The sequence below is a fragment of the Tauraco erythrolophus genome, chromosome 10 (genome assembly GCF_009769465.1).
Source record: "Tauraco erythrolophus isolate bTauEry1 chromosome 10, bTauEry1.pri, whole genome shotgun sequence".
Lineage (NCBI taxonomy): Eukaryota > Metazoa > Chordata > Aves > Musophagiformes > Musophagidae > Tauraco > Tauraco erythrolophus.
This window is the reverse complement of record NC_141474.1, coordinates 16,638,171-16,765,553: the sequence shown is the minus strand read 5'-3', so window position 1 is coordinate 16,765,553 and position 127,383 is coordinate 16,638,171. Positions and strand designations below refer to the sequence as shown.

At 38.0% G+C, this 127,383-nt stretch overlaps 2 protein-coding genes across 3 annotated transcripts; one reads left to right on the top strand and one right to left on the bottom strand.

The window, feature by feature from the left end:
* Positions 1-2,188: 2,188 nt before the first annotated feature.
* On the top strand, positions 2,189-57,421 carry FNBP1L (formin binding protein 1 like). 2 transcript variants are annotated; one of them, XM_086617149.1, is made up of 16 exons: positions 2,189-2,268; positions 31,348-31,463; positions 38,122-38,175; positions 39,690-39,837; positions 40,234-40,296; positions 41,792-41,896; positions 42,425-42,553; positions 44,887-45,033; positions 45,814-46,017; positions 48,371-48,529; positions 51,719-51,733; positions 53,653-53,762; positions 54,374-54,506; positions 54,989-55,083; positions 55,591-55,739; positions 56,125-57,421. In XM_086617149.1, the coding sequence occupies exons 1-16, from the start codon at positions 2,245-2,247 to the stop codon at positions 56,301-56,303; spliced, it is 1,830 nt and encodes a 609-aa protein (XP_086473275.1). In that variant the 5' UTR covers positions 2,189-2,244; the 3' UTR covers positions 56,304-57,421. The 2 variants fall into 2 exon arrangements, with proteins under 2 accessions (XP_086473275.1, XP_086473276.1); XM_086617150.1 differs by lacking the exons at positions 48,371-48,529; positions 51,719-51,733.
* A 3,370-nt stretch (positions 57,422-60,791) lies between these two features.
* Positions 60,792-112,861, bottom strand: BCAR3 (BCAR3 adaptor protein, NSP family member). Its single transcript, XM_086617120.1, has 11 exons — positions 112,536-112,861; positions 97,456-97,495; positions 72,156-72,284; positions 70,586-71,028; positions 69,460-69,560; positions 66,995-67,632; positions 64,163-64,278; positions 63,125-63,296; positions 62,826-62,949; positions 61,761-61,973; positions 60,792-60,979 (listed from the first exon to the last, which is right to left on the bottom strand). Exons 1-11 carry the CDS (start codon positions 112,853-112,855, stop codon positions 60,792-60,794), a joined length of 2,484 nt encoding a protein of 827 aa, XP_086473246.1. The 5' UTR covers positions 112,856-112,861.
* Between the last annotated feature and the right edge of the window lie 14,522 nt (positions 112,862-127,383).

The window sequence follows — 127,383 nt, the reverse complement described above, 5'->3', positions numbered from 1 at the left end:
TTAAAAGGTAGGTATAGCCCAGAGGCTGTGGTGATAACACCTGTTCTATTTTACACAGTATTTCAGAGCAGCCTCTCAACCTGTTCTGAGGTTGTGAAGTTACCCAGAATCTCTGCAACATCATCCAGCTCCTGATGCTTGCTTTACCCTAGGGCTTCTAAAGATGTTTCTTGAAGAGAGCTGCATGGAAAGAAGGAATCCTGTTTGTCCTGGGAGAACCTCTTATTAGCTAGAATTAGGCTTTTTAAGCATTACTGAGAAGCTAAGTGTTGTATTTATGTACCTGTGATACAGGCTGCAGAATTGAAAACAGATCCTGACATGTTGAGAATGTTGGCCTTGCACATTTTGCAGAAATAGGATTAATTAGTTAATTCTTAAATTAGAGTTAAGTAAAGGAACCTGAGGGTTCACGTATCAATCAACCAACCGCAAATATATATAAAAACATATATTACACTTTGAAACTCTCTTGATGTATGTTTCATGCAGTGAAAGGCCAGTATTTCAAATTTGAGTGCCAAGTGTGTGCCTGGCTGTGAAAGCTTCTGGACCCATAGATCCGGATTTAGGATCCATTTTCCGGTAGAGTAATTTACAGTACTCCATTGGGGCTTCTAAGACTGAAAATTTTAACTCAAAAGTTATTTTTTAGGGTTTTTCCTGGTTAGAGCATTATATCATCTGGTTATATTTTTTGAAGAATCAGATGAAGGTATGTGGTGAACTGGTAGCTAAGCAAAATGTTGATTGAAGTTTACAGCACTTAATGGAAATTTTTTTCCTAATTCTGAAAGGTGCATAAGTTAAATGAATTAAAATATATATTTATTCCTCATTTTTATAATGCATTTATTTCTATAGTATTTATTATTATTCATTACCTGAATCCACAACATGTATTATGCTTGGTGAATATTTTCAGCAATCTACGAACTAGGTTAATGTGTCAGAGTTCAACTGAAGTGTGCTCAAGTGTGGAATTTAATCTTCAGAGTCTAAAATTTGGGGGTTACATGACCACCAGCTTGCTAAAACATACACGTAGGCCACCACAGCATGTGGGACGTTTATTCATTTTGTGGATTGCCACAGACCAAAAGTATTTCTTGCCATGTGACTAGCTTAAACACTTCACTCCAGAAATTAGTTGATCTGTGATCTCATCTATTTATTTTGATAAATTCCAATGTTAGTATTATTCTAACACAATAATTTTGTATCAATCTAGAAGAATTTGCATTTTCCTTTCCTATGGGAAATAGGACTAAACCTAAATTAAGCATGATGCAAAGGAACTTTACCTGAAAGGTGACTTGGAAATGAAAAAATAATTGGATTTAAGTAATGCGTTTCATAAGACAGCAGTGTTTTCACTGAGTTTTTATTGCAGTTGATAACAATGGCTTTAAGTAAAAATGAGAGGAAAATCAAGAAATTGATGCCTTGAGAGGGGAATTTGATTTGGGTGGCTTTCAGAGCCTCTGCTTTCTATTAATAGCTTCGTAACGAAACACTCCGATGGGGGGAAAAAAAAAAAAACAACCATCTTTGACACGAATTTAACATCCGTCCTTTTCTAGTTGCTGAGGAAACTTCCTGTTGTTCAGTGGTATGATTCCTCCAACTAGGTTATTTTTCCTCAGATGTCAGTCTCGCATTTCTCAATTTCTTAATTTATTATTTACTTACACACCTGTGGGGCCAAAACAAACAAACAAAAAATGAAATCCATCCCCGTTAATTTCTCTGTCTCGCCACCGTCCCAGGTGAGGAGAGGGCAAGACCCCGCCGGGGAGCAGCCAGGCGGGCGTGAGTCAGCGCTTTCCCGGTGGGAGGCCTCGCAGCCGGGCGGCATACGAAGACCCGGGGCCTGGTCTCCGCCTCCCGCCGGGCGCCCCCTCCTCCTCCTCGTTAATGAGTAACGGCGCTGCCGGCAGCGGCCCCCGCCCTGCGGCCTTGGGGGCGCGTGCGGCACCGCGCGAGCCTCCCGCCGTCCCGTCCCCCTGCCGCCTCAGCCGGGCCCGCCCCTCTCCCAGTCTCCTCCGCGGCTCCCCCCCTCCTCCCGGAGCCAGGCGGAGCTGGAGCTGGGAGCGACGTCGTTCGTTGCCGCCGCCGCCTCTCGCCTTTCCCCAGTGACTGAGGGCACCGGCGCTGCCCGGCGGGACTCCTTCTCCAGCCGCCGCCCGACTCCTGATCGCCGCCGTCGCCTCTGCTGGAGGCGGCACTGCCCGCGGAGCAGCCATGAGCTGGGGCACGGAGCTGTGGGTGAGTCCCGGCTCGCCTCTCATTGTGTCTGGGATTCGCCGCCTTCCCTTGTCTGCTGAGGCGGCTTCCTCGGGGGAGGCGCGTAGCCGCTGGAGCTGCGGCGGCCGCCGAGGCGCTTTGTTTGGCGCCGGGGCGGCGGGCACCGGGCAGGGGGGGCTTGGAGGGGTGGGGGGGGCGCGGCGCTGGAAGCGGCGGAGGGAGGTGGAGTAAGCGCTGGGGAAGGGGGAGCCGAGGAGGGGCCGGAGGGGCGGGCGTTCGGCGGGGGCGGTGGGTCGGGGAGCGCCTCGTCCGGGGTGTGGGCGCGCGCTCGCGCCGCCTCGCGCGGCCGTGGCGCTCACCGAGGCGCGGGAGGGAGGCGGGAGGCACGCGGCGCCCGGTAATGGTCGCAGCAGGTCGGGCTTCTTTGTGTCCGCCGGCCTCTGAGGCGAAGGGAGGGGAGCGCTCTCGGTGCGAGGCGGCGGGGGCCAACCGTGTGCTCGAGGGGTGGCGTGGGGCGGGGTCCCGGCGCGGCTCGGGCGGCGGCCGAGGCCCGCACCGGGCACCGTCTGGGCGGCCGGGCCGGCCGGTCGTGGGGCTGCTCCGCTCCCGAAAACCGCCGGACCGCTTTGACCAGTAAAGCGTTTTGTGCTGTCGCTCTAATTGAAAGCAGCTGCGATACAGCTTTGTCTCTAGAAATGCCCCAGAACATGGTCTAGTACTGAGTTGTATTTAATTTTTTTAAACACGAAGAACGGGCAGCATGGAGACAGACAGTGTCTGCGCGCCTGTGCCTGCATTGCGTTAGATCGTTTCTTAAAACTCCACTCCGAGTGGTTTTTGGGCTGTGCCGCGGGCGGTGAAGAAGGGGCTTCTCCCGGGGGAACGTGCCGGAGTGAATGAAGCACAGCGGCGTCTGCTCGCAGGCAGTCGTGGGATGTGTTTTCTTGTCTACCAGATTTCCTACTGTTGCTGCTATAACTGGAGCTGACACTGATCGTGGGAAAGCTCAAGAAAAAAAAAAAATTATAGCACCAAGGAGGGTTTAACGTCGCCGTTTTAAATGCTGCCTACCCCTCGTTTATTTGTATTTAAAGAGCAAAGACTGTGAAGCACAGACACTTGTGCTCATAAAATTTACAGAAAGCTAAACGTTGCAACTTGAAGTCTGTTCAGGAACTCTTAAATTGGACCTATCATTATACTTTTTTTTTTTTTTTTTTTTTAGATTTGAAGTCGAATTAAATTCCTTTATCAGTAGTTTCTAGTACAGGGCTGTTCATCTCTAGAGGAGCAAAGATCTATGCAGCTCAGACTACTAGTTGCCCGAGTGAGGTGGGGCGTCAAAGGCAGGCTGTGGCATTGCAGTCAGGTATGTGGGTGAGGTGTAGGAGCTGGGCCAGTGAAGCTCCTAAAGCCAGCTGAATATGTCGTGTCTGGCTATGCAAAATGAAGATGTAAAAGCTTTGCATCAAGTATACTACGTCGAGAAGCCTGATTTAAAGATATTTAGGGGTTGCTGTAGTGTTTTGTACAGTACCTTGTACTTAACTAGGATTTATAGGCATTATGAGAATTCAGGTAAAATACACTGGTAAAGCACTGATGGCACTGCTGTAGTAAAACTGAAACATATCACTGTTGTAACATTAATGGTAAGTAGTAAGAAAAAGTCTCTTGGTTGTATAGACTTCACGTGGGAGGTTGTAGGTCAGTGTTTTAGATGAGCGGGGGTTTGCATTTTAGGAGAGCACTGAATTTTCTTCCGTAAGCGCTTAAGTATGTATCGCTTTAGAAAACAGAGTATTGGCTTACTCATCTCTGTTCATTTTGGCAGCCTCTTAATTTTATTTTCTTGGTTCAGCTTGCAAATGACAGTTAAGGTTTTGTAGTCTATCTCGTATTCAGTTTTGTAAGGAAGTGTGTATTTTCCTTATACACTTAAGAAATATATACAAAAAGGTGGATTTTTGACCTCAGCCTTCCTTTTAATAACAAGCGTTTCATTCGCAGTGTCATGAAACGATGTTGTTTCCGAAGTCACTAATTCTTATGTGTTAGTTTGAAGAAATAATGCTAGAATTTTAAGCAAAGTTTTACTGCAATACTTTTATTTCCGCAAATGTAATATAGTTTTTGCTTGGTATCAGGAGATAATTGCAACTTCACACTAATGAGGTAGCTATGCATAAAGCGGTCTGTTTGTAACTATACAACTAGGCTCTGGCAATACAAGTTTTTACATTAAAATGTGCCTTTTAAGTGGGTTATTTTTTCCTACTGAATCTAATCATCCCTTTTAAAACCCATGTATTAGGTTCTAAAGCAAACTGTTTTCTTAGTTGGAAAGTGTTTCTCTTGCTGATTGAGAAAAGTATTGAATATTTAATTGTTTTAACAACTTGTGTTGGGCAAATAAAGGTTTTTTTTTTTTTTAAATCTGGCACGAAATTAAATTCATTAAAATTAGCTTAAATCTAGGTTAAAAACACAAGGAAAAACGGTATTTGTGGAGCTTCGAAGACAGGGTTCTGAACAAGGAGTAAATAAGCTGTTAGATGTATTTGTGTTCAACTGTAGCTTTTCCTTCATTATTCCCTGTTGTAGCATCAGTGCAGCCTCAGAAGGCAGCCCAAGCCACGCTGGGTTTGCTCATGGCAGTAGGGCACAAGCAACTCTCAGCGTTAAGGGTCTCCAGCTGCAGAGAGCTGTTCTGCACAAGTTTTCTGGAGACCTCGTTAAGTCTAAAGCTCTCCTTCATTAGTGCTTGCACCTGTGGTGATAAAGGGGAGTTTTTCAGGATTAAGACTGGTATCTAGATGATAGTTCTTCAGAATGTTTGCAAAATATGTTTGTAGGCCTTGCTGATTCACTGAGGCAAATTTGATGATTTTTGTATTGAGTGTTTTGGTACCTCCTTAACCATGCATTCTCATATTGTACCTCTTCGTGCTCATTATTGGTATTTTATGCTGATTCACAGGTCTGGTTTCCCCTCGCCCCTGGAGTCTTTATGCTATTTCCGCTGAAGTGAAAAGCGCGCATGGATGAATTTAGAGACAAATAAGGAGCCAGAAGAAAAATTAGGGATTAGGAAAGGAACTCATGTTTGGTATTTATGTGGTACTTACTTAATATGGCTGTTCTGGTATTGAAACAATGCATATACTACTCTTATTTCTTAAATGATTATATCAGGGACATGACAAGGGGAAGATTTTCTTTGATGGGCCACTGTTTTATAGTTCTTTAAATTCCGTAGCTGCTATTTCTGTTTGTGGATTATGGGGCTTTTTGTTTTTTCAGCAACCATTTTTGTAAATACACCACCATTCTTTGAAGTAGGTGGTGTAGCAATTGTAGCAGAGGTATGTAGGCATTGGCCAAAACATATATGTCTTGAGTAGACTAAAGGCACTTTGTGCTTTTCGGTATGTCTTGGCTAAACAGAATGCTCTCTGTTGCGTTACTGCTCCAGTTACGAATGTATTTCCTTTGATAGCATTGTATGAAATAATGTGAATTAGTAATAGTAAAATAAATGTTGATTCACTTAAGCTATCCTGTCATTAGAACTGTTTCATTCTACAACATATGCTGTGTTTTCAACGCTTTGTGAAATGTGTTTCCCTTTTATGCTTTTTTTTATCACAACGAAAAGTTTTGATCAATTTTGAAAGTATTATTCCACAAATAGTTTTATTCTCATTAGTGCATTTATCTTTGTGGTCACCCTGCAGCATATTCCTTATGGTATGTCCACACAAAAGCTAGGATGCTTCAGTGAACTGCCTTGCGTGACAATATTCTCTAATGGGTAGAACAGAGTAGTGAGAACTGGGAAGTCTAGTTGTCTGTAATCCAGTTGAAAGTGTATTTTCTTAGAATTTGACTGTTGTGTGGTAAATTTTCCTATCTGTAATATTTAACTTTTTCCTAGGTAACGTTTGTAAAACAATAATTGTCTGATGAAAGGGAGCATGTAATCACAAAGTAGCATTGCTGCACTTCATTAGTAATAGGAAATGGCTGCTGTTTATTTAGATAAACTTTTCAGAGTTTTAACTCTTTTTTTAACATGCTTTTTTCAAATGCAGCATGCTTACGTTCACCTCATGAGCAGTAAGAGTGTTTACACATTGAAGTCCTGGGCAGACTTGCATACTTTGCTTAATAAGGTGCCCCTGTCAGACTTCTATCAAACTGCACTGCAATATCCAAGGCACGAATAGATGAATTGAACTAAAATTGGGTTAGGTTTTTTTTTTTTTTAGTAACTTGAAATATTTGGAAATAAAAATTATTAATTCTGCTATGTTAAGCAGTCTACTCAGCATAAGCGTCTGGTCAGTGTGTATGTTTCTATACATCTGGAGTTCTTTTTGTGATGGGCATAAAGTGTGCAAATAACTAACAGAATGTTTATTAAAATATATCTGGTTATCATTGTCTTGGGTTTTTGTTCAGTTGAATATATAGTGCGTTTGTTTGATGCTAAAGGCTCACTGGGCTTTGGAGACTGGAGGATGGTTGATAATGAAGTTCTTGGCTTAATGAGTGGAGGCAAGTGAAACTGTGATTGGCACTCTGAAATGGCTTCCTTGGAAATTAATTAAAGAGTTTGTTTTGTCTTTTTGAAAAAAAAAAAAAAAAAGAGGAAGGATGTTTTTCAACTTTTGATGCGTGTTCTGTCTTTCAAACCTCTCTGAACCCCTGAATAGCAGTTGGCAGAAAAAGAGTTTTAATACCATGTCAGAACACTTTCAGTCTGTAAAACCAGTCTAGCCATCTGTTTCTCACCTCTTGATAAATATTTAAAGCAGAAGTTTTGCTGAGGGCTTTTGTGCTAAGATTTTATGATTAAAAAAAAGCTATAGAAGATTTAATGATACTATTGTTGTGAGCTCCTTGGGGCCAGAAGCACACCATATTTTATAATTAAGAAACCACTGGCACTGCACAATACTATTTTAGAAATGAGTTATGTTTGACCAAAGAAAGATCAAAGTATAGTTGATGATGTACTCTTTATAATATTTCGTTAAACCAAATTAATTCTGTGCCTAAACCCAAGTTTTATTTGCAAAAATATTAAATAATTTTCAGTTGCATCAGTAGTTTTTCAAAAGCTGTTAAAAGTTTTCTTATGCCTGTTTCAGATGTTATTTCCTTCTTGTTTTAAAATCATATATTTTCCTTTTATAGAAGAAAATAAATTCTGTGGTGGTGATGTCTAATCTTAAAAGTTGCCAAGTTTAATTACATGGAAAACGTCCACAGAATGTAAACAGAATGAAAAAGTTGACTTCAAAAAGTAGCTAATTATTATGTAGCATATTTCTGTTGTAATAATTTCTTGTCTTTTTGTTCACTAGATTGGAGAATGCAATTGTATTTTTTTTTTTACACAGCAGTTTGAAGCTGAGAAACCTTTCTCTACAGTTAATATGGCTGTGTGATTATGTAGTCGCTAGCGCTGTTAATGCTAGTAAAACGTTTTTTTTAAACAGTTAAAAAAACTACAGACAGTAGTTCTGTATATCAACTGATATCCCATGTGGAAATTCTTCTGTGCTTTTGAATCTTTATCTTTCGTAAACTACTTTTCCAGTGAGCTAACATATACTGTGTTAAAGGTAATACTCTATTTAATACCTAGATTTTCGTGAGATGAAACCTGGATGTTTTTTTCCCAGATTTCTCCTTCAACTTAACTCAAAGATCGCAAGCATCACTCTATATGGATTCTCTTTTCATTCAGTGTTCTTGCTGTTGTGGTCTGCAATTGTGTGCAAGGAATGTGTCTTGTGGTTTAAGTATGAAATTACAGAGTTTTCCAGATGTGTGGAATGGCCATACGTTTCCTCTGTCATGGGTAAGGTACTGGATAAAATGCTTAACCTCTGGGAGGTTAGTCTTTCACATGGAGTTTTGTACAGCTTATCTCATTCTTATGAAGACCTCTCTGAAATTTCCAAATAGAAAGTTACGTAAGGATCAAGTGCTTGATTATTGAGTGTGTAGTTACTTCAGGCTCCGGAATGAAAACAATTGTATTGAGTTTTTGCTAGAAATAATGTTTGTCCGTGTTTTTCCAGCAATTGTCTGGTTCATAAACATCTGACCTTTTTACTGATTTTTCCAGGAAGGGGTGAGTCATTGTCTTGAGACTTTTATCAGTTTGGTTTTGATGTTGAACATAATTTAATTTAAGAATGCATATGTGTTTGTGCCCTTCAGTATCTGTTTAGAAAGTTTTTATTTTTCAGTTTTGAAAACTGTTCATCACCTGATAGCTATTAAAATGGCATCTGTTGTTTATTTATGGCCCCACTTGTGTGTGTACTTGGAAGTATGTATGCTCTTCATGGAAGTTTGTACAAACATACATGGGACTTTACAAATCTGGAAATGCTGAACGCTGGAAAAGTATTTCTATCTTTTGAAAAAATGTATGTAGTATCCTTATTCATAATACAAAATCTGAGAGTTGTCTGTATCAAGATTCTAAATGCTGCAGCTGGCAGCTTGGTTTCCTGAGTGAGAATAGCAGGAGGTTGTTTGAGATTGCAAGATCTTTTATCTCAACCAAGCAGAGGATTTCTTGAAGGAGTGTATCTGTCAAAATAATGATGCTTTGGAATGGCAAATTGAAAGTTGAAATGGAGAAAAGCATGAGTAGAGAAAAGTCTGTTGGCAATGCGTGTCAACAGTTTGTGTTATTGCTTGTGTAGAGTTGTCAGTGATGCTGTAGGCATACTGAAATAAGTCTGAAGTGTCTAAAAGTTCATTTTTGTATTTAAATTAGTTCTTGTACTGCATTGATCTGGGTGAGATTCTCTGTTGTTAATGCAGTAGTTAAATACTTCAGTCCTTACATTGGCAGAGCGATTTTTTAGCTTGCTTGGTAAAGCCAGTAATTGAGTAATGCAGGTTTTAGTGTTGTTTTGTGCAGGTTTTTTTGTTGTTGTTTTTTTTTTTTTTCAGTGGAGGGGAAGTTCTTTAACTGATTTCAGATTAATTTTTTGTTGTTCATAGCACATGTGTACATACTTTTTCAGCAACTTGAATTCTTTTTCTACCAGAAAGAATTCCCCAAAGTCCAGATATGTTCAGCTTTTTCCTTGTGTTGCTGAACAGATTGTTCAGTGAAAGCTGAAATTCCAATCAGCTTGTTTCATTTGCCCCTAGTGAGTTTACGTACCCCAGTCCCAGTGCACTCTTGGCAGAAAGTTTAGAGGTTCATCTTCGGATGCGTGTCAGTGCTTCGGCTGGATGGGAGGAGAAGGAAAAAAAAGTATTGCACTAACAAAAACCTTCTGGTTTTCATTTAAATGGTGACCCTCCACAATGACTTTGTTTATGGAATTATCTTCAATAAATTGGTTAGTCTGGGTTGCTCTTTTTTCTCCACTAAATGTTCTATTCTAAGAGTAGAGTGGCAGCAGTATTGTATTTCCTGATAGATGACAAGAACAAGAATGAGCTTGATTTAAGGTGTACTTATTTTTCTGTTAATTTCAATAGTATTGAAACATAAAATAGTTACATGTGAGATTCAGGAATATCTTTTTCTTTAGCCAGAACTCTGCTTCTGCTTTGCCATTTACAGTGAAAAGGGCATTAGACTGCTAAAACTGCCTTCTGGCATTGTGGTTTGTGCATAGTTTTGTTATTTTTTACATCTTTCGAAGGAAAAGTGCAGCCTTACAGTAAGCTAAAAAGCTAATATTGCAAGACCTGATTTTTTTCTTGTGCACTACTGTGGAACTCTTGTGTGGTCTTGGGCAAGTAAACTTATTTTTTTTTCTCTGTTAGTTGGGTTGCAAAATTGGAATAAAGTTTGGATTTTTTAAAATCAAAACAACATTGTAACAATACCTGCATTTGTAGGATATTTCAGCATTCTTTAATGTGTAAGTGCAAAGCAATATAGTGTTTTAAAATGTTAGAAGCAGAACACAAGGAGCAGCAAATTCTAGTAATTTGTTCCTGATTCTCTTTGATCAGACTGTCTACTTGAAGTAACCATTTAAAACTCTTCACTTGAATGGGTAGAGTCTGCTGTGTACTACAAGAAAGTTCGCCATTTTATCACAGTAGCCATGTAATGCTTATGCTTAGTGAGTGTTTGTTTAGGAGGCAGGTACCGTCCAAATGGCTTCTCATCGTCTAGTACACAAGCAGTAGTACCACATGCTTTTTTGTAGCTCCATATTAAGTAAACAGTATTTTTTCAGCATTGTGCAATGAGACAACATCCACTTGGTTTGAGTTTGGAGTGTTGTTTAAGCACTGAAGAACTTCTGAAATATGACAGCAATTGCAATGGAGTCGAGAAGCAGTCTTACTTTTGGCATACTTGGGGGAGCCAAATGTGAGTGAAAGTGATGAAGATGAGTGTGCCTTTTGGAACTTTATCTGCTTTGTAAATCCTTTGGAAAGACAACATTTGATTGCTGCATTCTTTGTCATTTGTGATGGGTGCCCAACTTGGATGGATGTGAAAACGTCACTATGTTAATTCTGGTTGACGGAGTAATTGTGTTTTTCTTTGAATGTGAGGTATGCTTCTTGTACACTTCCGTTTTCCCTCCAGATGCTTCATTTCTTCCAAAGAAGGTAAATAACGTTTTACTTTTCTAACAATGTTTTCAAATAAGCATCTGCTCTAGGTGGCATAGAGTGGCCGTGAGTAGGAAAATAATTGATATGTATGAACCCAGGACAGTATCTGTGCTACAATACAGTTGGCTTTCCCTGCAGTAGAGGAATATTCTGGTACAGGAAATTGTAGTATTTGAATAACCAACAGTTCCATCCCCTGCCCCCCTGCAATAAGTGTATAAATTGTTCCTGGTTTAGCTATCTGTTATGATATCTATTTTCTCTGCAATTTTTTCCCCTATTCATATGACGTCAGACCCAAGTAGAGGAATATTTAGTGTATTTGACATCTGTAATCAATAGCAGAAGTTTATTTTATGTTTGTATTTAGTGCCTAGAACCATTAGTCACATAGTGAGCTTGTGTTGTACTGCATTCTACACAAACACAGAGTATAAAGACCATCCCCAATTCAGATAACTTTCAATTCCAGTAGATGATGTGTTGTTTATTAATCATGCGAAATGAGAGTTGTGCAAAACCAAATATTGTTCAGCATGATGGGAAGTGATCTCAACTGCAGCAGCTGTTTCTTTTGGTAAGCCTTGCGTGCAAAGGGGAGCAATGGAGTGTCATGTTTTTAGAGGATTGGCATATAAGCAATTTAAGAGAATGTAGGAAATACTTGTTGAAGTGTACAGGGGAGTGTTGGAGGTTCATGAAAAGCAAACAGTAATTCTTTGGTTTAATGGAGTAATAGAGCTGGAATTAGGCAGCTCTGCCCTTGAAGGTGAGGTTAGAGGCTAATATTTGATGCAATAAAGAAGGATGCAAAGAAACAGGGAGAGAGAACACTAGTGTTTCTTGAGAAATGTGGGTGAAATCGTGATCTCTCAATACCAGAGAAAAGGATGTTGCTGTAATTGAGAGGTGAGATGGATAAAGAATGGATAAAGATTGCAGCTATTGGAATGGTTGGAAAGAGCCTGTTTTTCAAAAAATGATATAGAAATCATTAACAAGTCTTAGGGTAGAACATAGATTTGAGATTCAGGAAAGAAGTCAAATGCTCAGGTGAAAGAAAAGGTTAAGACCCTAGTTTATAAAAGGTACAAAGTAATAAAGTGCAGTAGCTGATAAGAGATGTACACGTTATCTGAATTGTAATGAAACATATTTTATCTTTGCAAATAAGTTCAAATTTGTGATTAGTAAATGGAAAACTCTGGTGTAAGGTTCGTTAATGAGGACTGAACAAGTTTCTTCTCAAGAATCAGGTATGGGTTGCCTCATCCCCCTTAGATCTACTTTTATTTGGATCCTAACAGTGCAGATGCTTGTCTATATATTTAATTTTACCAGTATTTGTTCATTTTATGAGCAAAGTTCTCACAGGATCAGTGAAACTCATTAGTGTCCTTGAGGGTAAGTATTGTATACCAGAGACTTTTCAGAGCAGATATTTTTTTAAGAGGGGGAGTAATTGCAAAGCTGATTAAATCTGCAGATACTCCAGTGATATGGTAGTACTAGTGCATTCTTCAAGGCAGTCTTACAGGAGTCTTCTATTTTTCACCCAGCCCAGCCCCTCCAATGTGTTTCTGTGGTAAAATGTGCAGTATATCCTGAGATACGACTTTGTATCTAAGCTTCATGACTCTACCTGCAGATTGTAGTTGCTGCACTGTATTATTTAAATCAGCAAAAATTACCGAGGGTTTTTTATTTTCTTTAATTACGTATTGTAATGAGGTCTCTTTTCAGGCTTATGATCTTTGCTGTAAACTGAGATTTAGTAGAACAAGGATATAGGTTAGTACTTTAGATTTATGAGTGGTGAAAATGATACTCTCAAATGATTTAGAATTAACCTAATTAATAAAAAGTTTTATTTTAATTATGTGTTTTATTATCTCGGGAATTTGCCAAACAGTAGATGATGACATTTGAGATCTCTGCAATATGGTCAAGAAGGTGTTACAAATTTATTTGGAGGAAAAGAAGAAAAGTATGAACTTGTGTTGAAAGGTTCTTCAGCATGTTGCAATAAAATGGGAAAAAACAGACTGGAATATCTGGTCAGGTCTCATATCTAACAAGATGACATGTTTAAAAGAGGAAAAATGAGTTTAGTGAAAATAGTAACTTATCAGAAAAATCCAAATACCTGTGATTTTTCTACTTCGTAAATAATGCAAAGGGAACGTAGACTGTACAGAATGTCACCATGTGAGGCAAGCCAAGCAGTTTTGTGAGGTACCTGACTCTTTGACATGATACTCAAATATTTATTCCTGTAGCAAGAGGTGTGGTGATCTGAGTAAGTCTTTAGGTTGAGACTAAGGAAGTAGAGGTTGTGGGTTGTTTGTTTTGGTTTAACTTGATTGCTTCTTTGTTTTGTAAAAGCTGCAAGGCCTTTTGTGTTCTGTGTTTTCTCATTCCTGTTGAAATACTGCATTTATATAACCTAGATTTTTTTAATCTTTCTCCTTGAGTTCGAGACAGCATTAATATTGAGCATTTTTTTCCTGACTGATCTCTTTCTAGTAACCAGGACAACTTCTTTCTAAAACGGCTAGCATTTTTACTTTGGAACTGGTGCTAGGGAGAGTAATGATTATCTCTTTCCAGGAGCAGTGTCGCAGTTTCTCGTGCCCTAGCCTAGCACTTGAGAGATACAAGTCTGATTCCTCCTAGTTTCAGCTTTATCTTCTGCATTCCTGAGAGGGAAATAGTGAGGTAGGAGTAGTTGTGTGTAACTAAGACGTTTTTACCAGAAGAAACATCCAATCAGTGATTTGGAATTGGAGAACCAGAAATGGGCTCTGGATGTTAAAACTGTAGTAGGTGCAAACAAAACCAGTAACAGGCTGTGTATGCTGACTTCTCTTTTTGCTTGAATGGCTTAGCACCCAGTGACTTTCCATTACTTTGGTTCTGAGGGGATGTCAGGTAATTTCACTGAAATTTCAATCGTTGAACTGAAGTAATTCTTAGAGGTTTAAAATAAAATCTTAAAGATGAGATACCAGTGGTATTTTTGCTTAGCGATTCTTAGATAAAACATTTTTCTATGTTCCATCTGGTTTATATTGCAAGGCTGTAATTGTGGGCTGTTACGAATACATCTTGACATCATTTGTATGAAATGCCTTGCAATTTTTGAGAAACTATCAACTGAATACAACAAATAAACTAATCAACTGAAGGTAATAGTACTGAATGACCAGCATTCATGCTTTTTTCCAATAATGAGATACAATGGAACATAAATGCTTCAAACAAAAGTTTCAGTCTTGGGTTTTAATTCTGAAAGGAGAGTTTTCATCTTTATCCTACCTTAGGTAGGATTACCGTTACTGTTTTTATCTGTACTGGATGCTGAGAAACTGAGAACAGTGAATTTCTAACAAAGACCTTATATGTAAATGTTTTTTATGGTCTTGATAGGCTATTTGTAGTATTTTGTACTTAGCATTTCAAACTTTTATTATGCAGACATAATCAGAATGTAAGTCAAACCTGAAGATTGTGACTTTCATGACCCTTCCTTAGGTCATTGGAAAAGAGGCTTAATTTTTTGCTGTCTTGTGTTCGTTCATGGGAAGAGGGTCATGCTTGTACATCTCCAATTTAATCCAACACTTGTTTGAATGTTGCGTGTGATACTTTTAGGACTGGTACCAGTAACTCTGTTAGGAAGACAGTGTAGCTTTTCATTATGTCATTTCTTCCTATCCTTTCTTAGGTTGTTAATTCCCCTTGCTTGATACAAGTACCCTCAAACTTGTTAACAATTTCATTGTATTTATAGGTGACTTTTCAGTAATTAATTTCACTGTATGTCTGTTGTAGAATACTTTCTCTTCAGTTCTGGTTATATATTTTGCTCAACAAACATTGAGGAACAAGCGATGCATATTTTTAAACTTCTGTAAATTTTTATCTTGTTAGTCGTCATGATAATGAAATACAAAGGAAGAACAGAACACTTGCAGGCTTCATCTGTCCTAAAGCAATCAGCCTAAAACAATATTTCATATCTTGTAAAGGGGTTTTTGGTTTTTAAGTACATAAATTGTCCAGTCAGCTGCATGTACATAGCAAAATGCTTTACATCTCTCCATATCTGTAATTTCCGGTGGTGAGTTTTAAAGCGTTTCTTCAAGAGCACTATGCAGACCTTTCATTTATTTGCAGTTGATTTCAGTTATCTCAAAGTAGTACAGTATGGAGTTTAATGTCATTGCAAGAAAAAAACCTTTTTTTTTTTTGAGGTGCTACTGCATTTCATAGAGAGCTGATGAGGGTACCTGAAAAATCTAAATAAAAATCTATGTATCCCTGTCCTAAGTAAAGGGTTTGAGGCTTTCCTTGAAGTTAGATCCTTTATCTTTCAATATTCTCTGCCACTAAACAAGCTAATGCAATAGTAAATTTATACCAGGAAACAGTACCCAAAGATATCAAGTGACTTTTTGCCATGAGATTCTACTTTTCTTTTTCCTGGAAACAATTTATTTTTATCTTCATTTGCTAGAAATTTCTAACAATTTACCTGCTCCATTTTTTGTTTGTTTATACTATCTTCTGAAGTTATTTTTATTCATAGTCTTTTATCTCTTTAGAGTTACAATTCATTCAGTTGCTTTAACAGCATTAGTTTCTGTCTCCTGCTTAGTATTAACTTCTATTTTATGAAGAAAATAGAAGAATAAAGAGTTAGCGTGGCAAGTTAACAATGAAGAAGTACCAGTTACGTAAAGTTATGTATAAGAAGGTCTTTAGGGGACAGTATGCTTTCTGATGTGTGCAGTTTTCTTCTGGACTTTGTATGAGCTGTGGTTTATCATCTCTATTACATGGTATAAAACATCTGCAACATCTTGAAAAGGTGTTACCTAAGGCTTTCTTGTTAAAATTTCAGCGGTATTGCCATATGAAGAACACTGTTCAGTAGCTGTCATTGCTTTAACTTTTTTGAGTGGAAACAGTGGTAGATATGTTTTATATAGTGCTTAAATGTGCAGTTTATGAGTTTATCTTTTGGCTTTAAACCTTAAGAACAGTATGTGGAAGACATTTCCTCTATTTCATACTAGGTGACACGGAAGGTAGTACTGCTCATGCAATTCCATTCATCTGACTGGTAACAGTTTATTGTTTCAACTGCAAGTACTTTATTTGAATTACATTTGGTATGCTGTCACCCTGCGTTAATTTTAGGAATCGTAAGTTGCGTCTTGAGAAAAACGCCTTTGTTCAGTATTTTCTTCATGATCCGATATGCCTGATTTAATCTCAGTATTTGTGTACTAGTTGTATGTTTAGGGATGTTGTAGCCCAGTTTTATTGCTATTGAGTATTCTGCTGTAGTTACTGGGAATCCACTTGTTTCCATTTGAGTTCTTTACCCATTACGTCTGTTTTATTGCAAAAAAGCTATTATTAGTTCACACATTACAATTGTAAAAATGAATAGAGTTGTTTCGAAGATACACAGATTCAGAAGTCAGAGATGACTATGCAGATGTGGTAAATGTATTGTGTAATCTCTCCAGTTGTTTGTTGAAATGGGGAAAACTGTTTTGCAGCATGGTGAAAAACATTTTAATTAACATTTTAATTAATTTGTTGAGTTTGGAATCCTTGATGTGAGATGTTTGCAGTACTCCTACCAATAAAAACACTGTGTAGGCTTAGTTAAAAGTGCGATTATTAGGAATTAGTTCATTATATCTTAGCATCATTTTAAAATGCAAGTAGAACAAATGAAACTAATGATGGTGACAACCATAAAGATGGGTGCCGAGAACCATAGCAATTTTGAGAGCATTACATTATTTTAAAATTCCTCTCTTGTTACTAGTGATTGCCTCTGTGAACTGTATGATACATTTGATTGTTGTGTGAGTGATCAGGTTTGTGGAATGCTAGAGATTCAAGTACTTTTTTTATGGGTGTGTGCTACTTTGTATTCCTGAGTGGCATACAAATTTGGGTTCCTTTGTATGTAACCAAAAAAAGAAACTAATTTTACTGTCAGCAGTGCATTTTTAATTGTAACAAGTTGATATCAGATGAGTGTTTCCAGCCTAAGGGACTAATGCAAAATGTGTAAATATTAATGCTGGACACATCTCACATGAGTTGGTTCCTGCATATATATAATCTAATTTGAAGACTGAGTTTTTATCAATTACCATAAAACCAAGTCCAGTATAACTTTCAGAGATGAAAATAAATTTTATTATAGTATAGGCTTTCTTTTTGCAATTTAAGAAATACCAAGAATTAACCTGTGTTTCATGCCATTATCACCAGGATCATGTTACTTTAAATGACTTGGGCTAAAATCTAGTTCTCTGGATCTCTAGGAAGATCAAATTGTAATCAGTATTCTTTCACTTCTGTTTTTCTTTGCCTATATAAATCTTTCCAGACTGTACAAGGTTATTTTTGGTTCACAGAGGAGTAAAGAAATAGAAGTCTAGCGTTCTGAAATAAAAGCTTTCCATTAAGGATTTAATTGCTAAAGAGATGTTGCAGGATACTTGCGGCAGGTTAAGATAAAAATACATTCTTAGCTGTTACTTGGTTTAGTTTTGTTACCTTTGTTTCAGTTTATTAATTTGCATTGAGCCTGGAGAGTGGAGATACTTAATCTTGGTACAAAATATATTATTTAATGTATCTCAGTTTATCAGTTAAATATTTTGTTTATGCTTTTTTATGATATGAAAACAAATTTTGCTGTCACAATAAGCCTTGTAATTTTTTTTTTAATGTGAATTGCCCATTCTGCTCTCATAGACGTACAGTAATTTTATTTATTCCTATCAAGCGTTTTAAAACATCTGGGAAATAAATCCTTTGTGTGACTGTTTTGTGATAGCATGTAATACAGAAGAACATTCAAAACTTAGTCAAATATATTTTGATAAACGATCTTTTAAACATTTTAAATATTTAATACTTTTCCGAGACTCATGGGATCAATAGTTAAAAACTATTTATGACAGTCTTCTCCTCCTTTGTGGGAGTGATATATAGTTGTCTTCAAACTCTTTTCTTGAGATTTTCTTGCTTCCTTTCCAAATCATTCTTTTCAGGAAAAATTAGTGGATGGGGAGTGTCTTTTAATTTCTTTAATTTCCCATTCTATGCTAAAGATGCATTGAATTCAGGTACTGTCACAGATAAGAAAATGACTAGGGTTTTTTTTTTAATTTTTTAAAAGCTAGGCATGGTTTTAAACGCTGATGTATAATGATTTATGAAATAGAGCGAGATACTTAGGGAAAAGACACTTCTCTCGCATTTTTTCTACTACAAAATCCTGATGCGTTTTTGATTACAAATAGGCATGCTTTAATCACTGATTTGAAAACGTTTTTCTAGGCTATAAAGCGTTAAGGCTCTCCAGATATGGAACTTTGATTTTCAGTGGCTTTTTAATCAAGCTGATAATGTTAAAAGCGAAGTGGGAACTCCCATATGCAGTTAATGGTTTCACTTTTATAGTAAATGTAATAAGAAAAGACAAAACAGCTTTTAGTCTAAAGGAAACAGTTTTGTGGTTTTGTGATTATTTCATGTTTTATTCAATATTTGAGGCTGTTTCGCATAATTTGTTTAGCTTTTTATGACAGTTTCTAAAACATTGATTATTTACTGAGATATATAACTTATTGTTTAATGTTTTTCTATTTTAATTCCCTGAGGACTTGGTGAAATTAGTATTTAATAAAGACACGAGTAGGACTTTGTGATGAAGAATGAAATTACTGATAGTTGGGTTTTCCATGTAGGACATGAAGAATGTGATGTAGCAATGACATCAAATACAGAAGGGGTTCCATGTCTTTAGGTGAGAAAAAGACTGTGGCACCTTCTACTTACAGGTCGATGTGTAGTAAGGAGCATTAGTTTTGTAGGGTTCTTTGGTTAGAACTGGATTTGAAAGGGAAGTGCTATGATTCATAGTGAGTTACTGTGCTGGTCTGCAACTGAATTTTGAACTACATCTCCACTATATTGTTGAGCGCGTTTTTACTGTTTTGCTCTTTATTGTTTCTGATTTGGTAATACGAAAAAGTCATTAGGAAAGAGACCTACAAATTATTTACAACAGTAGCAGTTTTTCTGTTGCTGCTGTCAATGGAACAAGCTGATCTTCTTGTAGTATAGAATTAAGATAGTGTGTAAAATATTGCTGTTAAATTGGTTTCCCAAAGTATTTCTTGGTTAGAGCAGTGAGAAGGTTCTTGATATCTGCCTATTGAGTAAGCAATTATGTCAGTAGGGGAAATTGTGGAAAAGGGGCTTAAATAATAAGTTAAAAGGGAAGTAGCAGATGGACAGGAGATGAAAAAGTTAGGTTAGATGATGATTAAAAACTGATACTGAGAAATGATGAGAGGGAAAAAAGTGGCCAGAACACTTCTGTTTCAGTCACAGATAAAGTACCTAGATTTGATGCTTGTTTATCTGTACCTTTCTGATCTCTGCTGTATTTCCCTGCGAATACCCTTGTATTTTTGTTAGTCAGGAAGGAAATAACTGCAGAAGGTAGACTTCTGCTGAAGTACCTTTTAATTTCTACATTGACTGTTTGATTGGCTCTTAAAAAGAAACTGGCTCTTCAAAAATAAATGGATCCAGTCCGATGTCAGTATTGCCAGATGTGACCCTGTCGTTCCATGTTCGCTTCTGTCCTCAACATGACTGCTGTTTGTCTTGCTTCAGAAATATTTGCACTGATTATGCTATAGATTTGCTTACTTTCAATATTGAATTTCTGCAGTGGTGTGGAATATATTTATGGAGCTCATTGTCTTTATAATATTGATATAATTGTTATGCTGGATTAGAGAAATGGATTGAAATTGAGCTGTTTTGAGTTTGGGCTTTGTATATGTTTTGGAAAGAATAAGAAAACCAGCCATGACAGTTTCAAAATGCGGGTGATTTTTTTTTGTATATGCAACTTCAATGTCCAAATATGTTGTAATAGGGTTTATTTATAATTTAAAAAATGTAACTGTTCTACTAGAAGTGCATATGCTTATGGTTAAATTATATCACTGATAATTTCCCTTATAATTTAAGGTATTTTGGAAGCAAAATACCTCGTTAACCTGGAAGAGGAACAGTATGTGTTTGTATTATTTGATCTTGCAAAGAAAGTACATTTCCACAAGGAAGAAAAAATTATGAATAATTTTAACGTTATTCTTACAATACAAGTTATGATTCTGAAATCTGTGTTGAAGTATAAGAGGACTTTATATTTCTAGGCTCATATCTTAAAAACTCTGAGATAAACTGACACACAGCAGAATCGTGTTACACTTTGATGTTATCTGAATCACAAAACCTTGGAAAATTGCATTTCTTTGAAGATGCCAGTAGGAACATCTGGTTTTAGTTTAAATTCTTTATGCAGTTGTATTAGTGTTATTATGAATTTTGCTTTAAGAACGGTGCAGTAGATGTCATTGCGAATAGAGAATGATTTTTGTGTGGGATTTTTTTGTTGTTGTTGTTGATTTTTTTTGGTGTTGTTTTTTTTTTCCCCAGAGTGTTATCTTCATCAGAAATAGTGTTCCAAAGATGACAGGAAGGCTCTAATTTATTGCTGTTACTTTCCTGTTAAGTATATGGATCTGGTTTTATAATCCAAGTTTGAAAGGTGCTTACTGTTGTTTGCAAGATGTCAATGAAGGGGAAAAAGGTGTGGGTTTTATATTCTTTCTCTTGAACACTAAAATATTCACAGGTGATACTGAAAAGGGAAGTTCACCTTAGAGTAGGACTTTTACAGAAAAATCCCTAGTCTATTGGGTTCAAAAAACCAAACAGCATATGGTGAATCAGTTAACAGATGAGCCTTCCAGTTCTGTAACTGTTACTTAACCAGTCCCCAGTGATCTCTGATCTTCTGAGGTATCGGACAGTGTCTGCTTCCATTTAATGGGAAGTGAGCATGCTCAGAACAGAGTCTTGTGGTGATTAATTCTGTTAATATTTGCAGCCTTTCCTAAACAACAAAAGGCTAATGATTCAGTTCAATAAAATTGAAGGGCTGATCAAAATACCTGTGCATGTGTATCTTACTCTGAGTAACTTAGAAGAGCAAATGTTTGTTGACAATCTGTATAATACAGTTGCATCTTTTGAATACTAGTAGCAAGAAACGTAAGATACGTGCCTTCATCTTAAATCTGTCTAATGGAAACTGATAATAGCACTAGGAAATACCTTCTTATGTTCCACTTGCATTCGCTGTGTTGTAGTGTACCTACGTTAGGAATAGTGAGAGTAGTTGAAACATCTTATCAGAGCTATTCTAAATACTAGATTTAGATAGATCCAGATTCTGTCTGGATCTCTGTGTCTGTGTTTAAAGGTAAAAGATTAACGTTTACCAGAAGATCCAATGTGTGTTATTTCAGTACCAAGTTCTTGTAGGTTTACTGGGTATTTTAATTATACCTATTGTGAGAAGTGATCTAAAAGTTAACACCAGGATATGTTTGTTTTATTCCTGTGCTGTAAGTTTTATGAGTTCATTGTTTACTTCAATTATTGTTTAGGAATAGTGCCATGAAAGATACTTTGTTTAAGGAACTGTTGACTTGAGTTTAATATTCTAAATAACATGTGCCTTTATTAAATACATATGAAGAAAGTTATAAGGGATATACCTTGCTCTCTGTGTTGAAACGGTGAAGTTCTGCTGAAACTCAGTGCTTGGATTCTATATTGGTATTTTTATACTGTGTTTGTTGTAGTTGGCAGACAGTATGATAAAACAGTATGATTCAACCTATACCAAGCAGTTGGTTTTTTTTTTTCTTTCTACTTATTCCACTGAGATAAGGCTTAAATGTGCATCTTTAAATGTGAAATGTACCAAATTGACTCTTCTGTGTGGGATTTGTGCACTCTACTTGTTAAATACTTTATGGTTTTTAAGTCAGTTAAAAATGGTATCCTGAGAATGGTCTACTTAATAGCTAAGCAGATAAATACAAGGAAGTGATATTTGAATGAAAGGAAGTTGATACTCTTCTTTTTTGCCTCCCCCAGTTGGCAGAAAGTACTTCCTTGTTTTAAATTTGTGTCACTTACTGTCACAGTCATCTTGGCTTCTTGGTGAATTCAGAGCTATGACTCTGTTACAATTCAGAACTATAGTATAGTCTATAATATTATAGACTCTGAAGTTGTATGCAAACTAGTAGTTATTTTACTTATGCCATGTTTCAATTCAGTAAAACTTTCACTAAATAGTGCAGTGTAAGCTGGGTTTCATGGTAGTGCAACTGGATGTACTGTAATACAGTAGCATCTGCATGTAAGGGATGGAGAGGTAACTTGATGAGCAATGACTGTCCTGCAAAGCAGTGAATGCAGGCTCATTGCAACAGAATGAGCAGCAAAGCTGGTGGAATTTGCTTTCTTCTGAATTCATGATGTAGGGCATCTAGGTGTTCTGTAATAATACTCCATTTGCAATGTGCTGGTTTTGTACAGAACTTTGACTTCATGTGAGACCTCACATGGCTACTGGTCGTACAGTGAATTCAGCATTCTGCTGGTTCCTCGATGTATAGCCCCACTGCTTTGTACTGTGTACTATTCCAGTGTTGCTGTGAAGATGGCATTTTCTCCATGTATTTCTTATAATGAGGAACAGCATCTCTAAGCATTGTACAAAGAGTAATATTTTTTACTGTGATGCATCATATAACGCTTACTTCATGGTTAAACTTGAAGTCTTCCTGACTCCTTTTGCAAGTGACCTAACTAGGACTAAAATCTGCTTATGCCTGTATATTAACAGTCTTCAACTACTCCCAAAAACTCAGGAAGTACCTGCTTTCTGACTTGGCTGTGGTGAAAATAAGAATATCTCAGTGTTTAGGGGAATGGCCATAATTACATCCTTTGTATATACAAGTCAAGTGTAGTGCTGTCCCTGTGTTAAAGTGGCCACTATTACAGTGCTTGAAAACATAGGATTTGTGATCTGCTGTTGTCTTGGATGGAGCTGTTTGAAAATGGTTTATGTGTTAAAGTAGGAATTACACTTAAAGCAGAACTAAGTGGAGAATTACGGTTTCAGAATTAAGCTTTGGTTTAAATGCAAATAAGGCTCAAGTATTTTGAAGACCTTTAGAAAGAGCATATGTGAAAAAAATCTGGTTAATTTTTTTAATCAGAAGTTAGTTATTTAAACAAGTTTCCTCCCAATTAAAAGTTTGACGAGAATAAGAGGCTATTTGAAAGCTAAGCAAGTGGATTCTGATCCGGTTTTCAAAGTAGGATTTCCTGATATATATTTTATGTATACTTTTATTCTAGAAGCAGGGGTGTATGGTTAGTGATACCTGCTTTATAGGCGTGTGTGTTTATATTTTTCTCAAGTGGTGGTAAGGAAGTTCATTCTGTTTGCTTGGGACAGACTGTCTTACCTTCTTACTAACTTGTAGATAAATTACTTGTAGGTAAATGTTAAATTAAAGCTGATACATACCCACAACAAACACAATGCGAAGAGGCTCTAATGGGTATGAGAGAGAAAAGATGCCTGGAACCCTGTTCTGGCTATTATGCACCGTGTTGGTAGAATCTCCTGAGGAGACGGTGCACTCCCTGTGCAGTGAGACAGGTGGTGTGAGTGTCCCCTGAGAGAACCAGAAAGCAGAAACATAGGTAAACTTGTGAAGAATTGAGTTTTAGTTAAGTTTGCATACAGATACAGTGAGACGAATACACTGTTGTAGTTCATTTGAAGGTACTCATCCATTAATGGAAGAATTCTGGAGGTGATTGAGAAGTGGGACAAATAGGAGTGGTTGTTGAGATGCCCTCTGTGGCATTCCTCTCTTGTCTTAACATTGGTGTTCAGTGTGCCAGCTGTGAACTGTTTCAATGAATTTGCTCTGCTGGTAGAAAACTAATGCTTTTAAAATCTTACCGTATGTCCAGCTGGTAAGTTCAGTGACATGGGTGAACTGGAGTGCATAGCTCTTGTCTCTAATGTCTTTCAGCTGATTGCTGATCACCAGATGCAGAACTTGATTCTGTTGTGGTTCTGACTGCTTATTAGAAAAGCAGTCACAAATGTTTCTACTCCTGTTCTGTCTGCGGTAGATTCCTGTACTTTTCTGGAAAATAAATGTCTGTCACACCTGTGAAGTTGTTAGCTGCCAAACAAGACGTTCCCTCCTGCCAGACCTGGCTTTCTATCAAAAGTTTCCAAAGCAATTCCTTTGCTGCTGGTCTGAGGAGATCTTTAAAGAGAAAAGCATAGACGTTGCCTTTCTCTTCCTCAATTGCCTCTCTCCATTTTTAGCATCGCTTTAGAAACCTGGCTTGCTGTATGCATTATCTTACAGCATGGCTAGATCTCCAGTGGTTTAGTACCACTTTTGAGTTGTGCTCACTTTATTATGCAGACATTTCTCTAATCATAGGAATTTGCTTTAAAATCAAAGTTTGCAGTGGTATTGCTTTTTAAGAACAGATACAAAAGTTTAACAGGCAAATGGATTTTTCATGCTGTGTTCATGCTATGAATTCATTCTTTAATCCTTAGAGCAAAGTAGTCTTTCATCCAGCTGAAAGTAATTTTTTAATTCCCATTGTCTTCCTTTTGTGTATTAAGCACTTCAGGTCTGCATTTCTAACAGTTTCTCATTTAAATTTTTTCAAGCTATGACATACAGCTTGCTGATGACACCAGTGTCTTAATTTCTTCAAGCACAATAGCACCATGTCCTGAAGGTCAGCTAAGAAATTGTTTTCAGATGTTCTTTTTAGGAATTATTTTTCCTTTTTTGGTCTCCAAAAGACTAGTAGATTTTCTTCATATTATTCTGCCTGTACAGTCTATACTGAACTTTTAATATGCAATTTAAATGTGAAGTACTGTTTAGTTTATGTATAGGCACCTGTTTTTTTATCATCTTAATCTTGGAGTGCCTCTGCTTCATTTCCAGTGTAGCTATGGCATCTGGTGTTGCTGCTCTGAACCTTCTCATTGATACTAATCTTCTAGTCTGTAAAATGCTTAGTCTTCAAGTTTACTCGCAGGCATGCTTTTTCCACTCTCTTAATACAGAGATTGTTTTCAGAGAGGGGTGAGGTATTATTTGCAGGTTAGTCAGGAAGCTACAATCCAGAACTCATAAAAAGCAGAAAAGCAAGATACTTTCTATTTTGTTCTTGGTATAGAAACAGCTCTTTGTTAGTTTTTAGATGTAAAACTAACAGGATGTTTTAAAAAAATTAACTACTGTTTAGCTGGAAGCAGTTCTTGTCTGCCTGATAGGAAGAAACACATTGCAGTTGTAAGAAAAAGAGAAAGACCAGAAGACCAAATTGGTAATTGTAAAAAACAAGCAGGCAGGAAAAGAGAGAAGTGATAATTAGTTCAGACAGTAAAATAGAAGAGTGATTATCCTAGGATAGAAAAGAAAGCAGGAATGCATAGAGAAGTAGAAAACAAAAACAATTAGGCACTGAAGAGGTTTCAAAGATCAGAAAAACTGAAATGCATTCTCAGAAATATGTTAGTGTAACAAACTCTAATTAAAGTACAATTTTGTAATCTAATTCATCCTGAAGACAAAGAGGTAAAGGTATACTATACTGGTAACTTATCAGTATATTTATGTCCAATTATGGTTCCCATAATTTTTAGTGTAGCACATGAAGTAGTTCTTTGCACAAACACGGCAAGTTATTTTAAAAGTAAATATATCTACCTGGAGTCATCTCATTCATGTAAAATGTTGAATTGTTTGAACTTGATTCAAGACCTTGATCTTTATTTAAAAAAAATATTAAAAGAATTAAGTAAGCTGCATAGCGTTTCATACAAACACTTAAGATATTTCAGGAGAAGAGTTTGATAAAATCTTAATATGTGAAGTAGTTGCTTTGTAATGTTTTGTAACTTAAAATATTTAAAATAACTTTAAAAATTTTAAATAACTTAAAATATTTAAAATACTAAACTTCTTTAATAGCATTGGGTCTTTTTGCAGTACTGCTGATGCAGGAAGGAATGACATTATGCAGAATTTAACCTCTCATTTAAATCTATCCATAATTCAGGTTCATTTGAGAAATCCTCATGGGCTTTAATTGAGTAAACAAGATCTGCTATGATCAACGTTGAGATACATAATCAGCCACATTTTCTCAGTTGGATTGCTGTGGACTTGCAGTTGTGTCGTTAAATAATTTGTTGTTTTTCTCAAAGTGATAATAAAATCTAACATTTCTATCCACAAATGCACTGGGGCTTTTTTGATGCCAAATGTTTTGGGCTTTTTCCCTGAACAAGACCTAATTCCTGCTTTTCCATGCTCTGAACATTTTCTTTGTGGAATCTTGTCAGGGTATAGTATGTATTTTTTTTACACTGGACTGTGTTAGTGTTAAGAATTCAAAGAGCAAAATATGGGATTGATCTTTTAATCTCCCACTCACTGAATTGGAGTTTAGACTAGCCAAGCTATGCAGCCTGGAGAACAAAGAATTGGGAAAAAACACCCTAATCTTGTGCCAGTACTTCAAAACTGCAAATAAGATCACTTGGATAACTGCAGACTAAAATTCTGGTCTGATAAAAGTATGGAAATAATGATGTGCAATTGAGTCAAAAGAGAATAAAATGATGATAGCAAATAAATGTGGGTTTTTTTCATTTCATTCAAATAAAATGTTTTATTAAATAATATATTTTAAAGATATTGCAGATTTAATTAATTATAGTAATTAATTGAGATTGCTTCAGTTTGTAACTTGATGTAGTTCTGTGTTTAATATGATTCTTGAGCCTTTCACCTGTGTTGTCTAGAGATCATCAAAATAACAGGTCAGTGAAATGGAGACTAATGAGCAGTTCGATGTTGATGCAGTAAACTAGAGTTTATTGTAAAGAAATCATTTAGTAAAGCAATTTTTTTTTTTTACGGAGTTTGATACCACAATCCTAGCTTTTAATGAAAGTAGGAATGCTTTTCAAAGTTGATGAAAGCTGAGAGCATTAACCCTTTAAAAATCTCAATCTAGTTTAATGCCTTTTATTTGAAACTCTCATAAAATAGTGCCTGGACTACTGATAGCTTTAGTAAACTAAAGGTTTGGTATTTATGCTGTAGCGTTCCCTCCATACTCATCCCTTTGAAGATTTCCTCCATGTTTTTCTTCTTTGTTGGTTCTTGAGGCTTGTTTGGGGAAGAAACAGGTGTCTGTAAGAGAGAGCACACAAATCTCTGGTTTAACCCGGGAAAGGCTTTTTTGTCTTTGCAGATTTGCCTCAGCTTGGCTCCTTGCTTTGATGCTTCAGCTGCAATTATTGTAAAGCTTCCTGGTGTCTGCAAAAACCTGTTAAGTTTAGAACTACATGCCTGAAGTATTCATAACACTGATCTGTGGTTCCAGTAAATAATCTGGAAGTAGAATTTAGGGAGGTAACAATATATACAAATATTTTGTGAAGTGTCAGGTTTGTTTGTTTATAATGTAGAGACTTTGGACTACATTCCAGATTTCGAGTGGGCAGTTTCTACTTAGCGCCACCATCCATTAGCTGACTTGAATCGGTTTAGTAATAATCAGCTGCAGTTTTAATAAAGTTTTTTACAAAAATTGCCTGCTCAGCTGCTAAGGGGTGTGGGGAGTTAGTAGACAAACAGCAATATATATTTGCCTTGGAATATTGTTAAGAACATACTTTGCTATCAGTGTGGTAGTCAGATGTTGTAGGATGTGCTCTTTTTTTTTGAATTGCCTTTAGCTGATCTTTAGTTAATGCTGTTGTCATATTTCTTATAAAGGAGAGAGCCAAATTAATACATTGATATATTTATTTTGAAATTCCAGGCTTAAATTTTACTGCAACTGTTTGGTCTATTTTCTCCTCTGTACGGTATCGCCTGATTTTTGCACTGATTTTTACATTCAAGATATTGCTTGGCTTGGCTTGTATCTCAGTGCATTAATATGATTTCCTTTGTAGCAGTGTGAAAGATTTTTCTGCTTGTATTCCTGGATGAAAAGGAAACTTCTTGCTTAATCGAGGCTCAGAGCTCAAACATGGATGCTTCTGGAGAGAAGTTGAAAGGAGTAAATTTGCAACTCGCCTCTAGAAAGCCTTCTGAAAAGGCCATTCCTTTCTGCTTATTCATTGATGTTGCCTTTATCTTTTGCTCGTTTATCTCAGTGTCATTATTGAGCAGTGTAAGGTGATTTTTGTGACTGCAGACTTTCATTCACTGATTTATTGTTCATAGAGAATTTGAAAAAATTGTGAAGCTCATGTGTTTGCTTAATATATTTTCTTTATCTGTTAATTGAGAGCTCTGTTCTACAGTACATACTTGACTTACAGAGAACTTAAGATACATTGTCAGTATATCTAATTTAATCTAAGGAATCGGTGTTTATGTGAGAGTTTATTACAGTGTTTTTATTTTGAATACAAATCTACATTGTCATCTGTAGATATTTTTTGGGGGGCATCTAACTTTGGTCATTTATAAGCCAATTTAAAAAAAATTACTTTAGTACTTCTTGAAAGTATTATTTTTTGATCCTTCATACTGTATGCTTCATTATAAGTGCATAATATAATTGCTGACCAAAAAAAAGCAGTGAACAACAAACTGACTTTGTGAAGCTGTCTCACTCTTCAAAAGAGTGGGAATGTACTACTACTATTTTAATTTCAGTAAATGTGGACTACTGGCTTACTAAATTAGAATTTCCATTCCTTATCTAGGATATTATTAATGCATCCATGAGTAGTTTTATAGATGTCAATAGTGTTGGAGGAGCTCGACTGATGTAAAGGTCCACAGAGCGGTGAGGATAGCTAATGGGGTTTAATTTTTTTTCTTACACAGGATTTACTCCATTCAGGTTGTTCTGTGTATGTTTTGTGCATGTTCCTCATATAGAGAGGGAGCAAATTCTTTCCTCCTGTGAGAGACTATGGGATAGTCCTACAAAGCTGTCTTTGCACAGAGCATTCTGTTTCTTGAATCAGATGAAGAGGAGGAATAGAGGAAAAGAAGTTTTTGGCACTCAGTCAGTGATGAAATACTTCTAGTAGAGCGTAAAGGAAGAATAGCATGTGAAATGTACTTATTTTTTTCCATTCCGGTTTCATATGAGTAGCAGAGAATTAATTTTGACCAGTGGAGTCCTTAGAAAATATCTGGAAAGCCATCCTCTCTGGTTACATGTTCGAAACATAAGTAATGTGGTATTCCGTCATGCTAATGAAACTTCAGTAGCAAATGAGAGCTTTGTGGACTAAAGCGCCTAAGTAGGACAGCAAAGGCTTTGTTCTGCTGTGCATTAAAGGAAGTCAGTTCTTCTTAATGGTATTGGATGTTGGCTCCATGCCAAAAGCACCTTTTGGAAGCTTCTTTTGGATGCCAGGTTAATGTCAGTAATTACAAAAATGAGTGGAATATAAAAAAGAAAGGCTTCTTGAGATGATGTATTTTTCTGCATATATGCAACAGCAGTTTGACACTGCAGCATGGTAACAGTCTCCCTCTTCCCATGAACAAACAATGCATATGCAACTTTTCTGAAAACAATTGCAGAAGTGTCACTTTATTTGACAAAAATATTGGAAATGTCCAGCTGGTGTGAAGTGAGCACATCAGAACAATATGAGATATAGGCCATGGTTTCTCAAATATATTAAAATCTTGTCTTAGTCGCTCTCCTGTCTGTTGGCTGTTTTTATGGTTCTCTGGTGAAACAGATCAGGGAAATTGGTTGTGGTTTTGGTGGAGAGAGTGATGCAGAGGCAGAAGCACATGGCTAGTAGTGGAACAGGATGGGTGCTTTCGGTTGGTGGTGCTTGCATGCCATTGGATTGGAGTGTTCAAGGCACTAACCGCCATGGTTGTTAGTCCATGGTGTAGGATACCGAGAGCTGCAAGGCAAGATTTGAGAGCAACCTTAATCCTGCTACGTTCTTTTTTATTATTCTTGTTAGGTTTATATAGTTGTATTGTCTTGATACCTCTATTAGTGAATACGTTTTCCTCGAGTCTTAAGCTCTGCGGCGTTTTTTGATTTATCTTCAGATCATCCTACTGCATGTTGAAATTGAACTTAGGTTGCTAATTCTGAAGGTTGACATAATTCATTTGGTTCAGGCAAGTTGCTGAATCTGCAAGACACAGCTTCTGATAAGCGCCTCTCAGTTTTTTGTGCAAGTTAAATAAACTTTACCTTTAAATGCTTGTGTGGTTTAGGCCGATCCGGCAACTAAACTCCACACAGCCGCTCTCTCACTCCTCCAGTAAAGTGGAGAGGAGAAAAATATAATAAAAGAACTGAGGGTCAAGCTAGCTTTTTTTCCTTTTTTTTCTACTTTTTATTTTTTAAATTTGCTCTCAAGTGTATTTGGATTCAGCATATACAGGACACAAACTCTGATGTTGTGGTTGCTTTTCTTTTTGGATTAATAAGTAACTGTTAAGAAAAATTTACTGTAGATTCTGTCGTAAGGTGAAAATCCTTGATTTTTCCATTCTGGCAGATTTTTTTTAGCATAAAATACAAGTGTGCTAGACTAAAATATTTGCTAGGCTGTATTTTATACCTTTATTCATTCCTAACTAATTCCTAACCTCGATTTTTCCATTTGTTTTTTGAATTTTCAACTTGGCCTAATTAGTGTATCCTCCACCTGTTGATCAGTAGAGAATACAGTGAAAGATTGGTTTTGAAGGTGATTTGATGTGTTAAAAATCCCCCGTTTTTGAAAGTGTGGTTTATTTTTACTGTTTCTGTTTTGTGCCTTTGCTTTGCTATAACTTTCGTAATGGCTAAGGACAGGTTTGCTTTCTTTGGAATCTCTTGCTAGAGCTGATCATGAAATGTGTATAGAGATTTGCTTTAATAAATGTTTTTCGTATGCAGACTACACCCAACTTAGTCATGCAACTATAATTTATGTTATTTTTCTTTCACTGAGTAATTGTAAGAGTGGAAGTAATTTTTTTGTATCTGATGAAATTACAGTTTCTTGTGGTTTAAAATTGCCAAACACATCTCTTTCATTAAACAGTCTCTTATTTACCTAATCCTGATCTTTGGTTATCTTAGTGGAAAAGATCCATTTTTGAATTAAAGGATATTTAGGGTCGAAAAAAGACACATCTGCATTGTGAAAGTGATCGAAGACTGTATACAACTTAAAATGCAAATATTTAGAGCTGTTTTTACAGAAGGAGGTAGGTCTGTGCCTGCACATACAGCTTACTGTTCTGGTATATGGCTGATATATATATGCAGACATGGCTGATTTATAACTTGAATAACTTCTAACCAAGTAGCAAGCACTCCCTCACAGCACAACTCATAATAAATTACATGTCACTTCTAGTGCTGCTGTGATTCTTAACTAATTCTGGGTATTTTTATTTCCTTTTGTTTTTAAAGGATCAGTTTGATAACTTAGACAAGCATACACAGTGGGGTATTGACTTCCTGGAGAAATACGCAAAATTTGTAAAAGAAAGAATAGAAATTGAGCAGAACTATGCAAAACAACTGAGGTAAGTTGTTTTTTTTTTCTTTTCCTTTTAAAAGAGTGTTAACGGTTACTTAAAATCACTGTATCAGATGATGGGCAAGTATGTAATGTCGTGATTGATGACTATTTTTCATTTACAGAGTGAATTAGATCACTAGATCTTTTCAAGACAGAAAAATTTTTCTTTACTAGTCCAAAACAAAATTGTGTTTGACTGTGCTCTTACTTGCTTGCTTGGTTTTGCCTTCTTCCCTCCCTCTCTTTCCTACCCACCCATGAAATCTTTGAACTAAAAAGGTTTAAGACCTAAGATGCAAAACAAAGCCATAGTAACATTTTTCCGCTGACTATCCGGGTGTTTGTTGCAAAGTGCATTATCCATATCTACATTTTTGTGTGTGTGTGTGTGTTGAACCAGCTTCAAGCCTCTGCTACTAATTAATTTCTCATGTTGATTTGGCAAGAACTACACCACATTGTGTTAAGAAATCTGATTGGAATCATTGAGTAGAACTTGAGAAAGCAGCAGATCTTCCTGTACTCAAAGTGCGCCCTTTCCATAGCTGGTCTTGTCCCTTTGGGTGAGACTGTAACCAAATGACCCTTTGTTTTACCTCTCCAGTTTACTGTCTGTTGGCACCAAGTGAAATATCTTTTAGGTCCAATAGGAATTCCCCTTCAGGGATCATGGAAGAAGAGTAGCAGCAATGAAATGGCAGAGAAGGACATTCTTTAGAATAAAGTAGGATTGATTTTTTCCAAAAGGCGCACACAGTGCTTGAAGAACAAGATTTAAAATAAGACACTCCTGTTTACTTGGCCTTCACCATGATCTTTCCTGTTTTGAATTCCTTTGGGGATTCAGCTGAAGCTGCTGCCTAGCCCTTGTCAGACTGAAACTGATAGCAGATTCTCTCCTGTGGTGTCTTCCATTGTCTCATCATTGGTGAACTAGATTGTCACCAGATACAGGGTTGAGGAATCCTTCCTCATAAATGCAGTAATGAGGTTCACAGCAGAGGGTATGGATGTTGTCTGTCTAGGCTGCTCATTTCATTATTGATTTATCAGTTTCTTTTGATCCAGTTGTGTATATTCACCTAACATAATACCCCATTACTTTACTGAAGGAATTTTTTTCTTAAAAGGAAGGATATAAATACCACTTTTCCAAAGCTGACATAGAAGAACTTCAGGAGGTAAAGGAAAGTTTTGAAGCATGCGCAGCACCAGTTCACAGCCCAGTTTTGATTTGTTTTCAGTTGTCTGTTTAAAAATGGAAATGTGTTTTATTTGCACGGATCTATCCAGATCTTTTTCTTAAGTAGTATGAACAAATGTTATTTTGCTTACTTACATTTAAAGGTTCATTCTACAGCTAGCAAGACGAGACACCACATTATTACTTCAGGATTTGACTAAAAATAGGAAATCTTCCCTGTTCAGCATTTTTCTCTTTTGGGTAAAACTATTGATTTTTCTCAAAGTGCCTTTCAAAAACGAAAGAGTTATGTTGAGTGCCCATTCTGTCAGATGACTGGACTGACTGTCCATGTGTCAGTAAGTATGACATTTTCAGGAAGCACAGGTCTTGCTGCACATGTGTTGTACAGTGCATGCATGCACTTCCTGCCTGCTGCCAACAAGGGTCTGGACAGCACACACACAAGAGGGTGACTGATTTTCTGCCAGTAGACCAGTTCATGAAGCTACTCTTTGGTGTTCTTGCCTGTGTATTCCTTGAGGGAGAGTTGATTGTCAGTAGTGAACTGTCCTATGATAACAACTTGATTTCAGCCATCATTGCTCTTGAGGACACTCAGTATTTTTAACCATGTAAAACAGTCATGAGACCTTGGGGGAGATTGAGATAAAGCAAAATTTTCACCTTCAGAAGAGTTAGCCATCCTGCAGCTTGCTCCTGAGAAGTTCTGAGAGAGAAGATCTTGGGGATGATGGGCTATGGTTCTGGTGAATTTTAATGCTGGCAGCATATGGCCTGCGAGACAGATATTAATATCTCTGATAGAAATTTCTAATTTATAAAAGTCTTTTCCTCTGAAAAACAGTGTTGAGAATTTCTTTATAATGAACTTTATAACTGAAGATCTACTATGTCTGTTTAGTAAATGTATAAACAGTACGGTGAGTGATCACCTCTTCGTAGTTCTGTGGTTCTCTTAGTACTTGGATGGGAGACCAAGAAAAAACAAGTTTAATGAGGGAGATAACGCTAGTGATGCACGATGGTATTTCTTTTCTGTCTTGGTTTCAGTGTGGGCCGTAAATGTTCTGTTGAGATTGTTGATGGATCTTGTGCTCATAGACTTCAACCCAAGGTTGAAAACTTGAGTGAATTTTTCATAACAGTTTTCACAAATTACGAGTCTGTGTCCTGGCAGAAATTCATACTCACTTTGTGTATACCCTTTTGCATTTTGATAAGATTTTTTTTTTTTCCCATTGTAGTATACAGTCAAAACTTAGTGATGAAACTTTCCCAGGTGCAACAGCTGTTCCGAGTCTTGTAGATGACAAGTGATACATGTACAGCATATGAGGAACTGTTTGAGTGAACTTGCTATATTCTTACTGAATGCAGTTATTGCAGTTTATAGTTGCTGAGTAATTCCAGAAATGAAAACTTCTGAGAACCCTGTCCAAATGGTGGTTTTAGGTTGCAAGTCAATCCTTGCTATTCTTCTTTTATAGGCAGCTCTTGATGCTGAGAAAAAGTGTAAGAAAAATTAGAATCATTGAGGAATCCTCAAGTGTCTACAGAGAAAAAAACGTCTAGAGAGCTTGTCTTGTCTTTGTCTGCAATATACTTTGTTCTGGAAAAAATAAACAATAATTTCATTTTTTTGAGCTAACTTAAAGGAAAATCTGAAGTTTTGTGTAACTTAGGTCTAAACTAATGTATTGTGCATTACAGGAATGTGAATCAGGACAAACATACTGCAATATACATTGTAGATGAACAGATTTTATTTTAATTATATGACTGTTTTATTCTATAGCTGGAAAAAAATTGTTTTAGTATGTGCCAAATTACTGCGCTCTTGGCTGAATTTAGTAATTGAATTCTCAGATGCTGTTTTTGATCAGCATTGTTGCCTAAAAGGGGCGAGGTGAAGGTCCGTTTTGTTTACTTCCACATCATTGGACACAAAATAATTCTGGAGGTTCACTCCCTTTTTGTTTTGTCTGAAGCATTATGACGCTTTAGAAGACAGAGGAGTTTCACTTCCCGTGATGTTAGGCAGTACTACAAGTTATACATGCAGTTGTAGATGAAACTACCGTGCAGAGTAAGATTTCTGAATTTGGTCAGCTTTTCTGTTGTCCATTTGAAGAGAATAGCGATGATTGTTCTTAAACTATTTGAGTGTTTCCCTTTAAGATTGTATGTTGTGATCTCTGGAGACGTGTAGTAAATCTGAGCAAAGGTATTTTTCATGTTTCTTCTATATACTGTTGTGTGTAAATGTCTTTTTTCCTAAATACAATATCAATATATGTATACATCTAGTCAAATTGAGACATAGTTACCACATTTTTATATGCAAAAAGCCCCATCCCTGCAGGTGTTCAAGGCCAGGCTGGATGAGGCTTTGAGCAACCCAATCTAGTGGAAGGTGTCCCTGCCCATGGCAAAGGGGGTTGGAACTAGATGATCTTTAAGGTCTCTTCCAACCCAAACTGTTCTATGATTCTATGCTAGTAAATAATTTATATTTGTGACCCTTCATGCCACTTTAAACCGTATGGGTTTTAGTAAGTGATTTCTTCTCTCGTTTTTATCACCTCTGAAGACCTTCCCTCGAAAAGGCTCGTGCGTGGTTGCTTAGCTACATCGTTGTATGCTTGTTATGCATTTCACCATCTGAATAATAAGATGAACCTTAGGAGTTTCCCATTCATTAATGAGCGCTGAGGAGCAAAGCAGAAATGTAAGGGAGAATGAAACATGGATAAGCTACCTAGCAAAGATGACTATTCTTTTTTTTCTTGGATTTATGCATTTTCCAGTCAAAATGTCTGCATTTAATCCCTACCAAGTAGAATGTTACAACAGGCAGTGGATTCTGGTGATTCTTGTTTTAACTTTAGTGATAAAGTTCTTATAAAATTTGTAGATACTTTTTTAAAAGCTAGTGTTTATTCTGTTTCTTAGTACGGATTGATGTCAAAAGAATGTGGCTATCTTATCATGGTTGTTCTTTCTGGTTGTGGTCTCTGAGGGTATGGAAAGAGGCAAACGGTCTAAGTTTACGATTTCCACACTGACTCCCTGCTCATATTTTGGTCTATGCTTCATGACTGAACATAGTCTTGCTACTTGTACCCTTGTACTGTAGAGATAATACGACTTCAAAATAAATTGATTTGAGAAATTGCACAAGGTTATTTTAGATGAAAGCAGGCTTAGCACCCTTGTTTTAATGATAAGGTAGTTCATAGTTTGTCACAACCAAAGTTACACACTAACAGTAGGAATGAGATACAAAACATGCACGCAAGACTGTGTTTCATGGAATCTTATTCCTCCTCTCCTTTTTTCTGTAGCATTGAGGGTGTAGTTTGCTTTATGTAGTCCACTTTTTTGCTGCTTTTGGGAAACTGTTTTGGGCTATGTTGATAATTAGTCTAAGAAATCAATGGCCACTTGTCTCAATTACTACTGGACAGACAGATGGGAGAATTATATCCAGAGGCCAATTAAAGGACAACTGTTAAAACAGCTCTGCTAGGTTTGCATTGGTTTAGACTTAATTTCTTCTTCGGGTGGATGTGTAAAATAGTTTCATTACAAAAGATCATCCCTATACACCATACAGAAGTTTGAATGAAATCTATTTCATACTAATTAAAAAGCAAAAGCATTGTTTGCATAATCCAGGTCCACCTCAAGAACACATTTAGAGAAGTCTTCCCTGACAAGCTCAAGGCAAACACTCTGTCTCTTGAACAAAATGATTCAGTTGTGTGTACTTGTTTTGTGGGTTGGGGCTTTTTTTTTTGTTCTTAAATGGAAGGTGTTATTTAGAGATGTATGGGGGAAAAAATTGCCAGCATTGTGTTGCTGCTATGTGTTGCTTGTAAAGCAAGAAATCGACATGTGTTATTTTCTGCTGAGATGTTAATTCACACTTAAAAATATTACTTTGATAGTTTAAATGAGAGATGTTGTAACAATCTGGTCCACAGTTTAAACATTACTAGCAAGGTTTTGATGAAGTGGTTCGAATGTTTGGAAAACATGAGAATTTTTGTGAGGGTGGGCATTGATATTTAAATACTGGTCTATTTAATTTGAATAGTAGATCTCTCTTTAAATACTGTTTGCTGCTTTTAAAAATATGCAGCAACTGAAATGTTTCAAAAAGTACAAAGATTGAGGGTAAGCAATTTGGGAAAAATCCTATGTCTTAATCTGTTTTTCTTTTGAATTCTTTATTTGCTGTAAAATGACAAACTCACAGGGAAGAGAAAAGAACTGTAGTAGAGTTTCAATTTCAATTTTTCTGTTCCATGGAAAAACCTGACGATTTTGAAAACTGCTAGAATAAAAACTGCAACTATTTGAAGGTATGAACATCCAGCTACTAAAAATGAGACAGAAATTACAGGTTTTTTTTCGAGACTGACAACATGTATCCTTTTGAATTTCAAGAATTTAAAAAGAGCTCATTCCTGTCAGAAAAACAATATTATAAGTCAAGGCAGAATGCCGTGCTGGAAAAAAGGTGTTACTCAGAAGTTTAAAGCAAAGGTTTGGCATAGAGGAAGATAAAATTCAAAAAATCACTGGACACTCTCCTCTTATCCTTCCTGTCTGTAAAATTGTGTGGCTTTATTTCACACCTACCACAGGATTTGGGATATTTGTAGCAAATATCCTAAAATTATGTAACTGCAAATATTTTGTGGTTGTTTGTGCAAGCAGTGTATGCCTGAGTTGTTTGTGCTCTAGGGTAGAGTAAATGATGTGGTTTACATGTTTCTGAAGGTGCCGTTTCTGCATTGTACGATAAACAAATGAGTTCATATCGGTGTTCTCGGAAATTGGACTGTAGTACTGTGTAAAGTGCTGGTCCCATGGGTCGTCTTTCAGAGATTTCTTGGCTTCTAAAACCTGATATTTACAACACCGGTGAGAGGGAAAAAGTTAGCATCTTTCCTGAAAAGAGACGTTCCCTCTTCTGTTCTGGAAATATTCTTGTTGCAGATTTGGAGATACTGTGGTTAAAACCTGAATGTACACCGGAAGCTTAATTCAGAGATGGAGTTTTGTGCTCATGGGTATAGCATGCAGTGTGCACTATCTGTATCTTACACAGTGACCATGCATTTGCTTTTTTCTTGTCTGCTGACTTCTTTTGCATGTATGAAAAGGATGTTAATTAAGGAATCATTATTTTATGTCTAGTTACTGCGCAAGAGAGGTTTTAAAATACTTAGAAATATATTGGTTTAGGTCAGAGTGACTTAAAACTTTGAAAATGCCATAGATTTCTGCTTTGTGTTATCTAAAGGACCCTTATAAGATGACAGAGGGAATATATTTGTTCCTTGAAGTCATGAAAAAAAAAAATTTGTTCGTGCAGCTTTCTATGTGTACGTCTTCTCAAAAGAGACTCTAAAATAGCATCTTTTTTTTTGTTTTTCCTTAACAGAAATCTGGTTAAGAAGTATTGTCCTAAACGTTCACCCAAAGACGAGGAACCCAGGTAAAAATGTGCATTTCAAGTTCTATGTATAAGAAATGAGGACTACAGTATACTCTGTCCTTTTTCGGATTTTTTTTTTTTTAAGATAAAGCTTCTAATTGGCTAAGACACAAGAAGATTTCTGCTTGGCTTCTTCTAGTTTTGCTGTAATTTTAAAGCATGAAACCCAAGCTGTTAGTATTTTGAAGTAGTAAACACGGCTAGTATTTTCAAGTAGTAAACACGGCAGGTTGTATTTGCTCCTTTACAAATTAACCTTTAGCTAGCTGAAAGTTTGAAAGCAGCAGTTTAGTGTGCTATGTACAGTCTAGTATTGCCTTTTTATAGAACAGCAATTATGTGTTCTTAGGCTGTGTTTTTGGCTTAGCTTAGTGGAGTTTTTCAGTGCATTTGTATTGCCATACAAATACACATTTGTATACTAAGCCTTGAGTGTACACAAAATCGTCATGTTTTTGGCAAGAAGACCTCTTAAACAGTTTACTTGTTTTGACTCTGGAGACAAAATAAGTGAATGTCTAACTGTGGAGGAGCAATTTGTGCTAAATAACTTTATGGTTATTTATCAGAGGTGCTTGTTTTGTTGTCCACGTGCATGGCCATTTTTTATGTATTTAGAAAAACAATACTTTCTTTTCTTTAGAGATAACTTGTGAAGGTAAGAAAGTGGGCAAGTTTCAGGTTGCAGCCAGAGCACATGTTGTGCACAGAGTGCCTGAGACTTCACACTAGGATTTCGTCTAGCTCTTTCGACTATTTAAAGATCCTGGACCACAGGGAATGGGTTTTCTAGTGCTAGGGTGGCGTTCGAATTCCCCAGAGCCAAGCCTATGGAGATGGCAGTATTCCACAGTTAGAGAGAAAGATGTATATTTTAATGTGGTGCCTGTTTTTTTGTTTTTCTTTTCTTCCCTTCCGCACACACTTTCTACCCTTTGCCCCTCCTCTTCCCCCCTTTTTAGTGCCAGCCATAGTGGCACCTTACTTCCAGCCAAGAGGTGGGCAGCCAAACAGGCAGCTGTCTCCAGAGCTGATAGCAAACTTGTTCTGTAGATCATCCATCGGGATGCATATGAGTGGTATGATTGGCATGTTCCACCCTCAAGACTACCAAGCACATCATCTCTGCAGCAAGTTCAGCCTCCGAGCCTAGGGACGTATGTATCCGTCCCCAAGCTCAGGCCTCTCAGTTGGCAGCTTAGGAGATACCACTATACTACAGGGCTTTCCAGGTAGTATTCTTCTTCTTTCTTTTTCATCCACAAAAATCCGTATTCTTATAAAATGTATTTGAAGAGACATTGCAACATATAGTACATGCTAGGCTTAATGTAGGCTTTCCCAACTTGCATTTCTACTATAATTCAATTAGCATTAAGATAAGGTTTATTGTAAAATATGTGATTTTTTTTTTTTATTATTTAATCAGGAGTACAGACTCTACTACAAGAAATCCATTAAAAAAAGTCTCACTTTTTGTATATGTATGTTTGTGTGTGTGTGCTTTCTGTCAGGTTTACTTCGTGTGTTGCCTTTTTTAACATCCTTAATGAGTTGAATGACTATGCAGGACAACGAGAAGTAGTTGCAGAAGAAATGGGACACAGAGTGTACGGAGAATTGATGAGATATTCTCATGATCTAAAAACTGAGAGAAAAATGGTAATTTCTGTATTTTGATTTGATAAGATATCAAAATGGATATGTCTTAAAAAACTGTGGGGTTTTTTTTTACCCAATTTAATGAACCCTCAATTAAGTAGTTTTTAATTTATAACATTTATAAAATACATGCTTAAACTTATTCTGCATTTTTATGTACTAGTTTACTGCAGTTATTAAACCTAAAAATAAAGATTTGGGGAGATAGTGCTTACAGATAACTCTTTTACCAGTGTAGTTTTCATCTGTTCTTACGTGATTACTAATGTCTTCCAAAGAGTACTGGTGACTTGTGGGAGATACTGCACATCGTAGCGTGTCACCTAGAGCAGGGACTAACTAATGGCAACAGTACTAAAAAGATATGTAAATTAAACTTATTTGTGGTGATTTTAGCATCTTCAGGAAGGGCGAAAGGCTCAACAGTATCTGGACATGTGCTGGAAACAGATGGATAATGTGAGTTTGTGTTTTGATTTTTTTCCTATCAAACTTAATAATATGCAGTCTGTAAATGCAACTGTTGTCGTCTTGCTTGCTTAGACTGGAATGTTTAGCTGTATTACTGAATGTCGAAACCAGACTTCTAGCAACATCCAAAATACAGCTCAATGTATTTGTAGTTCCCTGTTCGAAACAATCTCCTGTAAACAGCTTCTGTGTGTGTGTTTGAGTGAAGCTTTGGCTCTTATTCAGCTTGAAGGAGTCTGTTTTTGACAAGGGCATACATTTCTTTGGTTGCTTCTCTGCAGGCTACTTTTTGTTTAGAGAGTAATTAATAATGACAGTTTATTTATATGAAGATGAAATCTTAAGTCACTGTATTTGACTTGAGTTCGAGGGCTCGTTACATGAGGTCTATTCAAGAATACCACTATGGATTACTGTGCTTTCAGGAGGTAGAATTACTTTCTAACAGAGAAATGCAGGAAGTGAATTTCCCTAAAACAGATTATAAACTCCTTTTTCTTGAGAAACATGCTTTTAAAGATGAGAAAATATAAAATTCAACTGAGTGCATTCGAGATGCCTTCTGATATTCTGCTGGTTTTGTGTCTTAGAAATTTATTACTCCTTTGACCCGGATTATTGTGAAGCAGAAACAGAGAGTGGAATTTCTGTTTTGTTGTTGTGGCCCCAGATAAGCAACGTCTTGCCTCAGTGTCGTGTCAGAGTTCAGAGTCGAAGCAGATGTGGTAGTTTTAGATGCTATCACCCTTCACCAAGATAATTCCCAGAGTTCACCTCAAACAATCACCAGTTGTGTTGTGTGCACCGTATTTATTTGTGTGCAGTCAGTCTTTTAAACGCATACAGCCTTTAGGGGACACATTAGCCTCAACAGCCTGACTTGCACTGAAGCAGGAGAGCAGTGCTCACACAACAACCTCTGTTGCCTGTTTGTCTCCAGAGATACTAACTTCTTGAGCTGCAACAGTTTTTCCTACAGCAGTTGTCTTGGCAACAGCTGGATATCTTGAACATCAAGTACATTGCAAACTGTTGTCTGTGCTGCTTACAGCTACACCAGCTGATAGGAGTACTGGTGGTACTGGATGGGTATTCTAAGATCTTGTAACGTAGATAAATCCTTCAGACTACCTTCAGAATAATTTAATTGAATTTATTCAATTAAAATTGATCACTGAAGAAGGGAACTTGAAAATTTTATTCATACAAATCCAGGTTTAAGGTTTCTACCCCCTAACTTTTATTTAGGTTATTGAAGTCAAGCTAGAACGTAGACTTGTCTGTTGATAATTAACTGCAGATCTTTGTAACGGTTATTTTGTGTTTTGGGACTTGGTTTCCATGAGAACAATGTATTTACTTGAAGGCACTTAGTGAATTTAAGATACTTAAATAGAAGCTTTGCTACTTAGAATTCAAAATGATGGTACAAAACCAAATGGGGATAGTGGCTGTTGAAGCAGTAAGTTTGTGGCTTTTGTAGAGCAAAAAGAAATTTGAGAGAGAATGCAGAGAGGCAGAGAAGGCACAGCAAAGCTATGAAAGACTGGACAATGACACTAACGCGACAAAGGCTGATGTTGAGAAGGTAAGAGCAGTGCCGTTTCTTTCTTTACTCTCTTTTTATTATTAAAAAACATTTTATTTGCATGTTTATCATCAGTACTGGAATAACATGCTCTGAGTGTATAAAATTTTGTATAAAGTATGCTTGCTTATTATGTGCAAAGTCAAAGTTACAGTAAAATATAAGCAGAGAGGGAGTACGCATCATCTTGAGACGATGCTGTTGAGATGATGACTGTCTGTCTTAAACAAGCTTCCTGGTATTTGGTGTCTTGTGGTATATGTGTTCAGTCACTTCTATGTCTTTTAGGATATGTGTTTCAGTGATGTGGCTGAGGGAGCTAAAATTGTCATTGCTCTCTCTGTATGTAACAAATCAGGTCTGTAGACCATGAGTATATACCAAGTCTCACGTTCTTTTTATTTCAATATAAGGATGTCTGTTTTACTTAATCGGTGTTTTTGCATAGTTGGTAAAATAAACTAAAATAATGCTGTATATCACTGAAAAGCACGAGACGTGTTTGAACTGATAACATTTTCCTACTAGGCTAAGCAACAGTTAAACCTGCGCACGCATATGGCTGATGAAAATAAAAATGAATATGCTGCACAACTACAGAATTTTAATGGGGAGCAGCACAAACACTACTACGTTATCATTCCTCAGATTTATAAGGTAAAATCATTAACAGAGAAAGTATGTCTGATCTTTTAAGGTAGAAGTAGATTTTAAAATGTAAAACTTTGGTTTGGGGATTTTAGTGGATAATCTTGATAAAACCTGCATTTTATCATGAGACTTACTGCTTGGAGTATTTATGCTTAGTCCGAGGCAAGGAGTGAGGAAATGGAAAGTAAAAATACTGACTTTATTTGAAGGTGTACCAATTTGAGAATGCTTGATAATTTTCCAGAAGCACAAGGGAGTTCATATTTTTAAAAAATACATAGTAGAAGGTCTAGGATTCACAGGAGAAAATCCCCTTGGCTTATTAGAGGATTTTCATAGAACCTTAGAACGGTTTGGGTTGGAAAGGACCTTAAAAATCATCTAGTTCCAACCCCTCTGCCATGGGCAGGCACACCTTCCCCTAGATCAGGTTGTCCAAAGCCTTATCCAGCCTGGCCTTGAACACTTCTAGGGATGGGGCAGCCACAGCTTCTCTGGGGAACCTGTTCCAGTGCTTCACCACCCTCACAGTGAAAAATTTCTTTCTTATATCCAAACTAAATCTGCCCTCTTTCAGTTTAAATCCATTGCCCCTTGTCCTATCACTACATGCCCTTGTAAGTGTACAGGGCGAGCTTTCCTGTAGGCCCTCTTTAGGTACTGGAAGGCTGCAATAAGATCACCCCGGAGCCTTCACTTCTCTAGGCTGAACAGCCCCAACTCTCTCAGCCTGTCTTTGTAGGAGAGGTGCTCCAGCCCTCGGATCATCATGGTGACCCTCCTCTGGACCCGCTCCAACAGGTCCATGTCCTTCTTGTGTTGGAGCCCCAGAGCTGAAGGTGGAATTCTAGATGGGGTCTCATGAGAGCAGAGTATAGAGGGGCAGAATCACCTCCCTCGACCTGCTGGCCACGCTGCTTTGGATGCAGCCCAGGATACGGTTGGCTTTCTGGGCTGCAAGTGCACATTGCTGGCTCATGTTGAGCTTCTCATCAACCAACACCCCCAAGTCCTTCTTAGGGCTGCTCTCGATCCATTCTCCACTCAGCCCGTATTTGTGCTTGGGATTGCCCCAACCCAGGTGCAGGACCTTGCACTTGGCCTTGTTGAGCTTCACGAGGCTCACACAGACTCACCTCTAAAGCCTGTCAAGGCAATTTTCTAATATTTTAACTGTTAAGCAGCGATACAGTAGATCTGACAGGAGCACACTGATGGAGGAATTGCAGTCAGCTCCCAGGAGAAACAGTTCGATCATCTTTGTAGCTTGGGCCAGAGTTTTGGCTTATTGCCTTGATTTCTCTAGGGTTAAAATCCATTCTCATTGTAAGATACTACATGTTTTTTTGAAATCTCCAGTAAGACCAGCAAGACCTAGTCCTACATTCTCTTGAGACTCCATTTTTATTATTTCCTTGCAGGTGTTTGGTAACATTCTATGTGAAAACCTTGGGAGAGGGATTTAGCATGACTAGGTTGTCACTTTTTTTCCGGGAGGTGAAATTGGATGCTCTTTGAGACATTTATTTTTATTTGCCTTTGTTAGAGTAGAAAGAGGAGAGATCCAACTTCTTAAGAACCCTGTTTTTGATAACCTATCACTGTATGTACTGTTCTTTTTGGGTTCAAGTTTTTTGTTTGGTTTTTCCCCACCTTCAATTAGGTGAAAGGTCCAGAGCTATTAACAGTATTTCTCTTTAATTTGTTCTTTTTGTTGTGTTCCAGTAGAATTTTATTACAAATCTTATGTAATGGTATTCTTTCTTTATTTCCTTGCACATTTCTAAAGGAAATGTCTAAATAGCATATAATTTTATTGTTTCTAACCTTTCTTATTTTTTTTTATTCATTGGTATTTATTGGAAAGTATACAAACAAAAGCAAGTTAGAGATATTTATCACCAGAGAGAAGTTATTTGGAATTAGAAGGAGAGCGTGAGGAGATGTAGAAATTAGTAGAATTTCTTTACTGTAGTTTCTATTTTTGCATGAAATAAATACTTCAAACTAAATAAGCGTCTGTAGACACAGTACATGTGCTCTAAAAAAGAATAAGGAAAAGAAAGTCCAGTCCTTTACATCACTTTTAAAAATCAAAAGAGTATCAACTCTTTGTAGTTACTGTTCTGGGCGTTTTAAGTCTGTGACTGAAAGGACTTGATTTTTTTAGCTTAATTAAGTTCTGTTTTGTTAAGCAAATAAAAATACTGGGAAAGCATGGAAATCCTGTACTACATTGTAGTGACCACAGTAACTGCATTCATCGGGGGGGGGGGGGGGGGGGGTTCGGGGGAGGGAGGGGAAATCTGCAAATAAAAGCTTTATCTTTGTGCTTGCAGCAACTTCAAGAAATGGATGAAAGAAGGACGATCAAACTTAGTGAATGTTACAAAGGCTTTGCTGACTCTGAGCGCAAGGTTATTCCGATTATCTCGAAGTGTTTAGAAGGGATGATCCTTGCCGCAAAATCAGTTGATGAACACAGAGTAAGTAGAACTGAGCGACTTTTTTAATGTGCATGAGCAATTTAACTGATATGGAAGCTGTGGAGAGGGGAAAGACGGACTTGTCCTGTACGTTTATCTTTCTATTCTCAAATACTTGTCTGCTTGAAAAGTGTTGTGACTTCAGTTTTAGCCTAAATGGTCACTTGCACTTCAGTGTCTTTTCTCCTCCTGTTGTTGCTTTCTTGTGATCTGAATGAAGATCTCTGACGCTTTCTCACTGTATGTGGGTTTGGACACATTGTTTTGGTTTTCCTGAAACATCCTAGAGTGTCAGCCTGGTTGGTGTTTTCTTCAGTATGTAGCATTGAATCATGTAGAGGGTGTTGAGTTAAAGTATCATTCCGTGTCCTGTTCCATTGCAGCTATTAGCACTTCTTTCTTACTCTTTCTAATGTGGGTTCTTCCCTCATAACGCTACATCTTCTTTGTGGTATCTTCGCCTCAGTGCCAATACTGAAGGGTTAGAAGGTGGGGTAGTAGTTTGGCCCTAAAGCATGTCCTGTTTTAAATTTGTGATAACCCGTGGGGAGCATTTGCTGGATTCTGAATAGCAGGTTATGCTTTGGTTTACACTCGTAGTAACAACATAGGTTATCTTAACTTGATCTATCCAAAAGCATGCGTTTTGAGCTCGCGCTCGTTCCCATCTGTGCATCTCTGCAATTAAAGAGAAAATTTATGTCTCTGTGTTTTTCTCTCTCTGGTTCTTGATGGGTTTGCTTGTTTTGCTTTTTAAATTCCTTAATGTGCTATGTTTAGGACTCTCAACTAGTGATAGACTGCTTCAAATCTGGCTTTGAACCTCCTGGAGATTTTCCATTTGAAGATTACAGTCAGAATATTTACCGAACTATCTCTGATGGAACCATCAGTACACCAAAGCAGGAAGGAGTGAGAATTGATTCAAAAACTACAGTGGGCAAGGCTAAAGGAAAGCTGTGGCTATTTGGAAAGAAGCCAAAGGTAACAATTTAGAAATTACTATTCAGAAAATTAAAATGTGAATATCTATAGTGCATGGAAGCAAGCAATTTATTTATTTAGAAATAACCTTCCCCTTGCCTGCCACTGTCTTTTTAAAATATGTGTAAGGAGATCTGAAGGTTTGAGAAGGGTTGGATACTTACCATATTAAAAATCAAGTTCTCACTAGGGGAAGTTTTCCAATTTTTCTTCTAGTGGTTTGTGTCTGGGAATGTGTTTAATAGTTACTTGATGAAAGTAGCTTCCTATTTCTGCAACGTTTCTAAATTTCCATAAAGACTTTCTGCAGTTGCACAGAAAAGGTGTTAATTGTCAACGTAAAGATAAGGGGCGGGGGAATATGCTTTGGAATTGGGCAGACTTCAGATCTCTCTCTTATACTACAAAAAGCAACCCCCTCCCAAATGTAGACATTTGTTATCTATAGGTTTTTATTATTCTTGCTGCTAGTTTTAAAACTTCTGAGGTTTATCTGAAAACATTAGAATTCATTCCACCTCACTGATAAAACGTACTGTTGAAGCTTCATGCAGGTAAATGTCCTAGAAAAAATATTCCCAAGAAAAAATTTAAAGCAGATAAATGACTCCTTTCTTGTATTACTGTATGAGTTTCAATTAACACTTTCTGTGCAAGATGCCTTCATGGATCAACAAAACACATTATCAGTGTGGGCATTAACTATATAACTGAATAATGAAGCATATACGTATTTAAATTTTAAGTCTTTTTTAGTATTGGAGCATATCAGTGAGTCATTTTAATGATTCCCACAAATTTCTATGAAGTTATTTTAATGCTCCAAGTCAGTTTCTGCTGTTTATTACAGGAAGCTATTCTTAGAGCTTGTTAGTGGTAGGATTTATTTTCTACTTGATAGTATTCCAAGAAAGCAGATCTTTACAGAAAGAAAAGATATAATATAGCTGATTCTTTATTCCCTCCTCAGTAATATATGTAACTGCAGCTGTGTGTTAAAATGAAAACTGATTGTTTGCTTTTCCTGCAGTATAAGTAACAATTGATAGTAGTTTGAATGCATTACTGCATTAGCATGTTTATTGCATTTGGCTGCAGAGGTGCGTGAGGTTCAGCCTGTTCTGAAATTACATCATGATTACCAGTTTGGCAACAAGACATCTTTCTGAGAGTTTTGGAGAGGGAAGCTATGAAAATCTGCACTGATTTTCAGTCTGGACCTTGGCATTTACTGTCGTTACAGGAAGTTTCTTAGTTGATGACAGCTGAAGAACGCTGACAGGACTTTGCCTATTCTTTCTTCTCCCCAGTTCGTTACTTTGTATGTAGCGTTCAGAGAGTCAGCCTTACTGTTTCCAGTATGGAATCACAGATACACATATGTGTATACGTACTGCATGCATCTTTTCCTTAAAGACCGGGATGAAATGGAAGATTATGTCCCTGTTTTTCACCTGTTTTTGGAAATGATAGAGGGGCACTCTACAAAACAGCAGCTGGGAGCAAAATACTTACCAGGAGATAAATATTTAATTCCAAATACTATTTACAGGTTTTAAAATATGTTCTTAGTTAGTATAAAAATATGCTGATTTATTGTAGCAGGGGTATTCATGGTGGCCTTTGGGCCTTCATTTAGCTGAAATGGCTGGTCCTGACTTCCAGATATCCATTTACCTATTTTTGATGTTTTCAAAGACATAAAAGTCTTTTGGAAAGGGAAAGAGCTGTGCAGCAGAGGAAACAGCACAGAAAAATCAAACTGGGAAAAAGCAGCAGAGGGGTACGAGAGACAAAAACATGAGAGAAGAAATTTGGAAAAAAAGAGGAGGAAGAAAGTTCTTGTGATGATATTGATGAAGAATGCCACACAGCCATTGTGTCAGTGCAGCTTGAGTACAGAGATTTGGTATATTTTTTGTTTAGTCTTTCTCCATCGATGTACCTAGTGTTTCTGGTTTAGGTTACCTAGTAGGGCACATGAAAATGTAGGATGAGAGTGAGCAGTAATGCACAAACTTCTGGAATGGCTGTAACTAAGGTTGTGAAAAGCAGAACTTCCTGTTTCAAGAAGAGAGACAGGCAACTTCGGGATCTTGTTAGGATCTTGTGGAAGTGTTGAGTCTAAAGCATTTTTGAATATTCCTTCATTCTCTGAACCAACCTGTAACTCTGAAGATTAGTTCATGACAGAAACCTTTTAAAACCAATACAGTTATAGTGTGAATGTGTCTGGAACGTTACAAGCTGTTTCTGTGTTAGATGGAAATTTTATTTTTGTAAGACAGAATTTTCATTTTAAAATCACTTTGAACATTTGGCTTATTTATTGCTTTCTTTATTTCCACATTAGCCACAATCCCCACCCCTAACCCCTACTAGTTTATACACATCCAGTACTCCTAATGGGTCCCAGTATCCCATATTCTCCATTGAACCAGTGCATTATTGCATGAGTGACATAAAAACAGGGAAGCCCAGAATTCCTTCTTTCAGAAGCCTCAAAAGAGGGGTAAGTTTGATAACAAGTTGAAATGCATGATGGGCTATGAACAGTGTGTTTGTGATGTGGCTTTTCTAATGCTCTGCACCCTCATTATAAGGCTTGCTTTATTAAAAGTAACACTTTCGCTATAAGGTCACTTTTAGGATACTTCGTTTCATATTGTACAGAAGTTACCAACAGGTTAAAAATAAAAATATAAATACTGTTTATCGCATTCCAAATACTTGAGCTTAAAAGAAAGGTGTTATAAAGAGGGTGTTCAGCATGCGTTTGATACCTTTCTTCATTGTTGTTCACATTCACAAATGTTTTCCTACCATCATGTAACATTTTTGCAGTAATTTATCATCGGGTATGCAGCCGCCACAAAAAAAATCTGACAGTTCATATGTCTTATTTGCTGACTTTTAATTGAAATAATAGTAGTTGATTATGAGACATTGAAGGGAGAAGTTTCATTTCTTTTGTACATCAAATGCTATATAGCACATGGTGCTTGCAGATTTTGAAATACTGATTTTCAAAACGTTACCGTTTTAATGCGTTTTCCGATTAATAAGTTGTTCTTATTTCTCAAAGGCTCTTTTGGGTAAAATTACTGAAAAATTACTGTCAAATGCCACCTTCTGAGATTTATCGATTCATTTACTAATTTATAGTGGCATATTCTGCAAATAGAATGTGTTTGGAAGTCAATAAAAGGGAAATGTTAAGTGGTTTCCTAGCAACATTTATAGTACTAGTGATATACGTACTGGCACTTTGCTATGTCAGTGAAGCATAGGCTGCCCAGTTATGTACGCTTCATTATATCTGTTGATCCAAATAATGAGATAATTAAATGTGTTTGATTCTATATAATCCATGATTTTCTGATATTTGAAAACAGTATTGACTTGCTGTCTCACGTGCGTCAAGAACGGCTGACTACTGTTGACATAATGTGGAGATTAAAGTACAATGATGCTGTACTGCAGCAAAGTTCTGATTTAGAGGCTCCCTTGCTGTTAGTCTGAGATACAATGAGTAACACTTAACACTTACTTGCTTTAAGTCATGTTGCGCCATCTTATTTCAGGCCCCCAGGTATCTTGGAAATACCCTTCCTACCACCACCCTTTTTTAGAACATTCTTGTGGTCCTCTAAGTATTTACAGAGGATGGTTTCTCCTTTGCCCTTCTGAGTCACTTACATCATAATTTGTTCTGGTCATGAAAATAATGTTCCTTCTTTAGTACCCAGTGAGGAACTAACAGGATGAGAGAGTTGAAAGGGCACAGGTCTTGATTACACCTTCTCCTTGTTGACTGCTAAATGTATTGACTCCTGGCTCACAAATCAACACTTTGTAATATCAGTAGTTCTGGAACCTCTTAGTGAAGTAAAAGATCATCTCCTAACAACTACAGAATGCTAATGGAAAATGAAACCTTATTTTTATTTCATTTTTTTTATTCTTACAGTTCATTGTTTATGTTGTAAAAGTGAATGAATTTAATATTGAATAGCATTCTGTAAAATTAGCAGTGATCACTGCAGATCTGGATTAACTCAAGTATCTCACAATATCAAATAGTTAATCTCTAAATCTTCAGAATTAACATTTAATTTTGTGTATTTTTGAACTCCTTGCAAGCATTTTAACAGACATCACATTATCACATGTTGAGTGCCTTTTCAATTTAAATATATACTGTAATTCTAGTAGATTGTTTAATCTCATTGATCAGTCTTATCTTGATAACATATCTTGATTCAGTGCTTAATAGTTGCTAGTATATGATGCTGTTTTCCACAGTTTTGTCCCTGGAAAATGGCATCCAGATGCAGAACTACAATGGTATTTAATTTGCTTGTGCTCATACCGAGACTTGTCCATGAGCTGGCACACACCAGACAGTGAGCATACTGGTTATTTTGTTTAACGTGCCCTGCACAGGATTTGACTCGAGGCACTGGACATCACAAAACCAGCCTGCCCTTACCCTGTGGTTCATGCACTGTATTTTCCTGTTGTGATGTATAGCGAAAGCAGCAAACAGTAGCTGTAAAACAGATGACTGAAAAAAGCTCTTTTAAGTGTAAGCAAGTGTAACTTGCGTTATTAGTACTACTGCTATTACTGCTGCTCATTACCCTTGGAAATCTTAACACTTCCAGATAGGAGAGGTCTTTGCTCAATGCCACTTGATACAGAAATAATGCATCAACAGTGATACGTAAACCTTACCTGTGTTTTCTTGGAAGACTCTTTCTAAAGGGAACAAGAAGTTTATTCTACAGCCATTTTACATCTTGCACTTCATTGAGGTTTATACCAAAGTATCGTTTGTGAAGGTGCTTTACTTTCCTCATTGCTGGAAACACTGATTTTGTGTGTGAGCCCCAGTCAACAGCCTTAACAGTTGCTGAGGGGCATAAATGATGTCGGAGATGTGTGTCTTCCAAGTTGTTTCGTGTTTCTCTGGAAAGGGTTGTATGAAGTCATTGAAAGCATGCTAGATCTTCAAAACGCTGTGGATGTTAAATTTGAGGTACATCACCTGGCATCTCATGTTTTATTTGCTTCCTCTAAGGATAAAGTCTTTACTCTTTAAATGTCTTTACTTTTATCTGGACTAAAACATTTCTAGGATAGCAGCAATGACCCAAATGCTGTTTTCAGCAAGTAAATGTACTAACTTCTAAACTTGAAAAAGATCTTTGTTCATGTAGTCCTACTGTGATAATAAAGTAAATACATTGTAAAAATGACATTTGTAGAAGTGATGGTAGTGGATTGTTAGCTGCAGTTAACAAATTACTTGTTTATGGCTGACCAGTCCTTCATCATCATCAAATTCTGCTATTTTGTGCAATGTTGGCTGTGTGTTTGTTTCTTCTCCTGCAACAGAAGTTCTTTAGCATATTATTCGAAACACTACAATTCAAAAGTAGTTTAAGTTTTGTATTAAAATTTCATAAAAGTTACACTACTCGGTGTCACCTGGTAATTTTTTTAATTGGTAATTCTGAAAGCAGAGATTTGTATTTTGCGTTTCTTGTGCTCATAGTAAAATGTATTTTTCATAAATTAAAATTTTAATCCTTAAGTAATATTTTAAAGATACATTTTTAGGAATTACTCATTTTCGTAAGTGGTTGTTGCATGTGAATAATTTCCCGTTTCTTTCTGTTTCAAATGAACTGTGCAGTGGTCGGTGAAGATGGTAAGCGCGTGTGCTGATCTGTCTGCTGTATTTCTGCTAAGATAGCATGAAAGTAATCTTTTGAAAGTGTTTCCATATCATAACTGCTTTAAGTCAGGTGCTGAAATACATCTTCAGATTTTCCACTCACATATACATTCATGCTTAATGTAAGATAATTAGACTTGTGATCTGGCTGCAACTAAATCTGTGATTTTGGAATTTTAGTGACCAGTATTCACGAGTTGGTCATAATGGAAATACTTGGTGATTTCGCTTTGTCAGGAAAATTGTTAAAGCAGCATAAAATAAGTATATGAAAATACTACAAAACTTGTATAAAGGAGAAATATTGAGTACTGCAAAATTCACACCTTTGAACTTAACAAAAAAATTGCAGGAGAGACGATCCTTTATGCTTAGGAATATTAGAAAGCTGTTACGTTAAATGAAAACTACACCTTAATCAATATTGTTGTTTTGCAGAGTATCAGTAAAAATACCCCAAAAGACCTCTGTTCTGATTATTGCCTTAGGATACTCTGGTTTTAACTGCGAGGAAGAATGACACAGAGGATGTGATTGTCTTTTTGTTTCTTTGTGGTGTGTAAAAGCACCTGAAAATATTTTAATTATTTTTTTTCCTCCAGAAAGAAACACTTCTGCTTTAGTTTGGAGACATTGTATCTTGATTCCTCCTTTTATGGTGTCTTTTATTTCCTCTTAAAAAGCAGGGAGATTATGATTTCTCAAGTGCAAAAGAACCAGGAAGTTGAGGAGCAAGAAGATCTTAAGGAAGGGGGTGTTAGAAATTTGGCACTGGCGCCTGAGGCTGCTTGTATCAAAATCTCAGCAGTCAAGTCTCTGTCAAGTTTCTTGACAAAAGAAATGCTGTCCAGTTGGGTTTGCCTCTGGAGGGTTACTGTAATGGCAAATAGGTTTCCTGTGCTAAAACCAACTTTCTTAGGCACCTAGGACGCAAGTAATGTTACTCCACTTGCTGCTACTCAGATGTGTACCGTATTTCCTTCTTGATGCTGTTGGTGCCTGTCACCCTTAGGGGAAGAGTTTTCACAACAAACTCACAAGATACGTAAAAACCTCTTCCTGTGCTTTTCACACCCAAGTCCTTCCATTCTGTTTATAATCTTGGCACCAGTTTGCAATCAAACCTTTGCAGGCCTAGGCTCATAACAACAGGTGGTCTTAAGTTTTTTTAAAAAAAAAGGTTGGCAAGTAGGAGGCTTTTTCCTTCCTGAAACATTATTTTTGATAATTAAAAAGGTGAATTGAAATATTTGAGCAAGTTTTGATTCAGATTAAAAAATTTAAGTCAAAATTTTGATGTTATAAAAAGCTTTTTCTGTACTCTAGGAATGAGTTTTACTCAAGGTAAAATGCATCAGAACTTTTTAAGTTTCAATATGTTTTCTAGCAAGATTGGTGAACTTTTGGAAGAGAACTATAACAGTACTTCGGAATGAAGATGCAAAATATAGTATTTTTCTTTTGATAGCATCCAAATAGCCATAGAACACACACACACTCCAGAGAAAGAACCAATTATATCCGTATTATTATTATATGCACCTTAGATTTTTGTTCTGACTGAAATTATTCTGTAGTAATCAGTTCTGTCCTTTCTAAATCTGCTTTAAATGCAGTGGATGTAATAGGAGGTACATGGCTCAGCTTTTCAGAAAAATATTAAGTCTACAAATTCTGAATTACATCTGTGAGCCAGCTGTCACAGAAAGAACCATGAATGAATGACTACAATCTGGCAGCAAGAACGTGCGGTCTTTTCTAGAGCTGTGTGTCAAGTAGAGTTTTTAAGAAGGTCCATCCTGCTTCCAGTGAACACTGTCCATGTGTGGGTATGTCAGTTCTGCTGTCCAGATGTGTGTGTGTTACTTGTTTAACAGCATTTCTACTTGCAGGGCCCTGCACTGGAAGACTTCAGCCATCTCCCTCCAGAACAAAGACGCAAGAAACTGCAACAGAGAATCGATGAACTTAACAGAGAACTACAGAAGGAAACAGACCAAAAGTGAGTGCATTTTTTGGAGGTGTTGTCATGGTTCTCTCTCTGTCTGCTTCTTTTGAAGTCCTCTACCTCAGCCTCTCAGAAGCTAGAAGAGAATATACTAGTCCAGGCTATTACAAGCATTTTTTAGTTCATGAAGTATTGTATGTAGGTTCTGTTAGCATTGCTTCCTTCTCCTTTACTATAATACACATAGTATTGATACTGAAGTTGCCTAGGAAACACTGGATCTAAAAGCACGCATTAAAAAGTAAAAATCAATGCATAGGTCTGTTGAGCAAGAGAGCTGCAACTTCGTGCATTAAGAAAAGAACGTTATTAATACTTAGGAAATTGTGTATAAAAAGCAATTTTGGAAACAATCTTGAGACTAAATAGGGAAAAGTCAACAGCTGGAGTCCTTGTGTGCTTGTGCATGACACAAGAAAGGAAGGCAAAGTGCTCAGATGGGAAAAGGATTTAGGCGTGGTGTGGGGAACAGCAGTTCCTCAGATCTGTGCTTGGTATCTAATCATGGGTCAGATCTCACACACGTTGACGTTATTTTAGCTTTAATGAGTCAGTGCTGATGTATGTAATTTTTATAATTATTGTTGGGTTTTGTACGTTCATAGAGATGCCCTCATCAAGATGAAGGATGTTTATGAAAAAAATCCCCAGATGGGTGATCCAGGCAGTTTGCAACCGAAATTAACTGAGACTATGAACAACATGGACCGTCTTCGGATGGAAATACACAAGAATGAGGTTAGACTCTCAAACAATTCCTTGGAAAATGTAAACTGTAAAAGGTAAAACTGTAGTTTGCCTTATGGCTTATAAATATAGCGCCCAGAAAAGCTACCTGATTTAAGAAAGTGCGCTCCTAATACAGTTTTTTTCTGGAGCGCCTAATTTTCAAGTATGTTCATCTAGCTAGAATAAGGATGTACGTTATTAAAGATGTAAACTGTTCAGAAGCATTTCTTACTAATCACTTATACTGAAATTTGTATGTGATTAAAGATTATTTTTTTCCTTAAGACTAGCATGGAGGATATAGGCTAAACATGAGGGACAGGTTCAGGCTGCATGTGAAGTAACGACGAGACTTCACAAGTGAATGCAGTCTCTGTGTGGCTGTGTACTGACCAGTAGACTGCAGGCAGTTCAGTGCTTTTAACTTGATTCTAAACCAGCAAGTACCGTTTTTCTTTGACACCAATATTTGTTATTTTTTTTTCCCCAAGGCCTGGCTCTCTGAGGTTGAAGGTAAAGTAGCAGCCCGAAGTGACAGGCGGCACAGCAGTGATATCAACCACCTTGTGACACAGGGCAGAGAGAGGTCACTATTCTGTCTCTGTTGCTTTTGTATCTTGTGCTAGAATCAGTACATCTTTTTGACAGTTAGCAGTAGGTGATGGTTGTTACTTAACCTCTGACACTTCTGTTGCTTTCTAAAGGGAAATCTTAACTGGCTCTGAATTCTAGAGGTCACTTCATGTCATTATGGTAACATAAAAAATAGTAAGTCTGACTGAAATGCCCGCTCCTTAAACAGCAGTGCCTTTTAAAGCTATCTTACTCCATTGCGTAAGGCTCACCTGTTTTCCTTGTTCTGTAGAGACACGTATGTCAAATTTATGTTTGTTTTTGTGGCAGAATTCCATCCAAGCCTTTGTTAGATCCGTATTTTCAGAAAATGACCTCCAGCAGTAAATACCAAAACTGCTAACGGGCATTCCCAGAGCGGTATCTGTGGTCTGCCCTTTCTGTGATGCATGTGTGCTCTGAGTTTGAGAACTAAGAACTCCGATTCTGGAGTCCTCACGCTCCTGTCATTGCATTCTAGCCCTGAAGGGAGTTACACGGATGATGCAAATCAGGAAGTTCGAAGCCCACCACAGCAACATGCACATCCAAATGAGTTTGATGATGAGTTTGAAGATGATGATCCGTTACCAGCTATAGGACATTGCAAGGCAATATATCCGTTTGATGGTAAGGTTAACAACATGCATGTGATTCCTTGACTATAAGACATTGATTATTTGTTATAGAGAAGATGTGTAAAATGATTTAAAGTAAATTAATTGTAGAACAACTAGTTGCTTATAAGATCAGTGGAAATATTTTATAAATCACTTCCATTTATGAACAGTACTTTTGTACTGGTTTAAGATAAATATTAGCATAACTATTGGCAAATACTCAGCTTTACAAATTGGACTAGGTTTTTGTCTGTAGGCCTGTTTGGCCATATGTTCTCTTGCACACATTTTTGATTCTTCCTGTTTATATATAATCTGGAAACTATGCCCTGGGAAAAAGATTACTTGAAATTCTCTCTGAACATTGGGACTTCTTTGCCTCTTGTTTTTCCCAGGTCATAATGAAGGCACTCTAGCAATGAAAGAAGGAGAAATTTTGTACATTATTGAGGAGGACAAAGGAGATGGGTGGACAAGAGCTCGAAGACATAACGGAGAGGAAGGCTATGTGCCAACATCATATATAGATGTAACGCTAGAGAAAAACAGCAAAGGTGCAGTAACCTATATCTAACAGTAAACTGGCAGCTTTCAGTTGTACATTCTCCAGGGAAAATAGTGGAAAAATAGTAAGTTACACAGGTTCATGGAAAGCATTAGAATATCAGAAGTCAGGAATAGTCTGTTGTTGCAGTGTGAGTTTGTTATAGGTTTTTTTCCAGAGATGACCGCATTAAATTACGTGTCTTACAGTGGTCTGTGGTTTTGACGAATGTCTTCTGCTTTGTTTAACTGATCTAGTGTTCCTGCTTTACAAAGCACTAAATCCAATGTAGCTATTAAAGTGAAAAATACCAGGATTCCTGCTTGTTCTATAGAAGGTTTTGGTGGTTTTACAGAGAACTGAAAAATTACTTGGCTTTCAAGATGTCTAAGATTTACTGCTCCCACTTTTATGACTTAAACTATATGCTATATAAAGAGGGTTTTTTCCTGTAATAACTAACTGAACTCAGTTACTGAAAATTATTAATTTCCTTCCTTAGCAAATACTTGGCAGCTTTCACTTCTTAAACAGGAAGATGTTTTCTGATTCTGAAAGCTCAACAAAATTACTCAGGAAAAAACATTATGATTGAGGACAGAAAGTCCACTGACCTGTCTCTCTCCTTCCTTTTCAGTACTTGTAATGTAGAATGTTGTGTATTGGACACAACTTCATTGTTTTAACTCCAGATACCCTGAACAAACAAAAAAAGAGACCACATGTAATGCTTGATGTCTTACTGAAACTTCTCTCTGCTCCTGAAAAGGGAATGATTTTATACTCTTAATCTGTGCCTGTAAGCCAAGTCTTTGAATTGCATCATGTTTAGTTTGAAATCAACGTCTTAAATGTACAGGAATTCCCCTCACTGTTAAATCACTGAGGACTGGAAACTGCATGCACTATTTGATTAGTAGGGGGGGAAAAAAGCTAATCTAAAAGCTGTGGCTCATATTTCTAATGAGAGTTTGTGGAGTTAAGTACAAGGCTAATGTACAGCCACTGAGAATGGCCTGCTAGAACTGAGCACGCTTCTCTGTCTTCTAAAGGCCTTCAGTAACTTTGTTCTTTTCTTTTTCCTCTTGGACTGCAGGTTCCTGAAGCGGGTTTCTGAGAAAATGGGCGAGATCTTGAAGGAGGTTACATGCAGCTGCTGGGGGGGTGGGTGGGGGTGGGGTGCTAGACTGGGAGGCCCAAGGGGAAAGCTAGTTGCATGAGTGCATGCAGACATACATTTAGTCACTAACATTTTAGCATCTCCATACATAGGTAAGGACGTATTACAAATTCTTCAATTTGTGCAGGAAACTAGAGTTCCATTACTGGAGTAACAAGGCTACTGCTCCTAAAATTGCTTTATTTTCATTGTCCTAGGTTGTCCCACATGCACAGCTTGTGCTGTGTTTCGGTTATCTCAATTAAGCTCTTTTCCAATTGATTTTAATTGGCAGTCATTTAGAACCATACGTCAGTTATCAGTCTGCCTGTGCCACCTCCATGCTCGCCGTTAACCTCCTCCTGCATGCCTAGGACACTCAGGCATGTCTGCATAACACTTTGCCATCGTTGCTTGTCTTATTTTGTAACAAATCATTATTTTGTTTAAATATCTTCAGCACTAGAGTTTCATCCCAGTATCCATGTATGCTGCTATAACTATACCACTGCAACCATCATTGCATTCCCGTTTTTGGCATAACTGATAAGAGACCATAATCTGTTTGTGTTTATTTGGGGAAATAATACATCTCAGCTCTAGCCTACAATGCAATCAAGAGAAACTCTTAGAACTGTGGTCCACCTTCAGCACTTCAGTAACCTGTTGTGAGCACTGAAAACCTGGAACACCACCAGAGAGATTCACCACTGAAGCGCTAATGACTGTTATTGGAAGTCAACCACTTGCCATTCAAATGCTGCCTTAAACTCGAGTGCCTAAATCTGTTGTTTGCCAACACCACCACCTACAGTATCCCGCAAAGGGCTTTGTGTCTCAGCTCTTTTCACAGTGCTGCAGCTGCTGAGGTAGCCACGGTAGGTGTTTTCTAGAGCTCTACTTTACTGGATACATGGTGCATCATGAGTTTTATACATAGAAACGTGTATCTCTTCATTTGACTTCAATATTTTTAAAAATATTTTTATGGAAATTGTCTTTTAGTTTTTCACTATGAAGTTCCAATTTTAATTACTGCAGTGCTAGTCCATTTCCAGGTGATGCTTCATTGTATGGACCAGTTGAAATTTGAGTGATACTTCGTAATGATCTATGTGCACTTTTACTTGTAAACAATTGAAATTTGGATATGTTTATACATGTAAATATAGTTGTCTGCAGTGCCCCTATTGCTTATGTTGTCTTGCCTCCCATTTGTGGTTCTATTAATAAATACATGATAGCTGATTTATTAGGGTGATAAGAATTAGACTAGAGATGTTGGGGGGAGGGATACTTGTATTGAAGCAAACTCATCAACCCAGCCACCTGCTGTTGGGGGAAATGAAATCATCAAAAGATCCTGTTTTCCTGGGGTCTGAAGCAATATTTGGATGCAGCAGTGCTGGATTCTTTTTAATTTCAGTGTTATTAGGAACTGTACTACCAGTAAAACTGAATTCAAGTGACTTGTGTAGAGGTTTATTCCTTTTGTTATGTATACCACTATTACACAGCTTGACCTAGTGTATTATGGGGGCTATTAAACTCTAAAGTTTAGATTTTTGGAGCTTGTATACAGGGTTATTTATATAATAATGTGACATTACTCAATACTGACAAAACTACTTAGGTAGTTTTTTAGGTTTGGGGGTTTTTGGGGGGTTGTTGGGGTTTTTTGTTGTTGTTTGTTTTGGGTTTGTTGCTTTTTTGTTTGGTGGTTTTTTTTCCCCCCCCAATCTAGTGCTTCTTTATTTTAAAGTTAGAGAAAAGGAGGAACTTTGATCTGTGTATGTTCTGCTAAAGGACCTGTGGTTTGCCTAACAGCCTTGCAGGTCAGTAGTAACACTTCCTGGTAAAGGACGAAATGTTCTTTTCATGCTACTGTTTGTTTTTCTAAAACCAGGATTTGCTTCCTTTGGAGGCAGGTTGTTTTCATGAGGGATAGTGCAACTTGTATGAGGGTTCTTAAACATAGGAAAAAAACATTTGTACTTGCACAGTTAGTTATAAATCACTTATTCTAAAATTCTGAATGTGAGTTGTCTTAAAGAATCTTACATTTTCCAGTAAATTTTTAATTTTTTTTGTGCACATGTTGATTTCCTAAATGTTAAATGCTTTGTTTAAAAATAGTGTTCTCTGTTGAGAATATTTTCATGGAATAAAAAAATCTTTTTGTGGCCTAAGTAATTAGCTTCCCCATTTGTCTTCTGTTAAGATTGACAGGGAGACTTTCAGGGTGAGGTCTGTAACCTGTTGTTATGGTGGCAGAACCTTTGCTACAATTGTAGATGCGGGGAACAGATACTACCATTTTGGTGTTGGTGTTTTCTTGTTGGCCTACTCAAATACTTCAAATGCTGTAACATCTCACTCCAGAAAGAGGCTTGCTGACAACGAGCACGTGCAGCTCTAACCATAGTTCTTGCTTAAATATTTATACAGCTTCTGAGGATAATGCTTATACACCATTTTTGCATGTGACAAAGTGGCATTTGCGGCTAAAGCACTCTAAATTTAAACACCATGCACACTGATTTCCCATGAAAAGTGCTAACAGTTTATGCTTTGCCTTCATCTAAGGAAAAAAAAAGCCGCTACTTACCAAAGTGATTCACCTCAGTAAATGAAGCAAGTTTAATATATACATACACTCACTCATATCTGAAAGCATTTTAATTATCTAGATTGTTTGTTCTTGCCATTTCATCATTCATTCCTTGCAGTGTAGCTGTTGTGCAGGCTCCAGCAAAAGCCAAAGTATTACAGATGCTGTCTTAGAAAAAAACAAGTAAGTTATCCCAACACATATACAACTAATTTCCTACTTCCATAGGTGCAGTGATATTTGAACCTTCTGTTGGGGTCACAGATCATTTCTGCAAACTGCAGTATTTCTGTAGTCTGCAAATATGCAAATTATTGTGCATAAATATACACTTTAATTCACAATTCTATGTACAGTGTTTTATATTCACTAAAGGAATATTAAACAACAAATTTTCTGCAATGTCACATATTAATCTGTCATTTTATTTACACTATTTGCTTCATTTTAATATTAAAATGCCAATGCCCTTACTCCTAGGCATTACCAAAACATTACAACTCTGAGGAAACAGAGAAAGCTGCATGGCTATCTTACAAGGATAAGCTAACTGTTTAAAGGGATCATTAAATGACTTGGTAACACAGTAAATAAATAATTTGTTTAGAAGTCAGTAGTTTTAAAACAAGTGTGCATTTTGCAGTTAAAAGTTCTAAACATCTTGTGAAAGAAGTTTGTGCAGTATCAAATTGCCAAAAGAAAGCTAAGGTTATTTCAAGTATACAATTTAAATAATGTTTACAGAGTTTTATATACTTAATTGTTCCACCTGCTTCACTGGAGGAGGTTCCAGTTTTCGGGAAAGTGCAGTTAAAATCTGGCTGAATTTCTCATATCTTTCATTTTGATTAACTTGTGCTCCTTTGCTGCCCCAGAGCAATCTCATTTGAAATTCTGTCTTGAAGATTTCACTCATCTCTTCATCTGGCTGGAAACCTAGTAAGTAAAAAGAATCCCACAATATCACCAAGTGTTTTTTATTCAGAAGGAATGGCTTTTAAATTGTATTCCCTCTAAATAAGATAAGCTTTAGTGTGCGGGGTTCCTTTTGCACAATGATTTTAACAAGCTAGTAAAGTGGTAAAAATCACTTTCACCTGTGACATTCCAGTAGCACACCAGTGGCTCTAGGGACACTGGGACAGGCTATTGTGAGCTCAATTCTGATGGTGTAGAATTGTCACTATAGCCTGTCCTTCAATGTAATGACTGATGATACATGCTGCCTGCAGAAGGACATTATTCTCGCCTTTCACTGCAAGTTTAAAATAAAAAGTCACACTATTAACATGTTGCTGCTTTCTGGCTGCAAGCAGTCACGATCCGAGTGTTGCATCTTGCACTGCTGTAAACTTTGCAAAACTCAGAGTAGGAATTTTACATTGTACAGAAGACAGGAAATTCTCCTCCATCCTTATTGCACTTCTGTGCAGTTACTGGAAGAGCCAGCATATCAGCATGTTAAGTCATGAGAACTTTTGAGTATGTTTAGCAAAAATGCATAGCGATGAATAATTTCCTGTCTGCTTTTAAACAATATTGATCATGTCCTCAGACTGTTTCCTGCAGGACATTTGCTACTATCTCAGCTCCCATGAAAGAGGAGAAGAATATCTTGCACTGACTTTTAGTGGCACTTAGGTGGAGACCTTACTCTTCCGACGTAACCCACACAATCCATTAATGAGCAGCAGTTTCTCCTCCTAGTGCTCCCTACCTTCCAGCATCCGTTCCGCAGTCAGGCTGTACATTTCTGCGTTCTGTGCTATCTGACGAGCTGTGGCCAAGTGCTTGAGCATTATTTCACAGCTTTGGTCACTGCTTTCCCACAAGTCCATGCCTTCAAAAACAGCGGCTTGTCGCTCCATCAAGGTAATGAGAGGCATCAGCAATGGCACTGTTACATTGTTCTTTGGAGCACTGAGGGTCTCTGGGATAAACAATAACAAAGGAATCCTATCATCAGACATTATAAAACCTGCTAATTGAAGAAGGTATTGTAACTGCAGTAGTCTTTTCAAAGTTAGAAACAGTTTGTCTTCCAAATTAACACCTTACCTCAGACACACCTGTCCCACCAGTTGCCAGTGAAGTGGTTGGGGGAGAAGGGCAAGAAAAAGTTTTTTCCTGTTGAAAAAATATATTTGCTACAGGAGAAGGCTCTGCTGAATTACTAGACAGTGGCACAGAGATTTTAAACACATTTAAAATCTGGGTCATTCCAATAAATTCTGTGAAGCTAGAAAGTTTTCCTTGTCTACCCATTCTCTTAGAGAAACATTCAGAGAAATGTTGTCTCCCCTTGCGCCCCTTTGGAGAGTAGGGCTGCAAAGCACCTGTCACAGGAGCACCTGATGGGATCAGAGGAATTACTGAACTAGCGCATTTGTATATGAGCATTCATCGTCTGATGCAATAATAGGCAAAGCAAATACAAAGCAAAATGTGCCACAGGTAACTCTCCTCTGAGGAAGAAGGAGACTTTTTCCTGTCTTTGAAGCAAGATGATGCAGTGTCTGACAGTTTCTGCTCCACAAGGAACGAGCGTGGGTTTGAATGTTATATTCTGCCTGGGTACATGCACACAAGCACATACTGATGTTTGGCAGGCAGACTGTTTCCTTCTCCTTCATTGTCTTCTACTGCATTATGCAAGTTCATGTAGTCGTTTGAACATACAACACACAGCTATCGAAACAGCAGCTGCCTCCTCTCCCTACACAGGACATCAGTAGTGGGAGAGTTAAAAGGCTGAACAGAAACCAGTGGCATTCATACTCACTATTCCACTCATCTTGTCCTTCATGCAAAGCTTTGCTAAATGGCTTCAGCTGTTTTTCATACATAATGGCAGTCTGGGTATAACGATGTCTTAGAGAGGTCCAGGTTTGTTCTAACCTCGTGACCTGTTCATACAAAACAAGGAGAATACTTGTTACTGACTCCATAGCAATTCACAGAAAAAGTACACTGCTAGCCATTACACTTCTCTTCTGATGACCTCTCTAGTCTTGAAGAAATTGCATAAATTAAACAAACTACCAAACAACTCTGTGTTTAGAAACATAAACAGATTTTTACCTGTGGCATTTCCAGTGCTTTCATAATGGCAGAAAATGCATACAGATCCCCCAGTGAGTCCTTCAGCTCCACTGCGACTTGGATGATCCTGTTTAATGTTGCTGCTCTATCTTCTAGATTTCCTGTGCAACCTAAGATATCCACAGCTATTCCTATTGCCATGGTATTGTGCCTGCAAGTGAAACAATTTATACTACTGGTTACAAATTGTTAATAATGCATTATGCTGTACATGTGGTCAGAGAAGATCAGTTCAAAGGTATATTTCAGTATCCTGCTATGCCCAGCAAACTTAATCTTAACAATGTCTTTGTATCAAGAGCAGTAATGCCATTATATGGAACGTATATACACTGGCTTTGAATTTGTGTTTTAGTAAGTTTAGTAAATTCCTAAGATACCAGTACTACACAAAATTCTGCTCAAGCAATGAATGAATGAATGAACACTTACTGGAAAACTGTCCCAATTCCCTTTGTCATCCACACTCGAATCCTGAGACCTTCCCCCTAAATTTCAGCCACCAGACTACTGAAATCTGAATCAGAGAAGCAGAAAAGCTACATCAGGGATAGAAGGCCCTGGATGTTTCTGCTTGACTTGTGCAGTGGTTTTACAGAAAGCTTTGCTGATTTTTTTTTTCACTTCACTAGATCCTCTAGCCTGTTCCACAGTTGCAGAAGGCTAATACTGTCAGTCTCTTCCACAAACACTTAGATGCTCAGCTAGATTACAGGTCCCTGAACTTTAGTTTACCTGAGCTCTTAAAGGAGAACTGAGAGTGTTCAGCAGCTCCAAGGACCCTGTTTTCAATACAATTCCCCTTTCCCTGTATTACATGCATGGAGTTGCCCCATGACCTTAAGGAATCTTTCCTATGCAAAAAGAAGTTACATGCCATCTCACTAAATTATCTTCTGTATGCATGAATTCAGAAAACGTGCAGGAGAGCATTCTTTGAGGAAATGTGGAGTACGACATAGCAATGATCCAATGTTCTGGCTATCTGCCCCGGAAATGAGTAACAGGAACATTTACCTTTCCATTAGGTCAAGGCGCAGCTGATGTCCATAAGGCAAGGTAATCAGTTCAAGACCAGAGTTCACTCCCATAATCCTCCTCATCTCTTCAGAAACTTCCAGTATCCTTGCCACCTGTCAAGTGCAGAAATTTGTGCATGAGTTTTGAAACTAATTTAAAAAAACCCCAAACCTCAGCTATGTAGAAGTCATCCAGGTTAGCGTAGGGCTTACAGAGCTAAGTGCACAGCATGCAACATCAGAATACAGTCGTCTAAAAAAAAAAAATTAATTTATGCACATTCAGTGCCTTACATAAAAAGACCAATAAAATATTTTTTTGCATGGATCAGGCATTAGAAAACACCTAACAGGTGTGACAAAAACACTTCAAAAAACTTCCATCCTACACTTCCAGAAGGAGATTCATGTGCAAGCTCCAGGAAACATGGTGTTAACTTTGGCCTGATCCTCGTCAGGGTGACCGTGCTCTTTGGCCTCAAAGATGTACACATTTGCTTCGCCACCTTCAAGACCACTGCTCAGAATGTTTTTGGATTACACGACAGGGTCCTCATAAGAATTTATTAGTAAAAGGACTTTAAGGAGGACACTGAATGTTGAATGCCTAATGAAGTCAGTATGTGAAAGCTGGCACCCTCACCAATTTGCCTTTGCTTTTTAAATATACAGTATTAGCTACTGGTTTTATCAATAACAATTATATATGCTAATTACAAGCAAACCATGTTAATATGATAATGTCAGATTATCTGCTGGTTTAAGGCCTGAATGTTGACGCGTTTCCAAACCAATCTGCTTGCTATTTTCTGATACACCCATCAGCAGGCTTTGTTGGTTATGAGATGATGAAAGCAATCTGGGCCACACAACAAGCCTCACTGGTACAAAATCTAGAGAAACCTGTTTCACTTCTAGAGACAGAGGAGTGATAAAAGCCCACGGAGACGTGCTAGATTGCTACTCCTTCAGCACAAAAAGGCCCCTCAGGCATGCAAGTGGCAGCTATTCACTCCATCACCATATGGGTGCTTCTTTTCTTTCATTATTAGAAATGTCATTATTTAAAAGGCAAACTGAGCGACTGATGCCAAAAGATAATGACCACCTATGCACTCCAGCTTTGTCACAGATCTCCGTACAAAGCGTTTATTCTGGACCAGTTCACATGCCAATCTCGTCGTATCATGCAGTTCTGATTAGTGCAGTAAGTATGCAACTAGTCACCAAGGAACGACAGTCATGAATGACTAAAGATAAAAGTACACTACTTCTCTATGTGTCCCAGCCAGTTACTGTTCCTGCTCCAAAATCCAAAAATCTGTTTCCGTAAAACACTCCAATGACTCTTAATTAATTGTACAGGCTCCCACACTTCCAGCCCAGTTTCCTTGATCTTGTTCCAAAGTTTATAGGATTTAAAATAACGAGACTAATAATGAGCTAATTGAATATAATATATATTAAAAAAAAAATCACTACTTCTCTAAGGCATGCATATCCTATGCCTCCAAGCCACATACTCTTTAACAATATATTAAAAGATATTCTGTTTATTGTTATTAGGTTGAATGAAGGAAAAGGTGAATTTTGGAACTAAAACGTTAGAGAATGCTGTTACTACTCTTGGAACCATAGTAAAGAAGCCACTATCTATCACTTCTGAAAAGTCCAAGCAGTTTAGGAGCCGAGTTTTTCTGAGTCACCACATCTGCACGAAGCCTCACTTAGCAACAGCCAACGCTGCTACTGAGGAGAGAAGCTGTGTTTGCTGTTGGCAGGAACCCAGCAGCTGACAGGCACTCACTCCCGCTGCTGCTCTGGTGAGCTGCCCCTTCCCAGACCTATGGTGTGAATCAGTGCAGCAGCACTAGGAGAGTGCTACAGACACGTTTCCTCTAGAGCACCACCAAGCCCACTTCCTTTCTTGACTGCAATGGAGTGGCCCAGTAAGTAGCCATGTGTGTTGCTTCTCAAGCTGCTCTATAAAAAACCACCAACCAAGAAACTGACAAAGCCCGTGACACTTGGTTCCTGGAGCTGCTCCGTGGCAGGTACAGCGCTCAGTCTTCCCAGGAAAGCGCTGCAGATTCAACTGCAGTTTCATTTCTTTTGTTACACAAAATAATCTCGTAAGGAGATGACTTCTCCTGTCCTTCTGTATTTCTGATCCAAAAGCTGATCTCCAAGCCCTGTCAGCTGAATAAAGTCTACACTGTGAAAAATAGTTGTGTTTTTACGCCTTTCTGAACAATTGCACGAGCCATACAGTTCTCTCATAAGAGAAATGCAGAAGTCCTGATAGCTATTTTCCCACACCGTGTATCCATCTGTAAGACAGACTTAAAGATGAGAAGAGCAGCTACTTTTAGAAGTTTCACTGAATGTCTTAGATTACAGCAAGCAGTGTAACAACCAGGTAATGTCTGTCTGTTTGCCCTTGCAAGCTCATCAGCTGTGTCCTGTCACATGTAGTTCTTTCCACACTGGTGTACAGCACAGATAGCTCCTCCTCCAGTACAGAAGAAAGGCTGAATGAATCATACAAGATTAGGAGACCAGATATTAAAAAGATGTATGAAACACAGAATTTGCATCTAAAGTCAAGGACTGTTGGAGACCCTTAGTCCAAAGGGTTTGTTAACATTCTTGTTCTTCAAATGGGAAAAATAAAAAAAGACCCACCCTAAACATTCCTGCCAGCAAGTCAATACATTTAATACATTAGCTGCAAATCTAACCATTAATGTTTTCAAATTAGTTCTTTAAAAAGTCTAAACTTGCATAATATAAAATAAAATGCAAGAAAATAATTATTACTTTTTTTTACCTTGCAGTCCATTCTAAGAATATGCTGTGCAATAATCTTCGGATTGTTGTTGGTGAAAAGCTCCTTAACTCTTCTTAACATTGATGTTTCCAATGGCTTGTTTTCAGGAGGCAGTAGTTTGGATTCAAAATCATTCGGTTTAAAACTAGACACCGTCTCAAAAACAGGTGCAGAAAAAGTGCTGTCTTCTTCAGCTATCTCAGTTGAAGCTTCTAAAGGATCTGCAGAGTTTATTGTAGGGTCGTCTTCCAGGATCAAATAGTTTGTTTCAGAGTTCCTGAATGAGTGTGTTCCCCTCTCCTTTCGTGTCAGATGTTCCACATAGCTGTTTTTCTGACATAAATGTTTTGTTGCTGCAGCATCTCTAGCAGGGCTTAGTTCCCAGTAGTGTCCTTCTGAACTGTGGAAAGCCAGAGGAGAATCTGGGGGCTTCATCAGGGGTGCTTTGCTGGGTTTAGGTGGAGGCTTCGGACAGAGCTGACTGTCTGATCCTCGAAGAGCTTCCCCTACTTGTGACTCAGGGGTGACTTTCTGAACAATTGTGGGGCTTAGAGAAGGTTCACTGCCTGTTCTAAATGCAGGAGAGCTTGGACAAGAGTCTGTATCTGCTTCAGGTAATCGAGATGGATGTCTTGAACCTGCAGGGGAAAACGGTCATTTAAAGACCAAAACATGTACAATTCCTGATGCCTATCCCAGGGTTCATCTCTTAATGCTATTTCCTGAGGAAAATATTGTCAGATCATGTCAGTTATTTGCTGACAAAAATGTATATGAAATAATATTTTGAGGAATGAGCTAGCTAGCAAATTCCACTCACTTGCTGACCCTCCCAAAAGCCCAAACACACAGAACAGCTGCACCATAATATTATTCTGTGGTAATGCTGACAATCATTCTAGTCCCTGCTGCATACATAGGCTATACTCTCAGAGCTGGATACTCTCCATGACTTGGAATTGGAGGTTTCTTTGTAACCAGATCCAGGCTATAAAAGCAGAAACTTCCAACCACACTACATAAAATAGGAGTCATTTCTGAGAATGACAAGTTTGAGATGAAAGAAAAGCTTCCCAAAGTCAAGCCACAACCTGCAATAAGGTATAGAAGGAATGAATTCCAGGGATGCTAATCTTTTTGTTAAAACAGTAGCTGATTTGAAGAGCTGGAGAAACACATCCATATACTACAGTGTATTTATGCCTCATCCTGCACTCACTGCATATGCAAACCGCAGCATTCAATACAGAACTGAATCCTGCACCAGACATTCCCAATTTGCAGTTCTCAGTGCGTTTGCTAGTATCTACAGCAAAGCGGCCAGTTGCACCGTGTGGGCGTTACTGCTTGTTTCCAGCTGGCTCTCAATTTACGCAGACGACAAAATCTGCAAATCACAGCCTGTCACCACTCATAAGCAGTATGACACCAGAACCTGCTTGGAGGACCCCATGACAAAATGCACAGCACTACTCTTCAGGTTAACTGTTGTACCAGAAGAAAAGTTTTTGCAGCCATGGACTGGAATAAGATAATAAATTCAATTACAGATGGTCAGAAACTTGTTTTATGACTGTCCGTCCATCCCACTGTTAAACAGAGGAGCATACCCTTTCTATCAAAACACAGTCTCACTATACAAATACTTAATATTATCTTTGTCTCAAGAAGTCTTTCCACAATAGGCACTACAAATTTTAACAGCTACTATACTCTAAATGAGTAGCAGCCTTGGAAGTCAAACACTAGAATTTGTCCACATGGGAATAGATGCAAGCTTCCTTACACAGTAGGTTAGTTTGGAAACGATTGCTTAAACCTCTGAAGAACCTGAGAAAGAAAAAGCCAGGATCAACAGCTGATAAAGTGTTGGTACACTTTGTATCACTGGAGGAAGACAATGATGGTGGCTGTGGAACCAGAGAGCAGCAAAGGCATTGAAAGGAATGAAAAGCAAAAGGGATGAGAGACAGACAGACATTGAGAGACACAGAAGGGCAGAACTGAGTACAAAAGCCATGGTAGTCCTTCTGGTGAGGAACACTACCACATCTGCAGACCTTACCCTGACAAATAGAGGTACCAGAATTTCCATGAAACACCACTTCTACTTAATAGACTTCCGTCAGCATGACATGAGTGCAGTAAGTCCGTTCTTGTAAAGCTCAAGTGAGAAAAGGTAATGCTGTCAAAAAGGACATTAATGCCAACTGTAGCTGTCACTTTTTTGGTGTGGAAGCCTGCCGAGTTGTGTGCTAAGGTATTCAACTAGCTGGTACATTGTAAAAACCTGTTCCAATGACTTAAAGAGCAAGCCGTATACTAACGCAGCTTAAGCTGACCACTAAATATAACTGTATGTACAGTATTCAGAACACTCAGCAGTCTCACTTTGGTCTAAAGTGTAACAGACCACCTGGGCACACGCAGATTCTAAGTGTGAAACATTTAAGTAGAAAGCTTACCTATTAGCAGATAGCTCTCTGACTGATGAGCCTTTAGAGGGAATCTTTTCTCCAGAACATGATCCAAACTAGCTGGCTGGCTACCACTTTTTTCTTTGTTTCTAAGGTAAACAAAAATGCAAACAAAACCATATCAATATATCCAACACTCTTAACATACATAACTAATTGCCAGAATATGTCACAAGCAGAGGGAGGATCATTAGCAGTCATCACTTGGGCAGTCCAGAAGAATAAAAGATACTTCATGCTGTTGTGGTAGCAGTGAATCTAATATGTGTGATCCTGCAGCATTCATGAGGGTGTTTCTTTGAATGTTGAGGCTTTTTAATGGAACATTTGATTTGGACACTGAAATTAGGATCTGTTATCCCAAACTTGGTATTTTTTATTGCAGAAGTCAAATACAGAAAGAAAGACTTCTCTGGAGCAGCAGTAAGATTTTATTTGAATCCTTTGTCTTATACTAGTCAAGATTTGTCAAGTCACTGAAGAACAAGCTGCACTGCTGTTGTGCTTCCACAGGCTACATTTGCTCTCACTCTGTGAATTTCAAATGAATTATCCCTTCCCTCTCCTCAGTATACAGTAACTTGCAAAAGGAGAACCAGAGCCAAAGCCATCACCATCTTTAAGCAACTAGTCCCTTTGGAACTGCAGATGTGCATCTCTCTATCGAGAGATATTTTCAAAATCCGATTATTGCACTCATTCGCCAGTCTGCTAGAATTGCTTTCTTTTGCTAAGCTAATCGATGGCGTTCGGAAGCACTATTTTGTCACTATCATAATGCAAATATCAGGGGTAAGAGCCTCCCCATGTGATGAGTGAAGACTGAACAGCCTTGCCACTTACATCATCATGTCTTCATCAATCCCCACTTATTTTACCTCCTTAACGTAGCTTAGATTTTCTAAAGATCAAGCACCTTAACTACAAAGTAGTTAGTATCTTATTAACAATGTCAGGAAGTTTCAAAAATCAGGCCCTAAAAAATCCTTTGCTAAAAATCACAAATCCTCACACCTAGTCTTCCATGTAACATCAGACTCAATTCGCATCACCTGCAGCAGGAGCTGGTAGAGTTACCTCATTTCCCTCCATACAGACAGCAAAATTGAAGTACCTCAAAAGATTTCCTCTGGGTATGCTCTGCTCCGGGGACTGCATGCTGGATATACCAAGGCTCAGCCTTTTTACAGTTTCTGTTTTTCCTTCAGGGATACTTGGCTCTTTTTGTCGGACTGGAGTTACACCATACTTTTCTTCTAGACACCTGAGAGGCACAGTCCTGTTGATAGGCTGAAAAATAATTGCTCCACTCTGCTTTGATATTGGTGTGCGATTCCCAACATAGTATCTAACTAAGCCGGGGATACTGTCGAAACTTTCAAGTTCAAACTGATACTGAACACGGCAGTAGGCTTCATTGAGTCTTAGAACTGTTCTGTTGATTTTAAAATGCTGAGAGGTATTTTTCCACTGACAGGTAAGAACAAAGTTCCCAGGACTGGAGAGCGAATCCCTAATCAGAAAATCTCCGTCTCTCTGAATTAGGCCTTCTGCCACCTTTGAGGAAAAATAATTATATAAAAAAAACACTTTCAGAATCAGGAAACAAACAGTCAAACAACACATCCCAACAAAATATTCTTAAACGTAGGACTTAATTTGGCTGCTCTGGGAGGACGGACAGAGACAGAAATACAAAGAAAAGCATGAAGTGTGGTAGAAGAATGATGTCTCACAGCAGAGATCTGAAGTGGCTTCTTAGAAAACATCCAGCAGCCAGAAGCATGACCCACTTTTGCATATGTGTTTCTTCTAGTTTGCTAATAGAAAATAAAGCATGAAGGAAACACAATGACTCAGGATTTTAAAGTATTTGAATAGACAGTCACACGGAAATTTGTGAAATAGAAGCCATTACTACAGTCCCCCAGAGATCGCCCTTTCATTATTACCTTAGGTGACGGAAGCTTTAATTTTTTATTCTTTGTGAACACTGCGTAGTACTAGGAAGAGTCAGAAAATTCTTGTTTTTCTGCTTTGAGTTAGTCCATTCATGCAACAAGAGTAACTGTTAGCTGCGCAGTTTAACTGCAGTGCAGTGCCTGCTCTGCTTATTTAGGAGAAGGGCAGCAGGCAGCCCGCAGCTCTGGCGAGAACCGGGTCCGCAGAGGAGGGAAGCCCGCAGGGGGAGCTCCACACGCTCCGGGAACCTAAGCTCCAACCCAGCCACAGGTTTGACATATTTTTAACTACGACTGTAAGGATCAAAATTAAGTTATTGCATAGGTTTTGTTGTGATTTGTTTTGCCCCTCCAACTCCAAGTGCAAGAAAGAAAATAAACAAGAACACTTGAACTTTAGTGAAGAATACTGAACCAAATTAATGTCAGCGTGTCTGAACAATATGTGGGCATAGTATTCTCACATAATGCTTAAATCCCATTTCTGCATTTATTCAGTGCACCCAAATCCTGAAATATCTGTATTTTCCACCAGTGTCTGCCCTGAATCCTTCCTCAGCCTCATTTTATGCCAAGCTGTGATAAATACCATAGCTTTCACATGAATAAGCGTTATGTTTCTACTAAGTTAATGCAGGTATCAGAGATGTGGTAAGTACTTTAGTGCAATTCTGCTTGTCTATAAAAGCTGGAAGCATATTTCGCAGTGCAAAGACCACGTACCTGCCGAGGAATACGTCCATGGTACCAGGCATGGCTACGCAAGTCCTCACTACTGAGCTGCAGTTCTTCCTCTAACTCCTTCTTCAGTTTTTCTGGGCTGTTGTCCATAACTTGCCTCTCCCTAGAAAACTGTAATAAAAGATTAAAAGCTTCAACTGTGCCAAGTTTAGTGATTAACATTTTACCTGGGTTGTAACTTTCATCACATGATCTGCACTAGCCACTGGAATGCAGGTGCTGCTTTTAGCAGGCTGGCTTGACTTTGCTCTCTGCATTGTATTTGCAAAATCCAGCATTCAGTAACATAACGTGTCATCGTTACACACCGCACAGAAGGGAGCAAAGTGTTCTGTCTGTGCACCAAGCTAATAAAGACACACCTACAAAGTCACTTCTCTTACTTCCTCTTCCCAGTAAGAATTCTAAATATACCCCCAAAAAACAGAGCTGGACCCAGCTTCAATATTCTTTCTCATGTTTAAACTTCCATTTTCAATTAAGAATTTTTCCCCTCGCCCCCTTTGAACCCAACCAATTAAGAACATTCCAAATGTATCACGACAAACTAACCTGGACATACAAAGCTGTTCAATATTTTTGTTGCACTACACAAAAGTTTGCCAAAGTACATTTTCAACCTTATAGGGCTTAATTCTAATGGTCATTAAATCTGCATGTCCAAGATGTTCCCTTCTTAAGGGAAAAAATCCCTTGTTGCCCCTTAGCACAAAAAGCATGAGATCTGCTTGGACATATCTCCATCACCACTATACAACTACTATAAGAAAATCTGGAAAATTTCAATCTTCATCTCCTCTTGGAGTACAGCTTCCATGCTGGACCACTCTGGCTCATTAGTCTGTCTTGTGGATGCAGTGTTGCTAGCAAAGGAAGGTGCGGTACCTTCTCTAGAGAGCTGCCATGTACTGTTCACAGGCACTCAATGGAGGGAAGTTCTTAGGACTTCCTTCCATTCTCCAAGGGCTGGGGTCTCCAGTCCATCTTTACTGTTGCTGAAGAGTTTCAAAAGCCTAAGATACCCAAGCGAAACAGATTCATTGCAGGGAACACGTTCTACATTGATCTAAGAATCAGAGTACACTCTCTCTTAAAAGAAAGTATATTTTTAAAAAGAAAGGGAGGAGGAGAGAGGGGCCTCCAGCTGGAGAGCAGACTAAAATGCAACATTTTTCCCCAGTGCATTACGGACGTTTTTCTTAGCTCTGAGAACGAGCCAAAGCTCACAGGTTCCCTTCACTGACACGCCGATGTAAATGCAACACACGCATTATTTAAAAAGAACTGGGAATGCTTGGCCACCAAGCCTATTCTTTCAGTGAACACTACTCTCTGTAGCATTTTCTTCTTCATGTTGAATACTCACAGCACCTAACCGTGGGAGCAGGTGGCACACATTTAGCACTTCTTCCAACAATCCTCCCTGCAGTTTCAAGCAGACTGAATTACAACAGATTACTAGACAGACTTTTTGGTGGAATAATGCCAGAAGAAGCATCCTGCTGCCAAGACTATTTAAACATGCTGGGAGCTGAGAAAAATTCTGATATAAATTATCGTCTTCTCTCTCCTTTTCTCAGAGAAAACTAAGGCTTCTCTTAGACACAGACAAATGAGTGTAGTAGCTTATACAGGAAGGCAACAGATAAAAGCAACCTGGTAAAGAATCACTTTTCACCTCTGTTTTGCTTCTGTGGACCATAACAGGGTGGTATTTATCCATACAAACATGGTTCAAAACGGACAATCATGTTCAACGAGGAGTAAATCCTTTGTGCTTTTCTACAGGTCAAGGTCTTTCACCAACTCCTTCCAAGATTTATGCGATTTAAAAGTCTGTGCAGGAACAAACCATGCCACTAAAAAAGACCTTCACTGCAAGCGCTCTTTCATAAAACCATGTACAACATTAAGAGATGAAGTTACTGAGTGTAGACGGAGTCATAGAAGAGGCTTGGTGAGGACTCAAGTCCAAAAGCATATTAAATCATCAAAACATAGTCAAGTAAGGCCAAAAATTCCTCCTCCACTCCAAACCTCTGTGGCCTATCACGCCAACATAGCTGAAGGACTAGTGGCACATGTCTGTCACCTTTATTTCCCAACTCAAATGGCCAGGTACCTATTTAAAGCTCACTGGCATTGATTCCAGAATTAACAGTTAACTATTTCACTGCCACATCTCACAGAACGATGACAAGTATTATAGCATTTACATAAGCTGAAGGTAGCGTGAATAACATACAAATTGAGAGCAGACTTTTCAAGATGAGAGCAGACTTTTCAAGAGCACCTTTCCCCTAATCATGCAAGGAAATAGCTGGAGAACTTTTCAAGTACCCCCTCTAATCTAAACAGCGTTCAGTTGTAATGCCATACAAATCTTTTACATTCATAGCTGTGTATTTCACTGACCTTCTGAAAGGAACTACTACTTTTATGTGAACTGTATTTAAGTTTTTGAAAGATGCTTTTGACTGAATAGAGATTTTAAAATAACTAAAACTACTGTACAAATTGTTACCATCATTCCAAAAGCATCTCACTGCATGTCAGTGGGAGGCAAAGCTACTGTACATGGAACAGACTATAGCATACAAATGTAGTAACTGCATTTGCTTAGGAGAGCTAGATTCTTGGCCAATAAGAAGAGCTACAGGTCTTTGTGTGGACTAATTTTATCCTTTGTACTGCCACAAATTATCTTAAAAAAATCAGGCTCATCAAGTTACAGATACACATGAATTACAAATGCAGCAGAGAAACGTAGAATTCTTCTGGTGGTTAAATGCATTTTCCACTACTCGAATGAACAAAATGAGACACATCTTGCACTTGAATTACATCTAGCAACACAACAAGAAAAACATTTAAGGAATCCAAACCAACTAAATTGTTAACATTCATGATTACTGGTTTGTTAAAAATCTTCTCCACCACAGTCTACCACACTGAGCATACTCTGATTACCAGAGGTCAGACATCTCCTGAGATGAAGCAAACATGCTTAAATAACTGTTATGCAACTCTGAACTTAGTGGAAGAACTCCTGTGGCTAGCACAAATCCCAAAGCACACAGGGGGAAACTGCCTAGGTAAGCAAGTTTAGTAATAGCATGTCTTCCTGGACAATTTTCTGTTGGCTGAAACTGTTTTTTTATACAACCTACATCCATTAAAGGAGAAAAGTGACTGATGAACTGTCTGTAATCGTATCAGCCTATGCCTTTCTATTCTAAACAATATACCCAAGGCCTCTGGTCCTGCAAGAATCTCTGCATACACTGAACTTCCCGTCATGTAAGTGAAGGCTCAAAAATCACTCCAGGCACAGCCTACAAGCACGTTAGTCTGTAAATAAGGAAGTGTGTAAGCTTAAAACAGCATAATTAGTTCTGTCAACAGAATTTCTTTTAAAAGAAAAGGCAACCTATTCCACACAACATGACACAGATACTTCTGCCTCATTTCCCAATAGCACACAAAAGTTAATGGACAATAATGGTATGCTGTAAATTTGCACTAACTTCATAGTGACAAACCTGCATTTAGTAGCATGTCCTCAGTTTACACCTTTGTCTAAGACACTTCGTTGGCTTCTACCCAATGACAGAAAGAAACATGAATTTACATTTCCGGTTAGATAGTGAAGTGGATGGTAAAAAGAAATTAAAAAAAAAAAAAAAAACAAACAACAAACCTAGGACAAAAATTAAAGACTTCAGTATGTTCAGCAACCAAACACGGTTGAAGCAAAACAGGGAAGCTTCCAGTTTAAATTCTTAAAGATTTCCAAATAGTAACAATCCTGCCAGAGATCCCTGGAATATAAAAGTAAATCAAGTCAGCAGAACTCTTTTTAAACAGATGCTTTTCCTGACCTACAAAGAACTCACCCTAAGCACGTGCTTTCCAGAACTGTTTGTTCACATTTTAGTCACATAGTTTTAAAGACCCACCCACAAAAACTCAGCATGGCAGGAATATCTTAAAACAGCACATTTTTAAAGAGAAGAAGCTGAGCTTTTGTGGAGAGGTCTTTAAAAGAAAAATACAAAACTATTTAGTAATACAATATTATTAACCTGCAGCAAAAGCCCTCAATCCTGCTTACATATCCAATGGAAAACCTAGAGAGCCAAGAGAGAAGGTAGAAAAAAATATCCAGTCAGCACAGTTATTTTAGTGTTTTTAATAAATGCCATTCAAGTTCATTATATTTCACAAAGGATTTCTACTTCAGGGCCATTAAACTATAAGCAGACTGTGCTTACAGATGTAACAAGCTACCCTTGATGATACATATTATTTTACATTTTTTCAGGCAAATATTCATCTAGCATACAAAAAACTGGAAAATATCAAAGTTTAAGGAAGTACATCATCAAAATATAATCTTATTCAGGGTAAATTTAAAGAGGACATGATCTACCACAATATGCTGTACCTATGAAACTTGCGAACACATTTTAACAGGAATTTCTCACAATAATTTGTTGTTGTGCATATAAGGAGTTAACTTAATCATTTGAGTGTTTGGCACTTTCCAAAGGAAACTCACTATATCAAATTCTTGTGTCAATCATCCTAGCTGAATTTATCACATTAGATTAGAATAATTTTTAATTGTGCTGTATGAGTTTGGTGGTAAACAGAAGTCCCACAGTTATTTTTGTTGCCTACTGGTAGTGGATTCTTTCTCCAGTTCATATCTACAACTCCAGTGAAGTACATGTACCAATGGAATATCAAAATACCTGAGAGGAGAAGCACGCAGGTTTCTACATAGATACCCAAAGTTACACCGTATGTATTCTAGCTTCTGTGGCTTGCCTCAATTGTCATTCCTCTCTAAGGTGATCAAGTAGGGGGATTTTTTTTTTTTTTTGGTGGGTTTTTATTTGTGTGGGTTTTTTTTAAACAGCTTGAACTATGAGGGAAAGACTTTCACTTTTTAGGCATAGTTTGGAAGTGGTCCAAAATCTGACATGCTAGATCATCTCCTTTAGTTCTGATAAATGGAATTTCATATCACCTCTCTTTGTATCCTTCTGGAAACATATTATTTACTTAAAGCACAGCCAAGGACTGTTACAAGAACATGACTAAAGGTGGCCACATTTCCATCCAATCTCAATTATTTCCTGGTGCTTTGCACAGCTCTGCCAGCTGATATTTAAATTAGCCCAACAGGCAGACTTGGAACCACCTGATTTCCTGTGGCTTCAAAGATCACACAAAGGAAAAAAAAAGAGAGAATGATCACTGAGAACAGCTCTGTGGAAACTGAAGTGTGATCTGATTGAGGAAATAAGTCGAGCCAGTATCTTTCCTAAACTTTTAATAAATGTACTGTATCTATCTAAATCAAATCTATTATAGCTTTCTTCCAAATCCAGGTTTTCTCCAGCACTGGATGCCTGCTACATTTGCTTAAGTGCACCATGAACTTTGAACTACAAATTTCTGACCTTGTAAAGTCACTAGGGTCCTACAAAATCTCCAAATAAGTGAGGAGAGATGGGAGATACTTGGTGATTGAGCAAAAACTCGAATTTTGTGAGATTTACATAGCTTTTAGCCAAGTGGATCATCCAACACAAAGGCCAATCAACAGAAAATGCGGAGGGTATGCTGGGCAGGGACAGGAAATACAAGAGGGAAGACAAAGACATGAAACTAGAAAGAAGAAAGGGGACACACAGACACAGGACACTAAAAACATCTGGAAAAGTGAAAAATTAATTAAATCCCTCCGTTTACAAACTACTAGAGAGGATTCAACTTGTTCATACAGAAAATCAACATTTATTGTCAAAGTTCCAGTTCTGGACTAAGATATACTTCACTGGCTGCAGAGATCTCTTAAGTCTCTAACCCTGTGCTCTTGTGATCCTGATCAGACTGCCTGTTTGGCACTATGAGTAAACGCGTTTTAAAATATACAGTTACATCAATTTGTAGTACGTTTTGATTTTATTTATAACGAGTACAATGTATTTCATTTCACTTATAACTCTACTAATCAGCCACCAAAACCAACAGAGTTGCACCAGGTATTTAAAATACCTCTGTGGAACCAGACTCTCTATCTTTCCTTGAAAAATTTCTTGTCAGTCCTTATTTTCTTCTGTACAAAAAAGCAGTATCATTGGCCAAGAACTTAAGAAGTGACAAGAACACGCAGACACAAAGTTATTTCTGAACTAGTTATTTCGAGAAAGAACTAGTGGGAAAAAGGGAGTTTCTAAATTCAGGAAACTATTTTCTGATTAACTTGGACATTTTGAACTAAAACTGTGGCAATGTTCTTCAGAGGGGCAGTTTTACCTTTCAGAGTGCACAAAGTTCACACAGGACTATAACAAGTGCTATGTTAAATAACGGGAGGTATAAAATAGATAGCAAGTCTCTTTGCATAGATGACTGCCAACTTCTGCAGGGTTTTATTTTTATTTTTTAGTGGCTTAATTGGTTGGTTGAGACATAGGAAAAATAATATATAAACTTTCACCATGCCCAGGATACAGGACAAAAATCTTTAACTAATCAGAGAGATGAATTAATACAGGAGAATGGCAGTTTTGAAGCCATAAGATTTCTGTGTACTTGTTTAGGTAATAGATAACAACTTTTGAGGTTACTGATGAAAAGATAATAAATCACTATGAAAACTTTCACAATGACTGTGATGGCTCTTTAAAATCAAATAAACTCCATATGCATGTTCTCAGTCTGCCACTATGAACAACATAACCCACCTGACATTCACAGAAAAGCAGCCATTTTTATTAACTAATAAGTGAGATATTTAGTTGGGAGAAGGAAAATATAGAAGGCTTTCAGTACCAAGTTCAGTCTAATGTTAACTGAAGGTATATGAAGAGACTTAATTCTAGTGGACTCTGCATCCACGTTCAACTACAACACTACACTGATAACAACTGCTCAGTTTTCTAGGTGACCACATTCAGAGCTAGGAGGACAGTCTCATTTCTGGAACATGGATCCTGAGAAATCCTGAGTTTAGAATTAGTCAAATCCTAATCTCTTCACTCAGTGACCACAAGGATTTTGATTACCAAATCTAAAGGATTTTTGAAATTAGGCTTTTTGTTTGTTTGTTTTAATCTGAGAAATACCTAAATGAAAGGTATTACCAAGAAGTTAAATGCGTAAATATCTACTGGAGAATGTTCCCATTCTCATTGAATAGGAACCACTTACAGAGCACCAGTGGTCCCTCTGCTATCTCTGTGTGTGTGTATATATACACATATATATATGATAAAGGGTATATTGCAGTGAAAAATTGATAAAATGTTGGGAAATTGAAAAGAAGTTATATAGTATAAGACTCCTCAAAACTCAAACTCAGCAGCAAGACAACTTAGGAATCAAAGTTCAGCGAGCTATACAAAATTTCGTATCATTTTGATAAGTCAGTCTTTTCCCATCTAGCCCTTTCCAATGACAACAAATCTAACATCAAAAAGGCAGATGCATAATGCTAGGTGGTGATGACTTGTAAACTCACGTTATCAAACCCAACTGCCTCCTCATACATGCTGAAACTGGATACATGAAGCCCGAAGATGTCAGTAAAAAAGATTTAGATCATCACATACTGAAGAAATATTAATTAAGATCTACTATCTATAAAAACATTTGCAATTCATCCAAGATAAGAGATGGCACTTGCAGTAAGTAGTTGCTTATAAAAGCCTTCTTACGCATGCCACATTCATAGCATTAGTGCATTACTCAGTAATGAACTAGATCAGCGTGCTGGAAATTTTAAAACTTGGCAGTCCTGATAATTGGAGTAGCTTTCCCCTTTTGTGCAGCTTCAGCTGAGGGTGAATCATAGCAGGGAACTAAGAATGAAAATACTGGAACTTCAAGGTCTTTGCCTCCGATCATGACAACCATACCAGCTAGAACTAGAAAAAAACAAAACTGTCTTGCAGCAAAGATAACTTCATTAATTTAGACCTCCTCACTTTTTAAATCACTGTTTATCACTGATTTAGTCTTAATTCTTAACTTCTAAAAAATGCAAAAATTAAAGAATAATATTTTGTCTTGGAAGTTGCGTAAGAATTCTCTCTTCACTTTCTTTTTTTTTAAACAATAAACAGGACCCCCTTGCCTTGAAGTTTCCCTTTATTTTCCTCAAATGTCGAAGCTGACTTTAACTGCAAATAGCTATTAAAAACAAATGGGATTGTAAAAGGTACTGACACATCATGACTGAAGAATAACTTGATCCACGTTCTGATCTTCTGCAGTGATCATTATATTTTCTATTAATGTACGGGAAAAAAAAACAAACACCTGCTATTGAGATCCTAATTTCACACGCTAAAATTACGTACAGCAAAATGTGAGTGCTCAAGTGCTGTACTGTTTCCTGTGCTTTGATAGGACACAATGAGACATCTCTGAGCTCAGCCACATACTGTTTTCAATTAAATCAGACAACATTATTACAATTAATTTATCTCAGTGCAGCAAAAACTCTGAATCTCTGAGAGGTAGCTGCAGACTTCAACATGCTTATTTACGGATCATTTGATATTTCATTACAATTGTTAATTACTATTAAAACTAAGAATTAATCTCAATTACACAAACTGATTTTGCTTGAAGTTGTATGTTTTCACAAATTCAGTAAGACGACAACTTAGGCTCAGTTGTTCATACTATCTTAAGTACTCTGGCATTGCACAGAACACACATAATTTGCTCCCCAGGTGCTGGCCTTACTTGATTTGACCACTAGCTGTTTCTGTACCTACAGCCACTTTCTCTTCAATAAAAGCACTCCAGTTTCCTACCATCAGAACTTCTTAAAATAGCAGTTCATCAGATTCAACTAATGCTACATCTGCATGCTGGAACACATGCATTCAAATCTATTTTAAATGCTCCAAATCTCTTTAAATAGAACCTTATTTTTGAAAGAGCCCAGCTGTAATTTGTTTCTACATAAAAGGTTTTATTTTTTACCCTCCATACAGCAAACATTCTTAATGCTTCAGTTTCTCTAGAGACTCTATGGATTAGACCAAATGGAAAGTTGCCATGACAACACCACCATTATTTTAGGTATTAGAAATTCATGCCAAGTTAAACAAAGGGCATGCATGGTCAAGAACAATGGTTTTATAACTGTTCTGACAGCCAACAATAAAACCCAATATAATTTTTAAAGTTTTCGAACAGAAGAGTTAAACCTTATGCTTAAAATTAGAATGAAAATTAAAATTAAGTACAGTAACAGGAGAGCACCTTTAGCTCTCTGTTCTGATGATAACCTCTGACATTCATGCCAGTGAGAAAGAAAAGAGACTGATCAGAGTCACTTTTTCAGTGCGCCCAAAAGACTGAGTCCCACATCCCACTTTCAGAAATGGACACTTAAAAGACTAAATCACTAGAGGAAAAAGAAGGGGGGGGCAGCTGTTCCCAACTTTTAAGTGCTTCCATCAAAGTTTGAAAGCCAACAGTACAGAAGATAGCAACCTTCACATCCTTCCTCATTGCAAGTGCTCCAGAAAAGCTATACACATTACAGTGACTTACAGAAATGACAATCTGTTATTCAAAGAAAAATTCAAGCATAAATCTTAAATAAAAATACTTAAAAGTGAAAGTGTAGCTCACAGATCCTCAAAAGTAGTTAGATATCCAGTTAGATGCTCCATCTGATTACAGTTCAATTCCCAAGTCACTTAGACACTTCTCTAAGTGTGGCTCCAAATGTTTATAAAGCCTTTTTCTTTGCATATAGCGCATACAAAACATTTTTACATAAAGTGAAAGATGTCCCTGCCCATGGCAGGAGGGTTGGACTAGATGGTCTTTAAAGGTTCCTTCCAACCCAAACCATTCTATATGATTTTGTGCGTTTTGTAATTTAAAAAGTTCTAAAACATAAGGACAAGTCCAGAATTCTCTGAAGTGTTTAAAGAAACTGAGCTCCTGAGCACAATTGTCTATGTTTTTGGCAAGCAGGTGAAAAAGTTAGGAAAGCAAGTGGTCTGATCATTTAAATTCTGAAAGCTTTACACTTTGCTAAAATTCTCTTCAGCAATTCCCAAACCAGGGCGTTTTTAACTTATTGCCTAAATATAAAGACAGTCAGCTTCAAGCCCATAATACTGGAAGTTGTTTAAGCTTCTCTCTTAGACAATGGTGAATTCTAAAGATGTTCGTTCTTTAAAACAGAAACACACTGTACCCGACCATCATATACAAACACTTCTGAACAAAAACTAAAAGCATTACTGACTAGCACACTGTGTATTTACTGTTACTGAAAAACGGCACCTACCTTGACTCTGATAATAGACTTACGATGATAAAAGCAACAAAATGCTGCAATCAGCATTTGAAAAGCATTATAATCCTTTGGCATTTTCAGTTCTGCAGTTTGTGGTTCCTCAAGACTGAAGATAAACAGTCACTGTTAGCAGTTTTCAGAGGTCTAAAAAGCTCTTTACTATCACCAGTGCCTGCCAGAGCTGCTACACCCCACTACTCACATATCAGTCCGGGACACTTTCCACAGCTGAAGCTGATACTATCAATTCGGTGGCCACTGGCATGCTTGCTTCCAGCATGCCATATAGAGAGTGCCAGAATCCTCATGTGATCTGCTTCACTCACCAGTGAAATCTTAGCTCTTCTATCTTGGTATCCCCTGGCTCAGAGATGTATTTAAGCCAGCAGCTCAAGGCAAACTTCTTGTCTTGATGAGATACAGTACCTGACTGTCTCCCTGTGCTGATAAAGGCTTAATCACTTGCTCCGCCTCAATCATGCTATGTCTCTATTTGCATCATTAATAATATACACATGAAACAGATAAAAGAAAAAAATGAAGAGGAAAAGCAGTTGATTACTGTTTGACAATTGTTACTCCTCATACTCAAATAAGAATTACATCCTTACAGCTTAGGTAACCAAGGAAAATGATAAATCTGTTTATTTTTAATTAAGAAGCTTCTGGCAAACAGTCCTTGGGAAAAACAGGAAGAAACCAACACTGTCAGCATGGTCAGTATCAGTGGGACGACCAAGGTACCTTTAGTATTTAATGCTGTCAGTGGACAGCGTTAGCTTGGTCATAGTCCCATGGGATTGTGCAAACTGCTAGAGAAAGAAAGGACTGAATCCAAAAACACCTCTGATTTGGCAAAGTAAAAATAAACACTAAAACAAATAAACAAAAAAAGCACCAGTTTTATTTATGCCTGTGATTCTGTTCTCTTGGACAGCATAGTCCAAAGCTTACTTACCAGTAAACCGCTCACCAGCAAAGAACCTGTTCTACATACGTCAAGACCTTCTCAAACAAAGGCAAAAAACGCAAATAACTTGGCTAATTATAACAGCTGTCAGAAACAAGACCTCATCTCCATAGCAGCCCAATTAACAGACTTGGTGAAAGGAAACAAAATGCACTGGATTGAGGGGCACAAGAAAGCCTGTAACATTTAAAGAGAAACTTCAAAGAGATCAATCATTTCTAACTTGGTCGGTACCAAAAAGTCTAGAAGTCACAGATATTTTAGACCTCAGATTAGGAATAAGTTATTCTCAAGGGGTCATTAAAAGGAAGAGTTACTTGTCTTTTTCTTCAACACCACATACATTCCATAATTAGCAGGGCACATATATTAAATAGTTACTGACATCCTCAGATATTACTTGCAAGGCAATACTTCTTACCTAATAATACAGTACTTCCTTCGCACATTAGCTGAACAATGTGAAGTGTCCTCAGTGCCTGCATCAAGCAATGGGACTTGGCACATAAACCAAGCATCAGCATTGAGCAAAGAGACGTAAAATGTGCACTGTCTTTCAAGGCAAATGGAATGGAGAGCCCATCCAAAAAGAAAAGGAAATCTCAGTCTTGATAACAAGGAAAAGGAAACATGATGCGTAAAGGTCTCTTAACTTGTTTGACCACCTAAGGTTTGCTTGTATCTAGCACCAAGCTAAGGACTAAAACCAGAATGTTCATAAAGCTAGTCAGACTACTTGGCCATGTGTGCACGTTATGGCTGTGACTGTCTTGAGGAAAGGAAAACTCTGTAGGAACAAAACATCAAAGCGTTAACTCACTGAAAAGCGATTACCCTGGCAAGAAAAAGCATGACAGATTGGCTCAGAAAAGAAGCTGAAAATAATGACTCTGAAGATGGAGTCCTGCTACAGCTGGGGAGAGTAAATGCCTCTCTAAGAAGTTTATGACAAACTCAGACAATGAATGAGTACATAAAATGCTAAGAATCACAGACTCATAGAACCGTTTGAGTTGGAAGGGACCTCAAAGATCATCTAGTTCCAACCCCCCGCCATGGGCAGGGACACCTTCCACTAGACCGGGTTGCTCAAATACTCATCCAGCCTGGCCTTGAACACTTCCAGGGATGGGGCATCCACAATTTCCCTGGGCAAACCTGTTCCAGTGCCTCACCACCCTCACTGTAAAAAATTTCTTCCTTCTATCTAATCAAAATCTCCCCTCTTTCAGTTTAAAGCCATTGCCCCTGTCCTATCACTACACGTCCTTGCAGAAAGTCCTTCTCCAGCTTTCTGGATGTGAATGTGAAAAATATCCTACTTTTCTCTCTAGTCTATGCTGCAGCATATTGTAATTTACTTTAAGTTCTTTTTCCACTTTGAGGAAATCCGTAAGATTGCTTTAGCAGGTAGCCAGAGAAGATAAGATGAAAAGATACCCTGCAGAACTCCAAACACAAAAACCTCAACTGTGACTTCTTGTCTGGAGTTTTTTTGGTTCTGTGCAAAGACATCTTATCAAAGACTGTATTTTTTTAAGAATCTTCATCAAGAAGTTCTTATAACACCACCCTAATCCAATTTACAGAAGAGGAGTTGGGAAAAACAACAAAAAGGGAAATGAAACTCAAGGATGTATCAGTCAAGGCATTTCTGCTTTATAATGGTGACAAGAAAGTATTAGTATCACTGGACAATACACTAAGATTTAATTTAAAATATCATGAACAGAACAAGTAACTCAAAAACTACATCAGGTGGCAAGAGGGCTATTAGGATGACTGAGCTATTTTGGCAGCAGAAACCAACTGGTTTAGCAATGCAAAATAAGGTGGACCACTTCTTCTCTGAAAAGAAGTCAGTTCCAAACAGAGAAGAGTCCTTTATAGGGTAAAAAAACCTAAAAGGACAAGAATTATTAGGACCTAGCAATAAGTAAACCTACACTGGAATGTAGACAGAGGTTCTCGATCATCACCAAGAATAAAACTCCTCAACTTTCCAAAAACTTGAGGGTTGGAGTGGCAGTTCTAATAGAGTTCAATATGACACATTTTATAAAAAGAAAAAAACCAACACCCACGTCCCCATAGTAGCATGATACGGCACTTGTGACAATAGAGAGGATGCAGTATCCTTTATGTACTCGTGTTTTCCTACTTTGTCAAGCTCTTGACTGCAAATTCAACCATTATTGTGGTTCACTAGCAAACATTTGCGTATTTCCTCACGCTTCGATAACTTTACGGGTACATTCATGTCTTACAGAAATACCTATTAGTTTTGCAACTCCTTGTATGACTCGTTTACCCAGGAATACTTAATGGTATAGTTCTACTGGTCTGGTTTGAATGATATAATTCTCATGTTTCCTTCCCCTGAAACAAGTAGTAAAAACACAAGGGAGGCAGAGAATGAAGTTTCTGCATATGAATCATCTTCCTAAACCTTTTCAACAGGACCTAGATTCACTCTGTAGTCTTTTCCCTTCTGAGAGCAAAGGGACATAATGGGTATATCTTCCACAGATTCCCTGCATTGTAGGCACAAACTTCTCCCTTCAATGGGAATAGCACAGCTTAATCTGGAAAGCAAATTTGGCCTAATACGTATTCAATGTAGGCGTGTCTATGTTTCATTTGAAAGGCTTGTTACTAAGCAGCAGTGAAAGTTTAAGGGTTATATCCACAGCTCAACATGAACAGCAGGGCATAAATTACAACTGGTAATTGCCAGCTCCTTATTTCCAGCCTGTAATGGAGTAAGTAAAGAATCAAAAATTATGTATGCTGTGAGAATGACAGAAATAATGAACCTTAAAAAATAATACTGCACAATAACATACAGCAGCTGCTGACACTTTTTATCAACAGTATAACTGGCAGGAAAGAGAGTTCTATTTAGATAGTAAACTTAATTTATTTTAAAACAAAACTAATGCAATTTTTGTTTTAATTAAAGGTTAACGTGACTTCTGCACATACAGTTCAATGAACGGATGACACATTCTTAAGAGTTAGAACTAGAACCTTTGCCTGACACTGTGATACAACAGTATGAAAATTAAGACTACTGGAAGTATAGTGTGATAGCTCCTGCACTGTGGGCTATCATGAAGCTGTTTTCAGCCAGCATGATGGAGAACAGCCTTCAGGCTGCTGCAAATTACACTTCATACATAGATAAGATTTACACTTGTAAATATTGACTCAGAAAAACAAAGGATGGTTTAGCCACATTTTCACTCTCCCGTCCTGCGACTTTTTGCTAGTCCTTTGACTCTGCACATGAGAATAAACCATCTGTTTCTTGCACCTTAGAAACATGAAATACAGTCTTTTTGCCAAGTCAATCTACTGATGTATTTCTAATGCTCTCCAGCATCAACAGATCAATCATCAGCTTCATTTTTTTGCTTTCGAAGATCTTTGCCAAGAATCTTAAAATATCTCACAATCCCTTCATCTGTTTCTAAGGATGGCTGGCTAGAGTGATCAACTCTATGATTAACTATTGATAACTATGTTTATTAAGAAAGGTTTTCTAAGTTCATAGAATTCAAGGCCACACAGTTTAAGGACACTCGATCATATATTCTGTGTTGAATTCCTAATAGTCCATCAGAAAGAGAAATTAAGGTGTCTCTACTGACCCCATCTGTGCTATAAAAAGCCGCTAGAGTTATTTAGGGTGTTATCATGACCTGCTTTAAAATACACTTAGCCAGCATTGCATGTTGGGACTGTTCCTCTGACACACCTAAACTGCATCCAGCTCCACTCACAGCGCATTGCATATGTAGGAGTTCCAAGCCTTCATACTGGATAGCATAAACCTGCTCTGGAGGAATTCTTTTAGGCTGCTTTAATTGTACAAGCTAAACAAGATAGAAGGTGGGGTAATTTCTGTAGGTGTTTGATTTCCTTTTCTCTCATCACATACACACACAAAAAATATTCTTTGGCTTCAAAGCTAAGTGTCTCAAGTAAAGCAACCAAACCACATAAAAAAAATAAATGCACAAGAACTCACAAGCAGTCTGAACTTATCAAAATAGTTTCTTGTAGATCTGTAGACTATTTTGAACGAAGTATTATTCATGTTCATGGAAGTGCTTATAAGTCACGCACAAAATTATGACTTGTGATTTCATATTACAGAGAAGTAATTTCATTCAGAGAAATAAATCAGATGAGGGAATTGGTGGCTTGCCACTGTTACTTAGTACTATATCAACATATCATTTAAGAATTTAAATCAGCCTAACAATATTCAGTGAAATACATGTAATGCTTTAGATTTCTCTCCACCAAATGAAAGTAAGCAATACAGGCGGAAAGCCAGCTGTAAATGAAAGAAGGCATGGTGTACTGTACAAGGGTCAATAAATCTGATTTGATACAGCACACAACCAATATCACTGGACTAATGACAACATATGGAATATTGATACAACTCGATTACACAGTGCATATGCACAATCTAACTATGGTTGTGAGTGCCTGTGGCTATAAAATGGCATCTGTAAGGCTGTAATAAAGTACAATATGAATAAAATTTGAAAGAAAAAAACTCAAAGAAAGGAAAGCATTTAAATATTCAGATTGTAACATTATTCATTTAATACATAAGACTTTCCCGTATAACTAGCTATTTGTTCTTTTTAATGTGTGAAAAAAAAGTCAGGAAACAGAGGACAACAACTGATAAATAATTCGTCCACGCAAATATCATCTTCACAATGTCCAATACCATTTAGTTTTAGTACTTAGTCCTTCAGAAACAGCCATCACCTCTAACAAAGTTCTGTGGGGGATGCCTTTGAATTCAGGCAGTGCTCAACTGTTTACAGCTGAATACTTTTTAAAGTGTAGAATAAGCAGAAGAAAAGGGATGACAACACTGTCAGAAGGTGTTGCTTACTTATATCTGTTCCTAACTCAACAGTACAGGTACATAAGGTTCCACCATTCCTGTGTCAATTCTTACTAGAACTGACTTTTTCATGCTCTCTTCTATAACCTCATTTCCTGCAGGCTGTTGTTGGTGCAGCTTCTGATCATAAATCAACAGATACAGCTGCAACTGTAATTACATTTGTTTGCATTGCAGAGGTGTGGTATGGGAGAGGAAGCATAATTCTTCCTCCTCTCTATCGCAGTTCCATGAGGGAAAGTCAGAAATAGGCTGCAGTTGTACAGGAATAGTGAGAAAACAGAGTTTGCATCTATTCAGTTTTCAATGCTGCTTGAATAAATTTCTTTGAAAACCTGACTCACAAAAAAAAAAAAAAACAACAGATTGGCAGCTACCAGAAATAGGCACCCAGCCTGCTTCTGAGCTTCCTAGTAGGTCCTGATTTGCACTTTAAGACATACAAATACCTTTGAAAAAATCTCATCTTTTATAATTAAAACATATAAAGTCATCTGGCAATAGGCCTGGTTTTCCTACTAGCCATCTTCCCATTAAGAAGTCATCTGCAGGTTTTATTGATCCCATCAAAAACTAGTATACATATTATTGAGCTCCATCTACTGTCTGCCAACCCATGTACAAACATGAAGCAATTTTGTAACGTCTCACCTGTCTTTCCTTCAATTTATTCCTTGGATTGGAAAAAAAAAAAAAAGAAAGAAAATATGAAAAGGCATGAATATCCTTTTGTTCAGAACTACTTCATGACTTATGTTCATATTTTCTTCCCTTTTCTGCTGACTTATCTGTCATTAGTCTAACTTCAGCTTTGCTGGACACTGTACAAGAGCCCTCTCGTATATAAAAAGAAGCCATTAACACAATTACAAACTTCAGATTTCTGTTTTTGAAAGTATCCGCAGTCCTGTCAAAGTAAAGCGTTTGTCTGTCTAAAATTTACACCAATTCCAAATATAATTCAAAGGTGAAAAAATTCCGTTATTTCACCAGGGAATGCGGAGACATTTCAAAATCAGCTATTTATCTAAAACTTCTGAATACCCTAAAATAATCCCTTTCATACAAAAGTGAGATTCTGGATGCATAGCACTTGAAAATAAAACTCACAAGTCACTTGGGCTTTGTCAGAGTTCAGTTTTTCAAGAGTCTTTACCAGCACGTACGAGTTTGAAGATGCCTCTCTCCCTCCCACATTTTCGCACAATACACTTTGATGAAGCAAAAGCAGCAAGCTCACCTCAGCTCGTATACCTCCCTTTCAGCATTTTACTAACAGAAGGATTTGAGGGCATGGAGACAAATGACCTCTGGGTGTTCTCGATAGCCCACATAACATTATACTCCCTCGTTTGTGTAGGTGCTTAGCTCCTAATAGTACTCGACATAGAGAGATCTCAAACGAACCTTCTCCTTTGGGAGCACATATTAACAGACAGCATCCCAACTGAAATGTACTAATGCTCTTTCTGCTGCCCCCTCCACAGGCCAAACTGTGTCTAAACAGTATGTCTCCAAAAAGAGGCAAGACGTACAGACACACACAATATAACAGTCTGACTCTAATCATTATCTATAAACAGAGCTTCAAGAGATCAGGAGCTTTACCTGCATGGGCTGTGTCAGCAAGGGTACCTGAAACGCTCACCAATAATCTGCCTCCCACAAGCTATATACTTACTCCCCCGTGTGGTTCATATGCTTATATACATTTAAAAAATCAACTTCAGTAAGGCGTTGCTACGAAGGAGTTAAATAAAAATATTTTCATGTCCCAGTCAGCTTCCACTATTAGTCCATCTTCAAAATTATGAAAAGGATCCAATACCATCAGTAACTACCATCTTTAAGGCATAGATCCTGTGGAACAATACTGAAAGCCCAAAATGAAAAGAAAAATAAGTATTCCGCACAAGAGAGACAGCTCAGCAACAGTTAAGATCAATACAAAAGATGGTAGACTGTCGTCAGATCTCTACCGTTATTAACGGTTTAAATATCTCGTGGAAAGAAGCAAAATTCTGTGTGGCACTCATATCTTTTTTATATATACACACCTATTCATGCATGTATGTAAAAGCCTACTGTAAGCTGTAAGAATTCCAGCTGATGCCATCACACATATAGAAAGATCTTTTTCTTCTCTTTGTGTCAATTGACACAGGTATTTGCACAAAAATTGAAAATGGAAAGAAAATCAAACTCACTTTACAAGGAGATTAAGTTTTTTGCACTTTACTACTTAGTCTCCACTCATATCTTCAGATCCTTTTCATTATGCATGGGGTTGCTCTTCACCGAGATAGATAAAATGTTTACTGCAGATGAGCTAGAAAAAATTAGGCATGGCAATATTGTAACTCAGCACTTTTCTTTCTTTCCCATAGGTACCACTTTTGTGGGAAATGTCATGTTCTTTTTTTGGCAAACGAGGCAATACAGCACCTACTGCAATGCGATGGATTGGGTCCTGGATTACACCTTGGCTTAATTCAGCAAAGGAAAGCACTGTTTGTCAGAAATGATCAGTCATTTCAACAATCACAGTATCTGAGAAGAAGATACAACAACTCTGCAATGAAAAAGGATCACAAATCAAGGCGAATCAGAATGCCTTCAAAGTAAAAACCACCCTCTTTTCCCCTCCTTTCTTTGAAAAGTAAATGCATGTCACCATTTATTACTATTTCCTTTCACTGATACTGTCATTTTGATTTGGGGATATTATCACAGAATCACAGAAAACAGTGTGTACAGCGTGCACAGAACAGTTGCCCATTCTAAGCAGAGAAGTGGCAAACATGGTAAGAACTGAGCCTGGAATAAGGCTGAAGAAGAAAATTCTACTACCGGAAACTTGACTATTACCAGAACAGGATTAAAAGTACAAGACAGGATGCAATAAGTTTGTCCAACATATTGCAACAGCCAAAAGTTGTCCCACAAGAAAGTTAAATCATGGTAACAAAAAGAAGACAGATGGATAAAAAAAATAAATATCACCTGTATGTGCAGAAAAAGATTATTTACATCACATTTTAGGAAAAACTTTCCCACAGTAAGAATGAAAAGATCGTTAGACTAATCAAGTTTAGGAGGTAGAACATATTATCTTGGGAGGCTACATAATCTCTTTTGCTAGAGGTTCTGAACAAATCTGAACATCTATTCTAACGATCTCAGCGACACTGACAAATTTCTCTAGCTGCCTCTAGGACCTACTTCTACAACTTAATAGTGGGGAGGGGGGATAATCTTCCACACACACACCCCATTCTGTGCCTCTGGAGGAAAAAGAACCAACTTCCAACAGTCATGCTACAGACTTTTTATTACTACGAAAGTTACAATGAAACTATTATGAAAAATGTGTTTTTAATAGCCATGACTTGATTAAAAAAATATACACTTACAGTGTTTTTCTCCAGCAGAGGGCAGTGTACAACCAGCAACCACCCATCAAGCCTCAACCCTGCAAATTTTCATTGTGAGACAGATGAACAATGTATTTAACATTAGATTAGTTCTAACAGGGTCTTATCTTTCTGAATTACGCAACTTGCATACAAGAGGCAACTGCTGTGAAGTGATGTTTGCGAAGCTTCAGTTCCTACTGAGTAGAGAAACATGGAAAAAAGGTAAACATCTCTGACTGAAATATCACTGACACCAATAATGATCTCTGACTTGGATGACAGAGATGTGTCAAAGTCAGCTGAATGGGCATAGTCCTTTTCTCCTTAACAAAATACATTCCATCTGATAATTCCACCTTCTGTGATGCTGTTGCCCTATCTGCAGTTGCAAAAAACGGGGGAATAAAAATAAAATGCAGCTACAGATTCAAAAACAACCTCCTGATCATTAGTGTCAGGCATTCCTCTAGCTCAGATATTTAATGTGTAACACTGTCAGACAACACAGAAACCCAACAAACTTTCTGCTCACAAGTCACAACTAGTATCGCAACAGGCAAGTCTTCACAGGAGACCAACACGCAGCAGCTCATGAACAGGTATACACTGTAGTTAGCAACTTCTCCAGTGTGGTGGCGATGTCTCTAACATATTTCTACATCTAAAAAAGGCTCCTTGCAATGACATTTCAATGTCATCAGGAAGAATCCTTTCTCAAATTGTGACTACTTGTCATGCTGACGCAGATTTTTTTCTAAACTTTCCCAAACATACGTACACATATACAAACTTCGCTTTTCATACTGTTCTTACCGTATTATCTTGTCACAGCCATTAGAATGATGAGAGTCAAACACCGACACATACATTTGACTGGCATCCACAATATTACAAATTTGTGCAATTAACTATACAAACTGTGCATCAATAAACCTCATCATCTGATCAAAGTTCCCTGAAGTTGAATTAAACCTGCAAAATATTGTCCTATCTTGCAAAGCTACAAATAATGACCAACACATTGGCATGTCAAAATTTTATTTTCAGTTGTGCTCACAAAAGCCACCATAAATGACAATAACTTCTATGACAGTTTGCTTTCTAACAAAATAAAGGGGTAAAAGTAGTGAAAAAATGAACACTATGGGGCTGAGACAAACATGAATCCTTCAGTAGGACTTCACAAGCGAATAATGTTTTTCTGCAGCTGTAGCTTCCTTAGACCAGTGACAGTTTTTTCAAGCCTGAATCTAAATATAAACTTCCCTCATGACCATGCTGAGCAGACAATTAGTCATAAATTTTGTAATTTTTCCACCAATTGATTAAAATACAACTCCAAAACCTCAGGTCATAATACTACTCATCAGCTCATCACTGATAAGTGTTTCTGTAATTATTAGCACTATTTTCACAGAAAATGCTCAAAAGGTTTCCATGAAAGGAAGAGAAATCTGGTTTTCTTTCTTTCCACCCTGATACAGCCTTAATGATTACAGCACAAACTTCTATTAAAAGATCCTAAAGTATTTACAGTACATAGGAATGGGACAGAAAGCTATCTTTACTTCACATGAATTTGATCAAAATGACTCACAAGTTCTCTGACACACTCAAAGCTGCCAGGCACTTGATCCTTTCTCCCCTGCAAGAGTCTGTTCTGTGGATGTGCAGACTCAGGGTGTGGGAAGAACCTGCTGAGACTACCAATGGATCTATTATTTGGATCATAAAACTTGTAAAAATCTCACAGAATGTACAACGTGCTATTGTGTCTGTAAATCGCTTTCATGACTTGGTTAGCAGCCTGACTCAAAGCAGTCTGGCCTGTTTTCACTTCCCCCATAAAAGGGTTTTTTGAAAGAGCCATTTAACTGTGACCATGGTTTCAGCAACACTGTGAAGACAAAAGCAGGGTTGAAGCCATACGGACACTTCAATAGTCAGACTCCAGCAAATCAGTACTTTTTTTTTTTCTTCCTTAGAAGATTTTGTATAATCAGCTCTCTATATACTGAATGAACTAATACATCAATATTCAAGATGCAGGAAACTGCCATTTGTGAGCTGTAATTTAGATTCAAGTATTCGAAACCATAGTGCATCTATAGAGAGCATTCTCTAAAAAAAGGCCTTCAGAGGATCAATTTTATAATTCGTCCTTTCTGTCTTGTATCTTGAACAGAATAAAACAGGAGAAAAACAATTTATTTTGCCTTTCCTCTGTCCAGAGTATTTCTAAATACAAGGAATTCTTTGTATTACTTTCAGTCACTAGATTCTAGCAAAGAAAGGTTTGTATAAAAAACAAATTAATACACCCAGCTTCCAAGTTTACCATCAATCTCTCTGTCCTATATAGCAATGCCTGCTTGTAGTCACTCCTGCCACAGTAAACACTATGATATTCTTTTCACTGTGAAATAGAACACACTGAATCAAAAAATAACCATTTTACTTTTCCTCAAACCTGAATGAATTCTCCATGTTCTATTTATGGCAGAGTCCAGTTCTGACAAGATGCTGATCACTCCCCAGCAGGAGCACATTCTGAAAAAGGACTGTCTTTCTTATGTGACTCACAAGAAACTCAAGTAGCATGCTCACATCACTGTAGAAACAGTGCTAATTTGCAACTGTGAAGCTGCAGCATCAGCTCTATGCCCAGCTTTCCTTTTTAAAAATACTTTTTAAATCTGGCCAGCTTAAAACTAGCTGCTTGTCTTGAAGTTGAAAGAGACTAGGTATGGCTGTTTAGCCTGATAAAGCAGATCAATTATGAACATGGCACATATTTGATCATATTGGATCTTTCAAAACAGCCAACTACGATTAGCATGTCAGGGAGCAGGAAGAGTGGGGCTGTTCCCTAAGGAAAGGTGATTCTGGAGCACAGGGTGGGCAACACGCTCACCAACAAGGTGCGAACCCACAGCAGCAAGATGGAAGCAAGCTGAACAGAGTGATGACACCAACAGGTCCTATCACAGTCCAGTGAGCCTCAGGAATGACAGGTTAACAGGCCAGGTCCAAGGTCGACCCAGGGCTTCCAACACAGCACTTCAGGAACAGGGCTAGGGGCAGGCACACCTAAGAAACAGCTCAGGCAAGGCTTGAAGGCCCCGGTCTGCACTTAAATAGAGCCCTTGCTCAGTGGGTGTGAGTGGAGGTCCTAAGAGAGGCTGGGCAGGACACTGAAGGCCAATTAGTGCCCTCAGGGCCCTGACCTAGTACACTTTGCTTGGGACTGTAACTCTTGGGTAGAATCACCAGCAGCCAGACTAGCCTAACACAACTGCAGCAACCCTGCTTGCTCAAGCTGAACGCGCACACATTGTACGTCAAACAGACTTGCGCAAACAGCAATGTTGGTATAAGCATGGTGAGATGCTACAGAAATCTATTCTTTCAGCTTTGTAAGTTGGAGGTTAGTGTTTTGCAGTTTATACCTGACTTAACACTGCTGTCATAATTTATCCAAAGAGTTGGAAAATTTATTAATATTAATAGTTATCATAACGTAAGTTAGAGAAGACAATGAATACATACTTGCCAAAACTTAAGCCAACAAAGGGGGTTCCAAGATCCTGTTGTTATGAATTCAGGCACATCTTTCACAGTCATAGTAAACTGATAACAAATTATTGATTACAGTCCTCCTTTATTTGGCATTAATGGTATTTTCTTTGTGTAAGAATACATTTCTGGAATCAGTTTTGTTAGTAACCTGGACTTCTACAGCCAAAAAATGTTTAGAGGGACTATATTTATTAGAAAGCAATTTCTGCATATTTTTCAAAGTTGTAGTTGAAGATTTCTTGTCTAGAATTCCTGTTATACTGCCATTGAACTGGGGACCAAACCCACAGTTCACTGAAGGTAAAGATACAGATAGGAAAAACTGACAGAGGAAGGAGTAAAGAAGGGGATAGTAAACCTTGTATTCTCCCTCATAAGTCTCTTTTCCCCAGGCTGTCCTCCCCAACATCAAAGTTTTAATAACTAAGCTTAGCACCACCGCTATTGACAAGAGTCCAAGACAAGCTTCTACTAGAAAAGTTGAAAAGATCAGAAACCACATTTATAATATAGAACTTGCTGCAACAAGATGAGACACACATATTGATGAATTAGCACATGAAACCTCTGCCTTCTACTTGGCCCTATTATTAAAACCGTAACGATGTACTCCATATAGCATAGCGGAAGATACACAGTAAATTAAAGAAAGTAAGTAACACATCCACCACCTCGTTGCCTTTGGCATCCCCTCTTCTACAGTACTTTTCAGAAGGCTCTTGGCCTTCTCTGTCTCTGCTGCTTTACCATATCCTGGCTTTAGGCTGGGATTGAGGCCAGGGACCTTGTTATACTGAGCTAACCGTTTAGAGTGGAACTCCAGCAGCAGTCCTCAGAGTCCTTCGGCAGCCCCTTTTCCATGGACCTTTGTGTTCTGTTCTTCGTCTTCTTCCAAACCCTAAGTCCTACCCCCACCCCAACCCTAAGCAGAAAATGCAGCAGAGGACCTCTCCACAGTTTCGGGCAAATTAATTCTCAGCACTTTCATTTGGCAATCTCCTCTTAATACTGCATCACATTGTCTTAGTTCACTTCTTTGATCAACCTGAACCCTAACCTGGGCACCTCTCCGTTTCCCTGAACTATGAACACCCATAGAAGGAAATCTAGCAGCAGAACCCAGTTGACTGGCTCTCCTCAGTCTCTTCCTCACCAGAACTCGAACTGGAAGCAGAAATTCAGGCTGTCCACACGAATACCTACAGAAATATCCTACATTCAAGGATAACCTGTGTTTATCAGACACTTTTCAGAAGATTACGGTCTTCTAAAAGACAGGGAACAAAGCCCAACAATGAAAGAAGTCCATTGTTGAGAGACATGACATACAAGCCAGATTCTTCCAAGGTTCTGAGAAATAATACTCACTTAAATGAAATATGTTGAAAGGTACTAATTCAGTGAAAATTACAGCACTGCAAGAGACTCCCAGTACGGAATCACATCCTTAAGGCTTCTTCCACAGTTTCTATATTGCCAATCCAGGACTGATTTTTGAATAAAATTTATGAATGTTCCAGAGTATATTTTATTTACTCTAACAAAATACACATTTACTTTTTTTTCAGCACTCCCATCTTGTATAAAAGGAAAACAGAATTCACAATTTTGCCAGGATTCCAGTTGCTTTTTGGACCAGAAGTGAATTTTTAACTGTAATGTTAGTAAGTACATTGCTAAAACCATAAACCTAAATCTGACATTTTTATGATTTTTTCAGATGTATTCCTCTATTTTTCCAGAAATGCGTAAGCAAGAAATATAGATTCTTTTAATTTGTCAACAAAGGTGAGAACAGAGGAAGTCACCATTTAACTGAAAAGAGGCCCCAATATAAAAACGCAACCTACCAAATCACAATGCCCACAAGCCTTTCACTGAAGCATTCAGAAAATAGTCAGACATACATAATTAGCTCTTCTGTAGCAAAAGATAGACAGAAGCACTATTTAACTACAAATGACCGGAAATGCTCTGGCAGTGCTGGTTATATACCAAATAAAATGTTTCGAAGGTAAGAAATGGTAGCTTACCTTAACATATTCCAAAGTAGGATCCAGAATATTGTGATCTCTGTGAGAACATTGGGCGAGGAGGGAGGAAGAAAGGACACAAAAACAAATAAACAAACAAAAGGTGAGTCCAAATATAGCCTCGTAGTGAAGAGATGCATTCATATGAGCAATAGGCTACTAGGTCATGTTACAATCCTCATTAAAAACTGTGTGTTATTGGTAGATGGCCTATGTTATCTAACTTTTAACAAATACATAAATGATTTCTTCTAGAAGGTCAAATAGTAGAGCCACTAGTAATCAATTTGGGAAATAAAGTTAGTTATACAGTTTTAAGTAGAGTAAAAACAATCTTGAAATTTCAACAGTTGGCTGAAAATACTTACATACCAGCTAAAACATTTGAAATAAATTTAAGAGAGCTCTCCCAATGGCTTCTGAATTTTTTTCTTTGATTGTATGTTTTCCTATTTAAGCTACTGCTAGCATTGAGAAGGCATTGCTAACATAAGAAAATAGAAAGTAAACCACTCACTTTATTATATAAGCAAAGCAAAAAAATCAGATTTGCAATAGTAGAATGTTTTATTTTACATTTGGAAAAATAAATACGGTTCTTGCACTCTTTTAAAAAGTTCTCAAAATTATCATAATTTCAACACTACCTTTATTTGAAAGCCAGATAACCAAGTCATTGCCCAATTTTAAAACAAAAGATCTCTTTGCAGTTTTTCTATACATACAGAAGGTAAAGGGCACAGAAGCCTAAGTGAAACACCCTGTGATCAATTACAACTCTTTCCATAAATAGCAATAAATATATTTTTTAAAAGTTTTTGTATATTTGTTTTTGTTTGAGAACTAGCAAGTTAACAGTTTGCAGTACATGACTGGATGCTTTCTACAGAACCCGGGATGACATATATGGTGCTGCCTTAAATACAAACATGTAACTGTCACAATGAAAACTTACAGAGGGATCAGGAGCTTGTTACAGCAACCAAGTTTGCCACACAGACAACATATGCCCCATAAATTTAGAAACAGAATCCTGTTTGGTGGAAGTTCAACAAGGCCAAGTGCAAGGTCCTGCACATGGGTCAGGGGAATCCCAAGCACAAGTCAGACTGGGCAGAGAATGGATTGAGAGAAGCCCTGAGGAGGACTTGAGGGTGTTGGTTACTGAGAAGCTCAAAATAAGCCAGCAACGTGCACCTGCAGCCCAGAAAGCCAACCGTATCCTGGGCTGCATCCAAAGAAGTGTGGCCAGCAGGTTGAGGGAGGTGATTCTCCCCCTCTGCTCTGCTCTCATGAGACTCCATCTGGAGTACAGCATTCAGCTTTGGGGCCTACAACATAAGAAGGATATGGAGCTGTTGGAGCGAGTCCAGAGGAGGGCCACAAAAACCATCAGAATGCTGGCGCACCTCTCCTGTGAAGACAGGCTGAGAGAGTTGAAGTTGTTCTGCCTGGAGAAGGTTCCAGGGAGACCTTCTAGCAGCCTTCCAGTACATAAAGGGGGCCTAAAGGAAAGCTGGAGAGGGACTTTTTACAAGGGCATGTAGTGACAGGACAAGAGGCAACAGGTTTAAACTGAAAGAGAGCAGATTTAGATTAGATGTAAGAAAGAAAATTTTTTACAATGAGGGTGGTGAAACACTGGAACAGGTTGCCCAAGGAAGTTGTGGATGCCTCATCCCTGAAAGTGTTCAAGGCCAGGTTGGATGAGGCTTTGAGCAACCTTGTCTAGTGGCAGAGGGGGTTGGAACTAGATGATCTTTAAGATACCATTCTATGACAAGTTGTTACAATGATGTAACACTGGAAACCTAATAAGCAGCTTCAGTTAGGCAGAAATTTGGTCACTGGAAACAGCCAGCCCAGAATACAGTCTCTAAATTCCCTGTGTTGTTTTGAATGTAATTGTATATCACCTGAAAGTAAATTGTTATTTTATACTCAGTTTTTAGTCTGGTTCTTTGACAGCTTTTAATCCAGAATACCTTTGCAAAGGCAAAACAGAGCCTTCTCATTTCTTAGCCCTGATCATAAACGACAGTGCTGAGCTGTTCATGCTGTATCATGGTTTACTGTTTCACATCATCCCAATATTTACCAAAGGTCAAGTTCCATTCCCATCTTAGTTTGAAAAAATAACAACGATGCCAAATTCAACGGAAGTAGAATTTGGACCATTTGAAACTTTTTCCTAGCCAATATACAAAGAAGGGGCAGCTTGGCAACTGTATGCACAAAACATGTACAAGCATAACAGAGAAAACAAGAGGTGAAGCACAAAGGGGGGAAAAAAAAAGAGAAAGGAAGTCTCCAGAAAGGAGGAGGTTTTCTTTCTCAATGCTTCGTGATTTGACTGGGAGAAAAATCCCACTCTTAATCAGATCAGCAGAGTCACTTAAGCATGGCTGAACTGTTCTCACATTCAAACGATCTGTGGGAAGTTGTGCCAGTAGCAAATGCTTCTGAAAAATTCTGCAGTTTAGTTCTTCACTTGCCTGTGGAATCTTTCAGGACAAAGGACCTACCAGTACTGCATATGCAACACACTCCAAAAGAATGCACCTGAGCAATAAGACCAACAACCAGTTTACTTGCTTACATCAGCATTGAGCAAGTTTTTTTATGGTCTGCAAACTCGACTCCTGCAGACTAGCCTTGCTACAGATTCCACTGCTCCCACCATCAGGTACAAGACAAGAGATCTTTAGAACAGATCAAGCCAAAGCAAAATGAAAGAGGCAGAAAAGCTTTAAGACACAACAATCTATTTACTACTATATAAAGCACACAAACCAGGAGAGGGAGGGGGGGAAAAAGCAACCTACATTTACTTCACCATCCACACAATAGAAGTGCTTTGAAAATTTTAGCTTTATGAAATAGATGGTGTAACAAATCTCTTTGCAAGTACTTGTGCTGGTTTTGGTTGGAATTGAGTTAATTTTCTTCACAGAAGCTAGAATAGCACTATGTTTTGTGTTTGTGCTGAAAACAGTGTAGATAATACAGGGATGTTTTTGTTACCGCTGAGCAGTGCTTACACAGTGTCAAGGCCTTCCTGCTCCTCACCCCACCCCACCAGTGAGCAGTCTGGGGGTGCACAAGAAGTTGGGAGGGGACACAGCTGGGAGAGCTGAGCCCAACTGACCACAGGGATATTCCATATCATATGATGTCACGCTCAGCATAAAAAGCTGGGGGAGAAGAAGGAAGGGGGGGACGTTGAGAGCGATGGCATTTGTTTTCCAGGTAACTTCCATGTGCGATGAAGCCCTGCTTTCCTGGAGATGGCTGAACGCCTGCCTGTTGATGGGAAGTAGCAAATGAATTCCTTGTTTTGCTTTGCTTTGCTTGCGTGCGCGGCTTTTGCATTCCCTGTTAAACTATCTTTATCTCAACCCATGAGTTTTCTCACTTCTACTCTTCCAATTCTCTCCCCCACCCCACCGGGAGGAAGTGATCAAGCAGCTGGGTGGTATTGAGTTGCCAGCTGAGGATACCACGATAGCACTATAACGTTTAACCTGGTAGGCTGTTACACAACAAAACGTAGGAAACCCTGCAATTCACCACAAGCCTGGGTTATACATAAAGGTCTTTATGTTGTAGCCCTTTTCACTTCAGATACCTTTCTCCTATCAGATCCACCCCTCTCTCTCCTCATTTCCCTTGTTGCCTGTCTTCATCTTTGCGCTATTTTTTCGAAGTTATTTTCAATGGTAACTTTCACTGACGTGCTGTAACTAATAGTAAAGATTAACTACTGCATTTTCCCGTCTTTCGATTCCACCAGAACACTGTCACGTTATATGCAGAATAATAGGTTAAGCAGTCAGCCCCAATAACTAGGAACTAACCAAATAACCAGATCACAAAACTAACTCCTGAATCTCAGCTCTCTATTAGGAACGATGATATGCTTCTTTATGCCATATGCTCCCAGTGAAGGAAATCTATAATGCCAGGAACCTAAGAAAAATATAAAGTACTCCTTTTCCTTCCCATTTTCCCTCTCAAGGAATCTTAATAAAAATGGTGAATCCACAATCTCACTTCTTGTATTATATAATCTGCAGAAAAAAACTAATACTTTCAATTAACAACCAGATCAGATGAAAAGTACTTGCAGGCTCTGCTGTCTCTTAAATAAATTCAACTGAAGGTTTGTTTCAATAATACTAAGTTCTTTTATCAAATTTTATCACGTTTCAAGTAATATTAATGTTTATCTTCATAATAAGCTTGACTTTACAGCTCTATTCATTTGCATCTGTTTATCTACGACATGTACGTACTAGAGTCTGCACATAAGTCAAGCATTACTCCGTAAACTGTAGGTTCACAGATTGGGTTTTATTACACATTTTGACTTCCTAATAATCAGGTAAGTCTTAATTGCACTCAAATAAAAAGCACATTTAATGCAGAAAGATGTCACTTGGAATAGAGACGTTTTCAGAACACCTCAAGGTAAGGTGTTGGCTAAGGGCTGCAGTAGGACACACAGTATTGACTTCATGCTCTTTTCACACTCATTCTGTTACAGAAAGGAACTTAAGAAAGGTATGCAAACACACTGCCACATATATTTTGAGTATTCACATTGCTGCCAGACTCTATTACCTCATTTTATGACAAAACAAAATCCCTTTCCAGCATTTCTTTGCTCGGGGGGCGGGGGGGGGGGGGGGAGGGAAGAAGAAGAGAAAAAAAAAAAAAGGCACCTGACCCAATACATGTAATTAAGCCGTTCTCTTGATTAGTGAAAGTCCTCCATTGACCCTCCTCCACACGCACAAGGTCTATGTGGAAACTGTAGCAGCATAAACACTCCTCCAGTAATAATTTATCACTACAAGAAAGCAGTTAGTCATCACAATCTTAACCTTCACCATTCTGAGGCTGTCCTAGCCAGAAACACATTCTTTCTAGAGCACTCCTACTGACATCTGACACCTTTCTGCTGGCTGATCTTGCAGACACACAATCCTTTAATCTCTCCCTACTAGTCTTTGGAAACTATCTCAATTTATTTTCAGTCCAGCTACAAGATTCTTATTAGAATTACGGGGGTTTTTTGCAAGTATGAGTTTCTTACTGATATTGCCAAGAAAATACACAGAGCTTGAAAGTTAGGCATGGAGCTCCAGCAACCCTCTAAAAAGATGAAGGCCAGATAACAGAAAATGCAGAGCTGCTCCTTTGCTTCCCTCTTCTTCCCACGAAACAAAATCTGTTGCAACAATGATGAGCTTGGTGTCATACTGCTTGGAAGTGATTGTCTATGAGCAAGTACTGATACCTTTGAACACTGTGAGAACCAACATAACTTCTCAGAAAACAAGGATTATTGTTATACGTAGACTCTTTCAAGATAGAGCTAAAGCTGACTGAAGTGAGAAAATGGAATGGAATTCAAATGTCATTGGATGCTATTCTTTCACTTCCCAACACCTCTAACTGACGGCTAAAAGTGTGGGAAGAATTAAAAGAAGCCTTTTGAAGTTGTCAACATCAGCAGTCATCAGCTAAAAGGAAGAAAAAAATGCCTACAAGCAACTTGAATCATACTTCTGGTATGACAAACTAAATACTGTCATACCGTCAACTTCAAATCCCGCATTGATTTGAGGACAATGAGCAACCAAACATGAAAATCCGGTAAAGAAAACACTGAAGTCTGAGTAACTAGTTACTCTTTTAAAATATTTGATAAAATTGCTATGTACTTATAACCCATGCTACAACTGAAAAGCTGAATCCTGGAGTTCAACCCCAACACAAATTATTCAGTTCAGTGGGTGCAGGTGAATAGCCAGAATCTCAGTAACTCAGAAACAGTCAGTCTTTTTGATCAGACTCTGAGGTTTCTCCAACAGTTCTCTATAGCACTGCTTCAATAATAAAACTTTTAAGCAGATACCCTGTAATTTTTAGCTGTTGATTCTACAAAAACCTCCACCTTTCTACTAACAATTGTACATTTCCTCCTCTCATCATCGTTGCTGTAAAGAATCCTGCAACATACAGACCTTGACAGACTAAGTCATATTAAGTATCTGCTTTCTCCAGGCCTTTGGCATCTTCACAGACATACCAGCCACAATTATAAATTAGCCGTGATCCTTCATAAAATCTGAGCGTAGACACAACAGTATTATCAGAGATGCCAAATCCTCACCATCATTCAACTATCACATATTCTTACAGTGATGGTAACTGCTGAATGGTCCTGAAGCAGCTTTGTGCTACTCCACGCTTTTACAAATGTACTTGTGGGAAAAACATGAGGACACATTGCCAGCGCTTGATGTATGAAAGCGCGTTTGTTTATTTATTTTAAAGTGACTTTTGTTGCGGACATTTTCAAAAGCATCTCCTTTCTACTACATTAAAAGAGTGATCCCAAGTACAATCTTCTCAATAGTGCCAACACCAACAGTGCCAATGCCAAATCAGAATGAAGACAAAACAGGCTTAAAGAGAGAAACTGAAAACGTACCAAGCTGTTGCATGGCTGCTTACACATACAGAACTGCTATAAAGAGAACAGATGGGATCAAATGCCTTCTTCAATTTGTGTCTTTGAAATCCCTCCATCTATGTAGGTTCAAGAAATACACTACTACTTAAGTATGAAGGTGCAAGTTTGAGCATGTCTGACATACTGTGTTTTAAGTATACGTACTGCAGACTGATGTTATTTGTACTGTAAACTAGAGTAAAAGACCCAGTGATTTTATCCACTGGTAGCTTCTGCTTCACATACACACACTCCTACTACATTCCTAAGGCCATTCCACCCTTCTCTCTACAGCTGCACAACACCACGGATATGACTCATTCAAACACCAGTGGAAACAAGCGCAAACTGCTATGACTAACTGCGTAATGACCTGCAGTTCACACAAGAACAGTAGGGACTCTTCCATATTAAAACTCAAGAAAAGACGCAATTTCTTAATTCTTCTATTCCCAAGACTGTTACACTATTGTTAAAGTAGTGGCTGGGCAACAAGATTATTGCTTATCCAAAACGGTCACTGTTTATACAAACTTCTCTGTGTACTTGCTGTCCTCTGTGGACTCACACCTTCACCTGGCAACTCTATACAGTCGGTGCTTTAGTTGCCGTAGCTATAAAGAATCCAACTCTGCAAATTTTTAACATCATGGTGGGAGGAAGAACTGTCCTCTCTGCCTATTCCCTTACCACAATTTAAGAAGCTCATTACATCAAATGCCTCTCTACATTGGATATTGCGAGTGAGCATTAGGAATATATTCCCCTACATGACATTTAACTACATTGGAGATACTCCTCTCAACTTAACTGATTTTCTCCTAATTAACAAAAATTTATAATCCTGTATTACAACTGATCACTCATCTCCCCTCCTCAAAACAGAGTTTATTTTGACAGGTTTGCATTGGTGACTTGCAACCTTAGCACATAAAAGGGGCAAAAAGTGGGCACAAAAGTATTGTTCCTTTATTGGGGTTGGTTATCAAATGTTAGGGATACTTGATTTTAATTTCATGCATCCTTATGTTTCTGTGTTAAGTGAACTGGTTTCTGTAGTAGTAGCTGAAATTCTTTAAATGCAGAAGTAGCAAATTATCTTATTACCAGAACAGTCACGAAAAATCCACTGTCTCTACACTTTTTTCAGCTACAGAACAGAAAGACTGAAAATACCTTTAAGAAGAAAAAATTGTGAACTGTAACAAAGCAGTTCTAAGGTATTAAGAAGGATAGCAAGGGTATGGAAGAAGAGGAGTTGTGAAGATCTGACTGTAGCTTCTACAGTATCTTCAGAAGCCAGCATGTATCTCACAGCCTATCATAAAAATAAAGTATCTGACTGTAGCATAGGAGAAACTGCCATGCAGTATAACTTTTGCTAACAAACGCTTCTTGCTGAAAGAAAGTACAGCCACAAATGACAGTTTCATCCAGAGGGTGACAGATTAACAGGCGCCTTGCGGCATATATTCAGTTGGTTAAACTTTTGATGTAGAAATGGTCTGTCATCTGAAGACTTAAGGACAGTTGTCCTAGTACAATATTGTCATGGTCTCTTCTAGTTTATGGTGTTTTTAAAAAGAAGGCTTCTAAAATCATTGCTGCCCTGATTAAGAAAAGTGTTTACTAGAAGCAAGCACCTAAGGGCAGGTAAGAAAAAAGTATTTTAAAATCGTAGTTGCCTTTTTGCTATACACTTTCTACTTGTCTTCATTCAGGGACTGGAAAGAAAATAAGTCACTTTCACATTTATCTGCAGGATTATTGACTGTTCGCTGTAGGTATCAACATACTGTTGTTATGCCTTACAGTAGTCATGGAAAGTGGATCTTTAGTTAAAGCATAAAAGGAGCTGAAAGGAAAATAAATGGTCACATGTGGACAGAAGGCAAGTTGAAAAAGCTTGGTACAAGTGAATAGTACAAGTGTGCTATACAACAGTACTGTACAAGTGTACAGTACTTGGTACAAGTGAATAGGACTCTCCAGAATCTTTACAAAAGAGACCAGGAAACAACAGAGCTAGGAGCGAATCTTAGGGTGTGATGGAAGGAGTAATTCAAGAAACTTTCCGCTACATACAGTGTTCTCTGCCCAAAGAGGAAACGGCCTGAAAAGACAGACGTTTTCAGGAAGTTTTTGAAAAGTAACATACATCCATTTTAGTTGAGGCTTTGAGGAAGTTCGGCTCAAGCTTACCTGGAAAGTCATTCATTTAACAATAAGGTCTTGATTCCACAATTAATTTCAAACAATGATACAACTGTGCCCATCGCATATGGCGCTTCACTTCCTCTGCCCAGCGGCTGAAGGACTGAGGTTTAATTAATCTCCAACACTGGAGAAATGGCCTCTCTTAGAGACATTTTGTCCTGTTCCCCTCATCTCACTCCCGCAAGATCCCACATGGGCAGGTTTTCAATAATGTCACTTGTAGCCAGGTTTCCAAAATCCTCATGAAAAGCAAGAAGTGAAGCTTTGGTTCTGCAGGTCTATGTCAAGCAAGCAAAGACAGCGGATGTGAGCATCAAATGAGAACAAACGGGTGAAGCATTGGACAATTCACAATAGAAGAATCTGATTCCAACAATGGACAGAGAGGCTGGAAAGGAAAGGCAGACAAGGCAAAACAGAAATGACCCCAAAAAGTTAAAGGATAAGAAGATTTAGTACCAAATGCAAGCAGAGAACATTAGCAGTTCTCTGCTTACACAACAGAGCATTCCTTCTACTACAAACACCTATCAGCTTTACTGGGTAGGCTTTGCTGCACCCTCTAGGACAGCAGAGGTCAGATTTGCAGGTGCCTATGCGAACTCAGGACAGATCAAGAGAAAGAATGGGAAATTCTGGGACAAAAAGCATGAAGCTTTGGCAACATTTAAGGAACCCTTCCTTTTGAAAAACCCTTTATGGGTGCACGGAAGAAGTCAACAAGATACTCAGTAGCCCTAAATTCACCATACTCATTTTACTCCTAATAAAAAACACAACCACAAAACTCACAAACAGTCTGGTTCAGGTTTTTTGGAAAACAAACTCGTACTAAGAGGAAGTTTCAGGCATTACACCAAAACCATAATTATTTTTACTTACAAAATTCTATGGTTTTAGAAACATTTCCTCCCCATCTTACCCTAACATTTAAAGGGAATCAAAGGTATTGATCATCTTCCTGTTAATCTTGCAAATATTTTCATACCTGAAGAACTACACTGCATCTATAAACCCAACAAACAGTATTATTTCCTTTTCTCCACATGGGGAACATGTAAAATACTTATTTTACTTGATATATTCAAATAATAACTTGATAAAATTTTATTTTTATTTTAATTTTCAAAGTGCACCTAAGTATATGCTATAAGTGCACACACAATATTCATATAAAAAAGTAACACATATTCAAACTAAAATTATCCAATAAATAACAGTTTCAAAATCACATTTGAACATATTTTTACTTTTTCCCTGGACAGTATATGACGTAAGTATACAAGTCTCAGCTAAACATGCAGAGCCTTGAGGATCAGAAATTTTGAAGAATACAGAACATCCTAAAGGACCAGATAAACTAATCTACTATAGAATAACTCTCTGCTGCAGCAATAGAAAGTCCAACGCTAGATGATAGCACTTTTATCTGAAATAATAGGGAAAAAAGCTGACATAGAAAAACAAAAGGAAAAAAAAGTCTGCTGACCAGTATTCAAACTAAGAATCTGAAGTCTAGCTAAATACACAGTTGGACAAAACTATCACTTTCAGAACTACAGAATGCAGTGTATTCTTAGCGTCTATATGTAGATACTTAGGGCTAGTCTATAAAATACATTTTAGTTTACAGGTTATTTGTCACATTTTTACCTTTTGCAACAGGGTTTGGGGTGAGCATTGGAAGATGTTAGAGCTACTGGTTTGCTCGTTTCCTCAGTGATGGAATCAAGATAACCACAATGTGCCCTCCTCACACCCACCAGATTCAATTTTTGTTTTTTAACATGTCTGAACGATGTTAAAAAAACGTTGGATATGAACAGCTCATGTTTGAGATTTTGGAAGAGTAAAAAGCAGCTGTTATGCCTTATCTACCTATAGAAGAGAATAGTTTGTAGCCACATCAATAAAAAAAGAAGTAGTGTTGTAGCTACAATCGCATTCAGGATTTTCAGCATAGTCAGGAATTTACAGGGCTTGAAAACACAAAATCAAGAGAAGTGAAAAGATTAAAATTATAGCTCTGAAGTTATAGCTCTATGCTACTAAATATATAGACAGTTGAAAGCAAAGCTTTAAAACAGGTGCAAAAAAAAAAATCTAATTCTGACCACCTGGCAAGTCAGAAGCTCTCACGAACAGTGATAAAACAAAGCATTTGGGACATTATATGTAATTTAGAGAAATGCAAAGTATTGCGATTCCAAACCAATTCCAACAGCACAGCCCTACTGTTTATCAACGACTCTATTTTTGAAATATCAGTATAGACAAAGAATGGAATTTTAACTAAAAATTGTCTTGGCAAGTGTGAACAGATGAAACAGTTACTGGAAAGGCAGCTAGGAAATAGGAATTAAACCAGTATAACGAGAAACAGCCAGTGTAAATTAATGTCATCTTTTTTTGAAGGCTTTAATTAGCATGAAAGCTTAGTGCAATCATTTCTGGCAGATGGTGCACTTCAACACTTTCTAGGGGAAGGCTCAGCAGAAGGAAGATAGTGATGTAATGCAAATGTGTGACCACACAGTTTCTCCCAAAATATCCAAAGCTCTACTCTTCAACGAGTCCCATACTACACATACAGGGCAAGGACAAAATTAACTCATCTTTCTTTCCACCAAATGCTGTATTTCTCATACATGTACATTTACCAGTCAAGTATCTTTTCTAAAAAGTCTGAGTTGGACACACATGAAACACTAAAGGCTTTAAATAGGCAGGTTACTCTACAAATTGCATACAAAATTAATAACCTTATTCATAAGAGATTGTGTCTAGCTTTCATTTTACTACTGTGCTAGATTATCTGTCTTGAAATTTGTATTTAAATTCCTTCAAAGCATCGTGAAGAGAAAACAAACAAACAACAAAGCCAATTTCTGGTCTCTTGACAGTTTATAATTTCACATCAGAGCTGTTATTAACCTGACTTTCATGTAATTTTGTTGCAAAGCCTGTTTCAACACAAATACAGGCTGAGGTTTTTTTCCTATCACTTCGCAGGCAATAGAGGAATTACCGGTACTGAGAAAGGAATATCTTTTTGCTTTCCTTCACCATGCTTTAAACTGATTGTGAAGATCACGTCTTTATCAGGCTGATTCTCCAAGAACACAATGTTGAAACTACCATACCACTTGCATTATTTATCTCCCCACAAAGCAACTTCAAAACTAATGACCAGTTTGACAGCAAGGTATCAAAAATATATTTTATTTTAGCCAATAAGACTAACTTTCAAGGACACTGAAAAGCACAGCTGCTTCTAACTTTGGCCATTTAATTATTTCCAAAAGACCTTCTCAATAAAGTTCCCTTGAACTAACTAGCACAGGTGTACATTCCCACATCAAACAGAAGAGAACACAACCTTATTGTATTGAAAGTTGACAAAATAATGTCTCCAAGTTTTTATAAGTGACTATCAGGTTTGAAGAGACTTCAAACAAAACTGTGTGTTTTGTTGTTTGTTGTGGTTTTTTTTCCCCTGAAACTGCATGAATTAGTTACTGCAACATTAGAAGAGTGCTTTTGTAGGTCAGAATTTTATTTTTCCATGTTACATACACTATTTCTGGTCATATAGATGTAAAAATCTTGACAGAATATAATCCTACAAATAAATTACTATACATACACTTCATCTTGGCTGCAGAGTAACGCAATTAGGTAGCTGTAACAAGACAAGAGAAAAGTTTCTGGAAATCAGCGGAGTTCCCTCAGGGAATGACACAATTCGTTATCTTTTTCCTATTCTCCTCACTTTGGCTTATTTTTTGTTCCACAAAATTATGTATTGTGTATTTATATGTTAAAGATTACTCAATTTCAATTATTGAAAATGTTATCATAGTTATGTTTTTTAAATATAAACAATGGCATGTCAAGGCCAGGTTGGTTGAGGCTTTGAGCAACCTGGTGTAGTAGAGGGTTGGAGGGCAGAGGGGTTGGAGCTAGACGATCTTTGAAGTCCCTTCCAATCCTAACCATTCTATGATTCTGTGCCTGAGACAGTTCAGTATAATCGGATCCATGTGCACATGAACACTGTAACCCTAATGACTATTAGTTCTGGTCCACTGACATCAAATACAGCACTTAGGTTGAACAATGCATCATGAAAAAGTTTGATTAAAAGGTCTGTTCACACTTTTAATTTTTGTAAACAGTATTATAGCAATGAAAGACTGATTTACAGTCTCTGATAAGGTAACATGGACTTCCCTACACTACTGTCCCAACTAATTTCAACCTAAGAGTAAGCATTAGAATATATACTTTAGCATACACGGCCGAATGCTTACCACAGGAAAAATCAGACTTGCTCTCTCAATTTTCTTTTAACTATACTAATGAAAGGTGCAGTCATCCCAAGAAGACTCAAGAAGAGATATATTCGCTGACTATCATGTTGGTAGTGTCCTCCGTTCTAATATAACTGGGCTGTCAGATACATAGAGCAGAATGTATAAAGACCCATCATGAAAATGAAAGAAAGTAAAATTCAGAAGTTGTTACCACAGCATTCTGTGTGTTTTAGCAAAGCAATTGGAAGATCAATCATAGGGACAGCCTTTGCTGCTATGACTCAAGAAACACAAATTCTATTAACAGGCTGCACTAACAACACCCTTTGAATTTCTCATCATTTCAAAACCATCGTGTTTTAATTCTGACCAGGCAGAACATCTTGGCATTTTCCTCTCAAGCATTCTGTTCTTACTCCTATTGCTTGTGCAAAAGTGTTCTTCATAGGACAAGGAAAGTTATCCGTTACAAGTATAAATGTATTTAATATGGAGGCTTTGGTCTCAAGAAAAGACAGCATCTCTTGCAAATCATGTTTAGTAACTGCTCTTGAGAAGAAAAACGTAAGACAAAAATTCAGTATATACCACCATATTCTTTTTATGGCAGCGGCCTTGGCTGCTTTGGTTCTCTGAAAGTATGCAAATCAAAGAAGTGAATTACGTTAAAAACCCAGTTCACGTAAGCAGGTACGTCTCCGAGATCAATGACAGAGGAATACTAAACACACTGAGGCACTTTTGTCTCTCAAAGTGAATGAGGTATAGAGAAGAAACTTACTTTCAAGTGAAAAGAAAGCTTGATCCTCTATGCCACAAGCAAAAAGCAGACAAAACCCACTCTACACACACAACTCCACATAATTACAACTGTCCTTCCCTCGCAAGATTTGAGAACAAGAAATCTTAACACTGATGGACACAGCAAAACTACAAATTCTAATTCAGAAGTTTGGTTCTCTTACCAACCTTTAACTCTGTCACCCAAGCAAACTAACACTCTCCCATCTTTGTGCCTTTAACTGATCCACTGCATTACACTGAATTTTTCTTGAATTTCTGGAATTTTTTTCGCATTTTATAGACCTCAATATTACAAAAAAAAAAAAAAGGACATTTACAAAATTAATTATATTTTGTAAGCAATGAAATATCAGTGATGATAACAAATTCCCAAAGAAATGCTAGCTATGAAAGTATAATTCTTTGTCAAAAGCCATGGACATTCTAACCAGGAAGTCAGGCGAGAATAATTAACAAGGATGATTTGTCATTAGCTCAGTGTACATTGGGTTCCACTGAATCTTCAAGAGAAACAGCTCACATGTGACTAGCTTCAGGTTGGAGGCAGCTGTAACATCACTCTTTCCTTTTCCTCTGCACTCCACCTGTGCAAGCATTGAACTGAAATCAAAACCAAGTTTGAAGAGTTTGACTTCTTGGTTAAAACTGCTCTGTTAGAATAATGCAAAGGGTCATCTCAAAGCAATTCAGTGACTTTTTAAAGTTTCCTCCATGGGAATAGTACATGCAATCCTATACCTTCTAAGCATTCAGAGGCCAGACCTATTCCTTACAAATTATTTTTAAAAACTACACAGATGTCAAAAAAAATACCAAAAATCCAAATCATTAGATCCCACAGGAAGAGTGGTATAGAAGGACATTTTAAGCAGGCCTCAATGTTTAACATTCCATATACTGACTGATCTTATTGCAAAAGGAAAATTATTTTGAAGCCAGGCTATTGAGTAAGTCAAAAAGAGAAGAAATTCTCAGAATTCCTGAAATCTATGTATTAGATTCACTCCTCCCCCTCCCCACCCCGCACATGTTTCACAATGTTTATTGTTCGCGTTCTTCCATCAAGACCTAAATTAAGTACTAGGGAGAAAAATCAATCTCTGTTAGAATGCAGATTTATAATAAATGGCTGCACCTATAACTGGACATTTAGAGGCCTAGAAAAATATATAATAATTTCTCTGCAACAAACATATGTAAATTAAGGTTTTACAAGGTACCTGGCCTGGAGTTTGCTGCTCTTCCCGTTTTGTGGAGGGTACTCTTCTATAACATCCTGTACAAAAGGTGGCTGCTGCCGGTGTGTTCTGGTGTATGGCAATGCTCCCATGTGGCTAAACATATCACAAGATCTAGTGGGAATTGTCCCCTTCTTCTTCCTGGGAAGAGTACCATGGATAGAAATGTCTTGAAAGCAGTCTGAGCGATGCTCAGGTGATGAAGGCTTAGTGGTCAAAAGGTCCATGGAAGAAGCTAATGAGAACTGGCGGTTCACTGGGCCATTTCTGGGAAGACTTGAACATTTTCCTGCAGCTATCATTTTTGGCTCTGAAAAACAAAAACAAGATTTATCATAACGCACCAATCATCAAGGCTCCCACTTTAATGGAAGTTAAACAGCATGACTAACAAAGGCATCTACAACCGAACTTCTACTTTGCTTTGAGGCACTCAAGATACCCCAAGATGCAGCCTGTGTTATAATACAATCGCGCTGCTCCCAACTGCGCATCAAGCACACATGTATAATAACTTTTACACATGTGAAGTTACAACAAAATCCAACTGATTTGGACACTCATGCAAGAGCAGGCCCTGAACAATTTTCCATTTTTATCCACAAAGTTCCTTTCTTTGCTCCTTCACATCCTCTGAAGACTCAGCCATCAACTTAGAACCATTAACAAAAAGAAAAGTTCTAAGACCATTTTGACAAAAAATAAAGGACACTACAACTTGGTTTGGAAGACTACGTTTCTAAATCCAGTAGTTGGCACACCGTGAGGAAAAGCCTGTTTCTGAAGAGTCTTGCTCAAGTAAGAAATCTAGCAGAGAACCGGTCACATATTTCTAACAGGCTGTAAAGAGCTCTATCCAAGAGATAAGGGCAGGAGCGGATTACTAGAATTCTTTTCTTCAGCATGTGCAGCTTGCTGGCTCAAATCGCTGCTGACTTTGGGGATTTGCATAGCTGTCTCTTGTACAATCAGTTATAGCCTGCCACACAGTACAGGTTTTTCTGTTACCGTGAGCGAAAAGCTTTGCGAGACAAACACTTCAGGCACATTAACAGATGGCTGTTTTGTTCCTCAAAAAATGCTGCCTTGTGCTCACTTCATAGTGTTCTATTACAGAAGACAGGCTGCCTTATCCTGTCCAGTTATATTAGCCTACAAAAGCCACTCTGGGGAACATACACACAGACTCAAAAGTCAACCAGTCCTACATTATTTAACCTAGGTGGTAGTCAACCAGGTGCCTCCTACAAAAACTGGAAAAGCCACAGAAGCAGCAGAGATTGATATGAAATCAGAAAGCAGAAGAGCTTTTGGAAATAACAGTTATGGACAGGAAGAATCTGTTCTGACCTTGGTTAAGTTTCATGCTGAAAATTAAGAGTAGCACCCTGAAGGCCCAGCAGACTGGAAGTCAGTTGCTTACAGCTGCACAAGAATTCCTCTGGTTTTGGGGAATGCACAGGTGCTGCAAGGAAAACAGAGCTGTCTCTATAGTCCTCCTGCTCTCTTCTCCAGCTTCAGCATCACAGGTACTATCAAAGTGTTGCTGCACTGAAGCTACTGTTACTTTTGCTCAGAGGTTATCATAACAGGCTTAGTTTTACAGTAAATGTTAAAGCCGATCTCAAATTCATGAAAGAATTCTGCTATTTCCTGTCAGCTGCATTGCAGAGATTCATAGGCTAGATAAGGTTTCCAGACTTCAACAACAAATCCCTTCCCACTTCTCCCTTATTGAGGGTACTACAATAAATACTCATTAATTACAGATTATAAGTAATATTTAGGGTTTTTTTTTTTAACCTTCAATTTGCCAAGGCTCTGTTTGAGCACAGGTACTACGTACAATATGTACTGTAGTACAAAAGCTTCTGGAAATAGCACCTCTGCCCAGAAAGAATCTGTTTGACTTCAGACAGGTTTCTTGTTGAGAAGAGTAGAAAAAAGTTGAGAAGCTAATAAGAACTGACATTCTTAGTTACACAGACCCAAATAGAATTTGACCTCCTAAAGAAACCAAACCCCACTCTCCCAAAAAATCTGCCATAAATTATCATATGGGCCCTTGATGTGAAATACTAAATCCACTCTCCATTTATCATGTGGTTTGAGGACACAGTTTCTGCTGACTAGTATTAAAAATATCACATAATTATTTTCAAAATAATTTTTTAAAGTGCTGTAAACTCAGTTTTGCATTACGATTGTTCTAAGCAAAACAAGTGGTCCAGAGATAGAAAGCTGTAAAATGCAAATGCTTATCACAAAGCTACAACCTCCTATAGCTAAAGCAAACTGACATAGCTTGTTTCTAGTAAATTCAGCCTTATTATTAGAGAGGAATGATAAAAATTATCTCAAACAATGGGGGGGGGAAGCTTAGAATTCACAGAGTCATTTAAAAACTCAACTTTATGTGTTTACTGCAGTAAGGCAGCAAACACCATTTACAGAGAGTCTGAAAAACTGGAGGCTGGGTTGCTCATATTGCACAAACATGTTGTTATTCTCCTTTTGGGAGCTGCCAAGATTCTGTACTTAATTGTACTTTCTAACTGGTTTATTAAAAAAAAACCCTCCAAACCTCTGAATTCTGACTATTTAAGTGCAGGTCATCCAGTCAGAGAGATCTTCCTTAGGCTTTCCTGTTAGATTATCACCGGGTGCTGAAATGGAACATGTGACACTTCATGCAAATAGGTATCAAAACCGAACAGGTATAATATAACCAACAAAAGTTCCAGTTTAATAGCTGATACCAGATGAGTCCACCATAGGCTTACAATGACAGTAAACTGTCAACCACTTCATGTCTGAGGATCCATAAAGAAAGCTGAGAATTCCCTCTCCTAATCAAATCACAGGATAATTATTATAGCAATTCAGTAGGTTTCCAATCCAACAGTCTGTGAATTTTCAACAATGACTCTCTGAAGTACAGCGCTTTCCATTTAACCTCCGTCCCTAGGAAGCCCTTAAGAAAGAAAACCAAACTCTCTCAGTTATGTCGTAATCATTGCACATTTTAAGTCACTCTCAGTAACGTCCCATGATTTATAAATTCAATACCCAGTCCCCAAATTCACACCTGAGTTTTGTTTTGAGGAATCAAGTTAGTTTCAAAGCTAGTATGAAACACCTACATTCAAGAACTTGCAAGACACTTAGCCACAATTACATGTGTACAGAAGCTTTGATAATATTTCAAGCAATTTCCTTGCAAAACCTCTCAAAAAAAAAACAAACAAAAAAACCCCAAAGCCCAACTACAAAAGAAGTAAAACCCCAAAGCAACAGGCCTGCTAGCTTCTACCCATAAATTTATCTGCTTGCCTATGTGCTGCTGTACTACCTATCCTTCAAAAACGTAAATCAAGAACTACAACAATTAGCTCAGTAACAAAAGTCCTGTCAAACTATCCATACATTTTTCTCGTATTGAATGTAAACACTTCAAGGAGGGAGTCTCTTCAGCTGAAGACTCTGGAATGTCTCAAATACTTTAGCATATGATTCAAACAATGTTTGGCTTCACTAGATACAGAAACCCTGAAAACTTCCTAAGACACAGTGTGCTTCGAACTCTGCCATCATGCAATCAACAATGGAAATGGTAGAAATTATAGCAGAATCTGATGGGGTGCGCATCTCTTCACATCATTGCTCAAAAAAAATAAAAGAACGTATGAATAATGAAACAAATAACCTTTGTTTTCCCAAAACAACATACAAAATATCCTTCTACTCATGCTTTCTTGGCTTTGGGATGCAAATATAAACTTTCTGGCTCAGCTTGTCTTCGTGAAAACTTTCTGATGTTAGCACAATCAGAAGAAGTGGTTTGATGGTTCATTCAACCTGATACATGTACAAGAATAAGTGACCATCCCATATCACAACATAACACAATTAGTGCCAATGGCTGCTGCTTTGTTGTTTCAATATGTTGGAGGAGGGGAAGCATGGGAAAGGGAAATCTCCAGTTTGGCCTCAAAGATTCATGAATGGCATAACAAACAGTCCGAGGCTGTACACGCTAATAGAAACCTTATAAAAGGAAACACAAAAGCAATATCAGACTCTCAAAACTCTTTGAGTTACATCTAAACCAGTTTTAGACATTGAAAGATTCACACTTCTCTCAAAGTCTTATTGATCTGCAGTTTGGGTGATTCTCCCTGTTAGATCCAAGTCTCCGACATCTATACCTGGTGTTATCATATCGCCAATGGTACAATTATTTACAAGTCTTACCTTGTCTTTATCATTATATATGCTATGAAGCTAAGAGGAGGTTTAATGCATCCAACTGAAGAACAACTGCCTTGTGTTCTCCATTTTTTAAAAGATGGAGCCAACTTTTGTGAAAACTCTACTTACTTTTGACACAGCAAATCTCCTCACAACCTCCAACCCATCTGGCCTCCCTCCCTCGAAACCAGTAACAATAAATTAGGAGGAGTGGGAGATATCGCACTCTTTTCTTCCCTGCTAAGTTACTTGGCACATTTGCATGTACTATACGGATGCACACAGGAAATAATGAAAGTGATCAACTTTAACAGTGAAGAAAGTCAAGTTCAGGACAAAAAATAGATCCATTTCCTTGGACCTATTTTTTGTGTAGTAAGAGAATAAGCTAGGATAACAAAAAAAACCACCCACGGCTGAAAAGGAAGAAATACAGTTAAAACTGTAGCCACTACAAACTCAAGGTAGATTTCATGTTAATTGTCTCCCTAGAAGTAATGTAGTATTCTTCATTAGTATAAAAAAAAAAAAGAGGATTCCTGCTCCCAAAATGACTTAGAAGCAGCTTTCTACAATCTGTATTTTCAGCTTTTTTTTTTTTTTGAACGTGATAAACTGATGCAGTAGCTCCTATAGTAAACAGATCACAGGACTTTGAGAAGAATATTAAGGTTCAAGAACTTACAGCCTGTTATGATAAGGGGAAACAGATTAAGAAAGCATACACAATAGTTCAAAGGCTTTAAGCTACTATCAGAAAAGACACGAGTCTGTCAAACATGAAAAACTCCCCACAAGATTACAGCCAGGTCAGTGCTTCCAAAGGATTCTGAAGTCCTATAAAAATGTTTGTGCTCTCTTTCTCTCTCCTTATATATGTCATATAATTTCCACTCCCCATACATCCTTGCAATGTAATCTGACAATCTATTTAAAATGTTATTTTTAACTATTATTCTCAGGCAACAGAAAGCACACAGGCCAGGATAAGTTATCTTTGAAATTTCTGCGTTTCAAGAGGAGAGAAACAGATAAATCTCAATTCTCTGAGTTTTGCCTTGATATCTATAAAAAAAATGACGTGAAAAGGTGATCATTGAAGAGGACTCAACAATAAGTAGAGACCTCCTCATTTGTCCTATACTATGAAATTATCTCAGAAACTTAAGCACCCAGTCAGCTCAGAAACTCTGAATGGTATGAAGCCTTGACTCTCCATTTTGCTGGCAGGAATAGAGGACTTCACCAAGGTTACAGTAAAATCTAAGTGTTTTTCAGCTAATGATTAAAAATACAAGCTTTTGTTCCTCCTTTTTTATTATTTTGCCTGCTCCTCTGTTCCCACGATGTTACCAAAAAAAAAAAAACCCACCAAAAAACCACCAACCCACGAAACAACCCACTCGAACTGAAAACGAAGTATATAAAAACCCTTTTCAGCCATAAGTATGCACTTAAATATTATGAACTAACAACAGACTTGGGGAAATTACAAATTTGGACAAAAGAAGTGCTTTTATGTACGCTTTCTCTTTAACCGACAGAAAACAGGCACAGCATTTCCTTTCTCTCTACTCAGTGAAGAACCTCGGTATCTCAAAGTGCACCAGTGTTTTATTCCTAAAGAATGTTTAATAGATTTCCATTGGATCTATTCCTACAAAACCTAAGCATTAGATCAAACGTCTCGGTAGTTACTGCCCCAGGTACGGCATTTCTAGCAGCCCGCAAGTCAACCGCCGCCAGGGTCGGGGCTCGCCCTGCTTCTCCGTTCCCCGCCCGACAGAGGCGAGGGACACAGCGACGCTCACACACACACAAAAACAGCTTTTCACTCTCCGCCCGACAGAACAAGGCTGTCCTCACAGTTACCGGTCTGATCGCTGCTGCTTCTTTCCAGACTTTCTGAGGTTACCTGGAGGTTTTGTCCGGGCCAAGCGATCTCCTGCCAGCGAGTCCCGTCCAGGACCCTTGGGGCTGCGGAGCCCCGCGGGCGGCGGTGCCGGGGGCAGCAGGCAGCCGGGCGGCAGGAAGGGGTGGCCGACGGCCAGACCCCCGACAACCAGCAGTCCGGAGCGCTTCCAGCAAATGAACTGGGACGTCCTCGGTCCAAGTTATGGCCGTGCCGCGGCAGGAGCCGGCGCGTACACTCGCACCAGCCTGCCCCAGAGAAGAGCAGTCCGCGGTAACTAAACCGAGGGTGACTCAACCGGAGCCTTCTAAGAGCGCCTTATCGCTCATTCGCCCAGGCCACGAAAGTGCGGACCTGCTTCCGTGACCCTCCCGTTCCTGCCCCAGCAAAAGAGACCGGCTCCCGGGCGCCACTCACCCGGCGAGAGCGGCACCGGCGGGCCGGCCCCGCCGCGCGCGCAGCCGCCCCGGCAGCCGCAGGCGCCGAGCCGAGCCGAGCCGCGACTCGCGGCGCAACGACCACACCCCGCCGCGCGCTGCGCCGGGGGCGCCTCGCCGAGCCCGGCACCGAGCCCTTGGCATGCGCTGACCTCTCCTTGCCCTTTTCCGCGCATTTAAGAACTTGAATTCCATGTTTCGTCTCCCAAATTAGCACTACAGCAAAAACCAGCAGTTTCCTAAACCCACCCTGCTCGCGGACAAGCCAGAGTCTGTTACAGACTTTACACACGTGATTTACTTACGTTACTTCCCCCTTTTCCCACCGTGCTACGTGAAGCTTATGCAACAGGTTGGTGGTATAAAATGCATTTTCTAAGACAAAGAGTCAACCCGCTGTAAAGGACCCAGACTTACTGACCGAACAGATGGCTGGTTAGCCTCCTCTGTATAGCACACCCTTTAAAACAATCCATAGTTACAGACAGAACGTTCATTTTTAACCAATTACCTCAGGCACCTTCAGCTTTGGCTCGGTCGAAGGGGTTTTGCTCACGTACAAACCAAGGCACACCCAGCTGACTTTTAAAGCACTGTCTAGATCAAATTTTTCTTTAACAGTGTATTTGTCTCTTTCCTGTTGGCTCAGTCTTTCAGGCTACCTGGCCAATGTTTCTCTGGTTTTGCCACAGTTATTCCAGTTGTCCAAAGCAATTTTGGTAACGCTGTTCTTTCCCTTGTGTCAGGATTCATACACCAACATTCTGCAAGCCTCTTCACAGCTATCCTACTGGCATTAGCCTTCCAGAGGCAAATATCTCTCTACCTAACCAAACATTTCATTAATTTTGACATTAAATATTTGATCCCCACTAGTTGTTTGGTTCTTCTGGTTTGGGAGATGCTCTTCATACACTATTTTAATTTCACTCTAATATTCAATCCTTTCACTCTCTTTCTGCACTTTTTACTAGGACTAGTTTTAATAAAATTCTTCTGATGTATCTAACTTCAGAGCTTGACCACATGACATTGCTTAAGTTGTGGTCTTAAACTATCTAAATGATAAATGTCATTAAAAAGTTTATTCCTCTTCCAGGACCTCTACATATCATCAAACCAATCATCAAAAATAAATGAAACCGTGGTATTCTCACTCCAAACAAGTTCAGCTGCATCCAGCAGGATTAAAATTTCATATGGCGACTTATCATAGTGACATCTCTGGGTACTGGGTAGAACTAGGACATATATCTCTTTGTAGCTTGGGGTTTTAATGCATTGTCCAGGACACTGAATTTTGCAATAAATTATGCAAGAAAAAGTATCTTACAGTAAAATGAACTGGTTTTAAAAATGAAGCAATTCAAGACATAAAGAGCACTGGATCTTCCTTTGATGTGTAGCTAGAGCTTAAGAAACATCTAGCTCAAGACAAGATTCTTTAGCCATCATGTATGTTGCAGAAGCAGGAGAGGAAAGTTCTTGGAAAAGTCTGGCAATTTTCATAGATATGAGCAGAATCTTTGCATAAGAAAGCTCAAGTAAGATGAAGTTTAGTATAAAATAAGAGAAAAAAAATAAAAGGCAGAGAATACTCAAATATGCAATAAGGGAAGAAACGGAGACAGAAGATTAGAAAATTAAATTTATCTAATATACCGAGGTAAAGGAAGCTCACAGGGCACTTCTGACTAGTGCTCCCCTTCCCATAGCAACCCCACTTTGGTTCCTTAAGGCAGACATGAGCAGTAGGAAACCATTATCACTGTTGGTATTGCCACCCACCTTTTACAATAACTTCCAAACCAGAAAAGTTGAGATAAACATGAAAGACAACAGTTTCCCAAAGGATTCATTCATTAGTGATAGGACACAAGTGACCACTTGTGGCATGCTGATCAACACACACTTATACTCTTACATAACTTTTTCCCCTCAAATTACAGAAAATTTTAACATCATACTGACACTGAACAGAACCTTGAAATTAAGATCAAAATTCAAACCAATTTCCCATAAAATGAGGCCTAAAGCACAACAAAAACTTATTCCAATCTTTTTTCAATTAAGTTTTTCCCCAAACGCAATGACATTTGAGCTACTGATGAACTAGGAAAGATGGCGAATCTTGAGTAGCTGATGGCACTCTGCTTTTGTCATTGCCAGTTGTGCAAAACCAGGTTAAGTATTGAGGATAGATAGGTACCAGAAATGGTTCAGGTACAGTGACAGATTCCAGAATTTCACTTATACAAGCAACAATCTATGGAGATTTCCCATAGGATATTTCAGGCACAATCTTTCTTCAAAATCTACCTGGGGGAGGGAGGGGAAGAGCATGAGGAGGAGAAAGGAACCAAAAAACAATAGACTGCAATCCCATCTTGGACACCAAAATGCCTCACTAACATGTCCTGTGGAAGAAAACTGGAATTATGATGGAGAATACAGAAAGAGAAGTTGAGATATCTGGATTAAACTTGCAGTTCTAGTATTCTGACCCATTTCCTGCATACTTACATTTTTGTAACATATCTCAGAACAGCAGATATTGTTCACAGAAAAGATGAGTATAGTGCTTTATCAGCTTATCAAGTGGAAGATGCTACAGAAGTGGACACTATTATTTTCCTCATCACATAAGGGAAATATCTTGCTTCTTTATCTAAATCATATGTTTCACAACGGAGGTAGAAAACATCTAAAAGCATGCCAAAAACTCAGATCAGTTAGCACGTAAGATGGTCTCTATTGGCTGATTCTAAAAACTCAGGGAGTTTTCAAGCGCTGTAACTACATAGGAAGTAATGTCATGCTTCATTGTCATGTTTTATGAATAAGGACTACAAAAGGAGAAGTAATTTCCTTAGCAACATGACTGAGCGCTAAGTAATGGGACTGGTAGCTCAGCAGCCCTGCATCAACTGTGATTACTCTTGCATGAGTCATTACATCATTTTCCTAGGAGTTGTATTCTGCCTTCAGATGAAGTAGAAAATTGGTCTTTGCCCTCACATATGACAGTTTACACAACCCATCCTTGTACATACTCAATGCAAAGCTGGTAAAGAGAATTTGCCTACAGCCTGTAAGAATGAAGAATTTGCAGGGCTGCGTACATACGCTAGCTACATTAGTTATGAGTTACTTTGAATTAAGCTAGATTAGATTCCTTTTTGCAAAATTTTTGTTGTTTTCATACTTTATATCTATTTTAGAAATGGGTTTACTGAGATGAGAGATGAAGTCTGGAAGCACCAGTGTCCTGAAACAAGCACAGAACCTCTATCAAGTCCTCCCCATCAGTATTCCATGTTGACATGCCATGCCCCTTGACCACGTGTTTATCTATATGGAATCATGCTGTGTGCGTATCACCTTGCCACAGAAATGTTAGTGGTGAAGTGCTGTCCTTTGTGACACCAGCCTAGGGGAGGCTGAGAAACCATCAGCGTGCTGGCCATGACTGGCTACACATCACACACTGCTGTGGCCCTTGACTTCTGCTTTCTGAAGAAAGGGAGTATGTACAGGAGCATCTTTCCACCTAGTGCAGACACTTAACAAGCAGCTATCTGAACAGATGAGTGAGGAGGAACAATAACTGGAATATAGGTCCCAAGACTTGTGATGCTGTAGTTTGCATACCTTAATCACGCCAAGAATTGGGTATTTGACAGTTCTTGACCATTTTCAAAATTTGCCTGGCTTTCAGTAAGCAAAGAGATGATGGGACAAAACAAGAGGATTCACTGGAACTTTTCAGTTTAACCTTAAACATGAGAATTCCTGTCTTCCTAAAATAACCAGGACAAAACACATCTACTCTAAAAGCACTGCCGTGCAGCTGCAATCGTAAAATGCAGAAGTAACTACACAAGATGAGGACATGGTATGCATGGATTGCCCACACAGCAGTTGTTGTAGATTTCCTGATAAACAAAAGTCAAAGTAAGTTTCTACTGTAGACTTGTCTTAGAAGGGAAAGGACCCAAACAAACAAAATGCTACATTCCCTCAACAGCCACATAGAAAAAATAATGATCAGTGTAGCTGTTGGCTAGGAAATCAAGTTTATTCTCTGGTAATTTTCAAATTAATCAAAGACAGATCAAATTAGAATAACAATACAAAGTGAAAAATGCTCCAGTATTTGAAATCTGAAAATATTTTGTTTGAAAACTGTGAGCTAGGCAACTGTGCTTTCTAAGGTCCCCCCCAGCTGCCAACTGAAACAGACAAGTTTAGTCAGCAGCTATTCAGACGTCCATAATAAAGCTACCAACATCTAGTCCTGCTTTTTGGTCTGTCTTATATTTGGAGACACAAGGTCTTTCAAGAACTCCCAATGCACTGTTATGAGTCAAGAAGCCTCACGACCCCCCAGCCTCAGAAAGGTTTGCAAGCAGAAACGTCCCATAGCTGACTATCCTGGAAATAATGCTGTAGTAAAGCAGGAGAGTTTGAGGAGTTATACAAACCTTAGCTCATTCAGTGACAAACTGGAGCATGAACATGCTCTGGCTTGCTTGAGTTTCTGGCTACAGCACATTTAATTTTTGCAGACCTAGAAGAGTACAGACTGGGTACATATAATATCAGATGTCTGATCTTCATTTACTGCTGGCTAAAAACTTGAGTTCTGACGCATCAGTACTTTCCAATAGGAACTAGTTTACTGTTAAACTCTTGTAATCTGCAGCTCACTGTTGGAAGCCTTAAGTCAGAAAGAAACCAAAACTTTTGCAAGGCTTTGGAAAAAAAAATCACTGTAGCTATTAGAAGTTCTCAGAGCTACAGAATTCCATATGTTCTGAGCCAGCTCGTTTCAGCTACTGCTAGAACCCAAGAAACTAAGTGCAGCCCTTGTTGGGTATGATACAAGAAAACTGAGTATCATCTTTATCAAAAAACAATTAGTAATAAAAAATAGGAAAAATAAATCACTGCACATATTCTGTGAGAATAACATATGTTCCTTGCCCCCCCTTCAATTTGGTATTGAAAAATCATGTCAAACAACTTGTGCTGGCATAGGTTAGACAGACCTGTTTTAGAAGTTTGAAATATATGGGTAAAAGTGCACTCGAATCAGTTTCCTTTTATTGACTAGTTTTGGTAAATGACATGTTAAACTAAAAGACAACACCAGAAAGAAGCCGGACAAGGTTTTATAGGTTCCTTTTTACCAGGGGGTCTATTTTCCTCTCTTTGCTTCTATGGAGCTACTATGGAGCTAAGATTTCCCTGTAAGCTTCTGATTTTCCATGTTACTGTAAAAAGTCTCAAATACAAGAGAATTAACAGCCTCTCTTTCCATGTGACAGATGTTGGGGAGTTTGTCATTTAGAACAGAACTGATGCAGAGACAAGGATAAACAGAAGGCCAGAAAGCAGCAATAAACAAATTTGGAACTTTCAACATATGAAATGGTACAGTAAGAGGCATATGTTTACAACTTTGTAATAGCATCTACATTTCTGACCTTCTCAAACAAAAATGGCAAAAACCTTCAAATCCTTGTACCTCTCTCAGTGAGAGCAAAACAGACCACACAGGTAGCAAATACCACTCCATTATGTAGATGAAAGTGTTCAAAGCAGCCTCCTCTCCATCTATTGGCAAACCTACCAAAATACTTAGCACTAGTCTGGAATCTGCCATGTTGACACTACATACCACTGGTCCAAAGCACTCTGATTGTGTTTGCAACGTTTCAAAGAGAAGTAAAAAAAAACCACAGAACTAGTAAAAGGGCTTCATCAGAGTGACAAAGTCAAGATATTTGGGTTTGACAAGGCAAAACCAGTTATGGCTTTACTCTAATTATTTTGGTCATCTAATAAAAACATGAGGGAGACCCTCAGTTATTTTACACCTTCTTTGAAAATGGACTTGTCTCTATTTATATTGTACCAAGCACAAGCAAGGATCTGTACTGCTTACTCATCTTCCTTCTTAATAGCACTAATCTTAGGTCTTCTACGTAATGAATGACACGAAGATCCACATGGCAAGAAAGCCCTTCATATTTAACTTTACACTACTGCAGCAGGACAAGAAATATAACATACACAGAAACAGATATTTAAGAATTTAAATGCAAAATCTCTTTTCCCCAACAAAAGCAGGAAGCTATGGGATAATGATGACATTTAATCTAATTCAGGTTTTGCATATTATTTTATATTCACTCACAATAAAACATGTCAATGTATAATATTTTATTTAAATTCATTAAGGCTGGCCTTCTTCGCATGACAAAATTACAAAATATCTAAATATTTATCATATTAAAACTGCAGTCTGTCTGTATAAAAAAACCCATACAAGACAAAAAGGAAAGATTCTTTATACCTTTTGCCTCTCAAAGGAAAACATTCCAAGATGTTAATGAAATCATATTAAGCCATAAAATGCTATTAATCAGAATTCAGCTCAGTGAAAGAATACACTGGAAAAACAAAGTTATAGCTCTTGAAACACCTCAGAAAAAAAAACTTCTTGTCACTTAGCTTTCTATATATCTTTACACTTGTAACTCAACCAATGATGTATAGAAAAGCACATCATGAATACTTACAAATGTACACAAACATTTTAATAGCCAAACGATATAAAGCTTTCAAAAATAACTCTATATTTAAATTTGTGGTTATAAAGGAACCATTATTCCATTATTCCATGTCTGGCAATATCCAAGGTATTTTTTATTATATCAGAATAGACATTTGCTGTTACATATTTACATTACTCTCTCTATAGGTAACATTTCTACCACAATGAAGGAGCTGGTCACATCATGGTGGGATTTCTCAATACATCTGTAACATGATTTATTCTTTTACTAGAAGTCATAAGAAATCACAATAGAACCTAATCCTACAGACTGTAGCACGACATGGTAACATGATTAAATATCACTCTGTCCAAATCCCATATAGCATCAAACTCTGCTTTAGTTGTATTAGAGGATACTGAGAAAACCACAGTTGCTTTCTGGAGCACTACTCTGTAAGTACCGGGCTACAGAATCATAGCTTTTGGGATGTCTGTCAAACTACTGCTGATTGTTACAGGACAGAGTGCTATGCCTCATGCTCTGGGAAAGATGACCTTCTTACGTAATACAGGAGTTAGATTACACCTAATTTGTCATCAGTTTCTCTCACACCAGAAGAAGCTACTTCTAGAAGAGGATATGTCATTTCCTGGCTTCTTTGCAATGCCAAACAAACATTTCCAAGACTACAAAAAGGTGCTAGGTAGCTGCTGAGAACATTCCTATGAGCACAGACAGAAGCACAGCCCACCTGGGAGTAGTTTAGTACCTGAATTTTGAACACATCTTGATTCTATATTGGGGCAAGCCCAGGCAAACTGCAGGCCCACCCTCTGACTCTACAATTTCCCTGAAATAGAAAACAAAAGGTGCATCTCAAAGGAGTCACAGCATGCTATGAATACATGAATGGATACTGGCCTAGATGGCAGAACAGCAAGATCCAGAATGTGCTGCAGTGCACATCAAAAGATAAGTCAAGATATAGGCAAAAGGATTGTGGAAAAAGTATTTATGGTTCTTCACATTCTTTTAGAAACTTAATTTTTGTTAGATTAAATGCTTAGAGAGTATTCTGGGAATTCTGGGTTGGTGTGCTCTTTCATGTTTCACTTGACATCTACTTTGCCACTACCATAAAATCCTGGTCTTGAGCAACTAACAGTTTGACTCAGTACCCAGCAATGTGATCTTTTGTTCACGAGCAGTGGTAGGAAGTATGCTCAGAACCGGTAACAATTTTGCACTTAGGAAGAAAGTTTGCAGAAATCTGAAACATTTTTCCACTTGTGTACTTTGATTTGCAAGGAAACGAAATACAGTGATAAGCCCTAAGCAAATATTTGAGATTATCAAGATTTAGAGAAAAGAAAACAAACACCTTCTTGAATTTAGAAGGCTGCATTCAAAAGGATAGAAAAAACATTCCAGGCCGACTGCAGTCGTAGCTTTTAGGTTTAAATTCATTCCACCAGCTCTCAGCACTTGCTGAGTGATCTGCCAGGAAGTCAGCCACACTGGGACATCTCTACAATAAAAATATATAGACACCTACATAAGTTAATTCAAATTGAAAGTGGACTGAATTACCTGCTGAATTAATCTGTTTCTCTCTTATACCTAGAGCACATTGTGACTAGAACACCTGCAGCTGTGGTTTCACT

Bases quoted from the DNA above. Each gene is read 5' to 3' on its own strand.
- BCAR3 (XM_086617120.1), bottom strand. From the start codon at position 112,855: ATGATAGCTGCAGGAAAATGTTCAAGTCTTCCCAGAAATGGCCCAGTG. The intron at 71,029-72,155 runs GTACGTGGTCTT...TTTTCCTCAAAG, and splicing joins ATGGACGTATTCCTCGGCAG to GTGGCAGAAGGCCTAATTCA. The intron at 67,633-69,459 runs GTAAGCTTTCTA...TTTCCCCTGCAG, and splicing joins AGAGAGCTATCTGCTAATAG to GTTCAAGACATCCATCTCGA.
- FNBP1L (XM_086617149.1), top strand. From the start codon at position 2,245: ATGAGCTGGGGCACGGAGCTGTGG. The intron at 38,176-39,689 runs GTAAAAATGTGC...GCTTTCTGTCAG, and splicing joins CCCAAAGACGAGGAACCCAG to GTTTACTTCGTGTGTTGCCT. The intron at 55,084-55,590 runs GTCACTATTCTG...ATTGCATTCTAG, and splicing joins GTGACACAGGGCAGAGAGAG to CCCTGAAGGGAGTTACACGG.